We start from the raw sequence: 144179 nt of genomic DNA on the forward strand, positions 1-144179 counted from the left end.
AGAGATGCCCTTGGAAGGCCCCCTGGAGGCTACAGAACAAAGCTTTCTTGAAATATGGCCTCCTCCCTCAAATGTCAACCCTTGTCAATGGCTGAAGAGGGAAGGGAGGGGTCGGAGAAGACAAGAGCATGGAAATTCGTAAATGGACAATAGTCATGATTACCCAAGTCATAGTGGCATAGGTGTTTGAGCTGGGGCCTGGGCTCTGGCTAGCAAAGGGTAAAAACTAGGGAGGAAAGAAAGAACAAAGTTGTTTGGCAGACTTTGGGGAACATCTTCTGAACACTTACCATAGGATGCTGCTCTGAACACTGCTTGATCCTCAGCCATCTCCGTGAGGTAGGTCCTGTGACCATAATCCCCATCTCACAGATTAAGACACTGAGGCTTGGGGCAAGATGAAACTGAGGTTCCCTCCAGGCAACCTCAGGCCTTAGGGGCTGTGCTGTCCTCACAACACCCCTACCCTTGCTCCCCTAAAAAACTGCATGTCCCTGCTGGGAAGGCAGTGCCAAGAAGGGCCTGGAGTGTTCTGCCAATATCCACCCTCCTCCCATGCTGGAACTGAGCCCTTATGATCTGGGGGCCCCAGCATATTGTTGTCAATCAAAATTAGCTAAACTTGATGAAGCAAGAACATTAAAAGTGCCCAGAGGAGGAATAAGGAAACAGATGAAAAATGAAGTCAGACATTCCCAGCAGGTGCTAACACCTGAAGGTGTACAGTGTGTCTCACCCCATGCCCCTACCCACCACCTCGGGGCAGAGAGGTCAATTCTTTCACATCCTTGGGGGCTGCTGGGGAAGAAAGGAAGATGTATGGGCCTGGCCCTGGGATGATGCCTCCTCCCTGGCCAGCCCCACTGCTTACAGACCCTCTCTGGGACCCGGCTGCTCTCAGAGCACAGCCAGCTCCTCTGGCTCTGGGAGCACCTGCCAGGGCTGGGGGAAGGAGCCTTCTTCCATTCCTTCTGCTCATTAAATTCTGGATCAAGTCAGACCACAGCCCAGGGCCCCAGCTGGAGTTCCAGGGATCCGGGAAGCCAATAGCAGAAAGCCCAGGGTGCAGCCTGCCCAGCCTGAGGCAGGTGGCTGACAGGTGATGATAAGGGCTGCTGGAGGGCCCCCACGCTTTGTTCCCCTCAGTGCCCGCTGTGCTCACTCAGGCCAGCTGTGAAGGCCACGTCACCGTCCACTGGGAAGTGAGGCGGAGCTCCCTGCCGGAGAGCCAGAATGGGCGGGAATGCAGGTACTGCCAGCACTCACAGAGGGAGGGAAGGTGGGGAGCTCGGCTGAGGGGAAGTTTTCCAGAACTTCCTGGCCCCTCAGAAGAGCTCCCACCTTCCCTCCCTCTGGGAATGCCAGCAGTTCCTGCATGGGAAAGAGGAAGCCCTGTATGGCAGGTGTCCACCCACAGTTCGGTGACAGCTGCTGGTGGAATTGAGGACCATCTGCTTGCTTAGTGCACTCACAGGAATGCTGAACTCACAGGCTAAGGCTGGGGGCGGGGGCAGAGGCCCCAACATGGCTCCTAGGGAGAATTGCAGGCTCTCCTCTGAGGAAGAGACTTCAGGAGGTGCCCCAGCCCCAGGAGGCCCTCAACCCTAACCCTTGCCTGTGCCCAGTCACTCACTCTTAAAGCATCCATTCACATTGATTAGCTTTATTGCTTCCACCAAATGTTGACATTCACCCCTGTAAAGTCTTCAAAGCCTTGGGGTCAGGGTTCACCTCCATATGCAGCAGTTTGTGACACATTCATTGTTACTGCCATTTTCTGGTTTTGGAGACCAAGGCCCAGACAGGTCTGAAGGAAATAATGTATACAGTGGTCCATTTCCAAGACAAAGTGCCTTGAATCGGCTTAGGTCAGCAAACTGCAGAAGAAACAGGATGTACTAGGCTCCTGCTTGGATAGCCAAGGCCTGCTTGTTGGCCTCCCCTTTCCTCCCCCTTCCGCCACACTTGGTTGCCCTCACCTGAACCAAAGAAGTTTAGTCTAAGGTAAAAGTTTAATAGTCTGCAAAATAGCTTGCTTTGTCTGTTCTTATCAGCCTGCCCAGCTACTTAGGTCATAAGTCAAATACTTAAAGAGCCCCTAAGCTAACCAGGATTGCAATGCATTGTGGGCTGCAACAAAACACACCAAGACAACCCTAAAAACAAACAGACAAACAAACAAAACACCTGAAGCCCCTGACTAACAATCAATAGGCAACATCCAGGAAGATTGTAACCCCATAGTACTCAGCCTATTGGGAACCGGGGGAGGCACCTGCGCACTAGGGTATAAATTGCTTGTTGAAACTTTGCTGGGTGTGCCTGCATGCCACACACCTGATCTTGCAAGACCATCATTAAAAGTCTCACTTTCGCTATTCTTGGGGTCTCTGAGTCCATTCTTTGGGTTTGAATGGGGGAGTTTGTTTCTCAGAAGCCTATATTCCATCCATGAAGATGAGGTGGACTCCAGGCTGCATTAGGGAACTCATATATTCCCAGAGGAGGGAACAAGAGCAGTAGAATGAATTGCAGCTGGGAAGACTTTGGTACAATAGACACCAGAACTGCCACTCTCCACAGAGAGGGGTAAAGAAAGCTGTGGGGCCAAAAGAAGTCCAGCTCAGCCACATAGGTGGACCAAGATACTTTGTAAAGGCGCAAGTTTGGCCTTCTCACTATCCAGCCCCTGTACCTCAACATGCACAGTGCATCTGTTGACCACAAAGACATTTGTTCATCATGGCCTGGCAGGACCCGGAGAAGACTATTTGCCTCATTTCACAAGTAAGAAAACTGGGTCTCACAAAGGAGAACTTACCTGCCCAATACATCCATGTTTTAAAATAAACTTTTTATTTTGGTATAGCTTTACAGTAAAGTTACAAAGACCATTCAGAGATTTCCCATCCACCTCTCATCCAGTTTCCCCCATTGTTACCATCTTACGTTACTATGGTATATTTGTCAAAACTAAGAAGCTGACATTGATATGTTACTATTAACTAAATGCCAGACCTTATTTGGATTCCATCAACTTTTCTGTTAATGTCCTCTTTTTTGTTCCAGAATCCCATCCAGGATACCACATTGCATTTACTTGTCATTTGTCCCAGCCTCCTCTGATCTGCTGTGACAGTTTTTGAGTTTTTCCTTAATTTTAATGACCTCAACAGTTTTGAGGAGTACTGGTCAGGCATCCTGTAGAATGTCCCCCAGTCTAAGTCTGTCTCATGTTTTTCTCACGATTAGACTGGGGTTACAGGTTGGGGGGAAGCACACTACAGAGGAGGAGCACCCTTCTTATCACAACCTATTAGAGGGTGCATTACATCCACACTGGTGATGCTCACCTTCATCACTGGGTTAAAGGTAGTATCTACCAGGTTTCTCTACTAGTTACTCTTTTTCCGTTTCCATACTCTGTTATTTGGAAGTGAGTCTAGCCTACCCAGAAAGAGGATGGTAGCAGCTGAACTAAGCCTCATCCCCTGGAGGGAGGACTGTCTAACATGCTATTTCAAATTCTGTTAAAAAAAAAAAAAAAAAGATTCGTCTTTGTACTCTATTTATTCAATCATTTATATCAGAATAGCCTCACTTATATTTAATACTTTGGGTTATAATACAATACAATACTATGTTAGTTATTTTGTTGTTCACATCGTTCCAGCATTGGCCATTGGGAGCTCCTTCAGGTTGATTCCTGTGTCCCTCTGATATGTTCCCATCCTTTTTGTTTTTGAGTACTTCCTTTCTTTCTGGTGCTACAAGATGCTCCAGGCTCTTGTATTTTATCAGTCATTTCTCCAAGGAGCCTTTGCTTCTTTTATTGGAGAAAGGTATTTAGAAACCAAGATGTGAGCACTGGGGTGTCATTGCCTCTAGGCCCTCTCAGCTGACTGAGCCAGGTAATATATGCATACATACTAAATTATTAGATATACACATATCCACATTGTTTCTGTATCTATCCATCTGTGTATATACTGAGCATCGTACTGATGTCTCCAACTGTAATCCCATCTCCAGGATTCATTCCAGCCTTCCTTTCTTGTTAATCTGTAACTTTCCTCTCCCACAGTGTGAACAACCTGGCCCACCTTCTCGCATGTATTTACTTATTTGCTCATCCCCAGTACACCCATGAAGCTGTTTCAGAATCCTTAACCTGGGTACCCTTATGTAAAATAAATTTATCGACCAGGCACAGTGACTCACGCCTGTAATCCCAGCACTTTGGGAGGCCGAGGCGGGATGATCATGAGGTCAGGAGATCGAGACCATCCTGGCCAACATGGTGAAACCCCATCTCTACTAAAATTGCAAAAATTAGCTGGTCATGGTGGCATTGCCTGTAATCCAAGCTACTTGGGAGGCTGAGGCAGGAGAATCGCTTAAACCAGGGAGTCGGAGGTTGCGGTGAGCCGAGATCGCGCCATTGCACTCCAGCCTGGGAGACAGAGCAAGACTCTGTCTCAAGAATAAATAAATAAATATATATATATATATATATATATATCAATTAGAGTACATTGTTCATAGTACCTTTCATCTTTAGCCTAATAATTTCCAGGCAAAATATTATCTTCCAATGTTATTTAGGCCAGTCCCTTCTCTTCCCCAGCCCCCACTGGTGCAGTTATATAATGAATTTGTAATAAAGTTTATATGCTTTTTATGCATTGTCTCCCAGTTCCGAACGCGTCCTTCAATATAGCATATGCGCTGACGTGGACTTCTCCAAGCATCTCTCTCCTTCAGTGAGCTCGGCAAGCTTGCTCGGTAGAGGGCGGTGGAGGGACGTTGCAGGAGGAAGGGGCGCTCCTGCCATTTCCAGTGAGGGCCACGGGAGGGCGGTCCGGGTATGAGGACTGCGGTCTGCTGCACCTGCAGCCTGGGTGTGGCGATGACCTTTTCTGCAGCCCTCTCAACACAGACCTCGGAGTCTCCGAGCAGCCTGTGTGCTCTGTAGGCCTGCTGTCCGTGCTGGCGCCCAGACTTCCTCTCCAAGCTCCCGCCTGCCCTGTGGCCCCGAAGGTTCCATGCTGAGCTGCAGCACTTCCTGCAAGCCTCCAGTGGCTCAGGCGCTTAGAAGGCCTCCTGTCCCCACTGTATGCCCATGTCACTGGTTCCCGATCCCCTGCTCCTTTGTCGGCTTACAGACAGTGGCCTGTTGCCTGCCCAACAAATTCCTGGCCAGCGCCAGCCTGACCAAACCGGTGAGAGTCCTCTGCTAGCAGGTGTGCTGACTGCACCTCCAAGAAGTCTGAACCCTTCCAAGCTTGTCCTTCCCAGGGTGCACTCCCTCAGCACGAGGATACAATGCAGTTTCTTCATTAACTCCTCTCCTGTCCTAGGATCACTCCCTCTGGGAAAGAAGACCAGCCTTGGCCCCAGAGGAATGTGTCCTAATTTAAAAAGCAGCTCAATTACTGCAGCACCTTGGGGACCAAGGCCAGTGGGATGAGAAATGCAGGTTCTGGTTGGTGCCCTGTGCCCCTGGGCTGGTGGCAGGAGCAGCGGGGCTGGTTAGCATCCCACTGTCAAACCCCAGCCTTGAACGTTCACCTGGAGCTTGGCCTGGGAGCCACTGACCATGGATCACCTGGTCCAGGGACATGAGACATACTCTCCACTGCCCCACAGGCAGAGCTACTCAGGCAGGGACCTGAGGCAGGCTGGTCTCAGGAACAGGTTGGCCACAGCTTCAACAGTAAGAGAGGGGGGATCACAAGAAAACCAGGCTTAAAGGAACCCAAAGTTACAAATTCACTTTCTCTCCTTTGAGTCCAGTGTGTTCTCTGTTCCCTGTGCTGATCATGGCATCCTTTGCTCAGTGATACTCTTTGCAGCATTTAGAAGAGTAGGTAGCACTCACTCTCTCAAGCCTGAACTGGAAATACTGCCATAGCCAGGGTAGCTCACAACCCCAGCACAGCCACAGGACCTCTCATCCACCCTCCTTTATGTTTATAAATTTCCTTATGTTCTTAACTACAAGTGCATGATTTCCTAAGTGATGGCATTGTGGTTTTGTTCCTCACGTAAGAGGTATTTTGTTGTGTAGAAGCTCCAGCAGCTTGAATTCTTTACTCAATTCCATGATTGTGAGATAAGCCCATGTTGATCTATGTAGCTCTAGTTTAGGGAATGGCAAACCTCTTTCTGTAAAGAGCCAGATAATAAATATTTTAGGCTTTGTGGACCAAGAGGCAAATCAAAGATATTATGTAGGTCCTTATCTAGGTATAAGAAGGAAGACAAATTACCACAAAACTTTGTTGATGAAATTCAAAATGTAATATTATAATAAAATAATAATAATCAAATCAATTTTTTTGTAATACAGATCTAGAATAATGAAATTCTTTTGGGGAAAATATCAAAGTGACTATTTTTTATCTACTTCAAATATCCATCTTTATGAGTCATTCTTAGTTCTTGAGCCACACAGAAACTTGTGATGGGCCAGATTTGGTTGTGGGCCAAAGTTCACCAAACCCTACTCTAGTTCATTCGTTTTCACTGCCGCATAGAATTCCACTGGATGACTCTAAAAAAAGGTTTTATCTGTTCACTGGGAGGAGAGAGGAGTGTTCCAGTTGTTTCTATTTTAAAATTGTATTTCTATAAGTATTCTAATACATATCAGTATACTATATGTGCAAATGTTTATCTGGATGGTATACATACAAGTAGAATTGCTGAACAGGGCATGTGTATCTTTAATCCCAAACTGTTTCCCAAAGTGGCTGTACTAATTTCTAAGAGTGGCAGCTATATTTGTCCCTGTTGCTCCACAGGCTTATAAACATTTGGTATTTGGTCAGCAGGCTCTTCCAACACCCTTTTGAAGGTGCTTCATGTTTCCTGCCACAGGGTTGGGAGGAGGCTGTGTAGACCAAAACCACGTAATAAAAATAATAATCATTTATATGTATGCCTTTTTTATGCCATTGACAACAGAATTATGAAAAAAAACAAATTCGAAACACATAAGTGACAAAAAAGTTCCAGAAGACAGAAGGACCAGGAGCAGCAAGGGCCACTGCCCACTTTGGAGGTTTTCCATTTTCGTGACAAGAGCAGGCCCCAGGAGCTCTGCCAGTCAGGAACCTCTGCAGCCTGGGAGCACACGTGGATATCTGGTCTAGGTTCAGTAGGTGCCGCTGCCTGAGCTGCCCCGACTGCTGGGCAAGGAGGGATTTCCTGTGGCCATCCACAGACTTCCAAACTCACATGGTCTCATATTGATTCTGGATTGTTGGTTTACATAAGCCCTGGCGCAGGCTGCGAATTTTATCTCAGGGAAGTGGTGTATTTCAGCCAATGAACAGGTCATCAGAAATGAGAACTTTTAAAACATGGAGGGCAAGTCTTCTCATTGGGTTGCAGTTAAAAATTCTCAGTTGAATCATAAAACCAGTCATTCAAAGGAAACTTTTAAAAGTACCAGCCCTGGAAAATTCTGTTCTTAGGAATCACATCTCAGCTTCAAGGAGGAACTAAACTGGCTTGTAAAACTTTTGATCTTGCATTCAGCACAGGGACAGTGTAAAAGGAAAGAAAAATAGTGGAAAGCATTTTTGTTAAACTTGACCGAGAGAGCAATTTCTTTGGAGAATAAGATCACAGAGGGTAGGCTGGCCACATTTGAAAGGGAAAAGAGGCTTACCTTGACCCAAAGGCTCTTACAGTTGGGAAACTAAAAGAGGGAATTATTTAAGTGTCATTAGGTCTGAGATGATGACACACCAGCAAGCCCCAGCAGAAAAAGAGGTAAGTTATCAGAGAGGAAATGGAGGATTCCCCAGAGAATGCATAGATCCAGAAAACTGTGGACAGTTGCCCTCATAAAAACTGTAATAAGAGCAATTGCAAGACCATCCCCGTCCTCCCTCCTCCCACCCCTGGAACCCCAGACTGGGATAGTTCTATAGAGTTAACAGAATTTGGGACAGAATTCATTCAACATTCATTCAAATAATTACTGAATATCCAGGCACTGTTCAGATGAGCAAAAATTCCCTGCTTTTCTATGTCAAGACTGGCAGTTTCCTAGAAACCAAGGCTATGTCAGGAGGTGATTTAAAAATAAACAAATGTGGAAAAACAGAATAGTGAGAAAGAAAGAGAGTGTGGAAGGAGAGGGAGAGAGTTGCCACTTTATTGAGGGAATTTAAGGAAGGCCTCCCTAATAATTCGAGAGGAGGCCCAGAGGAGCTGACAGAATGAGCCATGCTCCAGGTTATTCTGTGAAAGGAAGAGCAAGGAGGCCAGCTTAGCCAGGGGGTGGCATTTGAATTTTTAAAAGGCTCTTTGGCGCTCTGTAAAGGATGATTTTTGAAAGACAATACTCGGGGATATAAACCAAAATTGTCCAGTCAAATAGTGAGGACCTGAACCCAAGGAAGTGGTGGCAGGTAGGAAAAGGAAAGTCCACACTAGCACAAGCATAGCTGCAGTTGCTTCGTATTCTTGTACCTGTTGTAGAGAGCAGGCAGGTGGCTCCAACCCTCAGGACAGCTGGGAAGTCAAGGAGGGTTTAAACGCCGGTGTATCATTTCTTAAGGCTTCCATGCAAAATACCACAAGCTGGACGCCTTAATACAAATGAATTCTCTCATAATTCTGGAGGCTAGAAGACCAAAATCAAAGTGTGAGCAGGGCCATGCCTCCTATAAAGGCTGGTCTAGAGAGAATCCTTTCTTGCCTCTTCCAGCTTCTGTGGGCTTCAGGTGTTCCTTGGCTTGTGCCAGCTTAACTCTAGTCTCTGCTCTGTCTCCACATGGCTTTCCCCTAGGTCTCTGGTCTCAAATCTCACTCTGCCGCTCCCTTATAGAGATACCTGTCACTGGGTTTAGGGCCTACCCCAAATCCAGGACAGTCTTGCAATATAGCTTAGTTTTGTTTTTTAATGATGTTTGAGGCCCTGGCTAAAGAGGAGTCAGTCCACACTCCAACCACTTTTGTTATCTGGCCGTCACACTCCTGATCACTGTGCACCTGCCCTAGTAACCCCAAGGCCAGGAAATGATACCTGGTGTAATGCCTCTGTGACATAGCTGAATTTCTACCCCATTCTACCTCTGCTTATCTTTAAGAAGCAGGACATCTGTGATACAAACTTCCCTTTGTAACCAGACCAACTAAGACTGGTTAGAACCAAGATAGACAATCAAATGACTTCAGAAAGATCTGAGGCTTTATTATAATGTCATTTCCATGCTAAATGACCCTCCCACAAGCACCATGGCAGTTGACAATTGCCATGACCATGACCAAAAGAAGCCATAAAAGGACAAAAAGGAAAGCAGCACTCCATTTCCAAGAAGTTCGCCACCCATCTCCAGAAAAGACCTGAATATTCCTCCCCTCATTTCTAATGTTCAACCCCTTCATTAGGGAAATCCTTCTTCCCTCACTAGTTGAGAAGTTGATTTGTGAGCCAAGCTCCCGCTTCTCAATTCCATGGCCATTGAATAAAACTTCTGCTGCTTAAGATTCACTTTTGGTTTTGCATATTGGCTTTGCAGCACTAAACAGGAAAAGACCCCATTTGTGGGGGAACCAGCTTTGTCTATAATAGTACTAGACTACTAGAGGCAGTCCCTATGCCCTGGAGCACTCAGAATTATTTAAATGAGCCAATCCACAGGGAGCCCATGAAACCTAGCTAGCGCCGCGCAACTCCCCAACTTCCTACCCATAAACTGTCCCTCACAGCTCCAGCTGGCTGTTGCTCTGCCCCCAGGCACCCTGTGTGGGCCTGCCTGGCAGCCTTGCCTTGTTTGGAGGTATAACTAACAAATAGTTCTGCCTTTTGTCTATCTTCATGTCATTGTGTTGTGTCCTGCCATCAAAAGAAACTTTAAATTTCATGAAACTGACCTCATCTCTAGATCCTTCACTTAATTACATCTGCAGAAACCCTTTTTCCAAATATGGTCACATTCAAAGGTGGACATCTCTTTCGGGGTGTAGCAATGACTTAAGCCTTGTATACAGATGAAGTCAGCAAAAGGAATGCTAAAGTCAAGGGAGTCTGCTCTCCGTCATGCGATGCTATACCAGAGTCAGGTTGGAAAGTAGCTCCATTATACCAGGTTAATAAAACTCCCTTTAATGAGATATTATGGTTTGTAGGGCATAACTTTTACCATGCATGGCCTTAGGTCTTGTTTATAAATTGGTTATCTTATTGCAACAAGCAGTCTATTTTGTCAGTCTTATGATCTCTGTTTTAACCTTGATGCTGGTCAGTTGTCCCTAAAGTCAAAGGGAGGGAGTATGATAAGGTGTTTCCAACCTCCCCGCCTGTCATAGCTGGGAATTTAGTTTTTCAGGTTTCTCAGGGGTCCCCTTGGCCAAAAGCTAGTCCATTCAGTTGGTTTGGGGGCTTAGGAACTTATTTTTAGTTAGCAGTTTAAAATCAATACAGTGTAACAACTATTTACATAGCATTTACATTGTATTAGGTATTATAAGTAATCTAGAGATCAATTAAAGTATACAGAAGGATGTGCATAGATTATATGCAAATACTATGTCATTTTGTATAAGGGACCTGAGCATCTGAGGATTTTGCTATCTGCAGGGGGCGCTGGAACCAATCCACCTGGAACTGAGGGACAGCTCTAATGCCAAGAAACAAAACTGGCTTGGAAAGAGGGGAGACCCAGGACTTGAGCCTGCCGAGGAGCTAAACCCAAGGGCAAGAGCTGCAGGCAGCTGGGCTGGAGAGGAGGAAGGAGGTGGCTTTGTTTCCAACTGCCCTGGAAGACCTCCTCATCCCCCTGCATCCCCAGCCTCCTTTCCTTTTTCCTTCCTGCTCTGCTCCCTTCCTTCCTCTCCTCCTCTTGGGAGGTGGCCAGGGACATAGGTCAGTGCCTGGCCCCGAGGAAGACACATGCAGTTTGTGGACGGGTCTTGGGATGCGGACACCCAGAGTCTTGTGCACCTTCCTGGAGTGTTGCCCACTCCAGTACCCACTCCCTAATCTCCACTCTTCCTCCTCAATCCTCTCTTGCAGGAAGCAGAGGATGGAGAACCCTCTCAGGAAGCAGGGCAGTGACTCTGGGTTTGCCTAGGGCTAATGGCCTCTCACCGACCTGTGCCCTTGTACCTGTCGCCTGGGCAAACAGTGATTGCATCAGCTTTGGTTTCTCATGGGTGGGCAGCCTTGGCTGTCTGCAGGAACGTAAAGAGCATGGAGCAAGGACATGGGAATCCGAATCCCGCTGAGGTCCCAGGACCACTTCGTCCTTCTTCCCTGTGCCTCTCCTCCCCAGCATGAGCACAGCAGCCTGATGGAGAAGGATTTTCCAATGTTAGAACTGGAAAGAACACCTGCAGCCTGTCTCCACCGTTTACAGTGGTGCTGGAAGTGAAAAGATGTGTTCCAGGTCACAGGCAGGTAGACAGCGGAGCCAGACTGAAATTCACTCCTCCTGATTTGGAGTTTAGAGCTCTTCTTTGAACACTTTGATGAATAAAATCACAAGTTCTGTGTCTTTTGAAATTCCTTGTGGAGCCTAGTGCCATCCTCTGAACTTGGAGCCAACTGACCTTTGTCCTTGGGGCAGAGACATGGTTCATGGGCCCAATCCAGGTCCTCAAAGGGAGGGCAGGTCTGAGTCCTTGCCCTCTGAAGTCAGAAACCTCATCTCCCACTACAGACCTGCCAGGGCCCAGGACAGCTCGACCCACCCAGGCACACCATAGCAGCAGAGATGGCTGGGGACACAGAAGTGTGGAAGCAAATGTTTCAGGAGTTAATGCGGGAGGTGAAGCCATGGCACAGGTGGACCCTGAGACCAGACAAGGGCCTTCTTCCCAACGTCCTGAAGCCAGGCTGGATGCAATACCAGCAGTGGACCTTCGCCAGGTGAGGGGGAATGTGATGGTACACGTTCCAGAAAATTCTTGCGCATTTCTTACTAGGTATACCTGTTACTTTTCTTGTTCTATTCTGTGCTTCCAAATTGAAGACTATGGGTAATAAGATGCCCATCATCCAAGAAGTTGTAACTTCATTAAAGATTGTTTTTTCACTATTACAATGAACCCCAAAGCAAGAGCAGGCCTGAGCACCCTTGTGAGCTAATGCCTGGATACAGAGAAATCAGTCTGTGGGGGTGGGGAGAGGGAGCAGCCAGGAAAGGGGAGGGGAGGAAGGGCAGCTGTTGCACCCATGGGCGGTGCATGTGCCCCATGCCTAGGGAGACTGCTGGACCCACCTTGGAGCCCCTAGGAGGAGAGACTCACGGCACTGAGCAGACACCCTCGGGGGAGGCCGGAGGAGCAGGGGGCCTGGGCAACAGGCAGCAATCCTGCCCCTCTCTACTCTGAGCTGATAGAATCTTTTTAAAATAGGAGTCTTAGAAATCATCCTAAGCCTCATCCTCTCTTTCCCAGGTGGAAATGGGGAGCCCCAAGGCTTGGGGCTGATTGCCCACAGTGCACAGAGGGTGGAGGCCGGGGACTCTGTCCCACCCGCTGTCCCCACCCAGGGAGAGTCTACATAGAGGGGGCAGAGCTCTCCCACTGGCCTATGGCTATCCCAGGCCAGGAGCTGCCATAGGGAGCATTGCACCAAAGTCTCAGTCCATTTATCCGTGGGAAGTTTGAACTCTGAACAAGCACAGGAACAGAGCACTGAGACCCAGGGGATGGCAGTGGACTTCTGCTCAGAACAGGGCCCAGGCCCCTCTGCACTGCTGACTCTGGGTGACTCCCAGCAAGGTCCTCTCACAGTGATCACAGCTTCTTGGCCTCTCCCTCTCATTTCAACCTTGCATTCACCCTGTGGGTTGCGGCTAGAGTCAAGATACAGGAGCACACCCTGGACTAACTCCCTCTTCCCAGCCCCCTCCAATTCACCACCTGCAGCCTAATTTCTCTGTATCCAGGCATCAAGCCAAGGTGAGGCTCAGCCACAGTGACAAATAAACCTGGAAATATCACTGATTTAACCTTACACGTGGCTCCCAAGGTCACCGAAGCAGAGGAGGAGAGAGCTGGAATGTCTTACCAGGGCTTCTGTGACCATATCTGGAAGGAACATATATCACTGCTGGCCTCATCTCATTGCCCAACTGGTCCCATGGCCCCAACCTCACGGCAAAGGGGCTGGGAAGTGGGAGGGAGTGCATGGATAATTTGGTGAGCATTAAATGTCTCCGCCACAGTGCAGCTCTCTGCCTCTCCCATAATTCCTTTCTCAGGTGCAGCCATGTGCTTCCTGCCTTCTTCTCTCTCTACCTCCTGACATGTATTTGTCCAGATACCTTAGCTCAAAAATTGCCCTCCTCCCTGCTGAGACAAGGTGTATTATCTTGTACCCTGTCTGAAGCCAGTGGCATTCAGAATATGAAGTTTTCCAGGCTACCTTGAGCAAGGGAACTGGGTTGGAGGGGAAACAAATGAAGAGAGAGCTGGACACTGTGATCTCCCTGCAATACTGCAGACCAGGGACCCTTGGCAGCCAAGAGAAAGGCAAAGGCTTTCCTCTAGGAGAACCCTGGACACTTCAGGCTCCCACCGCCAACCCATGAGTCTGTAACTTAATCAACACCCACCTATAGGCATTTGTGGATTTCAGGGTCCTGAACTGAACTGGCTGCTGTTGCAGTTGTGGCCTCTGACCCATTTGAATCTACATTTGAAGAAGCTTTGCTTTGGAATAGGGAGACCACAGTCCCAGTCATGCCTTTTTACACCCACTGGGTCTCTGGACATGAGGAGTTTCCAGAGTGTGCCTCATCTCTGAAATGAACGTGTTGGACTTAGAAGATGCCCAAGGTCCCTCCCAGATCTAACAGCTTGCAATTCACTGTTTTCATAGCAGACACTGTGCAGCATGCAGCGTGTCGGTGGCACAATGCGGATGGGAACGAGGTCTTAGCAATTTCTTCCACCACTGAGCCACAGCCCCAGTCAAGTCATGTCTCTGTGCAGTCGGTAGCTCCTTTCTCTCTCTGGCAGTTCCCCGTGATTTGGTCACATGGAGCCAGGCTGAGACTCTCTTCTGTCTCCACAGGTTCCAGTGCTCCTCCTGCTCTCGTAACTGGGCCTCTGCCCAAGTTCTGGTCCTTTTCCACATGAACTGGAGTGAGGAGAAGTCCAGGGGCCAGGTGAAGATGAGGGTGTTTACCCAGAGATGTAAGAAGTGCCCCCAACCTCTGTTTGAGGACCCTGAGTTCACGCAAGAGAACATCTCAAGGATCCTGAAAAACCTGGTGTTCCGAATTCTGAAGAAATGCTATAGAGGAAGATTTCAGTTGATAGAGGAGGTTCCTATGATCAAGGACATCTCTCTTGAAGGGCCACACAATAGTGACAACTGTGAGGCATGTCTGCAGGGCTTCTGTGCTGGGCCCATACAGGTTACAAGCCTCCCCCCATCTCAGACCCCAAGAGTACACTCCATTTACAAGGTGGAGGAGGTAGTTAAGCCCTGGGCCTCAGGAGAGAATGTCTATTCCTACACATGCCAAAACCACATCTGTAGGAACTTAAGCATTTTCTGCTGTTGTGTCATTCTCATTCTCATTGTTATCGTGGTGATTGTTGTAAAAACTGCTATATGAGCCTTGGAAACATGATGCTAAGTCAGAAAAAAAATCAGATACAAAAAGTCATATGTTGTATGATTTCATTTATGTGAAAGGTCCAGAATAGGCAAATCCATTAGATGAACTGCTAGCAGGGCCTAGAGATAGTGGGAGATGGGAAGCAACTACTTAATCCTGATGGGGTTTTTTTTGTGGAGGAGAGAGGTGTGATGCAAATGTTTTGGACTGAGATAGAGGTGCGGTTGCACAACAGTGTTAATGCACTAAATGTCATTGAACTGTCCACTTTCAATGGTTAAATTTGTTATGTGACTTTCACTTCAGTATTTTTTAAAAAGGCCTTCACAATTGTGTTCACTCTCAAGGGAACTGAGTCTGAAGTGTCTATGGTTCATAAACCATTTGGAAATCTTGTGAAGCCTGTGGGCCCCCTCACCAGGGAATTTTGCACAGACCCTCTGAGGTCAGACTGTGAGGGCAAAAGCATCAGGATGAAAACCTGGGTTCTCAAACAGTTGTCCCCATGGAGGGAGGTGTGTATGCTGCTGAGGGGGAAAGGCAGGATGTGCCACCGGGTGTTTCCTTTTTAAAGATAATGTAATTAGTATAAATTGTTGATTAACGGGGAACTCACAGCCAATAGCATCATAACCCAGGCCTGAAGGAAGCTTCTCTAACACACATATTCTCATATTCTCTCCATAAGGCATATCATAGCCTTCTCACTCTTAGGAACACCAGACAGCACTCTGCACTATGCTCAAGGGCCATTTGAAACAGCAAAATCACTAACAGAAGCACAAAAATGTGAAACGCATGGCAAAATAGATCAGGAGATGGACGCTTGTTTATAGTACAAAAGCTGGAACAAACAGGCAGGGAACACACAAGCCCTGCTCTGGCTCAGTTGGGAACACAGGTGCTGGTGACTCCAATTTCCCCTGCTCTGCACATGTCTGTGAATGACCACAAACACACCATGAGTACTGATTTGGGGGTTACTAATAGATTTCAGCAGGCAGGCAAAATCACAAATAGACTCCACGAATAATGGGGCTGACCTGTGTATTCTCAAATGGCTTTGAACTGTGAATGACTTTGTTTTACTAACACATGCGGTCCACATGTGGAGTTCTCACCCACAAGGCTCACGTGAGGGCTGTCAGCTTGGAGCTCTGGGATTCCTACTAGCTAACCAGAATTTTTCATGTTCAGAGGACAGAGTCTCAGAAACTATTTGCTCCTTAGACCAAGTCCTCCCAGTGACTGAACCAAAGCTGAGATTTTTCTTAGTAAAATCGAACAAAGGATTGACTTAATAAAACTTCCGTTGAAAGATGGATGTAAGGGGGCACGTTACCTGGCTAGATAGAAAGTTCTGATTTTAAATATTCCAGATAACCATAAAAATCTATCACTGCTAAGGGGATGCCTAATTTCTAAAGAAGTAATTGAAGTCTGGTGGCTCACGCCTGTAATTCCAGCACTTTGGGAGGCCAAGTTGGGCAGACCACCTGAGCTCAGGAGCTCAAGACCAGCCTGGCCAACATGGCGAAACTCCATCTCTACTAAAAATACAAACATGTGGTGACATGCACCTATAATTCCAGCTACTGGGAGGCTGAGGCACAAGAATCACTTGAACCCAGGAGGCAGAGGTTGCAGTGAGCCAAGATTGCACCACTGCACTCCAGCCTGGGTGACAGAGTGAGACTCTGTCTCAAAAAAAAAAAAAAAATTACCCTCTGACATACATACACCTGCTCACAAATATATTGTCTGACCAGTGACAGCTGCTGCCTAGTGTCTGCAGGGAAGAGGAAGGGGGTGTCCAAGTGGTGGGCTTGGAGCATGACCTGAACTGGATAATACTGGTATTGCTCCTGTGCAAATTAAAATTTGACCTAAGGCCTCCAGCAGGTCAGCAGGAAAGTGAAAGGAGACCCACACCCCTCCCTGAGTTCCCACTATCTCCCAGTATACAAAGGCCAGAGATGGCCTCCTCCCAGCAACACACGAGGGCCCAGTCCAGTATTCAGAAAGAGTTGACAGTGAGTGTCTAGGCTGGGAATTGACCCTGTTCCAAGGAGAGTGGCCTCTGGGTTGGAAGACTGAGGTGAGTGTATGGAGGGTCATGACAAAGCCACCCCCTAGGGGAAGGGAAGAGGGTACCAAGCCTGCCCTGGCTTTGCCAGATAAGGGATGGTAATGCAAGCTGGTATTTATGTTGATAAATATCTCTTTCCAGAGTGGGTAGGCCTGGGTGACAGTAGAGGGTGTTCCAAATAGATCTTGGAATTATGTTTGTCAAGCTCAAGCAGATGAGAGACCAGCATTGGCTTATGGGCCCTTCTCTGCACAGGCATACTGTCTAAGTCTGTTTACGTTGCTGTAAAGGAATAGCTGAGTCTGGGTAATTTACAAAGAAAAGAGGCTTGTTTCATTCACAGTTCTGCAGAGCGTACAAGTAGCATGGCACTAGCATCTGCTTCGGGTGAGGGCCTCAGGCTGCTCATGACAGGTGAAGGAGAGCCAGCACAAGTAGGGATCACATGGGGAAAGAGGAAGCAAGAGAGGTGCGGGGAGGTGCCGGGTTCTAACAACGGATTCTGGCAGGAACTAAGAGCTAGAACTCACTCATTACACTAAGGATGGCACCAAGCCATTCGTGAAGGATTTGTCCCCATAATCCAAACATTTCCCATTAGGCCCCACCTCTAACACTGGGGGTCCAATTTCATCATGAAGTTTAAAGGGTCAAATATTCAAACTATAGCACGCTCCTAGCACCCTTCCACATAAACAGCTGCTCTTCATCCTCGGAATACCCGCAGTGGCTGGGGCATTGTCCACAGCTGCTCAGAGCCCAAGGCCAGAAGCTTCTAGGACTTCTATTCCAGATTTTCTCCCCTGCACCCTCCCCCTTTCCCTGAAGTTGACAGTCAGTGGGAGGAGCACAGAGAGAGAGGCTGAAAGAAAAGAAATAGTCAAAAGGGAGAATTTAAGAGGGCCCTTAAATCTAGGTAACCTTTGAGATGAGCAAAGTAATATTGAGAAACAAAGCTGGTGGAGATGAGGGGAGACTGCCACAGTGTGAGTCTGCTGAGGAAGGAGCCAGTTAGGCTGAAAACATGGGTTCTCAGGGAGTGGTCTCCCTGGGGCCACCTGTGACTGAGGGGTGAGGCAGGATGCACCATTGAGGAGGGAGAGATATCCTGTTTAGTTTTTCTTTAAAGTTTATTATTTCTTATGGTATGTTTTTATAATGTATGCAAATATATTAGAATAATGGTATGCATAAGTATGCAGATGACGCATGAATAACAAATACACACACATTTGGAATGCATGCTCAATTTTTTTTAACCCCGTTGTGCAATCAAAAACACTGGGACTGAGGCCAGGCTCGGTGGCTCGTGCCTGTAATCCCAGCACTTTGGGAGGCCGAGGCGAGAGGATCACGAGGTCGGGAGATCGAGACCATCCTGGCTAACACAGTGAAACCCCGTCTCTACTAAAAATACAAAAAAAAAAATTAGCCAGGCATGGTGGCGGGCACCTGTAGTCCCAGCTACATGGGAGGCTGAGGCAGGAGAACGGTGTGAACCTGGGAGGTGGAGCTTTTGGTGAGCCGAGATCACGCCACTGCACTCCAGCCTGGGCAACAGAGAGAGACTCCGTCTCAAAACAAAACAAAACAAAAAGACAAAAAACAACAACAACAACAACAACAAAAAAAAACATTGAGACTGACATTTTGGGCTGGATGATCACAAAAATAATAAAAATAATAAAAAAGAAATACTGAGGACTCCCATTCTAAAGGAGCAAATGTGGAAGTCTGTGGACAGATTCTTACCAGGTGTATTAGTCCATTCTCACACTGCTATGAAGAAATACCCAAGACTGGGTAATTTATAAAGAAAAGAGGTTTAATTGACTCACAATTCCACATGGCTGGAGAGGCCTCGGGAACACAATCATGGCAGAAGGCACCTCTTCACAGAGTGGCAAAAGAGAGAATGAGTGCCAAGCAAAGGGGGGAAAGTCCCTTATAACACCATCAGATCTCGTGAGAACCCACTAACTATCACAAGAATAGCATGAGGGTAACCACCCCCATGATTAAATTACCCCCCACTGGGCCCCTCCCATGACTCGTGGGGATTATGAGAAATACAATTCAAGATGAAATTTGGGTGGGGACACTTTCAAACCATATCACCAGGACTCTGAAACCAAAGCAGTCTTTTGAACATGCTCTGTCTTGATTAATGACATTAATTTCAAGACTCCTTCTCACACCTTTTTTTAAAAAAACTAGAAATGTGAATCCTTCCATTTATGCAATGGAAATTAGTGTAATAGTCACTTACAGCCAATAACTTCTTTTCACTCACCCCATCCCCATCCTCTCCCCATCTGCCCGGTTCTCCTCACCTTTCCCTGCTTCCTAACCCAGGGAGGAGCCTCTGCACAGCTGTGTGAGCTGAAAGAAGGGCTGCATGGTGAATGAGCCTGCCACATCTGGACTGAGCACTGATGGACTCTCTGCATGCCATTTGGCCATGAACAGCTTAGAAGTGAAAATGGTGTTTTCCACTTTACCCATTTGCCATTTCTCTCCTCATGTGTATTCATGGGTGATCCTAGCTCACTCTTTGGCAAAGGACACACTGTTTCTGAAACTGAAAAAGATGTGTGTTTAATTCATGTGGAAGAATGAGTGACCGAAACTTGATAAACAAGTCAGGAAAAAATGACCACAGGTGGGCCTTGCCTTAGAAGATATCACCACTGTGGTAATTAGCATATAGAGTGCTGGCTCCGGGACAGGCAGCACTGCAGAGCAAGCCGGGCAAGGGCCAGGGCTAACTGGACGAGGGTCCCTGTGCTTGGAGAGGGGTGACAGCAGCAGGCTGGACAATTTGGCTTGGTTTTAGACATCGTTGGGACCTACCTGAAGCTGGGGCATACTTCACCTTTGCGCTTACTCATAGGCTGTGTAGCCCATGCTGGGGAGACTATGATTAAAGAGGCCAAAAAGTCCCACAGTCTGCAAGCTGGAGAACCAGAAACCCAGGGGTGTAATTCAGTCTGAGTCTGAAGGCCTGAGAATTGGAGGAGTGGGGCCACACATGTAAGTCCCAGAGTTCAAAGGCCGGAGAGCTCTGGCATTTGAGAGCAAGAGGGCAGGAGAAGATGGATGTCTCAGCTCCAGAAGAGTGGATTCGCCTTTCCTCCACCATTTTATTCTGTCTGCCCACCCACATGGGGGAGGGCAATCTTCTTTACTCAGTCCACTGATTCAAATGTAAACCTCTTTGGGAAACACCCTCACAGACACACCCAGAAATGACGTTTCACAGCTATAATATCTGGGTATCTCTTAGACCAGCGAAGTAGACACCTAAAATTAACCATTCACACCTTCCTAGACTTCCCTTCCCAGCGTAAGTCTCACTAAGTCCTGAGCTTGTGTTTCGTCTCCTCAAACTTACTAAGAGATAAAGAACCGACTAGTGCTTTCACAATTTTCACTCTTCTTTTCAGGGTTTCCCAGGCTATTTTGCTTCCTTATTTTCCCATGTGTATTTTAGAATCAACCTGACAAAAAAAGAAAGAAATTTAAAGAAAAACAAGAAAAGCTGAGGGTGTTTTATTGTGATCCCATTAAATTTATAGATTAATTTAGAAAAAATTGGAATCTGTATCATGCTAAATCTTCCTATCCAAGAACATGGTACATCATTCCCTTTGTAAACGTCTTTTGTGTCTTTCATGTGTGTTTTAAAGTCTTTCGTATGTAGGTTTTGTATATATGTTATCAGGAATATTTTATATTACAAATTGGTTTCTCTCTCATTATATCTTCTAGCTGTTATTGCTATGTATAAAGGCCTTTGGCTTCCATATATTATTTTATATGCCACTATTCTCCTGACTTCTATTATTTTTTATAGTAATGTTTCAGTTGATTCTCTTGGGTTTCCCAGGCAGGCAATCACATCGTCTGCAAAACGTGGGTTTTACCTCCTTTTTAACTTTGATATCTCTGTTTTCTTCCTCTTCTCTAATTGTGTAGTAGTAGTAGGGATTTTAGAGGAGATGTCTCCAAATTTTCCTCATTAGGTACAATGTTGGCTTTGAAAATACTCATCAATTTCTATTTCATTGAGTATTCTGAAACCAAGAACGGGCATTCAAGACCGTTAAAACAAAATGTAAATTCCATAAACAGATAAACAGACTCATATGCATATTTAATATACAACAAAGGCATCTTCTCAAATCTGTGCAGAAAGAGTAGACAGACTTTTTAGTAAGTGTTTTTAGGATAATTAGACAGCCCTATGGTAAAAGATAAAATTAGAACCATTCCTCAAGCCATATGCCAGGATAAATTTCCAACAAATTAGAGACTTAAATGGAAATAATAAAACCTTACAAGTACATGGAAAAAATGAGTAAATTCCTCTGTGATGTGGTTCAATGATGCCCATGTCCTAATCCCCAGAACCTGTGAACATGTAACCTTATGTGGCACAGGGGACTTTACAGATGTGATTAAGGTGAAGGACCTTGAGATGGGGAGAGTATCCTCCATCATCCAGCTGGGCTCCGTATAATCACATGAGTCCTTAAAGTGGAGAATCTTTCCTGGCTTTTGTCAGAGAAATGTGACTTCAGAAGAGTTAGAGAGACGCAATGTTGCTGGCTTTGAAGATGAAGGAAGGAGGTCAGGAGCCCAAAAGAATGGGGGTTGCCTCCAGAGGCCGGGATGGGCAAGGAAACAGATTTTCTAGAAGAGCCTCTAGAAAAGAACGCAGCCCTGCCTTGATTTTAGCCCAGTGAGAACTGTGTTGAACTTCTGACCTACAGAATTGTACGAGAATACATTTGTGTTATTTTAAACCATTGAATCTGTGGTCCTGTTACAGCAGCAATAGGGAATTCATACCTCTTTAATTTCCCTGCCTGAGAAGCAAAGGGACTGTCTCCCGGCCCCATCCTAAGTCACAATCTAAGCTTCTGACTGCCCTTTCCTAAATTCTTATTCAGTAGGAATGTTGGAAATAGTGGCACAGGTCGGGGAATCAAAAGGGAACCCCACCCCCGCCCACCAAACCCACCCCCAGAACCCAGATGGGAAGGACAGCAAGCTGGATTGAGGACCTTTGGTCCAGCAAGTTGCACTTGAACAAATAAGAAATATCTGGTTACTAGACACGTCAGAGGTAGAAGTGAGAACTTTAGAAGATTAACATAATCCTCTGTGAAGGAGTGTTATTTTAATTTCTCAGATTAAATTACTAAATATGCAGCCTGCCAGTTGTCTCCTCTCAGCCCCAAGCAATTTGGCTTCTGCAAGGTTCTAATTACCTCAGTTGTAATGTCCCCTTAATTACAGTGTTATCTAATGAACATACCATCCTCTGTTCTATAATGAGAGGATTTTTAAAGTAAAATTGACAAAGGTAAAGATGAGAAATTAGCCGTAGAGTATGCTCACTTGGCTCACTGGAGAGTTGAAACTTAACGCAAGGTTTCAGAGACCTTCGGTGCACACAGAATGTGCTTGTAAGCCAGACTTGACATCTGATTTCACAAAAGTAAGAAATCGCAATTTTTAAAAATTGTGGTAAAAAAACTCATAAATCATGAACCATATTTAAGTGCACAGTTCAGTCATGTAAGTAGATTCACATCATTGTGAAACAGCTCCCCAGAACTTTTTAATCTTGCAGAACTAAAACTCCATACCTATTAACAAACAGCTCCCTATTTCCTCTCCTCCAAGCCCCTGGCAACCACCATTCTACTTTTCTGTTTCTACAAATCTGACTACATTAGATACTGCAAATAAGTGAAATCACACAGCATTAGTCTTTTTGTGACTGGCTTATTTCATTGAACTTAACATCCTCAAGGTTCATCCACGTTGTAGTATGTGTCAGAATTTCCCTCCTTCTTAAGGCTGAATAATACTCCACATGTTGTTTATCCATTCATCCACTGATCCATTGATAAACATCTGTGTTGCTTACTCTTCTTGGCTATTTTGAACTGAGCTGCTATGAATATGAATGTGCAAATATCCCTCGTTGAGACCCTTTTTTTTTTTTTTTTTTTTTTTTTTTTTACTTTAAGTGAGACCCTTCTTTCAATCCTTTTGGGTATATACCCAGAAGTGAGATTTCTGGATCATATGGTAGTTCTATTTTTAATTTTTTTGAGGAACTATCATGGTTTTCCACAGTGATAACACCATTTTACAACCCCACCAACGGTGCGCAAGGGTTTCAATTATTCTACATCCTCACAAACACTTGTTATTTTCTGCTTTTGTTTTCTTTTATCATAGCCATACATATGGGTATGAAGTGATATCTTGTAGTCATTTTGATTTGCATTTCTAGAAAATGCTATTTTATGATGCACATTCACACTTTCAAGGCAATATCACAAACAATATTTATGTATCATAGCACCGATTAAATAAGGAAAACAAACTAGACAATAACTTTTTTAACTTGGATAATTAGAACAATAAAAGAAATGGAAGTTAGATTATTTGTGAGCTCACTGAAGACTAGAGCCAAGAACTTTAATCTCAAGAAAGAATTGGAAAGCCCTTCAAAATCCTAAGAAATGCTATTATGTGGTCTAAACTGACTTTGATGATGGATCTTGCCACTGACAAGTAGTGTGGGAGAAGCTGGAAGATGAGATACTAGAAAAAAATGTCCTCCTTATTAATCAGGAAAAATTAGAATCAAGTAAACATTTTAAAGAAAAGAGAAATTAGTAAGATCTGTGGATTTTTTAAAATAGGTAATTTTTCAAAAAGAAAATTAGATAGAATTACACATTTGTAAGACCCATAAAATATTGGTCATGTAACTTTGGAAAACGGAGGAAGAAAATAAACACACCTGTAATACACTTCTTTTAGATGTCAATGGGATTCCCAAGTGGAGCTGCCCTATAGAGGAGAAACCAGAAACAGGTGCCAATATTAAAGGTCAAAGCTGGAGTAAGAAACATAAGTCATCTATGTATCAAAACCAAATCCTCGTTTTAAAAAGGATTAGTACCCTCAGTACAATTATAAAGCACTAAACTTTGGCTCAAATACAGAATGGTCTTTGGGTGAAAACATAATCCATTCTGAGCCAATTAGAATACATACCTCAGTAAGCAATAGGATTGGATATCCACTTCCTCAACCTTTCCCTTTTAAAGTTTACAAAACTGACCATTTTGTGAATGCCTGCTCTAACGACCCAGATAAACACCAGCCAAGCTTTCAGAAGGAGGCATCTCTAAGCCAGAAGGAGAGTTGAGAAGCTTGCTGGGTTTTTCTACAGAAAAGTGAGAAAGTAAGAAGGAACCATCTCCTATCATATCCAGTTATTAAAATTAAAATGACCTTTTGTCTCTTTCTGTACAAAAAGGACTGTTGGATTCTTCCACAATTCAAACTGGGAGGAATACGGTAGTAAGGATTTAATTCACTACTTTATAGCTTACTAGCTCCATGATCCATTACACCCCAAACAAGGAAACATGTGGGTGGGGAGGGTGGCTAGAACCATCAATAAATTTAAAAGAGATTCTAGTGGAAATAAAATTAAAGCTACAGTCAAGAAACCAGATGTGAGTCTTGCTATTAATTACAATACACTACTTAAGGATTTCACCTAAGTGCCTTTTCCCCTTCATTTCTGATGGGCTTCATTACATTCTATCCCAAAACATGGCGCCTTGGCATTTGAGAAAACTGCAGAAGCAGGAAGGTATCTCTGACTTTCCTCTCAGCCTTCACCCCTGAAGTAGGCCATAACAGAATTATCTGACCTTCCTCCCTGCAGTCGGTCATAAGACCCCCCCTTCCAGAGGTATCCTGCCTGTATCTGAATTATAGGAACATCCTTATCCTCAAAGACACAGGGACACCAAGAAGAATTGAACTGACAGGCCTTGTTAAGTTTCCCCCAGCGTATTGCTATTAGATCACACCGTGTTGTCCTCCAATCATATTTTTCCACAACTATGCACTTCATTATTAAACCTAGTATTAAAAAATGCACTAGTTGTCCAGGCACAGTGGCTCATGCCTGTAATCCCAGCAATTTGGGAGGCCAAAGCGGGAGGATCTCTTGAGGTCAGGAGTTCAAGACCAGCCTGGCCAACATGGTGAAACCCCATCTCTACTAAAAATACAAAAATTAGCTGGGCGTGGTGGCGCACACCTGTAATCCCAGTTACTCAGGAGGCTGAGGTGGAAGAATCGCTTCAGCCCGAGAGGTGGAGGTTACAGTGAGCCGAGATTATACCACCGCACTCCAGCCTGGGTAACAGAGCGAGACTCTGTCTCAAAAAAAAAAAAAAAAACACAAATTTACCTGTTTCTTTGGGTCTTCATTTTTGAAGGCTCCCATATTGCATAAAACTTATATTAAATATATTTGTATGCTATTTTCACTTCTTAATCCATCTTTTGTTATAGGAGTCTCAGCCATGAACCTAGCAACAGATAAGGAAAAAAAAATCTTTTCCCCCCTACACTTCCAACATATAAAAAATAGGTTTAATAAAAAGCTTTTAGAACCAGGACATTTTTCTTGTAAGAATATTTTATTCTTTCATTCATATTACTTTAATATTCATACATGTATTCTGCCATGTAAATAACCTTTCCAAATTATGTATCAGTCTATTTGCATCATGTCATATTTTCACAAGATATATATTCTCCTTTGGAATCTTTCTGCACGTTTATATGAATAAATTAAATAGTATCTCTACAAACATATTCAAGTAATATATTTGTTTTGGGTTATTATATAACATGAAATAATTATATATCAATGCAGTATTTTTTCATATGTGACAGTGAAACAAGGTTTTTAAACAAAAAACTGGTTTTATTAAAATAAAATTTACATAAATTATGAACAGTCTATTTGTATGAAAGCCCCTCTTCAGATATATTTTCCACTTGGCCATATGTAACACATACCTTAGCATGACATAAAATTCCAAAATCATTCAAGTAGTACAGCTAATAAATTTGAATTGTATTTTTAGTGTTAAAAAGAAAAAAATGTAACTATTTAAGATTCAACAAAGGTGATTTCTCATTTTCCTACTCTTTTCATCTCTCTCTCTTTTTTTTTTTTTTTTTTTTTTTTTTTTTGAGATGGAGTCTCACTCTGTTGCCCAGGCTGGAGTGCAATGGTGGGATCTCGGCTTACTGCAACCTCTGTTTCCTGGGTTCAAGCAATTCTCCTGCCTCAGCCTCCCGAGTAGCTGGGATTACGGGCGCCCACGACCACGCCTGGCTAATTTTTTGCATTTTTAATAGAGACAGGGTTTCACCATGTTGTTTAGGCTGGTCTCGAACTCCTGACCTCATGATTCGCCCATCTCGGCCTCCCAAAGTGCTGGGATTACAGGCGTGAGTCACCGCGCCCGGCCCTCTTGTCTTCTCTTAGCCTACTTCTCAGAGTTTGTTTCTAAGTGGAAGCAGTCCTCCACCAAAGCACTACCATGTGGTTTTAGAATGCTCTGCCTGTTTTACACCTGTTGAGAATAAAATGTTTGGACTTATGAGTAAGCCCATCAAGACAAAATATTGGGATGTCAATAATAACCTTTTTAAAAATGGCTGGTTCTTCAGACAGAGAAAATAAAAATCACCATACATTTCTACCCCAGATTAACTTCCAAAAAAACAAATAACTAGCTAGACCTGTTCGGGAGTATGGTAGCCACATGCGTGTGGGGTCCCCTAGTTTTCCTCATTTTTGTCTCTGTCCTGACCAAGAAACACACGGTGCCTTGACCCAGCCAGCTGACGTTTTCCTCTGCAGGTCTGAACCCCAGCCTCGGCCTTGAACATTCCTAGGCACTGATAACGGTGTTTAGGTTGCTGCTGGAAACACTGAAAGATCAGCCGTGTTGCTAAACATGTAGAAGCCAGCCCAGCCCCCACCCAAATTCCTTACATCTTCATGTGAACTCCATCCCCGACCCCCTCGCTGGGGACATGCCCAGGTAGAACATCCCTTGTCTCACTGCCCATCACAAGGACGCTGCAGCCCACGCTGTATGTAAGCTCCCCTCATAAATGCTCTGGACTGATCACCCTGCCATTTAGTGCTTCTTCCTTTAGAATCGCAACTGGCCCCACCTTGGAACGGTTTGGAGCACTCTCTCATGGGAATTTTCCATCAGGTCAAACCCAAGGCTGGAGTTAAATGTGGCTATTTAAATTTAATTGAATTGAAAGATGGGTTCTTCAATCACATCAGTCATTGTTCAAGTGCTCAAGAATCACATGTGTCTGGTTTACCATGTTGGACAACGCAAATACAGAACATTTCCGTCACTGCAGAAAGCTCCACTGGATGGTACTGGGCAAGACCACAGAGGAGATGATTCATATAAAAATATGCCACTATATGCATATTTTCCTTCTTAGTCACAAAAGCTGCTTGTTGTTTTTTTTTTTTTTTTAGTTATAACAATAATAATATTGTTATTGCTGTTTGTTTTGCTTTTGAGACAGGGTCTCACTCTGTCACCCAGGCTGGAGGGCAGTGTCACAATCACAGCACACTGCAGCCTCGACCTCCCAGGCTCAAGTGATTTTCCCACCTCAGCCTCCTGAGTAGCTGGGACCACAGGCACGTGCCACCACACCTGGCTAATTTTTTGAATTTTTTTGTGGAGATGCGGTTTCACCATGATGCCCAAGCTGTTCTCAAAATCCTGTTCTCAAACTCCTGGGCTTAAACAACCTGCTTGCCTCGGCCTCCCATAGTGCTGGGATTATAGGTGTGAGCCACCGTGCCCGGCCAAAGTTATTTGTTTAAGCTTATTTATCTTCAACACCATCAGCCACAACCTGTTTATTTTAGCCCAAGACAGTGGTATAAAAATAAGAGATTGTGTCTAATTTCTCCAAATCATGTGATGTGACATAAGAGCCCAAAGTCTTGTAATGAATCCCACCTCTCCCAAATTCAAACAGCCCATGGGCTCCCTCTGGACTGAAGCATCTTTGCTATGGGCAGAGTTGTCCTGTGGTACCCACAAGGAAGCCTTGCTAGGAACTCCTTATCAGTGTGGACTGGTCATCTCCATTACCCTACATGGCCATCATGGAGGAAGGGACCCTGAGGGCGTTGCCTTTGCTCTTTACTGAGGTGTGTCCCAGGACCCCCAGGGTGACCACTCAGGACAGGATGGCCATCCATGAAGGCCACTGAAGACTTCCCATGAACAGCCAGGCCCACACTTCCTCAACTAGATCTACCCACGCACCATCTGAGCATCTCATGCCCAAAGCATGGGCAGATATTCCAGCCTTTCTTTCTTCAAGGCCTAGATTGTACCTACAAGTCTCTCCTGGGAGTCTACACTTGCCAAAATATAACTTAAAACATATGGAAATAGCAGTTTATATAAACTCAAGGAAGATTATTCTCAGTAAAAGAAATAAACTCTTTCAAAATAACAAAATACTCTCATCTGATTAGTCCAGTATAAATGCTCTTTTCACAATCCCTTTATCTTTTTCTTTTTTTTTTTTTTTTTTTTTTGAGACAGAGTCTGGCTCTGTCACCCAGGCTGGAGTGCAGTGGCATGATCTCGGCTCACTGCAACTCCGCCTCCCAGGTTCAAGCGATTCTCCTGCCTCAGCCTCCTGAGTAGCTAGGATTACAGGCAACTGCCACCATGCCCAGCTAATTTTTTGTATTTTTAGTAGAGATGGGGTTTCGCCATGCTGGCCAAACCAGCCTCGAACTCCTGACCTCACGTGATCCACCCACTTCAGCCTCCCAAAGTGCTGGGATTACAGGTGTGAGCCACCACACCTGGCCCCTTTATCTTTTGATTCCTGAAAACAATGCACTTAACTTCAGTATTTGGTCTTTTAGTTATAATTCTTAAAAATAAGACATTTTAAAACATATTAAATGTGCATTATTTGGAAAAAAGTGCATGCAAATGAACCTGGAAATATCAATATACAAACCAATTTTTCAATTCTCCAGTCCATGGAGGGAGATACTCATGTATTTGACATTTGAAAACCATTTTTTTTAGCAACTACGATAGTGGTTTCTAGACTTTGTCCTTAAGCACAAGCCATTCTTCCTATATGACATGATCATAACAAAGATTTATATATAGCTCCAGAGAATAGTGAGATTTGCAGTCTTCTGATGGATATCAAAGTTGAAGGCTAAAAGACACTTTGGTGGTATAGCTGGGAACAGATTCTGTAACAGAAAGAAAAAAGTATGCTCAATCATTCACCATTTTATTATGAAATCTAGCTACGTGCTATGACATACATAATGAATGTATGTCAACACACCCATTATTGTCACTTCATGTTTTAAGTATAGAGATACTGTATAGGTGATAAATAATGCATTTGTCACCATTAAGTAAGTCATCACAAATGTGCAGTCAAACTTTAGAAATGTTTAGATCTAAGAATCGTTAACTTTCATTCTTTTGCCATCTTTCCAGCCAACTCACAGCTACATCAAGATCTTGGAAGCTATATGACCCTACAGTATTAATAGTTGACAAAATAGAAATAGATGGTCACAGACTTGGGACTGTGGCTAGTAGTTGGCAGAGGGTACCGTTTATAAGAGAAGTTTGGGCTGTTCCTAAACCATACACGATCTTTGAAAGTAAACCTTCTCTCAGCCTGGCTCTTCCCACTAGTTGCTGACCCCTCTTCTCTCTCCCTTCACAGCCAAAATTTTGTCAAAGGATGGTCTATACCAATGGCTCTCAAAGTGTACTTCTCAGAAACAAGGCATCAACATCACCAGCGAGCTGGTCAGAAGTGTACTTTCTCAGGCCCTGCCCCAGGCCTGATGAGTAAAAACTCTCATTCCTATGTTCACTAAAGCTTGAGGACCAGTGAGGGCTTCACATCCTCATCCTTCTTGAATCACACAAAGTTGTAGGCCCTTGTGGGCAGATTAAATCTACTATTTTTTCACTCAGACATTGGTCTGATGGGGAAAGAAGGAAAACAGGGAAGACACCATGATAAAGAAAAGAAAACGAGCAAATTTTTTAAAATTCAGAGCACATGCCTGACCATATCTAGATTGAAACATTAAAAAGTGTCATTTCTGTAGGACAAAACCTGCTGAATATTAGCAATATCATGTGTTCAATCTAATACATATGAATATATACAGAATAAAATTATTATTATTATTTAGAAATAAGTAAACAAATTAAAAATCTATCATCTCTAAAGTTAATTTTTAAAAGCAAATTATTTTAAAACAAATTAATTTATTTAAGTAAATAATAACTAATAATATATTATCGATAAAATTAATAGTAAATAATATATTTATTAAATGATATTTTATAATAGATAAATATATTTATTTTATTTAAATTGATTAATTTTAAAAGCAAATTATTATTGCTGGCCACATAGATCCAGAACTTAACACCTATTTTCTTTCTTTCTTGTAGTTTTACATAATAATAGCACTACAATATAATTATGAATAAATAAATGAATAAAATGGAACACTAAAGGTTCTCACAAGAGGAAAACCATACAACCCAAAGGTAAATTTTGACAAATAAATGGCTCTGTAATTTCAGTTTCACATTTATGATAAATTTCTAATTTATTTCATATTAGTTCAGAATTCAAAATTAGGGATATCCAAACAGATTAAAAGTAACCATATAGAAATTTTAGTTTAGCTGAAACAATATTTAATTTGCCCAATAAATGACACTTTTCATCATTTCTGACTATCTGAATGTGACTAATCGTCTTCAGACATCTACTGATGAGGGAGGGGCATGCTCACGCATGCCATTTTCTGAGGGTGGCTGAGGGAGCCTGCCCACAGATGCTCATCATCAGAGGCCCAGGGCCAGTGCTGCTTCCTCCCTAAATCCACTTGCGGGACATCTCTCTTCCTGCCAGGTCTGCACCTAGCTCATCAAAGAACTGAAAAATTAAGGAATGACTCTCAGGCATCCACACCCAGAAAGGAGGCAGTGATTAGAAGACCAAAGACTGACGTATGCCTTTTTCCTGGGGAAGCTGTCTTGTGATGGAAGGAAGGGCTTAAGGCTTCCAGAACACCATTAGGATCTCTCCACTGCTTTGGGAACAGCCGCCGGAATCTGGCGCTGGGAAAAAGCCTTCCCACCCTTTCCTGAGGTACTTGACCCCCCTCGCCCCTCTGTATTCTCACCACCCTATGGGAACCAAAACTAAATGCATCTATGTGCAAATTGGCCATCCTGTGCTTTCCCTTTTGTGATTTTTATATAAGTGTTCTTGATTTATGTGAGATAACTTTTTCAAAAGTTGAATGTAAATGGATTTTGAAACGACATCTTATTTTTCTAGTAACTTAGGATACTATTTTGTCAATATCGTTTAGTTAAAAACTCACGTATGGTTAGTAACGCAACCCTAACATTTTAAGTGCACATTTCCCAGCCTCTCTGTCAAACAGTGGATGATTCATCAAGCATTCAAATGGACTAGCACAATTTGATATTTTAAGGAAATGTATCATTTGGAGTGTGTTGGAGGGTAAATGGAAAAATAATTTACAAAGTAACGTGCCCCTCAACCAATAAACTTTTTGTCAATTTGACTTCTATTAACAAATGTATTACATAAGTGGACGTCTGTACACTAATTTTAAATAATTTTAAATATGAGTAACCCACCTCTTTCTTTAAGGTCTTCAATATAGGCTTTCATAACTTCTTTATCAAAATGTTGGCGATCCCGTTCACTTTCCATTATTTCATTGCCATCTTCACATTGGGCATTATCAATAGGATTGTCCATAAGGCTTACAAATCTATTCGAGAAAGCATGGGAAGTATCACATTATCACCTGTGCATTTTAAACTGCAAAATTCCTCACATAAAATAACCTCTGCTATCCCAAGTTCTGGCTTACCTTTAAAAGTCACATTTGACCACATGATATCAGCATCACCAGTGGAATTCCAGTGTGGAATAATCCAACAGTAATATAGAGCCAGTTTTAAAGTATAGACTTTTCAGAGGCCTGATGGGGAAATGAGAGCTCCCTAGTCATAGGCAGAGAGGACAGGAGGCCATGGAGTGGACACTAACACCTCCTCTCAGGCAGATCCTCACAGCTGCATGTCGTCATGCAATGTTTGATGTTACTCCCAGTAAGGGACATCCAACTTTAAAATGACGTGTCCAAATTACAAAGGACTCAAGGAAAATCCCCACAAAATGTGTATTTAAAAGATAGGACATGGCTGGGCACAGTGGCTCACTGCTGTAATCCCAGCACTTTGGGAGGCTGAGGCGGGTGGATCACCTGAGGTCAGGAGTTCGAGACCAGCCTAAACAACATGGTGAAACCCTGTCTCTACTAAAAATACAAAAATTAGCTGGGTGTGGTGGCAGGCGCCTATAATCCCAGCTACTCAGGAGGCTGAGGCAGGAGAATTGCTTGAACCCAGGAGGCAGAGGTTGCAGCGAGCTGAAATCACGCCATGGCACTCTAGTCTGGGCAACAGAGCGAGACTCAATCTCAAACATAAACAAATAAATAAATAAATAAATAAATAAATAAATAAACGATAGGACAGGAACAGAGGCTCATGCCTATAATCTCAGCATTTTAGGAAGCCAAGGCAGGAGGATATGCTTGAGGCCAGGAGTTGGAGACCAGCCTGGGCAACATAGAGAGACTCCATCTCTACAAGAAATATAAAAGATTAGCTGAGTGTGGTGGCACATGCCTGTAATCCCAGCTACTCGGCAGGCTGAGGCAAGAAGATGGCTTAGTCCCAGGAAGTCAAGGCTCCAGTGAGCTATGATGACACTACTGCACTCTAGCCTGGGCAATAGAATGAGAGAGACCTCATCTCTGAAAATATAAGAATAAAATTAAATAAAAGATGAACTACTGCTAACACACACACACACACACACACACACAAGCTAAAGGGGGGAAACCCAAATGGTATTTGATCTTCTGTCTTCACAATTTTCAAAGATGTATTGATGTGAAAAATACTGTAATTATTTCAATTCAAAACAGTAAATCTCTTAAATAGTTTTTGGTTGCAATTGCAGGCCCTGCTGTCTTGAGATGTTAGCGTGTTCTCATTGGATTATAGATGAGAGCTGTATATATGGAAGATATGAGCCACGAGTGTTGTTTTAGTATATATATATATTTCCCACTTCATTTTCCTTTTAATTTTATTTAATGTCTGAACATGGAGAGAGTTTAAAAGTTGTAATGTTTAATGTAGATAGAACCATTCAACTTTTCCTTTATAATTTTTTCATTGAGTTAATGTTTATCATCCTTCCCTATTCAAAAATAAGAAATATACCTACATTTTATCATTCTTAACATTTTTAATCAAGTAATCATTGTACACATTTTTAAACCTGCAGAATGTAATTGTGCTTCTTTGTGAAGCAATAGTCTCTCACCCTCCCTTTAATTACTCTTCAGATCCCAGAAGCAATCTTTTTTCATTGGTCTATCACTGTTTTTCCTTAATCTATTTAAAATACCTTTTACCTTAGGACAAATACTTTCCTGTCATTCAATCAAGTGGTGGTATTTCTCCCCTTCTTTCCCGTTTCCCAACCTTCGCACTTCCAAATTTTTACCTACTATTTTACTTTTTAAACATTTTATTATGAAAATTCTTAAATATTCACAAAAGTAGAAAAAAGTTCATAGTGAACACCCATGTACAATCCCCTAGATTCCATGTTTAACATTTTGCTATACTTGCTTTAACACATATCCACTCATCTGTCCACACACCTATCCGCCCAACTATCCACCCATCTATCCACCCAACCATCCACCCATCCATCTACCCATTCATCTACCCATCTATCCATCCATCTATCCATCCATCTATCCACCCATTTATCCACCCATTTATCCAACCATCCATCCACCCATCTGTCCACCCATCTATCCACCCATCTACCCACCCATCTGTTCACACGTCTATCCACCCATCTAACCACACATCAGACATCTCATTTTTTTTGATGCATCTCAAAGCACAATCACAGATATTGTGTACTTTTACTTTGTTAAGGTCAATAGTATACACATTCTGATGTGTAATCACATCTCACTTTTCTTTTGCCTGCAGCTTGATTCTAAAATTGAAAATCAATAAATAATATTTACATTTTTGTGTAATCACATCTCACTTTTCTTTTGCCTGCAGCTTGATTCTAAAATTGAAAATCAATAAATAATATTTACATTTTTGTGTAATCACATCTCACTTTTCTTTTGCCTGCAGCTTGATTCTAAAATTGAAAATCAATAAATAATATTTACATTTTTGTGTAATCACATCTCACTTTTCTTTTGCCTGCAGCTTGATTCTAAAATTGAAAATCAATAAATAATATTTACATTTTTGTGTAATCACATCTCACTTTTCTTTTGCCTGCAGCTTGATTCTAAAATTGAAAATCAATAAATAATATTTACATTTTTGTATAATCACATCTCACTTTTCTTTTGCCTGCAGTTTGATTCTAAAATTGAAAATCAATAAATAATATTTACATTTTTGTGTAATCACATCTCACTTTTCTTTTGCCTGCAGTTTGATTCTAAAATTGAAAATCAATAAATAATATTTACGTTTTTGTGACAACCATCTGGTAAGGCTTGGTAATGCCTTCATATCTGAGAATGAGACAGCAGAATTTGGCTGGGCCCCTGAGTATGTAGGCAGTGCTGGCCAAGGTACCAGCCTCACTGTGGGTGATCACTCAAGCACAGAGCTAGCAGGTCCTCAGGGCAGTCGCCAAACACAGAACTCTGGGGTCTTTTCTCCAGGCTACCTTAGAGAAAATCTCAGGCTTTTGGTCTGGGGCCTGGACTGCTGGTACAGAGTGGTCTGCCCATTGTAATTAAGGAGGAGGTTGGGGGGTGCCTGTTGATATAAAAATTCTTCCGTTTTTCCTCTTGTTTTAAGCACCATATTTCTGTCTACACCTCCCTGTACCGAAATTTCTGGCCACCAACATCTTCAGGACAGAGCGGCCTGCTCCTCGGCTTGTTCTCTGGGATTTGGTTTGTTCCACCTTACTTTCATCAATGACTGTTATTCTGTCTACTTGATGTATCTCATAAAAATGTTGAGATTTCTCATATTTTAAATTTTTTCCTTTCATTTTAATAGGCTGTTATAAAGGATAAGTGTATAAGTGTTAAAAGGGATCAAGCCATCATGATTAACATGGCATTCCTTATTCTTTTAATAACTTTCTTTTTATATTTAACTTGTCTCTTGGTCTAGTTTTCTTTCTATATGCTATTTATACCATATATTTGTGATATTAACTATATATGGCATATATAGCGATGTAGTACTCCAAGATTTCTTATGCTATAAAGTGAAGAACAGGCTTTATCACTAGCCAATTTCTTCATACCATATGAAGTCATTCATACTTTCCCCAGTTGCTTATGAAAATTCCTATATCATGTATTAGCATTGATTTCAGGACTACCTATTCTCTTCCAATAACTCACCTATAAATCATTGCCCAGCATTGCATCATTTTGAGGTCACCCCTTCTAAATGTACTGTAATTCTTTTTTTTCTTTCTTTTTTTTTTTTTTTTAGATAGAGTCTTGCTCTATCATCCAGGCTGCAGTGCAGTGGTGCACAATCATGGCTCACTGCAGCCTCGACCTCCCAAGCTCAAGCGACCCTTGCACCTCAGCCACCCAGGTAGCTGGGACTACAGGCACATGCCACCATGCCAGGCCTTTTTTTTTTTTTAGACAGGGTCTTGCTGTGTTGCTCAGGTTGGAATGCAGCAGTGAAATCATGACTCACTGTAACATCGAACTCCTGGGCTCAAGCAATCCTCCTGCCTCAGCCTCCCAAGTACCTAGGACTACAGGGGCATATCACCATGCCTGGCTAATTTCTTAATTTTTTGTAGAGACAGTATCTCGCTATGTTACCCACACCGATCTCAAACTCCTGAGCTAAAGCAATCCTCCTGCCTCACCCTCACAAAGGGTTAGGTTACAGGCATGAGCCACTGTGCCTGGCCACACTATAATCCTTGATAAGGCAAGTTCTGTCACACTACTCTTGTTTTCTAAAATTATTATTACTGTCCTTAGCTTTGTCCTTCCACATACACTGTCAAATCCATTTTTCAAGCTCCAAAAAAGAAATTCCATTAGAGTTATGATTGGAATTATATTACACTTAAGTATAATTTTTGGAAGAAATCACATCTTCACCGCCTTTTCACCCAGAAAAGATACATTATACCTTTTTCAAATATTCAAGACTTCTTTATTATTCTTTGGGAAGACTGTTTAATACTATTCATGTAAGAGGACTATTTTCACTAGAGGTTTTCCTAGATATTTTAGATTTTTGGTTATTATTATTAATGTCATCATTTCTTCCACTATTTTTCTACAGGTTATTTCCTTTTTTTCTTTTTCTTTTTCTTTTTTTTTTTTTTTTTTGATGGAGTCTAGCTCTGTCGCCAGGCTGTAGTGCAGTGGCACAACCTCGGCTTATTGCAAATTCCGCCTCCCGGTTTCAAGCGATTCTCCTGCCTCAGCCTCCTGAGTAGCGGGGATTACAGGTGCCCGTCACTGTGCCCAGTTAATTTTTTGTATTTTTAGTAGAGACGGGGTTTCACCTTGTTGGCCAGGTTGGTCTTGAACTTCTACAGGTTATTTCTAAGAATCAGTAAGCTATTAAATATTTATGCAAACCTGTATCTATTCTTTTTATTGAAATTTCAATAATTCAAAGAGCTTCCATCTGATTCTCTTAGATTTCTGAGTCCTACAATTATATCATTTGAAATTACTTTAGTTAGGTGACAGGTTTACCCTGACTGCTATGAGACATGAAGCTGCCAAGCCTGCTTCCAGGGGCTGGATGTGGAAGGGGCTCTAGGGAGGAGTCCTGCTACCCCTCTCACCAGTGGTCCTCTTCTTATTCAAACAATATTCCACACACAGCCAAGCACAGTGGAAGACCTATTCTAGTGGAAGGAGCAGAGTAAGGCATGCGTGAGATGTCTTACACCCTGTTTATTTTGTGCTTATACAGATATGGAGTTGTTCTCTTTCTTTCCAGCAGTCAAACCTCTTTATTTGTTTGCCATGCATTTATTGCAAGGACAGGAAGATAAGATTGAACTCTGCTGATAGTAAGCACTTACCACTGAAGAACTAGGAGTCCTGGGGAAATATTCTCGCTAGTGGTTGCGTTAACAGCCACCTGGTGTTCAAGGCCAATAGGTCTCTGGACAGAGAGAAGGTGGCTCTTACTAGAGCAGCCTCGTGTGAATAATGTGGGGAGGGCCCAAACCACTAGGGATGGACAAAAATGGTCTCAGGTAGAATTAATGGGGCAACCCCAAAGCTCCAGATTCTGGGAGGATGTGCTGCCAGGGAGCCATCAGCTGCCTTGGAGTCATTTCAGGGGAGAGCGGAGCCAGGACTTCTCAATTCCACTTCCACATCCCCAGATTGGAGGCTGTTTGGAGTACATTTGCATGGATGGTTTTTCTTAGTTGTGGGTGGTTTATAGGTTCACTTAAGGAAACCTAAAGAAGGGTGAAGCAATCAGGGAGGGTCCTTTCAACATCTGCTGACCCCTCCAGGCCAGCAGCGACGTGAGCACTGAGCAAGAGATCACAGGCCCTGGACATATGTCCCGCAACACCATCAACCAGCATGCATTTGTGCAGAAATCCTCTGAACCCTGTGCCTCTTCCTCATGTCATATGCCACAAACTCCAAAATCCTGTAAAAAGTCACCAGAACTTCTGTGAGTTGGGATCAGGTTCTCAGAGTACGAGAGCCATCTAATCCGGGTCTTGAGACAGCTGCCCAGGCTCTGGTACTTCTCACTCCTTACCTGTGTCTGAGTGTGTCTACTGGGATTTCTGGGCTACTCACTTTAAAGGTGTGGACGAGTCACAAAGGGCAGTTGGGAGCTCCACCAAATGGTCCCCACTGACGACTAACAGAGTGAGCTTCTTCAGGTTCAGCATGGAATAGGGAAGGTAGGTCAACTTGTTTTTATACAAGAGAAAGCTCTGCAGCTCCTCTAGCCTAAGAAGAGGTAAAAACAATCATAGCACTGGACTTAGCATCATAGCTAAGAAAACCAACATGAATTACAAATAAATTCTAACAGGAAGTCCCTACTTTATTTTATACATGTGACCTTTATGAGAACCAACTTATTCTAAGTTTTGTTCTTCGTTTTTTTTTTTTGAGACAAGGTGTTATTATGTTACCCAGGTTGGAGTGCAGTGGTACAATCTCGGCTCACTGCAGCCTCAACTTCCTGGGCTCAAATGATCCTCCCACCTCAGACTCCTGAGTAACTAGGACTACAGGCACACGCCATCATGCCCGGCTAATTATTTTTTGTATTTTTTGTAGAGACAGAGGGTCTTGCCATAGTGCCCAGGCTGGTCTTGAACTCCTGGGCTCAAGCAGTCTGCCCACCTCAGCCTCCCAAAGTGTTGAGATTACAGGTATAAGCCACTGTGCTCTGCCTAAGTTTTAAGTAACTAAAGTCATGCCAGGTGACGTGATTTTTTGGAAGTTTTTACTGACTTAATTACCAGTTGAAGACACAGCTATAGCAGCGGGATAAGCATACTGCACAATACACACTAGGCCATGATGGAGCCTCAAACATCAGTATGTCCCTTCCGAGAGTCTACTGCATTTACAAGGGTTAACAGGGCATGGGAAGGCAATCATACTAGAATTGAAATGAGAATAAACAGATTTTAGCAATGTACTTCCTTTGGTACACTTTTTTTTTTTTTAAATGAGAAAGACGGGGTCTCACTATGTTGCCTAGGCTTGTCTTGAACTCCTGGCTTTAAGCAATCCTCCTTCCTTGGCCTCCCAAAGTGCTAGGATTACAGGCAAGAGCCACTGTGCCCAGCCTCCTCTTGTATATCTTTAAAGCCCAGTTATTATCCTTCTCTCATCACGTCTTCCAACTTTAAAACAGGAAGGCAACTGCGGAGTGAAAAGTAAATGAGCAAAATATGATCCAAATATGTCTTATTCTGTTTTCCATTTTATTCTAACTCAGTGGCCTCCCCCTGGGAATTTTTCTTTCATTTATTTCCAAAACTTTGGATTATCATACAAATATTTCATAAAGTTCCCATGTTGCAAACTAAAAGATTCCCTCTTAGCCTCAAAAGCCTAGAAAGCATCAATACACATTACATGTACCAGGAATTTAAAAAAAGTCATACAAGATGGCATTCAGGCCTAAGCCATTGCTGGCCTCTGTGTCATCATAGCTTGCTTGTGTTTCTTTATAAAAAAGATTGTAGGCCAGGCACGGTGGCTCATGCCTGTAATCCCAGCACTTTGGGAGGCTGAGGCAGGAGGATCGCTTGAGTCCAGGAATTCAAGACCAGCCTGGGTAATATGGCAAGACCTTATCTCTACAAATAATTATTTTAAAAAATTAGCCAGGCATGATGGCACACATCTGTGGCCCCAGCTACTTGGGAGGCTGAGGTGAGGGAATTGTTTAAGCCCAAGCAGTCGAGGCTGCAGTGAGCCATGACTGCACTACTGCACTCCAGCCTGGGCAGCTAGCAGGACTCTGTCTCAAAAAAAAAAAATTGTAGATCCCAGGATGCCAGAGATTGTGTTTCATTTACCACTTTAAACCCATCCCATTCTCTAGGCTTGCCATACAGGAGTCTAATAATATTATAAGTGAATGACTGAAACTTACATGATAATTCTTACTTTAAAAAACATGAAATAGCTGCAAGAATATAATTTGGGCCAGGCACAGTGGCTCATGCCTGTAATCCCAGAACTTTGAGAGGCCAAGGCAGAAGGACTGCTTGCACCCAGGAGTTTGAGACCAGCCTGGGAAACAAAGCAAGACCCTGTCTGAACAAAAAATAAAAATTTAAAAATATGTATATTTTTAATTTGAAAGAATATAATTTGAAAACCTGGCTAAGCATATCAATTTTGTTTGAAAGTTTATTTATAATGAATCAATAAATGAAATGAGGACAATAAAATTTGTCCTCATTGATATTCTAAACATACAGTGATATGTTTCTATTCTATACTTAATAAAATTAACTTTTCCACTTCTGTAGAGTGAAGGAAAGTTAGTGGTGCCATTCTATGGAGACTAAAGCAAATTAAAGTTCATCAAGACAATGAAGAGGTGTTCAAATGCACGTAAACACATACATGTATGATGCAGACTGGAAATTGTCTTATTCTATAGTTTCCTCGGAAACTGATTTCCTGGAAAGGAAACTCTGGAAAATTAGTTGATTCCAAAGAACATTCATGTAGTATACATGTTTCAAATGTTAACAGTGTTTGAAGCGTTAGTAACTAATACATACACCTCACCTTAGAATGCAAGTAGCTACCTGTCTATATCTTGCGGCAGGTCGGTCAGGTTATTGCTGCTGATATCCAACCACTGCAAATTCGACATCCGCAGGACACAGATTGGGACACTGGAAAACTTGTTTGCTGAGATATCTACAAATGTAACTTGCTTCAAATTACTTAACTAGAAATGAATAACAAAATGTTCTAATTACTTTTATAAGAGTGGGAATTAAGTTCAACTAATAATTTTAAGATGGATATTTCTTCCCCAAAGGCATTTCTATGAATATATGCAAAGCAGATCAATACAGTATGTATTTTGGAGCACCTTGGATGTGTCATTCACTGTGCACACGTAGAGAAGTTAAGATAAATAATACACTGCGGCTGCCTTCCAGGATTTTATATTGCTATAAATTATCAGTGCAAGCTGGGCGTGGTTGCTCATGCCTGTAATTCTAGCACTTTGGGAGGCTGAGGTGGACAGATTGCTTGAGCCCAGAAGTTCAAGACCAGCCTGGACACCATGGCAAAACCCCGTCTCTACTAAAAATACAAAAATTAACGAGATGTGCTGGTGCACACCTGTAATCCCAACTACTTGGGAGGCTGAGGCAGGAGAATCACTTGAACCTGGATAGCGGAGGTTGCAGTGAGCTGAGATTATGCCACTGCACACAAAAAAAGACTTAACCAATACTGGGTAATTTACAAAGAAAAGAGGTTTAATGGATTCATAGGTCCACATTGCTGGGGAGGAATCACAATCATGGTGGAAGGCAAAGGAGAAGTGAAGGCACGTCTTACATGGCAGCAGGCAAAAAGAGAGCTTATGCAGAGGAACTCCCATTTATAAAACCACCAGATCTCATGAGATTTATTCTCACGAGAACAGCACAAGAAAGACCTTCTCCCATGATTCAGTTACCTCCCACCAGGTCCCTCCCACGACGTGTGGGAATTATGGGAGCTGCAATTCAAGATGAGATTTGGGTGGGGACACAGCCAAACCATATCACCATATCATCATGTAAAACATAACTATAAGAGAGTTAGAGTGACTATATTAATATCAGACAAATTATATTTAAGAAATAATATCGTTAAGGATAAAGAAGGACATTTCATAATAATAAAAGGGTCAATAGCAGGCGCTCCCCTGATGTATGTCAGGAAGATACAAGAATCATAAATGTATATGCAACTAACAACTTCAAATATATGAAGTAAAAACTGATGGAATTAAAAGGACAAAGAGACAATTCAACAATTATAGTTAGATTTTTTTTTTTTTTTTTTGAGGTGGAGTTTCACTCTGTCACCCAGGCTGGAGTGCAGTGGAGAGATCTCAGCCTCCACCTCCCATGTTGCCTAGTCCTGGAAGTGGGAATGGGGATTCATATCAAAGGAGCAAGAGAGAATTGGGGGTAGTGGGTGGGGGAGGAGTGATGGAAATGGCCTAAATTTGAATCTGTACACTTGTAATGGGTGAGTCATATGGTATGTAGATTACACTTCAATAAAGGAGGAAAAGGTAGAAGAAGGGGCAGAGAAGCAAACAGGGAGGCTGTTGCCCCAGTCCAGATGACAGACAACACTGTCTTGACCAGGGTGGCAGTGGGAAGGTGATGAGAATGGTTAGACAGAATATATTCTGGAGGGCATGCTCAACAGGATTTATTTATGGATTGGATATGGCACATGGGAGAAGAGAGGATGACTTAATTTACTTCCAGCCTTGACATCTGTGTGAAGATTGAGCCATTGCCTGAACTGGAAAAGACTGGGAGATGAGTGGATCTGTGCGGGGAACCATGACCCCTGGCTGTGCACCCTCACCAGGACCCCTGCTGTGCATCTCCTAGGGTAGAATGGGTGCTAACAGCTTAGAAGCAGCCACTTCCTCCTACCCTGCAGCATTCAGGAAAGGAAAATAATGCCCCTTCTAGGATGGCAATTGGTGTCCAGTGCCTTGTCACCAGCAATCACCATTTTTAGCCCATTCATTACCAGTAGGATTGTGAGATCCTTCTCTCGCTCCAGCACGAGATGCTTATTGAGTTTAATTTGGCATTAAAAATTGTTCACTTTTATGTGCTCCACTTTATCAGAAAATGATTTAAAATCATTTTTCCATGAATACAGACCAAAAGAAACTAATGAATATTTTTAAATTAGTGGATTTCTTAAATCCTATCTGTAGGACTACTTTAATCATCTACAAGTTTTGCTATGACTATATAAAAAATTTTACCCCTTTTATTTTCAATTTTACCATTGTGGATAAATAAATCAGGATCTGCATTAGAGACAACAGGCATCTTATATTACAAGCATCAACAAGCAAAGCATTAAATAAAAATTTCTTGTGTGAAATTTTGCCTGGTTTTCCTTTGACAGCATTTCTGAACTTAAATTCGGGTTCTGACATAGTATAAAATGTTTTTAAAGAAGGGCAGGTGTGGTGGCTCACACCTGTAATCCCAGGACTCTGGGAGGCCAAGGCAGGTGGATCACCTGAAGTCAGGAGTTAGAGACCAGCCTGGCCAACATAGTGAAACCCCACCTCTACTAAAAATACAAAAATTAGCCAGACGTGGTGGTTTGCACCTGTAGTCCCAGCTACTCAGGAGGCTGAGGCAGGAGAATTGCTTGAACCCAGGAGGCTAAACCTGCGGTGAGCTGAGATCACACCACTGTACTGCAGCCTGGGTGACAGAGCAAGACTCCACCTCAAAAAAAAGAAGTTTTTAAAGACCAGTATACGGTGATTGAAATGTCAGGAAAAGGCGATATAATAAAGATAGATTTCATATGTTAAAACTTCTTGCCATATTATAGACCATTCTATGTCATAAACCAAATAAAAGTGAATCGTAGTACAGAAATGTTTATCTCTTACTTCAAAGGGCAGCTCCATTAATTCTAGATTTCCAGAACAATCCAGTCTCTCTAGATTTTCACAATCTCCCAATTCTGGAGGAATGCTCTTCAGATAGTTGAAACTCACATTGAGTTCTTTCAGGTTCTTCAAACAACCTGTCATCAGAAAAAGTTAACATCCATTGAATAGGTCGTTTAAGGTCTTTTAAGAACAAAAAGCAAAACTAAGAAGTAAACAGCTCTGTAAATAATGATGGGGAAGGAACTAAACATAATTTAGTATTTGGGTTTTGGGGGGTGCATCTGATGAACATTATCTTGTAGCATCATGACCCCGAGGTTCTGGAAATCACAGAGTTTTTCAGTGTGATAAAGGTCCAACATTACAGAATCTGAAACAAAACTTTTAAGGCTCATGCCTTCAGTGTGTCATATTTTTAAATAACTGATTTGTCTATTCTTTCTTGAAATGCCCAGGGATCTTTTCCAACTGAAATGAAGCTGCCTACCTACTCCCTGTTCTCCCAAAGCCCTCAGACCTAATTTCCAGTAAGGGGAAGATAATTGCAACTGGAGCACAGTGAATTCTATAGCGGCTCCTTGTTTCTAGAGCCCAAGGAGCAGCTTAAGGAATTACCATATCTTACAATATTTGAGTAAAAATGTTTAAATACAGATTCTCCCTAACTTACGATGGAATTACACCTCAATAAGCCCATCATAAGTTGAAAATATCATAAGTCAAAAATGCATTTAATACACCTAACCTATCAAACATTGTAGCTTCACCTAGCCTACCTTAAATGTGCTGAGAACACTTACATTAGCCTACAGTTGGGCAAAATCATCCAACATAAAGCCTGTTTTATAATAAAGTGTTGAATGTCTCCTGTGATAAATAGACTACTGCACTGAAAATGAAAAGCAGAATGTTTGTATAGGTATTCACAGTTTCCTTCCTTCCTTCCTCCTTCCCTCCCTCCCTCCCTCTCTCTCTTTTCTTTGTTTCTTTCTTTCTTTCTTCATTTCTTTCTTTCTTTCTTTTTCTTTCTCTCTCTGCCTGTCTTTCTTTCTTTCTTCTTTCTTTCTCTTTCTTTCCCTTCCTTTCTTCCTTCCTTCCTTTCTTTTCTTTTTTTTTAATTTTTTTGGTTTTACTTTTAGTTCTGGGATACATGTGCAGAACATGCAGGTTTCTTATATCGGTATACATGTGCCATGGTGGTTTGCTGCACCTATCAACACATCATCTAGGTTTTAAGCCCCACATGCATTAGGTATTTGTCCTAATGTTCTCCCTCCCCTTTCCCCACCAGCCCCCAACAGGCCCAGTGTGTGATGTTCCCTCCCTGTGTCCATGTGTTCTCATTGTTCAACTCCCACTGTGAGTGAGAACATGCGGTGTTTGGTTTTCTGTTCCTTGTGTTAGTTTGCTGAGAATGATGGCTTCCAGCTTCATCCATGTCTCTGCAAAGGACACAAACTCCTCCTTTTTATGGCTGCATAGTATTCCATGGTGTATATGTGCCACATTTTCTTTATCCAGTCTATCATTGATGGGCATTTGGGTTGGTTCCAAGTCTTTACTATTGTAAATGGTGCTGCTCTTTTCTTTTCTTTTTTGTTTTCTTTTTCTTTTCTTTTCCTTTCTTTCTTTCTTTCTTTCTTTCTAGCAGCCGCACCCTTCTAGGAACAAAGTACAGTTTCTACTAAATGCACACCACTTTCACACCATCAAAAAGCTGAAAAACCTTACATCTAACCATTGTAAATTGGGGATCATCTGTAATTCCAATAATTAGCTTTTTTAAATCCATATAATGATAATTTCTTGGGAATTTCACAAAGAAGTTAAGAGCACCACTCATTGTCATTCTTAATTCCTTGATGTCAAATGTCAAAAATAACTGCTCTAATAATGAGAAAAAGAATACCCTGTCTAGTAATCACACCTCCCTGACTCCTCCCCTTCATCAGCCCTCAGTAGATCTATAAGACAATATGATAAGAGATCAAACCCCACCTCCTTTACAAAATTCAGCTGCTCAACATAAAAGAGCTAAAAATCCTTTGTTCATTCCCACGTTCCTCACTATGCTTGAGCATCAGATCCTGCAGTTGAGTGTTTCTTCATTTATCCCTAGTTTGTAAGGAGCTATATCTGCTCCTCTAGGAGAGAAACATGCCCTGAACTAATATATTTTCATTTCTTTTCATTTTGCCCCACATGTGAAAATTGATTTATTCTAGATGCCCTCAATACTTACGTTTGGTAAAAAAGAGGATTTGCTCAAAATACTCCATGTTAATAACTCAGAGTATCAAGAAGCAAGTACTAGAAGAAAATTAGGGTGACAGCCTTACCTAAGTCATTCTAAGAACATCTCCCTTTTTATTATTGTATTCTTTTCTTAAGATTTCCTATATAATGATGAAAAATTGTGATACTCACATGTCATAAGAATTTCCAAACTGGAGATATGATATATGTCTCAGCCATGTGAGAAGGGAATCGTCTGTCTTTGCCTAAGTTATGGATGTATTTGGATAAATTATATTCTGTTGATTTGAAATAGACTGAAAATTATAAGTTGGATAAAATACATATATGACTTAAATCTGGTATAGAAAGAGTATTAAAGCCTCTGAGATTTATTGTCCCCCTCCTTCCCATAGTTTAACTCACAAAAAAATTCAACTAGAGAATTTTAGAGGTGGCAGATATTTTAAAGATCATTCTGACCCCTTATCCTACAAATGAGAATACTAAGATTTAAAAAATTAAAGTATGTGCTCAAGTTACTCAAAGTTAGATAACATCTGTGTCTTCAGAATCTTAGGTCAGTCTTCAGTTCACTAAGTTTAATTTTAAAATATTTTGGGAACAAGTTAAATAAATCATGCCATAATCATCACTCAGCTACTAGGGAGAATGGGGAAGGTTTAGATGTTCTGATACTGAAAAATAACATTAACATAAAGATGATGCTAATAATAGCAATAATAATAATAATGGCTAGTGAATGCCAGGGATTCACCTACTCTAAATGCTTTCTATGTATTATCTATTTAATCCTCACAACAACGCGGTGAACTAGGTACTATTGTTATCCCCATTTTACAGATGAGGAAACTGAAAACGAGTAAATGACTTGCTCAAGGTTACCTTCTAGTAAGTCAAAGACCCAGGCAGCCTGATCCTAGAGTCCACCTCCACCTTCATGGTGTGATCGGGGGAAACATGTGAGGCACAGACTGAAGAACACAGTGTAAGCCCATGTGTGTAAGTATATTTAACATGCATGGTTACATGTCTGTTTATAAATAGACAGCTACAACGTAGGTCTATAGAAGAGCATGAGTGTATGTACAGTGTGAATACCCAGGAAACTTAGTGCTTACTGAGAGGCTTATTTTACATTTTACACCTTTCTAGAATGTTTGAATAGTTTTCCCTGCACATGAATGAGGTCTGTGGGGATGACATCATGTCTCCAACAGGATTCGAGTGCCTTGGAATAATCACTTGAATAATCGCTTGGAATAACAACTATGTACCCAATATGTTGGTGTTTATTGCCTTATCTAATCCTCACAACCACTAAATGACAGCAACAACTATTATCCCCACTTTACGGATGAAGTAACTGAAGAGCAGAGAGATTAAGTATAGTGTCCCAATCCCACATTGGTCCCCCACGGATACCCCTCACCCACCAATCTCTTCTCCTCCTCCGAGTGTGCAAGGATAACATCCTCACTACCCCACCAGTGGTCTCAACCATGGCTGCACATGGGAATCATGTAGGGAGTTTGTTAAATGCTGATTCCTGGCCCTGTACCCAGAGATTCCTATGGAATTGGTCTGCAGTGGGTCTTGGGCGTTTAGATTTTTAAGGCTCTTTGGGGGATTCTAAGGTGTAGCCAGGGTGAAAACCACTGCTCAAATCAAACTGGCTCACAAGGAAAGAATGAATAGTACATTGGTGTAGTGTGGGAAGTTAAAAAAGAACAGGTGTTAATCTGGCTGGCAATAATTTCAAGGAAGACATTTCAAGAAATGAACAAAGATACATATTAAATGGAGCACCTCTGATGACATTTCAGACAACTGTGAGCATGACTCATCCCATGGTGATGCTCTGATGCCCTGCCTTTTGACAGCTCCATGCTTAATACCCTATCTATCTTGCTGCCAACCACTGGATTCCCAAGCCAAGGTGGCAGGATGGCAAGGATCCCTGAGTCTAGGTCAACCACTGTGGCTTTTCAAATGTATAAGGACAGAACCTTTCTACTTGAAAAGGGTTGTTTGTTTGTTTGTTTTGAGACAGGGTCTCACCCTGTCACCCAGGCTGGAGTGATGGCTGGTGCCATCACCGCTCACTGCAGCCTCAACCTCCTGGGCTCAAGCGATCCTCCCACAGGCACACGCCATCATGCCTGGCTAATATTTTACTTTTTGTAGAGATGGGGTTTTGCCATGTTGCCCGGGCTGGTCTCAAACTCCTAGGCTCAAGTGATCTGCCTGCCTCAGCCTCCCAAAGTGCTGGGATTCCAGGCATGAGCCACCGCCTCCAGCCTAAAAAGGGTTTTTAAAAGTAACTCAGTCCTCAGAAACTCTATCCAGTTATTTAAATATACCATGAGCTTGCCCAAAAATGACCTGCAAATAGTGAAATCTGGCTTCTAGCCCAGGCTCTGAAGAAGTTCCTTAGTGTAATATGTAAATGATAATGATTCAGTCAGTTAATGATTCAGTCAGTGGGTCTCTCCAATTTGCAAAATAAAGGGGCAGGAGGTAAATGACCCCTTACATGTCAAAAATGGTACTTTTCAGTCATAGAAATTCTAAGGTCCTTTCTACCTTTCCAGAAACTAGGCAAGGAAACAGAAGTACTTATCCTTGTTGGGTCTAAAATTTTATTTTACCCTGCTTAGAAGCTAATAAATTTTGCCTATTCCTGTTTCATGGATACCGACAGAAGACACGAGGCTCCTGGTCCAACACAGCATACTGATGTGAGTTGCACTTACAGCTAAGTTTACCAAGTGTGATGCAGATGGCCTGGATAGATGCTACGCACATATACATCACAGCTGAGAACCCTGAGCTTGGGGAACCCACCACTTTTACAGCAAGTGGTTAGCAAGGCAGCTCTTTGCCTGGGAGCAGGTGTCTCCTCATCCCTCAAGGTTAGTACGTGCATAAACATCCCCAAGATCGGCCTGGGTAAGAGGGTGGTCAGAGCCTTGTAGTCTTGACACAGCCAGCAAGACATGTATGAACACCAGAGGCTCCACAAGCCACCTGTCCCACAGGGTCTTGGCTTCTGGTAAATTTTCACATAACTATGCGAAACCACTGGTCCCAGGGCACATGTGTAAGAATGGAGCTCCGGGCAGCTCCAGACCTTCACTCCTTGCACCCCAGGAAAAAGAGAAGCAATAATGATCACTGTCATTTTCATTTTAAGATAACACAACTGAATAATGACTGAGAATTATAAAATTTTGATCCATCAAAAAGACATCAGGCTGGTTACTGTGGCTCATGCCTATAATCCCAGCACTTTGGGAAGCTGAGGCAGGCAGAGCACCTGAGGTCAGGAGTTTGAGACCAGCCTGGTCAACATGGTGAAACCCCTTCTCTACTAAAAAAAAAATACAAAATCAGCTGGTGGCACGTGACTGTAATCCTAGCTACTTGGGAGGCTGAGGCAGGAGAATCGCTTGAACCAGGGAGGCAGAGGTTGCAGTGAGCCGAGATTGTGCCATTGCACTCCAGCTGGGGCAACAAGAGCGAAACTCCATCTCAAGGAAAAAAAAAAAAAAAAGACAACATAAGCTAAACTAGATTTATCAATGGACTAATGTATAAGAGCAATACATTACATTTCTAATAAGCATACTGCATGTTTATAGGTTTAAAACAAAAAGAAAATAAACACAGAGTTCCTAAACAAAATATTGCTCACTCGTGAAACTTCTGGTTTCTGAGCAATTGGCAAGTGTCCTATGTGCTGAGTGATACAGGCGAGACGCCGACCTCACCACCCAAAGGGATGCTGCAAACAAGCAGCTCTGGGGAGCCTCCAAACAGCCCTGCCCAGCCACTTCCTGGGGAAGCTGGAGAGGAAACACGGTGTCTGCACAGTGTCTGTCACCTGCCTGACAGCTGCCTGCTTAACACCCCAGAGGCCCGAAGACCCCTGCTAAGTTGACATACCGATTTCTGCTGGAAGATGTGAGATTTGGTTTTTTGGCAGATCCAGAATTCTCATCGCTTGAAATAACTGAATATATGTAGGAATGATTTGAATCAAGGTATTGCTTATGTGCCATTCTCTCAGGTGTGTCTGCTCCTTCAATGAATCTGGGAGCTCCTAAAATAGAAAGAATGACATCAATCAGAACTAGCTCCTCCATGTGCACAAAGCCGTGTAAAACCAAGCATTTATTTTAAAACAGGAAGTGAGAAAGCAGACACGAGAGCATAAAACTTAACCACCAGCACTCCAGCCATTTCAAAAAGAAACCAAAGATACCGCAGTTGTCGTCAGCTTCACAACAGTATATTAGCCCTATTTCAAAACTGCCGTGAATTCATGATGTTATTAAAATTAAATCCTAGTGAACACAAAAAACCAGACTCACACTTAGAGCCACAATATGTATTATTTATTGCAACATACCAACTTAACATCCCCTAAGGTCTGTCTATACATTCGATTTCAAAATTTGTGCTTCGTTTCCCTTTGTCTGTAGTTGCTTTTAGAAATACTTGATAAACCTCTAATATTTGCTGCACCATATTTCCAAATATTCTTAAGAGTCTATGAAAGGGAAAAAGCATGAGAAAGACAGTCAGCTGGGACACCTGAGTTCCGGCCCAGGCCCTGCCATTTTCCAGTCACGCCACCTCCCTGGGTCTCCACTGCTGAAATGACATTGATGAACTCAGTGTCCAAGGCCTCCCCTAGCTCAAGTGTTCTGGGATAAAACTGTAAAGGTGTCAAGCAAGAAGCGTTTAAAGACTTTAAGGAGGCTATTTGTCCAGCTGAAGAAATCTAATTCACCGAGAGTTACCGAGCCCCCATTGCAGGTGAGGGGTGCTCAGCACTGAGGGGTGGGGCAAAGACGAGACACACAGGTCCCCTGACCTCAGAAGCTGACCACAACGCACCATCAGCAAAGTGGCTGGAGCACAGGGTGGAGGTGGGATGAGGTGTGGAAAACTCCATGGCAGTTGAAGGGGAGGTGGAGGGAGCAATGGAGTCCATAGTGATCCTTCTTTTTTGTACTTGGTACTTGTAATGTGCTTTACAACCATTGCCCTCCTGTGTGTGGGTTAAGCTGTTAACTTGCAAAAGTGCTTTCACTCTAGTATTATCTCATGCAACAGTACCATAAGATAGGCAAAGTGGGCCGGGCACAGTGGCTTACGCCTGTAATCCCAGCAATTTGGGAGGCCAAGGCGGGTGAATCACCTGAGGTCAGGAGTTCGAGACCAGCCTGGCCAACATGGTGAAACCCCATCTCTACTAAAAATACAAAAATTGGCTAGCTGTGGTGGCGTGCACTTGTAATCCCAGCTACTTGGGAGGCTGAGGAAGGAGAATCTCTTGAACCCAGGAGGCGAAGGTTGCAGTGAGCCAAAATAGCACCACTGCACTCCAGCCTGGGTGACAGAGTGAGACTCCATCTCAAAAAAAAAAAAAATTGATAGGCAAAGTGAGCCCCTTTGGAAGAGGAAAGCTGAAACCTCAAAGACATTTAAGTGAATCACTTACAGTAAGGATTCACTACTGAGTTTGCAGAGCCTAGTGCAAAATGAAAATGCAGGCACCTTGTTAAAAATTAAGAAGTTCAAGATGGTGAGCACAGAGCATTAAACCAAGCATAGGGCCCTGTGCCGCTGCTTCTGAAGCCGACTACCTAGTTACCACCTGCCACCTGCCCCCTTCTCGTGGCCCTGGCAAACTGTCCTGACACCTCTTGATCTGAATGGAACCCACACCACACCAGAGGGTTGCCTCCTGGAACTGAGACAAAATGAGTTGGGTCATCAGGGAGCTGACCACAGGCTCATAATCACAATCTCTTCACTGACACTTCAACGTACTGACTCTCTCATAAATAACCTCATTCCACTCTTTCAATAATGGCACACATGAGGCCGGGCGCGGTGGCTCACGCCTGTAATCCCAGCACTTTGGGAGGCCGAGGCGGGCGGATCACGAGGTCAGGAGATCGAGACCATCCTGGCTAACACGGTGAAACCCTGTCTCTACTAAAAATACAAAAAATTAGCCGGGCGTGGTAGCGGGCGCCTGTAGTCCCAGCTACTCGGGAGGCTGAGGCAGGAGAATGGCGTGAACCCGGGAGGCGGAGCTTGCAGTGAGCCGAGATCGCGCCACTGCACTCCAGCCTGGGCGACAGAGCGAGACTCCGTCTCAAAAAAAAAAAAAAAAAAAAAAAAAAAAAAATGGCACACATGAAAGATTATTAAATTTCTAAAATTATGTTCATGACTATTTTCAACAAGAAAAATGTTAGGATAGGCCGTGCATGGTGGCTCACGCCTGTAATCCCAGCACTTTGGGAGGCCAAAGTGGGCGGATCACGAGGTCAGGAGATCGAGACCATCCTGGCTAACACAGTGAAACTCCGTCTCTACTAAAAATACAAAACATTAGCCAGGCGTGGTGGCGGGCGCCTGCAGTCCCAGCTACTCGGGAGGCTGAGGCAGGAGAATGGTGTGAACCCGGGAGGCGGACCTTGAAGTGAGCCGAGAATATGCCACTGCACTCCAGCCTGGGCGACAGAGTGAGACTCCGTCTCAGAAAAAAAAAAAAAAAAAGAAAGAAAAATATTAGGATATCATATGAAATAGAAATGAAAAGAATCGACTAAAAATGACAGATTGAATGTACGCATGTACTTTTGCTCTTCTCCAAAATTCCATTAAAGACAACAGTACAGGAACTTTTTAGGTGCCATAAACCTTGCAGAAGGGCAAAGAGAAAGGGAAAGGAGACATCAGCTGCAAAATGTGGATAACCAGACAGCCGGAAGATGGTAACCTGGCTTCCCAGAGCTGCTCAATCTTAGACTAGCAGCAGAAACAACTGAGATACAACCTGGGCTTCTCACCAGAAGCCACCAGAGACTCGGCAGTAGAAAGAGCCTGGTACCCCTGGAAGTGAGAGCTGAAGTCACGGCCCAAAGAAAGAGATCAGGTTCAAAGTCTGAGGACCAGAACCTTGACCCCCATCCATGCCACACAGCAATTACCTCTGCTCCCCACCAGTAGGAAGCTGAGGCTTATTCACTGGAAGAGGTTCAACAAAGTCCCTGAACTGGGGTACCTCAAGCACAGCTGAGGCACGGGAGGTGGCAATTAGATGATGAGTGATGAATGCTGAGATTCTCTCTGCCCCAGGAACTGAGAAGATCCTTCTCTGTATGTTCCCATAGCTCCAGACAAATCATGAATGTGCATTCATGAACATTCATGAATAATCATGAATAGGAGAGGGGAGGCACCAGTGAGATGGGGACTTTACAGCAACTTCCTCAAAAGCTAAGTGTGCCCGACACACACTCAGAGCTTCTGGTCAGCTTGTTAGTGCTCTGGACAACCCAGTGTCTCCAGACCTCCAAGAAAAGTCCCAACATGCAAGATAAAGACACATACCCTAAAAGAAAAAGGAAACTCTGAAACGAGAAAGCATCCCCCCTCAAAAAAACTATCCAGCACTTTGGGAGGCTAAGGCAAGACAATCACTTGAGCCTAGGAGTTCAAGACCAGCCCAGACCACAAAGTGAGACTCCATCTTTAAAAAAAAAAATTAAATTAGCCGAGTGTGGAGGCATGCACCTGTTGGTTCCAGCTACAGAGAAGGCTAAGGTGGAAGGATCACTTGAGTCCAGGAGATAGAGGCTACAGTGAGCCATGTTCATGCCACTGCACTCCAGACAGAGTGACTAAGCAGGGCTCTGTCTCAAAAAACAAACAAAAGAAAAAAAAAGAAGAAAAGAAAAAAAAAATTGATCCCAAGATAGCTAAGAAAAGCCATTACCCTGCAAAATAAAAACAGAACAAAATTTTAAAAGCTAAGATTAAGAGATATCTGTAAAAGTGGAAAAATAAAGCCACTTCACAGAATTCATCCATTTGAAAAAACAAACAGCAAACAGCTCTGGGAAATTAAACATGTGGTAGTAAAAATGAAAAATTCTATTGCATGGTTGGAAAATAAAATTGAGGATCTCCCCTATAAGAGCAGGGTCCGGGGTCTGAGAGCTTCTGACTCAAAACAGGAGCCCCAGCCCTCAGCCCAAGCTGGCCACACAGCCTCAGCCAGCCCTAAGGGCCGCAGCAGATCTCTCTCTACCTAGTCCCTAAGGCCCCAGAAGCTCCACAGCCCATTCCTTCCCTCCTGACCTCTTGCAGGGGCCAGGCAGGCTGCCAGGTGTGACTTTGGAGGCCACAAATCCCTCACTGCCACAGAGCACTCTAAGAGGTTGAAAAATCCCTTAACACACACAGCCTTTCACTCCTTAGTCAGAGGTGAGGCCGAAGCACAAGCTCTCTGGGGGAGGAAAACGGTAACTGAAATTCACTCTAAAGAATATGTGGGGCCCAGAGTCTTCCTGGACTCTCCTGTACTCAATCACAACAGAGTACGGCTTAGGGGATGGCGTATGGGGACAAAGAGATTGCAAGTTTTGAGGACGCCATCCACCTGGTTCACAATGGAGGTCTCTCCCAGCCTGCTGAATTCTAACCATCTTCCCATTCCCCTTACCATACCGGGCACATTAAACACGCTTTACAGGCCAGGTGCGGTGACTCACGCCTGTAATCCCAGCACTTTGGGAGGCCGAGGCGGGCGGATCACGAGGTCAGGAGATCGAGACCATCCTGGTTAACACGGTGAAACCCCGTCTCTACTAAAAATACAAAAATTTAGCCGGGTATGGTGGCGGGTGCCTGTGGTCCCAGCTACTTGGGAGGCTGAGGCAGGAGAATGGCATGAACCCGGGAGGCGGAGCTTGCAGCGAGCTGAGATCGCACCACTGCACTCCAGCCTGGGCGACAGAGCGAGACTCCATCTCAATTAATAATAATAATAATAATAACAATAATAAATACGCTTTACAATGATTTTCAAAAGGTAGATTGTGAAACATGAGGGCTCGTGACAGGTTCTCCAGGTGAACTGGACACCCTTACAGGGTAAGTGCCACACCCAGGATCGTGTTTACTGGCCAATGGTATTTAATTAACAATCCAGACATGCCTCCCTTCGTGCCCTAGAATAGGCAGCCCGTTACCTACTGATCTCAATGATGGGGATGCAAGGGAAAGAACAGTAAAGAGGTTTACAGTAATAACCTCTTGCATTTTTGGAGAACTGTATACTTTACAGAATATTCATGCACTTCATCCTCTCAATAGCACTCAGATAGGGTCAGGGCAAGCATTAGCAGCATTTTACTGATAAGAATGATAAAAACCCATAAAAGTGATATGCATTTTTATCAAATGATAAAAACCGCCTCGGATCACATGGCTAATAAAAGACAGCCCCAGGTCACGCAAAATATTTAGTCTCTCCACCGAGTCCTTTTAGTCACAAAATGGCAGGGTAATAGGCTCAAGCTCAGGAATTCGAGACCAGCCTGGGCAACCTGGCAAAACCCCGCCTCTAGGGAAAAAATACAAAGCCCGGGCGTGGTGGCTCTTGCCTGTAATCCCAGCACTTTGGGAGGCAGAGGCGGGCAGATCACCTGAGGTCAGGAGTTCGAGACCAACCTGGCCAACATGGTGAAACCCCGTCTGTACTAAAAATACAAAAATTAGCCAGGCATGGTGGCGCACACCTGTAGTCCCAGCTCCTCGGGAAACTGAGATCTCGCCACTGCACTCCAGCCTGGGTGACAGAGCAAGACTCTTGAACAAAACAAAACAAAACAAAAAAGACACAAAATGGCAAGATACAAAGAGATGGACGGAGGGTCCCAGGGAACCCTGTCCCGATGAAATGGGCAATAGCCCAAGTTATTATGGGACCTGAGGAAAGAAAGATGGAATTGTCTTTGCCCTGGCCTCAGAATCTCAGGACAGGAAAATCAGATAAAGGATCTGCAGAAATTCCTTTGCTGCCCTTCGGCACTTCGGCAAGTAAGTAATTGCCCACTGCCAGGGTGTTAGTTGAATGAAAGGCACCGTCACTTAAATTAATGTTTTTTAAAGACAAAGAATTATGTTAAGGGTCTAGGGCGGGGAACAGGAGAGGAACGCATCCTGAAAGACTGTGCTGTCCAGGAGAGGGCACGTGCATCCCAGCTGCTCAGCCACAGAGGTATCCAAGTGGGTCCCATCACTGCTTCCAGGACTGCGCTGCGTTTCACTGAGGAAGGGACAGAAGAACCTCCTCTAAAGGCAAAAGCATTCATTCATTCATCCTTGGGCTCAGGCGAGCAGCAGTCATCGACCACAGCACTGCATTGGGCGAGAACTGCCTCGACTCACCGTCCAGTGCTCCCCAGAAAGTTCAAACACAAACGCATTGCTCCGTTTGCCTCTGTCCTTGGGAAGTGAACTCTGCCTTGTGAGAGTGTTCCTTTCAATCTTGTCCAGAAGCCGCACGCTGGTGTCTATGAAGCCATTCTTGCAGTATACAGCCTGGGGGATGCCCTTCCTCCTGCATTCGGCCACAAAGTTCCACTCCTCCTTTATCCTAAAACAGGCAGCAGGGGTCACAGTTACTCTCCTGGGGACTGGCCATCACCTGCCTAGAGAAGTGAGTCAGCCACCTGGGCATAGGTGCTCTCCTTGTCATTCCCAGGCCTACGTAAGCACTCCCTTCCTCTTTCCTCCCTGCTGTGGGGGTGCAGGGGAAACCCTAAACCCTTTTGTGAATTATTAGTAACTTCAACTTTAAAAGTAGAGAAGATGGGTTAGATGGAATTTCTGGCTATGCGTTTAATTATAATTTCCTTTGAAATTATATCATGCCAACCTAAGTTTTAAAAAAGTGCAGGGCCACAGGGATTCACTGATCTTTCAAGGGTATTTGAATAGAAATACAGAGGAGCTTCAGTGTATAAAACACCTGACTTTGGAATGTCACCATCAGCCACCTTGGGGAATTTTATTCCTGTAGATTGACCTGAGGTCCACTCAGACACTGGAGCTGGCTGAGGACTCAGCATCCCCACCAAACCTCACCACCCCACGTGTTGCTAATTTTCTGACCTATCTTTTAGAGCTTTCCACATCCATAGCTTATCCCCCAGCTTGATGCTAAGCTCCATGATGACAGCTAGTGTGTCTCACAGCCCTTCAGATGCCCACACAGCTGTCAGAACAGGGCTCTGCACCTGGTGGGCCTTTCTTCATTTAGGAATTTGTTTTCTGTTTGAGGCCTTTAACATATTCTATGTGATGCAAAACAAGATGTTTTGTGGTTTTCCTTCAAAACCATCAAACACAGATGTTGTCTGACTCAAAATAAGGTAGCCCACCTTTGATAGGGGCTTAGATGCATTCCACACTCAGAAAAGCATTCTACACCCTACTCAGCCCAACTGGGAACCTGGTGGCAGTCAGGATTCAGGTCTTCTGGGGGCTACTTTAGAAACAAGCTGCAGGTGCAGACTTGGTCTTCACGTGGCCCAAGGCAGTATATACACTAAATAAGTGTGAGATAAGCCCCATGGTCAAGGAACAATCCTAGTATGGAAACTCTCTGCTGTTATCTGAAGGAAGGGTGGTTCAGAGTCTCAGTCAGGCTGTAGGGTGGCACTGTGGGGCACAGGCAAGCCTGCCATTGGAGTGGTTAGGAGGGGTCTGAAGGTTTACTGCACCTGGGACAAGACCAGCTTCTAGGACTGGGCATGCGGGAAGTCCCAGTCTGGACCACCAGGCACTGTCAAGTGTAAGAAGAAATTTCAGATTTTGAAAGAAGCAAAACACAGATGGATAGCCTTTTCCTGGAATGCCGGAGCCTCCAGGGGATTCTCCGATTCTATAGGAATGTACCTTTGACTTTGACTAAGCTATTTTATAACTCTGTAGAGAGTAAAGTTAACTTGTAGAAAACGGAAAGCCATACAAATAATTCTTATCCATAAACACACAGAAATTCTATCCAGTGGAGGGACAACCCTCTCCCACCCCCAGAAACACCAATTTGCTCCTTTTTTTTTTTTTTTTTTTTTTGAGACAGCGTTTTGCTCTGTCACCCAGGCTGGAGTGCAATGGCACAGTCTCAGCTCACTGCAACCTCCACCTCCCATGTTCAAGCGATTCTCCTGCCTCAGCCTCCCCAGTAGCTGGGATTACAGATGCCTGCCACAGTTTAGTTTATATCCCATTATCTCCCTGCTCTACACCTGCCCCCACACAGTAAATGAGATGAAGAAAAACTCATAACCTTGCACACTGGTCTGGCTTTGAAAGGAAAACATATTCATGGCTCCCATTGTAATCACCTCCTGGCATCCATCCTTAACTCCCTTGCCCCTCTCTTGCTGTCAGTGGCATTTGCATTTGCTGTTATGCCTGCCTGGAACCCTTGTTCTTAGATTTCTGCAGGGCTGGCTCCCCAGGTCTACATGCAAATGTCACCTTCTTAATCAGATGTTTTGCTTTTAAGAAACCATTTCAGATATTGCTGGAGTTTCATGCTTGCCATTCAGCTGAGGGAAGCTGGAACATTTGAAGAAAAACATTTTGCTGACAGCACTGGCTGGCACAGCTCTGTAGGTCTCAGTCCCAGTGAGCTGGGCTGGGGAAAAGCACCCAGCAATCAATGAGTCAGGGCTTCAGGATCTACATATGAAGTCTATAAGTAATATAACAAAAGTGATAAATTTAAAAATATTGCCAGGTGCAGTGGCTCAGGCAGGAGGAACACTTGAGGCCAAGAGTTTGAGACCAGCCTGGGAAAGAAAGTGAGACCCCTGTCTCTACAAAAAATACGAGAAAAAAAAAAAAGCGGGGCTGGTGGCATATGCCTGTAGTCCCAGCTACTCAGGAGACTGAGCTAGGAAAACTGTTTAAGCCCTGGAAGTCGAGGGTGCAGTGAGCTATGATCACACCACTGCACTCCAGCCTGGGCAACAGAAAGAGACTTGTCTCAAAAAAATTAAAAGAAAAAAAATATATATATATATAACGTGTGTGTATGTGTGTGTGTGTGTGTGTGTCAGCACATGAAGGGATATGAATTTAAAAGCAGAAGAAAGTGCCGAAAGAGAAGTGGGCTCCTCTGGGAGATGTTGTAGTGGCTTGGAATTGTTGCTTTTCCTTATTAGCTTTTCTGTGTGATTTAGTTTTATAACCATATGATAAAAATGAATTTTAAATATCTACCTGTAGATTTAGATCTTACTGTAGCAGTCAGGACAAGGGGCAGACTCTAGGTCAAAGACATGCTGCTAGAACTTCTGTTAGAAGCAATACCTCCAAAATTTTAAAAACCAACAGCACAGCCACTGCAAGTTCTTGTATTCACTGGGCACTTTTCAGATTAATGTCTCTAACTTTTCTTTCCTCATTTCTTAGACTGAACCTGAAGGCAGATCCTAGCAATATAATGAAATGATACCGGCTCATCCCTATGTAATATATCATTCCTATAGCACATATTACAAATTGTTATAAATATTTCACATATTTTGGTACAGCCAATATAAAACGGAGAAGAAAGAAAATTAGATGTACCCCATTAAAAATAATTATATACCAAATCTATTTTGTATTCTTTCTTAAATATTTGTTGTCTTATTTTCTTTATGTCTTATTTTCCTTCTTAAATATTTTATGTCTTATTCCCTCTGAAACCTGATGAAAGGAAAGTGAAGAAGGAAATATAAACTATTTTTTAATTCCATTCTCTTCCTTGAAAGTAATTAAAATAAATAAAATTCATTGTCTTTTCACTCTATCACCCATATAATTGAATGTGAAATCTTCCTCTCAACTCAGTTTTAGCTGAATGCCAAATATGCAATAAACATACAAAAAAATGCCATTAGAGTTCTTCTAATTAAATCAATAAATGTGTAAATAAAATACCTTTTCCTTAGGAAAGGAAACCACAATCCCAGCCCAGATGGCAAACAGCCTCAATGGAGAAGAAATTCTTCACTTACAGCCTAACAATAGCTCTCTTATTTCCCCCTCTAAATCAGCAGTCCTCAACCTTTTTGGCACCAGGGACCAGTTTCATGGAAGACAATTTTTCCATGGATGAGGGGTTGGGGGGATGGTTTCGGGATAAAACTGTTCCACCTCAGATCATCAGGCATTAGATTCTCATAAGCAGTGGGCAACCTAGATCCCTCGTATGCACAATTCACAAAAGGGTTTGTGCTCCTATGAGAATCTAATGCTGCCGCTGATCTGACAGGAGGCGGAGCTCAGGCAGTAATGCCCGCTTGCCCCCTGCACACCTCCTGCTGTGTGGCCCAGTTCCTAAAAGGCCAGCCCAGGGCTTGGGAACCTCCGTTCCAAATGATCAAGTTTCATTCGGAGACAGTGATATTTCATATTTTATCTCTACTTATAATGTTTAAGTATCGGTATATACTTCATAACAACTACAGCATTACAGGATGAGATACCCTAAAGTGAGGTAACAGAACAAGCTGGGAGGTTTTATTTGTTTCAGTAAATTTAAGTTAACCAAATAGTTGCCTTTTATAATCAGGCAGGCATTAATTTTTCAACATATTAATTACTCCTTTGAACAGTAAACAGATCCTGAGAAACTAAAAGTTAACCCTCAAATAGTACTAATGATCACAGTATGAATTATATTATGGAAGCTCAAAAACACCTGTAAAGAAGGCAAATTTACTACCCCCATTTCTGAGGAGGCTGAGAAACTAAGTTCCTTTCTTAAACATGCACATTCCTCCCCAGCCCTACCTCACATTCCTCCTTATCTGCCCAGCCAACTTGGTGGCTGTTTTCCTTATCTTGGGCTAGAAAAGCCAAACAAATATCCAAGAAGTTTTCTGTCTTAGGTTAAGATGAGACAGTGCACAAGCTCAATGACACTGAGCCCAAGTCAAGCTCAATCCTATGTACATGAGATGTGTGAAGCTGTTTAACACCTCAGAGAAAGACAGCGTTGAAGGGGCAGATCCCACTCCAAAGCAGATGAGAGAGCACAGTTTGCAGACCCCAGGTGTCTGCAAATGGCTCCTCTTCCAAGAACCTCAGGAAGTTGCATCAGCTACAGGTGCTTCCCTAACTCCCCTCCCCACTGCCAAGGGCGTGGGCCTCCATGCAGCAAGCTTGTTCTGCTGTAGAGTAACCCCAGATGCTAGGTGTGCGGAGGAAATCAAAGCAGGGCTGAGAGCTACTTTGGGCTCTGGGACCTTGTATGATTTATGTGAGTGTAGGTCTCTTGGATGCGTTGCCATGTGGGCTTTCTGGTTTAAGGGTTGTAATTCTTTTTTGTTGTTTTTTTGTAAAGACGGAGTCTCACTATGTTGCCCAGGCTAGTCTCAAACTCCTCAAGCAATCCTTTACTTCATATTGGACAATCTCAGATTAGTGGCAAGAGAAAAGACGTTCTAACTACCTGTGATTACAGCATTATACAGAGGCAAGGGCTTGGCCACATCTTCCGCTCACCATCTGTGTGAATTTGAGCAACTTACCTAAGTCCCAACTTCCTCATCTGCAAATTAGGGATGGTGGTAACCACCTGAAACCACTGTGATGAATACAGTAGCAGCTTAATTATCAAGCATGATCAGAATAGGTATTTGTTCAATCCAAAAAGCTAATGAAGGTGGAGAACCAAGAATGTAGATACATTCACACCTTACACGTCTTTTTTTTTTTTTTTTTTTTTTTTTTTTTTTTTGAGACAGAGTCTCGCTCCGTCGCCCAGGCTGGAATGCAGTGGCTTGATCTCAGCTCACTGCAAGCTCTGCCTCCCGGGTTCACGCCACTCTCCTGCCTTCCTGCCTCAGCCTCCCAAGTAGCTGGGACTACAGGCGCCCGCCACCACGCCCGGCTAATTTTTTGCATTTTTAGCAGAGACCTGGTTTCACCGTGTTAGCCAGGATGGTCTCGATCTCCTGACCTTGTGATCCGCCTGCCTCGGTCTCCTAGAGTGCTGGGATTACAGGCGTGAGCCACTGCGCCCAGCCCCTACACATCTTGTTTTTAATTTAAAGTGTGCAAATATACCATCATTGGCCAACTTGATGTAGGGTTGGGACTTTCTTTGAGAATGGGTCTGCCAATGAGAATCCCATTGTGTCAATCTTATATAAACAGCACCCCTAATGCATCATCCATGAGTTCCAGTTCTGGTTTCTCCACAGGGAATAAAAATTGCAGACATATGCAAAGCCATCTGCAACCTTTCTACCTTGTAGATTTTCCAAAGCACTCAACTTGGTGTTCATATACATAACTTTCTTTTACTCATATTTCACGGCTGTATATGATAGGCAAATGACACCATTTCATCCAAGTAAAAACGACACCAACACAATGAATCTTACCTAGAATTCAGCTCAATGGGGGAGGGCTGACGTGCACAAAAGAGTAGCCCCAAGCTGCCCCAGATGGCAGTCAGATGGTGTCCAGAGCGCCAGACAGCCTAGTGAGTTAGCTCAGTGAACTCTAGCTAGGCAGCCTGCTACAGCATTTACTGTGGGGGGATTTATCGTGTCATCTCGGTCTTCCTCGTGCCTACCACAAGGGTGGTGGGTAGGTCCTTATAACCATGGGTGTTGCTATCATAGGAACTGCGTATTTGTACTGAGCAACAGTGTAAGGCTCTGAAGTTTAATGAGGAAAATTTTACCAACAGTGAGAAATCCCAGAAGAAAAGCATCCTCCTCCACAACGCAACTGTTGCCTGTCCAAATCCTTATTCACCAAACAAGCTACAAGACTAGGTTGAGAAAACACGTACTTCTCCAAGGCGCTCTTCTCAAGCCTTTCCGCCTCCTTCTTCTGCCAAGCTTTGTGCTTCTTGACACGAGTTTCCCACAAGGCTCTGATGACAGAAATGTCGAAGACAACCACTTTATGACCCATTTTGGGAGCATGAAATTACCTATTTAAAAAATGTATAGATATGTCAGCTTGATACACAAACAGAAAACAGTTTTAACATAAACTTTAAAATGAAATATGAATGAATCACTTGGCTTAAGGAATGATGATATGCCTTACTACTTCAAGGATGACAGTTTGCTTTTTTTTTTTTTTTTTTTTTAGCTTGTTTGGCTGGTTGGGTTTTGTTTGTCTTGTTTTTATTGAGACAGAGTCTCACTCTGTTGCCCAGGCTGGAATGCAGTGGCACGATCATAGCTCCAACTACAGCCTCAACCTCCTGGGCTCAAGCAATCTTCCTGCTTCAGCCTCCCAAGCAGCTGGGACTACAGGCTCACACCATCACACCCAATTAATTTTTAAATTTTTTGTGGAGACAGGATCTCACTCTATTGCCGAGGCTGGGAGGATGACAGTTTCCTAATGTTCTTAAGGTTTGGTAGTACTTTGTGTAAGTAAGTCATAGTTCAACACTCACCCTAGGGTCACCTTCTCTAGATGGTCACACTTGTCTCCTTAACCCTCAGATAGACTCTGGGCTCCCAAAGCCCCCTGGGGATTCCTCAAACTTCACGGTTCCACATTGTATTAAATTCACTAGTATATGTACCTAATATTCCCAGTAGGCTGTTACATAATCAAGGATAAGTTAGATGAATTAATCACAGGGCACGGGCGTGCACACACACACACGCAGGCACGCATGCACACACATCCTCTCTCCTCTCTCAAGTAGAATGGAATATAACTTCTTAGTTGTATTTAAATCTAAAAAAAAAAAAAAAAGCTCACATAGGCGGTGTTATAATTGCTTTTCTAAAAGTCCCCTTTTGTTGGTAGAAATTTATTCTAAAGATATTTGAGTGTTCTTTCCTTCCTTTAAGTATAGGACATGAGGCACGTAACAGCGACTTTCTTCCGTAACCCATCACCTCAATTCTTCCCCTCTGGGATTGCCTTTTCCATCCTCCTCCTGCCTTCTTTCCTCAGTCCGGCTGACCTAACTCATTTCTGTTCTCCAGGGTAGTCTCTGCCACCACCAGTCTCTGCCTCTCCTCCCCAATATCCCCAGCCCTCATCATCTGAGGCCACAGGCCAGCCACCATTAAGTTAAAAAAAAAATGGCACTGAGCCCCACTGAGCACTCTGCCACTTAAGACTGACCACACAGCCTGGAGACATGTCCTCTGAGGTTTCCCTGCAGATTGAACCTTCACAAACCATTGATCTCTGTTTACCTGGTTTTCGAAGAGCAAGGAAAGTCAAACTTGGGTACATTTTGGCCATTACATCTCAGTGGGAATTTAGAGATGATTTAGTCTCTATTTTCAGTGTCACCAAATGAAACATGAGAGGCCCACCAAAACTTTATGTCTATATCCCTGGCACCTAGCATAGTGCCTTGCACATGGTAGGCCCTCCATAAATATTTGTGGAATGCATGAGTGAGTGAATGAATGAATGAGTAAATAAAAGATATTGCTTCACTCTCAGGACACTAAATGAGCTCTCTTTTATTTTCCTACTTTACATTTACTTTTTGTTTTTGTGTTTTTTTTTTTTTTTTTTTTTTGAGACAGAGTCTCGGTCTTTCACCCAGGCTGGAGTGCAGTGGCGTGATCTCTGCTCATTGCAAGCTCCGCCTCCTGGGTTCACGCCATTCTCCTGCCTCAGCCTCCCAAGTAGCTGGGATTACAGGTGCCTGCCACCACGCCCGGCTAATTTTTTGTATTTTCAGTAGAGACGGGGTTTCACCGTGTTAGTCAGGATGGTCTCGATCTCCTGACCTCGTGATCCGCCTGCCTCGGCCTCCCAAAGTGCTGGGATTACAGGCGTGAGCCACCGCGCCCGGCCTACTTTTTGTTTTAAGTAATTATTTGATCATTGCAAAAAAAAAAAATTATCAGGACAGAAAAGTACCTTTCAGTGTCCATTCCACTAAGTTATACTTATGTCCCTTATCTAAGTAAAGTAACTTTCTAGATATTGTTTTGAAATTCCCTAACTGCAGCAGCAAAATCTTGCTAAATCCATGTCCTGATTTGCACAAACACAGATTGTCAGTTGCTAAATAGTAGGGCTGGTGAACACTTTCTCCTCCAATTTCAGACACTTCTAAATAGCAGTCATGGATATGAAGCCAAATACTTAATCTTCTTTTTCTTTTTCTTTCAGACAGGGTATTACCTGTTCCCTAGGCTGGAGGGCAGTGATCCAGGTGCAATCACTGCTCATTGCACCTGGATCTGGGCATAGTGGCGCATGTCTGTAGTCCCTCAACCTCCTGGGCTCAGGGGATCCTCCCATCTCAGCCTCCCATGTAGCTGGGACCACAGTCCTGCGTCACCACACTTGGTGAATTTTTCAATTTTTTGTAGAAGCGGGGCCTCGCTATGTCACCCAGGCTGGTCTTGAACTCCGGGGCTCAAGTGATCCTCCTGCCTCAGTCTCCCATAGTGCTGGGATCACAGGCACAAGCCATCATGCCTGGCCAAAATATATAATCTTCTGACTCAAGAATGTGCTCCCTATAAATGGCTTGCCAATAAGAGTGGGAGAACTGGCTTATGTTTGTACAGCTGAAAATATGAACGTATATAATTTTACTCTAAAGAGCTGACAATGCTGACCTAATTTATTTCCTTCTTTCCTTTGATTTCTGATGTCTGAGACTGCCTTTGTTTGTTGTTGTTGTTGTTGTTTCATTGGTTGTTGTTGTTGTTTTTTTGTTGTTGTTTTTTTCCTGAGACAGGGTCTCACTCTGTTGCTCAGGCTAGAATGCAATGACACCATCATGGTTCACTGCAGCCTCAACCTCCCAGGCTCAAGCATTCCTCCTACCTCCACCTCCCAAGTAGCTGGGACTACAGACATGCGCCACTATGCCCAGATAATTTTTGTATTTTTTGTAGAGATGGTGGTCCCACTATGTTGCCCAGACTGGTCTCAAACTCCTGGGCTCAAGCAATCCACCCACCTAGGCCTCCCAAAGTGCTGGGATTATTGGCATGAGACAGTCTGCCCAGCCTGAGACTGCCTTTGCCTCCTTTAGAATTGTTTTACCTAAAGGAGGCCAGGTGCAGTGGCTCACGCCTGTAATCCCAGTACTTTGGGAGGCAGAGGTGGGCAGATCATGAGGTCAGGAATTCCAGACCACCCTGGCCAATATGGTGAAACCCCATCTCTATTAAAAATTACAAAAATTAGCCGGGCATGGTGGTGCGCACCTGTAGTCCCAGCCACTCGGGAGGCTGAGGCAGAATTGCTTGAACCTGGGAGGCGGAGGTTGCAGTGAGCCGAGATCGTACCAGTGCACTCCAGTCTGGGAGACAGAGCAAGACTCTGTCTTAAAAAAAAAAAAAAAGAAGAAGAAGAATTGTTTTACCTAAAGGAGATTTTTGACAAAAGTTAAAATGATGCACAAGTTTTTGTGTGTACATTTGTTGTCTTATCCTTGGTAAATATAAAGGAGAATTGTTAGATTATATGATAACTCTATAGTTAACCTTTCTGTGAACTGTCAGACTGTTTTCCAAAGCAGCTACATCATTTTACATTCCCACCAGCAGTGTATGAAGATTCCTGTCTCTCCACATCCTCACCAACACTTGTTATTAACTGTCTTTTTTATTATAGCCATCCTAGTAGGTGTGAAGAGGTATCTTGCTGTTTTGATATGCATTTTCCTGATGGCTAATGATGTTGAGCATATTTTCATACGCTTGTTAGGCATTTATAGATCTTCTTTGGAGAAATGTCTATTCAGATCCTTTCCCCTTTTTTAATTGGGTTAATTGGTCTTTTTATTTATCGTTAAGTTGCAATAGTACTTTATATGTTCTAGATACAGGTCCTTTACCACGCATATAATTTGCACAAAGTTTCTTCCATTTTGTGAGTTGCTTTTCACTTTCTTGATTCCATCATTTTATATTATCCTAACTATATGCTTATAGTTGATGTGAGATTTTGTAGACAGACTATTGCTGGATCATTTATTTAACCAATTCTGACTATCTCTGTCTTTTAATCGATGTATGTATGCCATTTATATTTAATACACTTACTTGTATATTTGGATTTAAATCTGTAATTTTATTACTTTTTTTCTATTTGATCCCTCTTTTGTTTTCCTATTTTACACTTTCCTGCCTTCTTTTCTCTGAACATTTTTTAGAATTCCATTTTAGTTTCTCTATTATATATTTTACTACGTCTCTTTGGGTAGTTTTTTTCTCTTGTTTTATGGTTGCCCTAAGAATTATTATACATACTTACTTTTTCATAGTCCACTTAGAAACAGTATGTTACCACTTCAAGTGAGATGTAAAAATCTTACCACCATATAGGTCCTCCTACATTCCCACCTTTATGTTGCAGTTGTCTTATGTATTATGTCAATCAATGTTATATTTTTGGCTTCCAATCATCAAATTTAAAGAACTCCTGAGGAGAAAACTTGTCCATTATATTAATCTTGATATTTATATGTTCCTGTTCCTTCCTTCCTGCTGTTCAAGTTTACATCTGTTATCATTTCCCTTCTATCTAAAAACTTGCCTTAACAATTATTTTAGAGAAAATATACTGACATATTCTGGTTTCCTTCAATTGAGGATGTCTTTTTCTTACCTGCATTCATAAATACTATTTTTGCTGGATATAGAATTTGAAAGCAATCTTTTCTTTTTTATTAATCAGCACCTTTAGAATGTTGTGCCACTTTCTTTTGGCATCCACAGTTTCTGATTAGCAATCTGAAATAATTTGAATCACACTTTCCTATAGGAGATGCATCATTTTTCTCTTGCTACTTTCTTTTTTTTTTCTTTCCCCCTTCCAGAGACAAGATCTCACTCTGTCACCCAGGCTGGAGTGCAGTGATGCCATCACAACTCACTGCAGCCTCAACCTCCTAGGCTCAAACAATCCTCCCATCTCAGCCTCTCAGGTAGCTGGAAACACAGGGATGCACCACCATATCTGGCTAATTTTTTTAAAAAAATATTTTTGCAGCGATGAGGTCTCACTATGTTGCCCAGGCTGGTCTCAAACTCCTGGGCACAAGTGATTCCCCCACCTCAACCTCCCAAAATGCTGGGATGACAGGCATGAGCCACTGCACCTGGCAAAATTTTTTCGTCTTTGGGTTTCTTCAGGTTAATTATCTGGGCACGGATTTTGGGTGGGATTATCCTGATTTAGATTTGTTTAGCTTTTTTAATCACTTGATTTATATCTTTTGACAAATTTGGGGATTTTTCAGTCATTATTTCTTTTTTTTTTTTTTTGAGACAGAGTCTCGCTCTGTCGCCCAAGCTGGAGTGCAGTGGCGTGATCTCCACTAACTGCAACCTCAGCCTCCCGGGTTCAAGCAATTCTCCTGCCTCAGCCTCCCGAGTAGCTGGAATTACAGGCACGTGCCACCACGCCCGGCTAATTTTTGTATTTTTAGTAGAGACAGGGTTTCACCATGTTGATCAGGCTGGTCTCGAATTTCTGACCTTGTGATCCACCCGCCTCAGCCTCCCAAAGTGCTAGGATTACAGGCGTGAGCCATCGCGCCCAGTCCCAGCCATTATTTCTTGAAAATTTTTTCTGCATTACACTCTTTCTTCTCTCCTTCTGGAATTCTGAGGACACAAATATTAGACTTTTCAGTATTGTTCCATAGATTCTTGAGGGCTTGTTCATTTCAGATAAATCTGTTCTTCTATTTTTTGTTTCAGATTGGTAATACCCGGTGTCAGGTCTCTGAGCCCAAGCCAAGCCATCGAATCCCCTGTGACTTGCACGTATATGCCAAGATGGCCTGAAGTAACTGAAGAATCACAAAAGAAGTGAAAATGCCCTGCCCCGCCTTAACTGATGACACTCCACCACAAAAGAAGTGTAAATGGCCGGTCCTTGCCTTAACTGATGACATTCCACCACAAAAGAAGTGAAAATGGCCGGTCCTTGCCTTAAGTGATGACATTACCTTGTGAAAGTCCCTTTTCCTGGCTCATCCTGGCTCAAAAACTCCCCCACTGAGCACCTTGCGACCCCCACTCCTGCCTGCCAGAGAACAAACCCCCTTTGACTGTAATTTTCCTTTACCTACCCAAATCTTATAAAACGGCCTCATCCCTATCTCCCTTCGCTGACTCTCTTTTCAGACTCAGCCTGCCTGCACCAAGGTGATTAAAAGCTTTATTGCTCACACAAAGCCTGTTTGGTGGTCTCTTCACACAGACGCACATGAAACCCAGTAATCTACTTCAAGTTTCCTAGCTCTTCCCTATGCCATCTCCATTATGTTGTGAGCCTATCCAGTATTTTATTTCAATTATTGTCTTTTTATTTCTAAAATTTCCAATTAGTTCTTTATATCTTCTGTTTCTTTGTTGATATTTTTCTATCTTTCCATTCATACCCCAGGGCTGAGGGAGCGTATCCAAGGAAGGGCCAACTTGGAAGGGGTTCAGCCAATCAGATAGCAGGTAAGTCCTCTGGTTTGGGCAGGATAGTCTGGAGTTGCTGGGTAACTAATAGGAGAACCCCTCAAGTGCAGGTAGGGATGGCTAATCAGCAACTGGTGGCATGGGCATGTGATGGGAGTCCAGATGGCCTTCAGAGTGTGTGGACCACACAGGCACTTGCAGAAGGCATGGCAGGTTGGCATGTGACCCTCAGGGGCACAGGCAGCTGTGTGCAGGTAATATGCAGGCTTGCGAAGAAAGTCGAAATACAAGCACAGGCAGGAGTTCTTCAGAGCACGTGGGCTGCACAAGGGCTCTGTGTTCTGGCTCAAGAGAGCTGTAGAAAGGTGACTGCAAGGCCAAGGATGCAAAGTCGCAAAGGGACTGTTCTGAGCCCATGCTTGGGGCAGGTTCCGATGGATATTCTCACATGCACACTGCTGATCCCCAGCTCACGCCAAAAAAAAGGCAGGAAGCCTCTTCCTACTACCTTGCCCCTCCAGTGCCTTCTACTGAGAAAGCATAGCACTGCGCTCACTTTAAAGGGCCAATATTTAAAGGAATGCCATTGTATAACACAGGGTATATTTATCGAGTGGCGCATTCAAAGCTGAGAAGCAGTAAGTTGATAACTGACACCGTGGGTAACCAATTTGGTTGAGTTCTGACCTCAAATTCCAACCTGCCTTCTGTGGGGTGTGAGCCCCATGTCAGGTCAGTTTTCAGTTTTCGTGGTGCTATTCAGCTATGTTCCGTGTGCGCCACCCAGTGGCCAGTCTACGGCTTGGCTGAAGGTCTATCCCAGTGTTCAGGTCTAACTTCTTTGGAGTGCTGGTTAGGGTCTGATCCACGCATGCGCAGCTCGGGGAGGAGCCCAGGAACAAACTTACGGAGCTGTTTCCTCCAAATTCCTCCCTCTCTGTGATCTCCCTGCTCCTTTCCTGATCGCTGGGCTCCCTTTTTCGGTCCTCTGGCCAAAAACTTGGTGTTGTAGTTACCCTGCTCTGCCTTGCACTTCCTACAACTGCACCCACAGTCGCGGCCAAGCAGCGAAGATTTAAGAGAGAAAGAAAGCGTGACGGTTTACTCCACTCTTTTGGGCTATAGCTCCTCCAATCAGAAAAGGAAGGTTCTCTGCATGTCCCACTTTATGTGAAATCTAAAAAAGTTGAACTCGTAGAAGTAGAGTGTAGAAAGAGGTTGGGGCCGGGGAGGAAGGGAATGGGGAGTTACCGGTCAAAGGGTACAAAGTTTCAGATAGGTAGGAGGAATGTTTTGAAATCTATTGCATAGCAGGGCGACTATAGTCAATAATAAATATTGCATATTTCAAAATCACTGAAAGGGTAAATTTCAAATGTCTACCATAAAAATGATAGGTAAAAGAAGTGCATTTAATTTTTCTTTTACCACTTTTCTTACTCTGTTATCTTCAGCTCAGGAGTATCTAACCTGCGAAGATCTTAATTAAGGCTTTGGCTTTCGACTTAAAAGTCTCCATAAAGGAACGCTACGCATCATCCTGAAAATAAAGATCAAAGTCCACAGCCAGTGGTGAAGAAACATTAATAAGAGAATCAGTCAGCCTAGTTTTTTTGAGGAAATCTGTGCACAGATCCCAAGTCTACACATAAACCAAAAAGCCAAAGTAAAGTTAACTGTATTTGAGCAGTGTGGGCAGCCCAGCCAGCCACAGTAACTGAAGCTGGAAGAATTACTCCCTACACACAGGGCTCGTGTTCTCTAGATCAACCAGACACATCACAGACTCTGTTGTTGAGGTTCTTTCATTTCCTCAGGCCAGTTAGCCCTTGGCAAGTAGCCAGAGCTGTACATTAACTGCCCCTACATTTTTAAAATCATTGCTTATGAATTTCTATGTATTAACTTAGAGAAATGTAATTCTAGTTCCCATCTTAGAGGAATGGTCTCTTCTTAATGTCTTTGTGTTCTAAATATTTGATCATGTCAACAAAAAATGGCTTAATCATCTTTGATAAATTCCTGGAATTATGAAATTTAATTACCAAAGGCCCTGACATATTTTTAAGTAGTTATAAGTCATTACTACTCTCGGTATTTTGGTGGGAAAGAGCATATTCTGTCTGTCATCTAACCATGTTCACCATTTTCCCTGTGTTTTTAAAAAGCAGGAAAAGAAGTTCTCTTATACAATTAAGGGGGCGTTGAATGTGCCAGGATGTAAATCAGCATCTTGCCTATAAGATGAAGTTTTGTTTGCAAACATGTATAATGAAAACTGGAGACTAAGAACAGTAGGTGATGACCACATTTGCTAGAGATTTACATGTGATGTCCAGAGGTGCTGGGAAGCTATGACATACAAGATCCTAAGTGCCAGGTCCAGCCCAGCCCTTGGCATCCCATGTAGGACAGAGATAAGTCCAGACCTCTCTAGACAACTGGACAAATTTTACCTTAACCTAGAAGGTAGTAGTTCATGGGTGGGTTCTGAGACTGAGAAAGTAGTTTCAAATGAGAGTCCATGTGTCAGTCCAGGGTAAGGAGGAGACCCTGCATCCAGGGGAGAAACCACATTGGGGAGCCCATAGGACACAGTTGTCAGGGACAGACACAGGTGCCAGTCCCCCAGCAGCTCAGGGGAGAGATCTCCTCACAAATTTACAAAGCTAATCTCTTCTTTGTAAAATAAACTCTAGTCAACACAATCTTTCAGGCAAAGACATAGAATGCAATGTCCTAAGCATTAACTTTCTCTAGGACTATAGAAATGTCATCATCATATGCTACCCCAACACAGAAAAGGGAAAAATTAACCTCTACGGGATCCAGTCAAGAGACCCTCAATACAAACAAAGCAATATCCTCTTATAGGAAACTTTACAACGAAGTAGATTCTACAAAGCAGCCTAAGTGTAAAGCTTCAGCCTGGACCCTCGTTGAATTTGACAGCAAAGTGTCATGGTTCCAAGACAGCATCTGATTCCGGTTCCCTGCTGTGGGTCTGGTTTGTGTGGTTGTAGCAGAATTATGACAACAAGCCTCCCTCGATTTGGGCTACACTGTCCACAGTCACAGAGCATCTTCCAGAGAAGAAAACACCTGCAATGATGAGACAGAAGGAGAACTGTGGCATCTCTCACTGTAAAGGAAAGAACACTGGGGCCACAAAGTGTCATCAGCCATGTTCCTCTCCAGTCCAAGGACTCCCAGACACTTAGTGTTCCAGCTCCTGAGTGAAAATGTTAACCATCAGCACACTCTCAAAGGTTGGATTAAGGAAAATAATGCCTGGAAAGTCTTTTGCTTTAGTGCAGGGCTGAGAAAACTTGATGGTAAATAATAGAGGTTTCCCAGGCCAATAAGCAAAATTGAAGATATATGTAGGTGTTTACATAACAAAGGAGAACCCTCTGGCGAGCCTCTCCCTGCTTGCCTCCAAGGAACCATCCGGAGTAGTTAGCATGTTTCATGTCCAGCTGCTGCTTGCCAAAAACATTCTCAGAACAAGAGGGACTAGCCCAAGAGGGAAAGGCCTAGTAGGTATGGTGAAAAAGGGGCAGGGTGGCTGGGTGCAGTGGCTCCCACCTGTAATCACAGCACTTTGGGAGGCTGAGGTGGGTGGATTGCTTAAGCTCAGGAGTTTGAGAGCAGCCTGGGCAACATGGCAAAACCCTGTCTCTACCAAAAATAAAAAATAAAATGAATAAATAAAATAGCCAGGTGGTGGCATGCATCTGTGGTCCCAGCTACTAAGGAGGCTGATGTGAGAGGATCACTTGGGCCTGGGAGGCAGATGTTGCAGTGAGCTGAGATTACATCAATGCACTCCAGCCTGGGTCTCAAAAGAACAAAAAGACAGGGGAGAGGTTGACAGGGGAAGGGGCCGGGGAGTGAGCCTGCTGCAGTCCATTTCTTTCTCTGCCCCAGTATCACCCAGACAGGTGCCTGTGTGTCCTTCTCTCCTCCAGTCATCACAAGTTGGACAGCTGGCTGGAGGCAAGGTGACCTACTCAGTCACCAGCTCCTGAACTGAGATTCCATTGCTTGGTTGCTAACAATAGAGTCTCCAATGTGTAGATGGCAACCAGGGTGGGCCCTGGGCTGCAGCAAGGTACAGCTGGCCAGGTGGACAGGAGCTGAGAGCAGTGGGGGAATAGAAACAGAAGAAAATACCCCAGCTTGGTCCCCAGATGCTCCAGCAGTGCCCACATTCCATATGTAAACAGGTGTCAGGCCTGCAGGTTATAGTTTACTGATCCTAGCTTTAGTGGACAATAAAATGTAAAATATTTTGCTTTGGTGGATGTGATGGTTTTAAACTATATCCACAAAGTCTTTCACATTCTTCCCTTTAAAAAGGTAGAACTTAATTCCTCCCCCCTTGAGCATGGGCTAGACTTAGTGACTCACTTCTAATGACTAGAATGTGGTGAAAGTAATGGTGTGTGGCTTCTGAGACTAGGTCTTCACTCTCTGTCAGATCACTCACTCTAGGAAGTCAGCTGCCATGTCATGATGATGCTCAAGCAGCCTTGTGGAAAAGCTTCACAAGGAGAGGAACTGAGGCCTCCTGTCAACAGCCATGAGAGGGGGCTGTCTTAAAAGCAGATCCTCCAGCCCCAGTCAAGCCTTCAGATGACGGCAGCCCCTGTGGACATCTTGACCACAACTTCATGAGACCCTAAGCCAAGAAACACTCAGCTAAACTGCCCTGGATTTCTGACTCTCAGAAACTGTGAGATAATAAATGTGTGTTATTCTAAACTAACAGTTTAGAATAAACTGTTATGCAGCAATAAATAACCAAGACAGTGGATTTTTATAAAAGACACTTTAAAAATCAGTCTTAACTTCTGGTGCCATCTGGTGTGCATGTTCAGCTGCCTCCTTGAATATGCACTTGGATGTCTCACACATATCTCAAAGAAACATGATGTTCTCCAAACTTGCTCCTTTAGAGTTTGTCCATCCTAGGCCTCCCTTAATTCCACACCTCAGGAATGACTCCATCATAATCTAGAAGATCTAGAAGTTACTTCTTTTTTTTTTTTTTTTTTTTTGAGATGAAGTCTCACTCTGTCACCCAGGCTGGAGTGCAGTGGCACAATCTCAGCTCACTGCAAACTTCACTTCCTGGGTTCAAGCAATTCTTCCTCAGCCCCCTGAGTAGCTGGGATTACAGGCAAAAGCCACCATATCCGGCTAATTTTTGTATTTTTAGTAGAGATAGGGTTTCACCATGTTGAACAGGCTGGTCTCAAACTCCTGACCTCAGGTGATCTGCCCGCCTCGGCATCCCAAAGTGCTGGGATTACAGGTATGAGCCACTGTACTCAGCCAGAAGTCACTTCTTTTGCTTCGTTTCCTCACTCTGCCCACCCACTATGCAGATAGTATGCACACACACACGTGCATGCACACACACACACATTCATCCACACCTCCAGTTATCACCTACGTCTTAGAGGGCATGCATTTCTCACCACCAACTAGTGTCACGCCTTGCCTCAGTTGGGGAAAGGCCTCCTAATTGGTCTCCTGGCTTCCCACTCAACCCCATCCAAACCATCTTCTACTCAATAGTGAGAGTCACTTTCCAATGAGAACTAGATCATGCCACCACCTGGCACAAATCTCCCCAAGGGCTGCCTCTGAAATGAGAATGAGATCCCAGCTTTCCACCGAGGCAGTGAGCCCCTGGCATGGTCTGCCCTCGGCCAGCCCATCCTACCTCACCCCTCCCGCTCCCCTCCTCTGTGCTTATCCACCCCACGCCTCTTCCCCCTCAGAGCTCAGCACACACTGCTCCCTCAGCCTAGAGCATTTCTCCCCACGTCACATGGCTTCCTCCCCACACCCTTGGAACCCACCTTAAATGTTTTCTCCTGTCTGGCTTTCCCAGCCTCCTCATCTAAAGTAAACCCGCCTGTTATTTTATTTCTCAGTCTACTGTTTATTTGCATCACAATACTTCGTGCAAGTTAAAGTATTTGATTCATTATATTTTGTCTATCCATGGACCAAGCCATAGACGAGCCACAGTTTACTGACAGGAGCAGCCACTTGGGAGTCCCCAGACTTGGGTTCACAGACTGTCCCCCAGGAGTTCAGCTGAGCAGGTCATACTGTAGCATACAATGGGAACTGGAGGGGCCTCTCCATCACCTTGTCCAAGCCCCTGCAGACAGAGGTGTGCTATGGCCATCAAATGAGGGGGTTTTGAGTAGTCCAAGGGCTACAGATGCCAGTCTCCTGCTTCTGAACCTCAACACAGAAACCGTGTGTACTGAGCCAGTGTACTTAGTGTGTATTTCTGTTTTTCAATGCCTAGGAACCCTAAGTGACATTTATGGACACTCATTAAATGCAGAAAGACAGAAGCCTTGTCCATGACTCCAAGTTCCCAATCTAGAGGGGAGAGCATCAAAGGATATATTTGAGCGCAGCACGTTCATTAGACAACAGAGGCTGAACCAACCCCTGTAGAAGCCAAAAGAGAAAGGGTGGGGGAGGGGTTGGGAGAGTCCTGCAGGGACCTTGAGGAAGGGGAAAGGGCTAACAGGGCAGGTTTGGCTGAGTAACTTTCCACACCCCCCTCCCCAACCCAGTTATATCAGAACCACTTTACAGAGCCATCCACTTTACAGAGCCATCCACTTTCCAGAGCCAGAGGGCATGACTGGAAAAACATGTCCCCTGGCACCAGGGCACTAGTCTCCACTCAGAAGTCATATGCCAGGGGGAGGGGGGGTTTTCCGGTCACCTAGTCCTCTCCCTTCTTGTCAAATTACACTGAGTTGCTGGGTAGGAGGTGTGGAGTGGGTGCAGGGTTAACCTCTCAGAGCATCCTAAGAAGGATCTGGGAGAGTTTGGGAGGAGACTCAACAAAGTCTGGGAGGAGACTCACCTCATCATGCAGGTGGCAAGCCATTCTTGGCACTCCCACTGGGAGGCTGGGAGGGGGACAGGAGCAAGGGATGGAGCAGGAGAGGAGGACGGAGCTGATGCCAGAGGCCACCTGAACCAGCCATGCAGAGAGAGGCTCTCTCCTCCACACCTGCCCCTCAGAACTCCCAGGACCCCTCCACCCCAGGCTGCCCAGCTCCCAGCCCTCCAAAGCACCCTTCCAGGTGTGTCATCAATGTAAGGAAAACCTCTATCATCAGCCTTGCTGTATCCAAGAGAACTACTGTAACCCATGGGAATTTCTGGGGGCACCAAGATACAATGGGCAATAATATGACAACCAAGGAGCTTTGGTGACTCACAAATTCCATTACATCCTCACATAAGGCCACTGCCTGGACACCAGGGTTGGAATGAACGCAGTGAGTTTTCTGATAGAAACGGGGATAAATAGGAGCTAAATAGTCAAGTAAGGTCAGTATAGTCAGCCAAATCCTGAATTAAATGACATTTATGCCACATGATCAGAGTTTCCCTGGGGACATCTGATTAATTTTATTGTAATTTGTTAAGCTAGAAAATCCAGCCAGGGGAGGCAGAGGGTCCAGACGAGATTAAGAGGGCAGTTCCGAGGCCAAGTTGCCTGGGCTGGAGCCCTGCCTACCCACTCTCTGGCCACATGTCCCTGAGAACATGGCCTAACCTCTCTGAGCCTGATGTTCTCATGTGGACGTGATGGAGCAAACAGCACTGAGCTCACAGGTTGGCGAGAACATCATGTAGGATCATTGTGTCAAGAGCTTAAGACAGTACCTGGCACCTAGTAAGGTCAAAAAAAAGTTCAATCATTTAAAGAAAAAAGAAAAGAAACTAAGAATCCCTGTCACCAATTAAATGTAAGACAAAAACAAGAGGTATGTAAGCATCCGAGGGTTTTTCCTCCACCTGGCATGATTAGCAGAGGTTCTTTGGGTGAATAATGGGTGAACCCCCCAGTCCCTGAGTTCTGGGAGAGGGTTTGGTCCAGCAGAAGAGCTAGCAACAGGGCAGAGCCGCTAACAAGCCAGACAATTCCTCCTCCTCTGGGTCTCCAGTCACTTTCCGCCCTTGCCTCAGGCCTGTCCCCACCCCAAGCCAGGGGGCGTGAGACGCTGGAAGAAAAGACTTCCCCGCCAGGGCCATGTGTCAATCATACCATTCAGGACACAAACAAAGTTGATTTATCTCCCCTGGACAGCGCTTTGGACCAGAAAGCTTTGGGCTCAGCCTTGGGCGCCGGAGCAGTACGCGCAGGGAAACTGCTAAGCCGGAGCAAGATTCACTCGCGGGGACCCCTGCCTCCCCACGCTCTCTCCTTTCTCGCCATCCCACCATAGTCCTGGACCTCAGATACCGGTCGATGCCTAAGCCCCAGCCGCTGTCCGGTTAGGGACGTTTACCCCTGTCGCTCCGGCAGATTGCAGCTCACCAAGGCACAGAGGAAGGATTAAACAACTGAGCGTCCGGGGCACCGGCCATCCGCCCGCGTCCTCCCACGGGGAGCGCAAGGCCCCCGCTCCCGCCCCGCCGGCCACCTCGGACGCCCAGCGCTTACCTGCCCCGAGGGGCGGGCACTGACAGTCCTGGCCTGCCCGCCGCGGCTGTTTACACCGCAGAGGCTGTTTACACCGCAGAGGCTGTTTACACCCGCTGAGCAGCACGGCCGAGCCGGAAGAAGCCTCCCGTGCCTGTGCGCTAACAGGCTATATTTGTAGGCGGATAATATGATCTGGAGGACATGTGCTAAATCAACTATCTATCTATTCTATGTGACTCAGCCCAGCCTGAGACAAAACAGACTTCGTAGGGGAGGGCTTGGCACCCTGCGCGCTGCAGCCGGCCAGCGCGAGCCCCGGCCCAGGGACTATCTGCAGCCTCCTACCCAGGGCCAGACATTTTCACATTGGAGATCCCAGAGGGTGTGGAATGGAAGGCAGCGGGTTCCGAGTGCTCAGCACGCTAAGCTGGGAACCCAGCCAGACGCAGGCTTTGAAAGCCATATGACCAAGGGAATGTAAAGGTGTTTTCTATGTTGGAAGCAGCAGACATCGAAGGTCTCAATTTCACCGTTACATTTTATCTTTTTAATATCCTAAAATGTATGTGAGTTTAGGTTCTCTTTAGATACTTTACTAATTGGCCAAATATGTTTCGCTGATAGCCGACATCGTGAAAATATGACAAGTTAATAATCAGTAATCAACTCCCTGGCTGCTCCCAGGAGTCCATGTGAACACGTCCTGATCCTTAATGGCAATGGCTCCTCATATCCCTTAGCCTAAACTGAAAAATACCTTTTGTGTGATATATGTGTCATACTTCTAAAATTCATTTCCTTAAAAAGCATTATTTTCTTTTCTTTTCTTTTCTTTTTTTTTTTTTTTTTTTTTTGAGAGGAGTCTCACTGTCGCCCACCCTGGAGTGCAGTGGTGTGATCTCGGCTCACTGCAACCTGCGCCTCCCGGGTTCAAGCGATCCTCCTGCCTCAGCCTCCCCAGTAGCTGGGATTACAGGCGCCTGCCACCACGCGCGGCTAATTTTTGTATTTTTGTAGAGATGGGGTTTCACAATGTTGGCCAGGCTGGTCTAGAATTCCTGACCTCAGGTGACCCGCCCACCTCGGCCTCCCAAAGTGCTGGAATTACAGGCATGAGCCACCGTGCCTGGCCTTTTGAAAATAATGCTTTTTGGTGGGGCACGGTGGCTCACGCCTGTAATCCCAACACTTTGGGAGGCCGAGGCAGGTGGATCACCTGAGGTCGGGAGTTTGAGGCCAGCCTGGCCAACATGGAGAAACCCCGTCTCTACTAAAAATACAAAATTAGCTGGGCGTGGTGGCAGGCGCCTGCAATCCCAGCTACTGGGGAGGCTGAGGCAGGAGAATCGTTTGAACCCGGGAGGCCGAGGTTGCAGTGAGCCGAGATCGCACCATTGCACTCCAGCCTGAGCAACAAGAGCGAAATTCTGTCTCAAAAAAAAAAAGGACTTTTATCTGAGAAATGCAAGTTTTTTTCATTATCAGGCCCAAGGAGACATTAAAATGAAACTGCACTCATGCCCTACTCCCCTCTTTGAGCTATGTCTTCATCTCTTGAAATTACTTGCTATTGTCACAAGTAGCTGTAAATTAGCCTAATAGCAACACGCCAGACACTATAACCACACCCTATAGCTAAAGGATATATAGCCAATCACTTATCAATGTTATTTCTGTAAACCAATGAAAATTCGTAACAAATAACTTTATATCAATCCCTCTCTGTCTCCTTCTTTTACTTTTAAAAATCCACTCATTGAGCAACTGTATGCCAATAAATTGGAAAGTCTAGAAGAAATGAACAAACTTCTAGGTACATACAACCTACAAAGATTGAATCAGGAAGAAATTCAAAACCTGAACAGACCAATAACAAGTAACAAGATCAAGGCTGTAATAAAAAGTCTCCCGGTAAAAAAATGCCCAGAACCTGATGGCTTCACTGCTGAATTCTACCAAACATTTAAAGAAGAGCTAATACCAATCCTACCCAAACTATTCCAGAAAATAGAGGAGGAAGGAATACTTGCAAACTCATTTTATAGGCCAGTATTACCCTGATACCAAAACCAGAGAAAGACACATCAAAAAAAAAGAAAACTACAGGTCAAAATTCATCTCTGATGAATATTGATGCAAAAATCTTCAACAAAAATACTGGCAAGCCGAATTCAGCACTACATTAGAAAGATCATTCACCATGACCAAGTGGAATTTATGCCTGGGATACAAGGATAGTTCAACATACACAAATCAATTGACACGATACATCAGATTAACAGAATAAAGGATAAAAATCATATGATCATTTTAACTGATGCTGAAAAAGCATTGGATAAAATTCAACATTCCTTTATGATAAAAACCCTCAAAAAAACTGAGTTTTGAAGGAACATACCTCAACATAATAAAAGCCATATATGACAGATCCACAGCTAGTATCCTTACTGAATGGGGAAAAACTGGAAGCCCTTCTTCTAATATTTGGAACACAGCAAGGATACCCACTGTCACCACTGTTATTCAACATAGAACTGGAAGTCCTAGCTAGAGCAATCAGACAAGAGAAAGATATAAAGGGCATTCAAATTGGAAAGGAAGAAGTTAAATTATCTGTTTGCTAATGATATGGTCTTATATTTGGAAAAACCTAAAGATTCCACAAGAAAACTATTAGAACTGATAAACTAAACAAATTCAGTAAAGTTGCAAGAGACAAAATCAACATACAAAAACCAGTAGCAGGCTGGGCACAGTGGCTCACACCTGTAATCCCAGCACTTTGGGAGGCCATGGCAGGTGGATTGCTTGACCCTAGGAGTTTGAGACCAGCCTGAGCAACATGGCAAAACCCCATCTCTACAAAAAAAAAAAAATACAAAAATTAACCAGGCATGGTGGTATATACCTGTAGTCCCAGCTACTTGGGAGGCTGAGGTAGGAGGATAATCTGAGCCCAGGAGTCAGAAGTTGCAGTGAACCGAGATTGTGCCATTGCACTCCAGCCTGGGAAACAGAGACCCTGTCTAAAAAAAAAAAAAGTCAGTAGCATTTCTATAGGCCAACAGTGAACAATATGAAAATGAAATTTAAAAAGTAATCCCATGTACAATAACCACACATAAAATTAAATACCTAGGAATTAACTTAACCAAAGAAGTGAAAGATCTCTATAATAAAAACTATAAAACGCTGATGAAGGAAATTGAAGAAAATACCAAAAAATTGAAAAACATTCCATGTTCATGTGTTGGAAGAATCAACGTTGCTAAAATGTCCACACTACCCTAAGCAATCTACAGATTCAATGCAGTCCCTATCAAAATACTGGACATTTTTCACAGAAATAGAAAAAACAATTCTAAAATTTATATGAAACCACAAAAGACCCAGAATAGCCAAAGCTACCTTAAGCAAAAGAACAAAACTGGAGAAATCACATTACCTGACTTCAAATTATACCACAGAGCTATAGTAACCAAAACAGCATGGTACTGGCATAAAAACAGACACATAGACCAATGGAACAGAATTGAGAACCCAGAAACAAATCCACACACCTACAGTGAACTCATTTTTGACAAAGGAACCAAGAACATACACTAGGGAAAAGAACAGTCTCTTCAATAAAAGGTGCTGGGAAAACAGGATATCCATATGCAAAACAATGAAACTAGACCCCTATCTCTCACCACATACAAAAATCAAATCAAAATGGATTAAAGACTTAAATCTAAGACTTCAAACTATGAAACTACTACAAGAAAACATTGGGCAAAATCCCCAAGACCTTGGTCTGGTCAATGCCATAACCACAGGCCACAACCACACAAATACCCCACAAACACAGGCAACCAAAGCAAAAATGGACAAATAGGATTACATCAAGTTAAAAAGCTTCTGCATAGCAAAGGATAAAATCAACAAAGTGAAGAGACAACCCACAGAAAGGGAGAAAATATTTGCAAACTACCCATCTGATAAGAGATTAATAATGAGAATATATAAGGAGCTCAACGCTATAGGAAAAAAATCTAACAATCTGATCAAAAAAACTGGGAAAAGATTTGAATAGATTTCTCAAAAGAAGATATACAAATGGCACACAGGCATATGAAAGGATGCTTAACATCATTGATCATCAGAGAAATGCAGATGAAAACTACAATAAGATATCATCTCAACTCAGTTAAAATGGCTTATATCCGAAAGACAGGCAATAACAAATGCTGGTGAGGATGTGGAGAAAGGGAACCCTTGTACACTGTTAGTGGGAATGTAAATTAGTACAACCACTATGGAGAACAGTTTGGAGATTCCTCAAAAAACTAAAAATTGAGCTACCATATGAGCCAGAATTCCACTGCTGGGTATACACACAAAAGAAAGGAAATCAGTATATCAGAGATATCTGCATTCCTGTTTGTTGCAGCACTGTTTACAATAACTAAGATTTGGAAGCAACCTAAGTGCCCATCAGCAGATGAATGGATAAAGAAAATGTGGTACATATACACAATGGAATACTATTCAGCCATAAAAAAGAATGAGATCCAGTCATTTGCAATGACATGAATGGAACTGGAGATGATTATGTTAAGTGAAATAAGCCAGGCACTGAAAGACAAACATCCCATGTTCTCACTTCTTTGTGGGATCTAAAAATCAAAGTAGGGCTGGGCGTGGTGGTTCGTGCCTGTAATCCCAGCACTTTGGGAGGCCGAGTCAGGTGGATCACCTGAGGTCCGGAGTTCGAGACCAGCCTGTCCAACATAGTGAAACCCTGTCTCTACTAAAAATACAAAAAATTAGCCAGGCATGGTAGCAGGCACCTGTAATCCCAGCAACTCAGGAGGCTGAGGCAGGAGAATCATCTGAACCCGGGAGGTGGAGGTTGCAGTGAGCTGAGATTGTGTCATAGCCCTCCAGCCTGGGAGACAAGACTGAGACTCCGTCTCAAAAAAAAAAAAAGAAAGAAAAGAAATTAGCCAGGCGTGGTGGCACATGCCCGTAGTCCCAGCTACTCGGGAGGCTGAGGCATGAAAATCACTTGAACCCAGCAGCAGGTAGAGGCTGCAGTAAGCCAAGATGGCACCACTGCACTACAGCCTGGGCAACATAGCAAGACTCCATCTCAAAAAAATAAAATAGCCATTAAGAGCTGTATGTGATCAAATACAAAATCCACCACATAAGAAGCACTTTTTTTTTAATTGTTGTTGTTTGTTTTTTTTTTGTTTTGTTTTGTTTTTTTTTTTGAGATGGAGTTTCACTCTTGTTGCCCAGGCTGGAGTGCAATGGCCTGATCTCAGCTCACCACAACCTCTGCCTCCTGGGTTCAAGCAATTCTCCTGCCTCAGCCTCCTGAGTAGCTTGGATTACAGGCACCGGCCACCACGCCTGGCTAATTTTGTATTTTCAGCAGAGACAGGGTTTCTGAATGTTGGTTAGGCTGGTCTCAAACTCCTGACCTCAGGTGATCCACCTGCCTTGGCCTCCGAAAGCACTGGGATTACAGGCATGAGCCACCCCACCGGCTTAAGAAGCACTTTTAAATGAGATTGTCCAGGTCATGAAAACCAAGTGAGACCCCAGCTTGCCTCCCAAGTCTAACTCCTGGGAGTCTGTCTGTCCATCTATTTGTCTGCTGGGGCCAAATGGCCTTGACTTGGTTGTTAGGAAATTAGGAAGTGACTGCCTTCTCACCATCAGCAGCTTACTGATCACACTAAAATCGCACTTCATTTAGATTACTGGGCTTGTCTTATCTCGGGGGAGGGAAGATGGGAGCAGGAGCCCTACCTTGGAAATCTCTGTCTACCCCATCGTGCTAAGCACAGATAGCTGATCAGTAAATATTTGTTGAATTTAATTGAAAAAAATTAAGATTTTGGTATAAAAGAATTCTAAATTATAGCCATGTCTAAAAGTCTAAATCAGGGCTTGGCACGGTGGCTCATGCCTGTAATCCCAGCACTTTGAGAGGCCAAGGCAGGCAGATTGCCTGAGGTCAGGAGTTCGAGACCAGCCTGGCCAACATGGTGAAACCCCTTCTCTACTAAAAATACAAAATTAGCCGGGCATGGTGCCGCACACCTGTAATCCCAGCTATCTAGGAGGCTGAGGCAGGAGAATCGCTTGAACCTGGGAAGCAGAGGTTGTGGTGAGCCAAGATCGTGCCATTGCACTCCAGCCTGAGCATCAAGAGTGAAACTCCATCTCAAAAAAAAAAGGTTAAATCAGATTTTCCATAGTCTGACATGGTTCCCAGTAAGTACATCAAAATTATCTTGTCTTATATGTGTTAAATACTCTTTTTTTTTTTTTTGAGATGGAGTCTCACTCTGTCACCCAGGCTGGAGTGCAGTGGCGCGATCTCAGCTCGCTGCAAGCTCTGCCTCCCGGGTTCACGCCATTCTCCTGCCTCAGCCTCCCAAGTAGCTGGGTCTACAGGTGCCCGCCACCACGCCCGGCAAATTTTTTGTATTTTTAGTAGAGATGGGGTTTCACCGTGTTAGCCAGGATGGTCTCGATATCCTGACCTCGTGATCTGCCCGCCTCGGCCTCCTAAAGTGCTGAGATTACAGGCGTGAGCCACCGCGCCCAGCTGTATATGGTAAATACTCTTAACAATTTGCCCAGAATTCAGCCCAGAATATCAGTGGTGGTTTGGGTTACATATTTCAAATTTGTCTTTTTTCCCTTCTTTGCTGGGGGAAGAGGGTATTCTTTGTTTTATTTCTAGGATCAGGCTTGAGGAAACAAGTTGTTTTCATGTGGCACCTCTCAAGGACCTTGCCCTCGCCCCACCCCCATTTTAGAAAATAGGGCTGAGATTTAATATGTGTCTGTCAGAGATGTGGCTGGTGGAGAAAGACTAAGCCAAAAGAAAATCAGCACAGGTAAACACTGCACTAGAGGTTGGAGAAGCTGAGGTTTCTGGAAGACCAGATTTCTGGACCTCTTAGTCAAGGGAATAAAGGATAGGGGGAAGAGTTGGTGAAAGACACACACACACACACACACACACACACACACACAAAGCCGTTTACAACACAGTGAGACCAAGCAAGGTGACTCATGCCTGTAATCCCAGCACTTTGGGAGGCTGAGGCAGGCAGATTGCCTGAGGTTGGGAGTTTGAAACCAGCCTGGCCAACATGATAAAACCCCATCTCTACTAAAAACACAAAATTAGCCAGGTGTGGTGGCGCATGCCTGTAATCCCAGCTACTCAGGGGACTGAGGCAGGAGAATCGCTTGAACCTGGGAGGCGGAAGTTGCGGTGAGCCGAGATCGCGCCATTGCACTCCAGCCTGGGCAGAAAGACTGAAACTCCATCTAAAAATATATATATATATATATATATATATATATGTATATATATATGCAGTGAAGACAAGATAACATCTGGGGACAGTGGTTGCCAGGACAGGGCTCTCAGAACAGCTGGAAGCTGGAGTAGGGAGGATGGTCTCAACAAGGACTTCCCAGAGCAAATGAAATTTGGGCTGAGTCTCAAAGAAGCCAGTCCAAGTGCTCTGTAAGAAGGACCAGCCAGGTCATAGAAAATGAAATACAAACACCCAATAACCAAGCAACAACGAAACACTACTTTTCACATACTGTATTAGCAAAACTTAAGATGCTTGCTGCAGCCAGAGCTGGTAAGTCCTTGGGAGATGAGCTCTCAATACCAACTCAAGGGGGAGGGAGGAGGGGCGGAGAGGAGATTGGTGCAGGCTTCTTCGAAAATAATTTGGAAGCGTCCACCCTTTAACCAAGCAATTCCCGTGCTAGAAATTTACAAGAGGAATATGCTCTCAAGCGTTCACCAAGATATATGTACAAGGAAGTTCACCACAAAACGTGGAAACATGTCATGTCTATTCATTGATAAAATAATGTATACTATGTCTACATAGGAAGAAATATGATACAGCCCCCATGGCGCACGGAAAAAAATGAAGTCCTCTCTTAAGCCCTTCTCCATTCCTCTTACGCCATTTATGTAACAATATGGCTCTAAAATGACTTGCTTGAGCATGTCTTCCCCACTGAAATTGCAGATTTTTGAATGCAGGAATCTGTCCTTTTATGTCCCACACAGAGACCTTTGGCAAATACAGAATAAGTTTCCAGTTGCAATTTGTAAGTTTGCCAGTGAAAACAGAAAGCCATTAACTTGTTAATGAAGTGTGGCCAGGACACATTGGGTGGATAATGCTTCCGCAGGAGTGTAGCTCAGGTGTTAACAGAAGCTAAGCTTGATGAAATTAGAGGCCCTGACATTCCTCAGCTGGAGGGTACATACATATACAGAATTCCCCCACCCCCTCTGCTCTCTCTTATCTTCTGGCCTGCCTGGATGTTCAAGGGAACAATGACAGAGCTAAGACCTAAGTGCCCTATGATAAAAGGAGGCTTTTACCTTGAAATACTGTCATTGTAGTGCAGACATGGCATTCTTTTGTTAACTCTTTGGTTGGAATTTAGTTCTACGTGTTCTCAACCATTTAAACAAGGTCGAATTGGCTTTTGATAGCTAAAATTGATCCCATTCTCCAAGTTTATTTTCTTCCTTGAATTTTAGGCAGACACAGGAAGTCTGTCCTTTGATTATGATGTATTTCATTCCACCATTCTTGTTTGGATGGTTTTAAGTCAAATGCTTATTTGTGTGATTTTTAAACACAATTCTGCCCCAGTTTTTAATACACAATGTCTCAAGGGCAGTACCAAGAAATGGCCAACACCAAGAGCATTGTTTTTCATTTTCTGCTCTCAGTGCCTTTCGTAAGGGATGAGATGGGCTGCCTGTGATTGGGGAACCCCCGTTGCACAGCACTTCCCAATCCTAGGCCTGACCTTTTGACACAAAGCACTCATTGGCCTGGAGGCTGGCCAGCAGCCCAGTTTCAACAGTGACCAAGCAGAGGTGACCAGTGGCCATCCTAGGGTAGTCATTCAATTCCCCCACCTGGAGGCAGCAACAACTTTTTGCAGTTAGTACAATTAGAATCAACAATTACTGTTCTTTCTCTCCAGCCTCACAGTGGGGTCACTTCTCACAACTGTTTCTCCAGAGCCAAACTCCAGTCTACAGGCCGCCCAGTAGTAGACATCAAATACCTGTTAAATAGCCCTTACATCTCCAGCCCAACGGCAAATATCTAACCTCTCTTAAACACCACAGCCCTTCCCTTCCCCTTCTCCCCACCCCCCATCCCAAAACCTGTCCCAGGCTCTGACTACCCTGGATCCACTTGGCTTCCTCTGCAGTCAGTACCTATGGGGAATGGGGATCTCTTCAGGGGGTTCTGGTCCTTAGAGAAGGGATTTTGTGTGGCTGAAAAGCTGGCATCCTGGGGTTCTGGTCCCGTCAATGCCAACATCGCCAGACTGGAGACCTCAGTTACTTCCTCTGAAAATGCAGTGATTTCCAGGGGTCCTATTTAAGCTCTAAAAATTCCACAAGAGCTTTAGATAAGGAAATAGCAACGCAGGGGTGTGTTCTGTTGCCAGTTCTGCCACAGGCCTGCCCAGTCTCTAAAGACAAGACATTCAAATCCCCAAATAGAACTAGTTGTCTTGTCCATAAAGTGAGACTAATATTGTGGGTGCTACTTATCTACTTAGCACCTTGGACTGGTGAGGACTGTGGTGCACAAGCTACCTTACAAATGTACCACACTGAGTAACATCTTTAAACCTCCTTGCAGCTCCAGGGCTAGCCTTCTCCTTTGCGGAGCCCTCCCCCACCTCCGGCCTCCTAGAGCTTCAGGCCATGTTCCCCTGTCCCCTGTGAATCTCAGCATGCTACCTGAAGCGTTTCACCTGAAAAGGCCACACAGGGAGGAGGCGAAGCGCAGCAGGAATGAAATAGTCAACTGCTGTGGAGTTGGAAATGTTGCTGCATCCCACCATTGACTGGATGGGGCCTCACTCCCCCAATACAAATTATTTTACGTTTGCTTCTCCCAAGATCATGTGTAAGGCCTGGCGCGGTAGCTCATGCCTGTAATCCCAGCACTTTGGGAGGCCGAGGCGGGTGGATCACGAGGTCAGGAATCTGAGACCAGCCTGACCAACATGGTGAAACCCTGTCTCTACTAAAAATACAAAAATTAGTCGGGCGTTGTGGCGGGCGCCTGTAATCCCAGCTACTCAGGAGGTTGAGGCAGGAAAATCACTTGAACCCAGGAGGTGGAGGTTGCAGTGAGCCAAGATCGTGCCATTGCACTCCAGCCCGGGTAACAGAGGGAGACTGTCTCAAAAAAAAAAAAAAAAATCATGTGTAGAAGTAAATAACACCTCTTCCCAGCACCTGTGGATCCATGGCATTCACACAGGTAGGCACTGACGCTGAAATGGCCTCAGATGCTACCAATTCTTTCTGCCGAGGCCTAAATCCAATAAACAGAGATGGATGGAAACAACTAATAAAAGTTTCGCATTTGTGTGCCTGGCAACATTAAGTAACCGTCAGGCTTTCCTTTAGAAATTGGAATTAAATGCGATTTAGAAACTATTAACGACTTTGGGCGTATTTAATAACACATGAAATAACCCGGAGGATTGAAATGTTAGGTGAGGCGACTCCGGCTCATAGACGCGCCTCTCCATCTGGGGCGTCTGGCGCTTAGTGGAACCACTCAATAAACACGTTTACCCCTGCAAGCGGCACATCAGAGTCCGGGGGTAATTCTCGGTGTCGTGGTGCCAGGCGGAGAGGGGCTGGAAGAGGCCGCCCTGTGGGAGCTGGGAGGCTGAAATAAATTCCCGTGATTGGGGGCTGAAATGGCCTCCCATGCCGGACTGCGGTGGTTCTAGAACTTTTTCCTGGAACAGGCCGGCACTCCCACTGGAGAGTCCCAGCGGCTGCGCCCCTGGCCGCCCCTCCCCTCTCCCGGGCACCTGGCGCCGGCTCCCGCGTCCTTTCAGGAATTCAGGTCCGCCTGGAATTTGCACTTCAAGTCTGGAGCCCCCAAGGAACCCCTCCTGACCCTGAACTTCTATCTCAGTTTCAAGCTTCCTAGTCTTCCCCCTACACACACACCTAGCTCCTCAGGCGGAGAGCACCCCTTTCTTGGCCACCCGGGTATCCCCCAGGGGGAGTACGGGGCTCAAAACACCCTTCTGGAAAAACAAAGGTGGAAGAAAGTTTCAGGAAGTAAAACTTCCTGAAATAAAATAAAATATCGAATGCCTTGAGACCCATACATTTTCAGGTTTTCCTAATTAAAGCAATTACTTTCCACCACCCCTCCAACCTGGAATCACCAACTTGATTAGAGAAACTGATTTTTCTTTTTTCTGTTTTTTTTTCCCAAAAGAGTACATCTGATCATTTTAGCCTGCAACTAATGATAGAGATATAAGGGCTAGTTAACCACAGTTTTACAAGACTCCTCTTCCCGCGTGTGGGCCATTGTCATGCTGGTGGGCGTCCCGCCCACCTGAAAGGTCTCCCCGCCCCGACTGGGGTTTGTTGTTGAAGAAGGAGAATCCCCGGAAAGGCTGAGTCTCCAGCTCAAGGTCAAAACGTCCAAGGCCGAAAGCCCTCCAGTTTCCCCTGGACGCCTTGCTCCTGCTTCTGCTACGACCTTCTGGGGAATGCGAATTTCTCATTTTCTTCTTAAATTGCCATTTTCGCTTTAGGAGATGAATGTTTTCCTTTGGCTGTTTTGGCAATGACTCTGAATTAAAGCGATGCTAACGCCTCTTTTCCCCCTAATTGTTAAAAGCTATGGACTGCAGGAAGATGGCCCGCTTCTCTTACAGGTATGAGCTAATCTTGAATGTGAACTTTTTTTGATTGCTAGAGATTGCCAGCTTAGGAAATAATGTTCTACATCTGTCATTTGATTTTTCTCTTGCTCAAGCCTTAAAAGAGCTGCCAACGGCACTGCTGTTTTTCCTGAAAGACCTGGAATTTCACATGGTTACTTCTAACTTTGCCATTGGCTTTTAACATTTTCGTGTTAATGTTAATTTTCATTTTATGTTAATGACTCTGCCTATGAAATAGTGCTTCTTTATTCTTGTACAAATAAAGGTCAATACTACAACCAAATTTAAAATCTTCCGAAAAGATTAAAGGTATAAGCAGATTCAATACTTGGCAAAACCATTAAGATAATAGCAAAAAAAAAAAAAAAAAAAAAAACCCCACATTTTTTACCTAAAAACCTTTTAAGTGATTGGTTAAAATAGTTTGGCCGGGTGCGGTGGCTCACGCCTGTAATCCTAGCACTTTGGGAGGCGGAGGTGGAGGCGGGTGGATCACCTGAGGTCAGGAGACCAGCCTGGCCAACATGGCGAAACCCCGTCTCTATTAAAAATACAAAAATTAGCCAGGCATGGTGGCGGGCACCTGTAATCCCAGCTACTCTGGAGGCTGAGGCAGGAGAATTGCTTGAACCGGAGAGGGGAGGCAGTGAGCCGAGATTGCACCATTGCACTCCAGCCTGGGTGAAAAACCGAAACTCCGTCTCAAAAATAAATAAATAAATACAGTAGTTTGTAAAATGATTCATCAGTAACATGGGATGCAGCTATTTTTTAATCCTTATATGAAAATTGTATGCAGGGGAAAACATATGAAATAGAAGATAAAAGACATATACCTACTTAAAATTAGGTACTTATGTGAGGACAGGGCCTAAGAAATAATAATATATATTAAAAAGACTTGGATATTGGTGACTTTTTTTCAACATTTTTCTTTGTTACATGAATTAGCCATTAAAAAAAGAAAGATGGTGCTCTACAATTTCTTTTCAGTGATCTGTGGTCTTGTCCTTGTGATGAGAGGACCCGGGTGTTAACTTGAAAGGTTTTATTTCCTTTGTTTGGCTAACTCATGTCTGACTTCCTCTTCCTAGTGTGATTTGGATCATGGCCATTTCTAAAGCCTTTGAACTGGGATTAGTTGCCGGTGAGAGACCTTTTGTTCTTTTGATCACTCTCAATTTTTATGTGGCCTAAAATACAGACTCCATGAATTGATTTTGTCGTTAAGGGCTGGGCCATCAGGAATTTGCTCGTCCATCTCGGGGAGACCTGGCCTTCAGAGATGACAGCATTTGGCCCCAGGAGGAGCCTGCAATTCGGCCTCGGTCTTCCCAGCGTGTGCCGCCCATGGGGATACAGCACAGTAAGAACTGCCTGACTTCGATGCTTCTGCCCTGGCCCTTCATGTGTCTCCTGAGTATCTTTCCAACACTCTTTCACCTAAAAGGGCACCTGGTTCTGGAACTGGGCGGGTGCTGGACTGCTTTTGGTTTTGGAAGTGAGACAGGGATTGTGTATTTTACTTCCCTAGAGTGCAGTTTTCCTCACCTGAGTCCACTTCACGCTGGGGAACCCAGAACCACCACTGGCCTATGCATGAAAATGACTTCTCTGCTCAAAGGCGCAGAGTCTTACTCTGATACAACACATTGGTGTTGTATTAACCTTCGCTTACAGGAATTGCCCTTGCACTTTTCCATCCCTACACCCTCAGTCATCTGTTCTTACCTTTCAGGTAAGGAGCTAAACAGAACCTGCTGCCTGAATGGGGGAACCTGCATGCTGGGGTCCTTTTGTGCCTGCCCTCCCTCCTTCTACGGACGGAACTGTGAGCACGATGTGCGCAAAGAGTAAGCAATTCAGAGGGGCGGGGAGCCGTGGAGAGGAGAGAGAAAGGGAAGTGGAAATTTCAGACCCAAGGCTATCGCCTTACCTGTTCATTCTCAGGAACTGTGGGTCTGTGCGCCATGACACCTGGCTGCCCAAGAAGTGTTCCCTGTGTAAATGCTGGCACGGTCAGCTCCGCTGCTTTCCTCAGGCATTTCTACCCGGCTGCGGTAAGTGGGAGGTTCTCCTCTTTCTTTTGCCCTTTGAAGTTACGTAGTTGCCTTGGGGGGTGCTTAGTTAGCAGGCTCTCCTTGTACCTCTTGTCTTGCTAGAGCCTGGCAGCCAAAGTTCTGCTTATAAAAGCATCGCAGACTCCTGATGAAATAGTTGCCTTGGCCTCTTTGATATTTATTTCCTCGGGAACCTGGCTAGTCCTGCTGCCTTTCAGATAGAGATGTATTTCAAGTCTATTTGACATTTTATGGTCTGAACTTCTATTGAGGAAAATAAACAAGTCTCGGTCTCTTGTTTAACCAAGAGATGTTCTCTGGTGTTCCTTTCCTTTGGGTAGGGGGACCCAAACCAGGATGGGCAGCTCATTTAGAGCCTACAAATTCTATCAGAGGCTTGGCCCCTTGCTAGTCCTTTAGAAACTTCCAGGGTCCTAAAAGTCCCTGGTAACCCCCTCCCCATACCTTACCATGACTGGTCACAGAACCCTTTCACCTTATTGATTTTTACTGATTTGAGGAATACAATGAAAAGAAGGGCAGCACCTGGAGAGGAAAAGAGGGTGACAGTCCTCTCTCCACCCTAGCCTGAGCCAGGTTTCTAAGGCCCCCCAAATTCAGAGACCTATTATAGTTCTGGGCCTTGGAGATGTTAGAAATGGAAAATATTCAAGTCCAGGAAGTAAATGAAAGCAAACATTTCACTGAGAACAGGAAGGAATTCCCCAATCCAGACAGGGATTGTGTCTCTGCCATTTGCATCCTGGGTGTCAGGCTCAGGATAGGTGTTTGATAAGTGTGGGTTGGGTGATTGGATGTGTAGGGAACATGTTCTCTTCCTGGAACATGGGGCCCAATCAGAATCTAACCAGGTTGTGCTCATTCCTGCAAGTGAAGGCCATCACCACTGGGCTAGGTTCCAGGTGTGAGTGTCCTGAGAAGAGCAGGTTCACAGTAGGTGTATAGATATGCCACGTTTGTGGGCAGCAGGATGAACTGCCAGAGAGGTTTGCTTTAATGACCAAACATCCCTACCTTCCAGATGGCCTTGTGATGGATGAGCACCTCGTGGCTTCCAGGACTCCAGAACTACCACTGTCTGCGCGTACTACCACTTTTATGCTAGTTGGCATCTGCCTTTCTATACAAAGCTACTATTAATCGACATTGACCTATTTCCAGAAATACAATTTTAGATATCATGCAAATTTCATGACCAGTAAAGGCTGCTGCTACAATGTCCTAACTGAAAGATGATCATTTGTAGTTGCCTTAAAATAATGTATACATTTCCAAAATGGTCTCTAACATTTCCTTACAGAACTAACTACTTCTTACCTCTTTGCCCTGCCCTCTCCCAAAAAACTACTTCTTTTTTCAAAAGAAAGTCAGCCATATCTCCATTGTGCCCAAGTCCAGTGTTTCTTTTCTTTTTTTTTTTTTTTTTGAGACGGAGTCTCACTCTGTCACCCAGGCTGGACTGCAATGACGCGATCTCGGTTCACTGCAACCTCCGCATCCGGGGTTCAAGCCATTCTCCTGCCTCAGCCTCCCAAGTAGCTGGGATTACAGGCATGTGTCACCATGCCCAGCTAATTTTTTTGTATTTTTAGTAGAGATGGGGGTTTCACCATATTGGCCAGTCTGGTCTCGAACTCCTGACCTTGTGATCCACTCGCCTCAGTCTCTCGAAGTGCTGAGATTACACACGTGAGCAACTGTGCAAGGCCTGGTGTTTCTTGATACATGTAATTCTACCAAGGTCTTCTTAATATGTTCTTTTAAATGGTTGAATTATATCTTCAGATTATTAAAGACTAATTCTAATGTGGACCTTAGAATACAGTTTTGAGTAGAGTTGATCAAAATCAATTAAAATAGTCTCTTTAAAAGGAAAGAAAACATCTTTAAGGGGAGGAACAAGAGTGCTGAAGGAATGGAAGTCCATCTGCGTGTGTGCAGCGAGACTGGGTAGGAAAGAGGAAGCAAACAGAAGAGAGGTTGAAAAACAAAATGGGTTACTTGATTGGTGATTAGGTGGTGGTAGAGAAGCAAGTAAAAAGGCTAAATGGAAGGGCAAGTTTCCGTCATCTATAGAAAGCTATATAAGACAAGAACTCCCCTTTTTTTTCCCAAAGGCATTGTAAAAAGAATGAAGTCTCCTTAGAAAAAAAATTATACCTCAATGTCCCCAACAAGATTGCTTAATAAATTGTGTTTCCTCCAAGCTATTCAATTCTTTTAACTGTTGTAGAAGAGAAAATGTTCACAATATATTTAGTTGTAAACCAAGTGATCAAACTACATATTGTAAAGCCCATTTTTAAAATACATTGTATATATGTGTATGCGCAGTAAAAATGAAAACTATATTGACCTAAATGTGAACTGGTTATTTCTAGGTGGTGAGGTGCTTTATGGTGGTAGGTTTTTGCTCTCGATGCCCTTTTTGCATTTTCCAAAGTACCATGGTGAGGATGTGTTATATCTTTTCCAGGGTCCTAAAAGTCCCTGGCAACTCCCTCCCCATACCCTACCATGACTGGTCACAGAACCCTTTCACCTTATTGATTTTTACTGATTTCATATGGAATATGGCAACTACATCTGGCTCAAAACAGAGGAAACCAGAAGAGCCAAGTCCCGGGTGAGTGCTCAGTTCTGTTTCTAGCTTTGACGTGTGTGTTCTTCTGTGAAGGACAAGATTTGCTTCTATTATTTACGTACCATAATTTGTGTTTTTCCAAATTAATTCCCTGCAGATGCAAACTGCCAAATAGGTGACATTTTTTACAATGCCCAATGGAAAGAAAGTAAAATGGAATAAGCATGAAGCAGTGAGGTGTACCAGAAAGCACAAAATCAGGAGGTAGACAGGCTGAATTTGGAAGGTGGTCTGGCCACTTACTGACAGTGGGACCCAGCTTCCTAATCTGAATCTGGATTAATGCCTACATCACAGTATTAGAACTAAGTGACATAAAATAGTTAAATAGTTAAAACATTTATACAAAATAGATTCTCAATAAATGTCACATTTTCTTCTCTTTTTACCTGCATATTTGCCACAGAGGGTTTAAAAACATTTTTGGGGCCAGAAATAGAATTTATTTTTTTCTGAGACAGGGTTTCATGCTGTCTGCCAGGCTGGACTGCAGTGGTGCCTTCACAGCAGTCTTGACTGCAGCCTTGACTGCCTGAGTTCAAGCACTCCTGCCACCTCAGTCTCCCAAGCAGCTGGGACCACAGGAGCACACCACCACGCCCAGCTAATTTTGCTTATTTTTTACAGAGATGGGTTCTTGATTTAAGCCACATCATCTGTGCTTATGCTTTTCTTTATATCAACTTATTTTTATTGTGGTAAAATATACATAACATTTACCATTTTAATCATTTGTAAGTTCAGTAGCATTTAAGTACATTTGCATTGTTGTGCAACAGTCACCACCATCTATTTCCAAAACTTTTTCATCATCCCAAGCTGAAACTCTACCTATTAAACATTAACTACCCCTTTGCCCTTCCCCAGGCCCTCGGTAACCACACTTAGTCTCTGAATTTGACTGTTCTGGATACCTCCAGTAGGGGGAGTTATACGCTATTTGTCTTTTTGTGTCGCATCGTGTCTTTAAGGTTCATCCATGTTGTAGCATGTGTCAAACTTTTTTTTTTTTTTTTTTTGAGACAGGGTCTCGCTCTGTCGCCCAGGCTGGAGTGCAGTGGCGCAATCTCGGCTCACTGCAAGCTCCGCCTCCCGGGTTCACGCCATTCTCCTGACTCAGCCTCCCAAGTAGCTGGGACTACAGGCGCCCGCCACCATGCCCGGCTAACTTTTAGGGGTTTTGTTGTTGTTGTTGTTGTTGTTTTAGTAGAGACGGGGTTTCACCGTGTTGGCCAGGATGGTCTTGATCTCCTGACCTTGTGATCCGCCCACCTCAGCCTCCCAAAGTGCTGGGATTACAGGCGTGAGCCACCATGCCCAGCCAATGGGTGCTGTTTTAAAGGCCTGACATCAGAGAATGGTTTACTTATCAGAGCTCAGCCTCCACCATGGAATATTACATCACCTTTAAAAAATCATCTTTAGAAAGGATTTTTAATGCTCTGGAGAAATGCTTAAGATACTATGTCAGGTGTTAAAGGGAGAAGACAGTATGGTCTCAACTAGAGTTCTTAAAAGGTAAGAAACATAAAAATATTAAAGCAGTCAGTTCTGAATAGGATAATTATGGGTAATTAAAAAAAAAATTTTTAAACTACAATAGCATGTTAAATAAAAGAAAATTAGAGGCCAGGCATGGTGGCTCAAGCCTGTAATCCCAGCACTTTGGGAAAAGGCCGAGGTGGATGGATCACTTGAGGTCAGGAGTTTTGAGACCAGCCTGGCCAACATGATGAAACCCCATCTCCACTAAAAAAAAAATACAAAAATTAGCTGAGTGTGGTGGTGTGTGCCTATAATCCTAGCTACTGGGGAGGCTGAGGCAGGAGAATCGCTTGAACCTGGGAGGCAGGGGTTGCAGTGAGCCAAGATCCCACCCTGTACTCCAGCCTGGGCGACAGAGTGAGACTTCATCTCAAAAAAAAAAAGAAAATTAGAGGAAACGCAACACTGGTAGAAGCAGTTGCTTTAGAACGTGTCTGAGATGAGGTTCCCAAAGAGACTCATCCCAGAGAGGTTTCTTGAGGAGTGCCCTGGGTGCAGCCCTTGCCAGCCAGGGAGAGGCAACACTGATGCTGCAGTCAGCAGACACCTCACCTGCATTGCTGCGTGTGATGGGGAGTTCTGGAACTGGGGTGGCCCTTCAGAGTTGTCCCCAGCTGAAGCAAGAAGCCAGGTCTTTCTAGCCCCCCCTCCCCCCGCCAACCCCGGGCATCAATGGTAATGGAGCACAAGCTGCCCCCGGGAGGGCACATGGCCTTGGGTAAGTGGACTCCTTTGAGTTAAGGACAGTTCATACCTAACACCCCCAGCCTCTGGGGGAAGGTGGGTCTCATCACAGTCCACCGCTCATGCTGCTGGTTCCATTTCCTCCAGGATTCTGAATGATCAGTTTTCCTGGGTGAACTTTAACAGAGTAGGGTTGGTGGGGCAGACTACAGTCCCCTCTCCTGCAGCTGATCTCAGAGCACAACAGAGAACTGAGGTACATCTCCCTCCTGTACCCATTCTGCCTCCCCTTGCCCTGAGCTAGCACCTCTGCTGTTGTATGTGGCTTACCTGGTGGGGGTGACCAAACCTTCATCCCTAGGGGATCTAAATCCCTGATCCCCATGCCCTTCTCAAGCTCAAATTGGGCAGGGAGTACCAAAATATACCCCTGTGGATCACCTGAGCTGAAACTTTGTACCCCCACAGCATTAGAGTCTTCCCTGGGAGGAGCAGTTCCTGTCAGTCAAGGGTGAGTCCCAGACAGACACTAAGCCAGGAGCAGCCAACATGCTCTAATCCACCCCCAAGGAGTGCCCCCATGACCTTCTCACATGTATACTGCCTGGCCCGTGCTGCTTCAATAACTGAACATTTAGCTTCTCAGATCACAACTTCTGTGCTCCACAATTACCCTTCTACCTCACAGCTAACTCCTGAGCAACACAGGGGTTAGGGGAACTGACCCCTCGCTTAGTTGAAAGTCCATGTATAACTTTGGATTCCCCCAAAACTTAACTACTAATAGCCTACTGTTGACCAGAAGCCTTACCGATAACAGTCAATTAACACGTATTTTGTATGTCATGTGTATTATATGTTGTATTCTTGAAATAAAGTGTTGTATTCTTGAAACTAAAGAAAAGATGATTAAGAAAATCATAAGGAAGAGAAAATATATTTACTATTCATACAGTGGAAGTGGGTCATCATAAAGGTCTTCATCCTCATCATCTCCATGTTGAGTAGACCAAGGAGAAGGAAGAAGAGGGGTTGGCCTTGCTGTCTCAGGGGTTGTGGAGATGAAAGAAAATTCGTGTATAAGTGAATTCATGCCATTCAAACATATGTTGCTCAAGGGTCAACTGTGTATTATTTTATGAAACTATATGTGCCATTTCACAGGTCACCTCAGGACTTAGCTGTTGCAATGATCATGCAACAGTTAATGTTTTTTTTTTTTTTCCTTTTTTATGGATCATTCTTGGGTGTTTCTCGCAGAGGGGGATTTGGCAGGGTCACAGGACAATAGTGGAGGGAAGGTCAGCAGATAAACAAGTGAAAGTCTCCCATGTCTACCTCTTTCTACACAGACACAGCAACCATCCGATTTCTCAATCTTTTCCCCACCTTTCCCCCCTTTCTATTCCACAAAACCGCCATTGTCTTCATGGCCCGTTCTCAATGAGCTGTTGAGTACACCTCCCAGATGGGGTGGTGGCCGGGCAGAGGAGCTCCTCACTTCCCAGTAGGGGCGGCCCGGCAGAAGCGCCCCTCACCTCCCGGACGGGGCGGCTGGCCGGGCGGGGGGCTGACCCCCCCACCTCCCTCCCGGACGGGGCGGCTGGCCGGGCGGGGGGCTGACCCCCCACCTCCCTCCCGGACGGGGCGGCTGGCCAGGCGGGGGGCTGACCCCCCCACCTCCCTCCCGGACGGGGCGGCTGGCCGGGCGGGGGGCTGACCCCCCCACCTCCCTCCCGGACTGGGCGGCTGGCCGGGCGGGGGGCTGACCCCCCCACCTCCCTCCCGGACGGGGCGGCTGGCCGGGCAGAGGGGCTCCTCACTTCCCAGAAGGGGCGGCCGGGCAGAGGCGCCCCTCACCTCCCGGATGGGGCGGCTGGCCAGGCGGGGGGCTAACCCCCCCACCTCCCTCCCGGACGGGGCGGCTGGCCGGGCCGGGGGCTGACCCCCCCACCTCCCTCCCAGACAGAGCGGCTGGCCGGGCAGAGGGGCTCCTCACTTCCCAGTAGGGGCGGCCGGGCAGAGGCGCCCCCCCCACCTCCTGGACAGGGCGGCTGGCCGGGCAGGGGGCTGATCCCCCCACCTCCCTCCCGGACGGGGCAGCTGGCCAGGCGGGGGGCTGATCCCCCCACCTCCCTCCCGGACGGGGCGGCTGGCCGGGCGGGGGGCTGACCCCCCCACCTCCCTCCCGGATGGGGCGGCTGGCCGGGAGGGGGGCTGACCCCCCCACCTCCCTCCCGGACGGGGCGGCTGGCCGGGCAGAGGGGCTCCTCACTTCCCAGTAGGGGCAGCCGGGCAGAGGCACCCCTCGCCTCCCGGACGGGGCGGCTGGCCAGGCGGGGGGCTGACCCCCCCACCTCCCTCCCGGACGAGGCGGCTGGCCGGGCAGAGGGGCTCCTCACTTCCCGGTAGGGGCGGCCGGGCAGAGGTGCCCCTCACCTCCCGGACGGGGCGGCTGGCCGGGCGGGGGGCTGACCCCCCCACCTCCCTCCCAGACGAGGAGGGAGGACGCTCCTCACTTCTCAGACGGGGTGGCTGCCGGGCGGAGGGGCTCCTCACTTCTCAGACGGGGCGGTTGCCATGCAGAGGGTCTCCTCACTTCTCAGACAGGGCGGCCGGGCAGAGACACTCCTCACATCCCGGACGGGGCGGCAGGGCAGAGGTGCTCCCCACATCTCAGACGATGGGCGACCGGGCAGAGACGCTCCTCACTTCCCAGATGTGATGGCGGCCGGGAAGAGGCGCTCCTCACTTCCTAGATGGGATGGCGGCTGGGCAGAGACGCTCCTCACTTTCCAGACTGGGCAGCCAGGCAGAGGGGCTCCTCACATCCCAGACGATGGGCAGTCAGGCGGAGACGCTCCTCACTTCCCAGACGGGGTGGCTGCCAGGCAGAGGCTGCAATCTCGGCACTTAGGGAGGCCAAGGCAGGCGGCTGGGAGGTGGTTGTAGCGAGCCGAGATCACGCCACTGCACTCCAGCCTGGGCGCCATTGAGCACTGAGTTAACGAGACTCCGTCTGCAATCCCGGCACCTCGGGAGGCCGAGGCTGGCGGATCACTCGCGGTTAGGAGCTGGAGACCAGCCCAGCCGACACATCGAAACCCCGTCTCCACCAAAAAAAAACAACAGTTAATGTTTAAGTGCTTCTTTCTTAGCTTAGACATTAATCAGGAGCCATGCACTACTCCCATTTGTCAACATTCTCTGGTAGGGCTCCTCTCTGGCCTCAGCAAAGTCTTAACCAAAAAAACAAAACAAGAAAAAAAGGTTGCGTGGGGAGAACCCAGGGAGTCTGACTCTTCACACTTTTCTGCAAGAACATCTCCCATCTGTAGCGCCCCCAGAGCATGGGTGACAGTTCATGTCTGTCCCCTCTATAAATGGGGGAGCAGGGACACGGTCACACCAAATTCTACCAGCCAGTGGGGAGTTTCCAGGTGCCTTCTATGAGCAAACAGGAAGAATGCAGTTACCTGTGAGCTCACTGTTTTGTCTTGGAGCTATCATTTTGTAAAAGCTTCACCTTTAAACATTTCTACAGCTGACAAAACCAGTTGGCCCTACACTGATTCTACCAACATTGGAGAGTAGTCAGCTGTACAGATTTTGTCAGCTATTGCACATGCACTCGTTAATTAAAAAGAATAAAAAGAGACTACCAAATTTCATCAAAAGAGCCAACAGGAGGAATGGAGGGGAGGCCCTGGGGAAGGCAGCACTTGAGCCAAGGGCAGGGCTTGGCAGCTCAGGGATGAGCCCTCTATGACTGTTTGCTAAGGAAAGGAAAGAGCTGAGGGTCAGCCCTGCTGAGCACCTGAGGACCAGATAGAGGAAGGAGGAACAACCCGTGAGAAGACTTGAAGGTGAAGGAAGCTTTACCGACCTGGCAAGTGTGGCTGAGAAGTCAGGAGCTAAAGGATTTGAACCCCCATTTAATCAGAGGCAGCCCACAACACACAATGGGGAGAGCATCCTGGGCTGCCACTGGCACCCCAGGGCTGACAACCTCACAGGCTGTTCAAGGAGCACAGCAAAGACAGCCCACATTTTAAAAGCTGGCATGGATGTCAATAGGCCTTACGAAGTGGTTATGAGCCTTAAAATGTAGTGCTGAGATTGCAGCTCCAACTCGGATGGACAGAGTAGCATGCGGAGGCTCACACTGTGAATTTTAGCTCCAGAACGAGTGCAAAAACAAACCGGCAATCCCGAGAGGACCCACAGACCCTCTCAAGGAAGTGGACTGCTCCTGCAGGACCTGGGAGACACCCCAAATACTGTGCTGGTATCCATGGCTGAGAGACCCATAGATGGTTGATATCACAGGACTCTGTGCAGACAACCCCCAGTATCAGCCAGAGCCTGGTAGACTTGCTGGGTGGCTAGATCCAGAAGAGAGATAACAATCACTGCAGCTTGGCTCTCAGAAAGCCACATCCATAGGAAAAGGGGGAGAGTACTACATCAAGGGAACACCCCGTAGGACAAAAGGATCTGAACAACAGCCTTCAGCCCTAGACTTTCCCTCTGACAGAGCCTATCCAAATGAGAGGGAACCAGTAAACCAACTCTGGTAATATGACAAAACAGGCTCTTTAACAACCCTAAAAAATCACACTGGCTCACCAGCAATGGATCCAAACCAAAAAGAAATCCCTTATTTACCTGAAAAAGAATGCAGGATGTTTGTTATCAAACTAATCAGGGAGGCACCAGAAAAAGGTGAAGCCCAATGCAAGAAAATCCAAAAAGGATACAAGAAGTAAAGGGAGAAATATTCAAGGAAATAGATAGCATAAAGAAAAAACAATCAAAACTTCAGGAAACATTAGATATAAAAATGCAAAATGCTCAAGAAAGTCTCAGCAATAGAATTGAACAAGTAGAAGAAAGAAATTCAGAGCTCAAAGACAAGGTCTTCAAATTAACCCAATCCAACACAACCAAAGAAAAAAAAATAAGAGAATATGAACAAAGCCTCCAAGAAGTCTGAGATTATGTTAAATGACCAAACCTAAGAATAATCGGTGTTCCTGAGGAAGAAGAGAAATCTAAAAGTTTGGAAAACATATTTGGGGGAAATAATCGAGGAAACTTCCCGGCCTTGCTGGAGACTTGGACATCCAAATACAAGAAGCACAAAGAACACCTGGGAAATTCATCACAAAAAGCTCCTCGCCTAGGCACATTGTCATTAGGTTATCCAAAGTTAAGATGAAGGAAAGAACCTTAAGAGCTGTCAGACAGAAGCACCAGGTAACCTATAAAGGAAAACCTATCAGATTAACAGCAGATTTCTCAGGAGAAACCCTGCAAGCTAGAAAAGATTGGGGCCCTTTCTTCAGCCTCTTCAAACAAAACAATTATCAGCCAAGCATTTTGATCCAGCAAAACTAAGCGTCATATATAAAGGAAAGATACAGTCTTTTTCAGACAAACAAACGCTGAGAGAATTTGCCACTACCAAGTCACCACTACAAGAACTGCTGAAAAATAGCTCTAAATGTTGAAACAAATCCTGGAAACACATCAAAACAAAACCGCTATAAAGCATAAATCACACAGGACCTATAAAACAAATATACAATTTATAAAGCAAAAACAAAAAACAAAAAAAACAAGGCACACAGGCAACAAATAGCACAATGAATGAAATGGTACCTCACATCTCAATACTAACATTGAATGTAATTGGCCTAAATGCTCCTCTTAAAAGATACAGAACTGGAGAATGGATAAAAAAATCACCCACCAACTATCTGCTGCCTTCAGGAGACTCACCTAGCACATAAGGACTCACATAAACTTAAAGGGATGGAAAAAGGCATTTCGTGCAAATGGACGCCAAAAGCGAGCAGGGGTAGCTATTCTATCAGACAAAACAAACTTTAAAGCAACAGCAGTTAAAACAAAGAGAGTCATTATATAATGGTAAAAGGCCTTGTCCAACAGGAAAATATGACAATCCTAAACATATATGCACCTAACACTGGAGGTCCCCAATTTATAAAACAATTACTAAAAGACCTAGGAAATGAGATAGACAGCAACAGAATAATAGCAGGGGACTTCAGTACTCCACTAACAGCACTAGACAGGTCATCAAGACAGAAACTCAACAAAGAAACAATGGATTTAAACTATACTTTGGAACAAATGGACTTAGCAGATATATACAGAACATTTCATCCAACAACTGCAGAATATACATTCTATTCAACAGTGCATGGAACTTTCTCCAAGATAGACCATACGATAGGCCACAAAATGAGTCTCAATACATTTAAGAAAATTGAAATTATATCAAGTACCCTCTCAGACCACAGTGGAATAAAACAGGAAATAACTCCAAAAGGAAACTTCAAAACGATGGAAATACATGGAAATTAAATAATCTGCTCCTGAATGATCATTGGGTCAAAAAGGAAAGCAAGATGGAAATTTAAAAATTCTTCGAACTGGGCCGGGCGCAGTGGCTTATGCCTGTAATCCCAGCACTTTGGGAGGCCAAGGCGGGCGGATCACGAGGTCAGGAGATCGAGACCATCCTGGCTAACACAGTGAAACCCCATCTCTACTAATCCCGTCTCTACTAGCCAGCCGGGCTTGGTGGCGGGTGCCTGTAGTCCCAGCTAGTCGGGAGGCTGAGGCAGGAGAATGGCGTGAACCCGGGAGGTGGAGCTTGCGGTGAGCCAAGATGACGCCACTGCACTCCAGCCTGGGCAACAGAGTAAAACTCCATCTCAAAAAAAAAAAAAAATTCTTTAAACTGAACAACAATAATGACACTACCTATCAGAACCTCTGGGATACAGCAAAGGCCATGCTAAGAGGAAAGTTCACAGCCCTAAATGCCAGTATCAAAAAGACTGAAAGACCACAAACTGACATCTAAGGTCACACCTCAAGGAACTAGAGAAATAAGAACAAACCAAACCCAAACCCAGCAGAAGAAACGAAATAACCAAGATCAGAGCAGAACTAAATGAAATTGAAACAACAACAACAAAAAAATACAAAAGATAAATGAAACAAAAAGCTGGTTTTTTGAAAAGATAAATAAAATTGATAAATTGTTAGCAAGATTAACCAAAAAAAGAAGAGAGAAAATTCAAATAACCTCATTAAGAAATGAAAAGGGAGATACTATAACTGACACCACTGAAATACAGAAGATCATTCAAGGCTACTATGAATACCTTTACACACATAAATTAGAAAACCTCAGAGAGATGGATAAATTCCTGGAAAAATACAACCCTCCTGGCTTAAATCATGAAGCATTAGATACCCTGAACAGACCAATAACAAGCAGCGAGATTGAAATGGTAATTTAAAAATTACAACAATAAAAAGTCCAGGACCAGATGGATTCACAGCAGAATTCTACCAGACACTTAAAGAAGAATTGGTACTAATCCTTTTGATACTATTCCACAAGATAGAGAAAGAAGGAGCCCTCCCTAATTTATTCTATGAAGCCATCATCACCCTAATCCCAAAACCAGGAAAGGACATAATCAAAAAAGAAAACTACAGGCTGATATCCCTGATGAATATAGATGCTAACATCCTTGACAAAATACTAGCTAACTGAATCCAACAACATGTCAAAAAGATAATCCACCATGATGAAGTGGGTTTCATACCAGGGATGCAGGGGTGGTTTAACATATGCAAGTCAACAAATGTGATACACAACATAAACAGAATTTTTAAAAATCAATGATCACCTCAATATATGCAGAAAAAGTATTAGACAAAACCCAGCATCTCTTTATAATTAAAACTCTCGGCCGGGCGCAGTGGCTTATGCCTATAATCCCAGCACTTTGGGAGGCCGAGGCGGGTGGATCACCTGAGGTCAGGAGTTCGAAACCAGCCTCAACATGGAGAAACCCTGTCTCTACTAAAAATACAAAATTATCCGGGCATGGTGGTGCATACCTGTAATCCCAGCTACTCAGGAGGCTGAGGCAGGAGAATTGCTTGAACCTGAGAGGCAGATGTTGCGGTGAGCCAAGATCGCGCCATTGCACTCCAGCCTGGGCAACAAGAGTGAAACTCCGTCTCAAAAAAAAAAAAAAAAACTCTCAGCAAAATTGGCCTACAAGGGACACACCTCAATGTAATAAAAGCCATCTATGACAAACCCACAGCCAACATAATACTGAATGGGGAAAAGTTGAAAGCATTCGTTCTGAGAACTGGAACAAGACAAGGATGCCCACTCTCACTACTCCTCTTCAACATAGTACTGGAAGCCTAGCCAGAGCAATATGACAAGGGAAAGAAATAAAGGGCATCCAAATCGGCAAAGAAGAAGTCAAACTGTCACTGTTTGCTGACAATATGATCATTTACCTCAAAAACCCTAAAGACTCCTCTGGAAAGCTCCTAGAACTGATAAAAGAATTCAGCAAAGTTTCTGGATACAAGATTAATGTATATAAAATCAGTAGCTCTTCTATACAACAACAGCGACCAAGCAAAGAAACAAATCAAGAACTCAACCCCTTTTACAATAGCTGCAAAAAATATATAAAATACCTAGGAATATACCTAACAAAGGAGTCAAAAATCTCTACAAGGAAAACTACAAAACACTGCTGAAAGAAATCATAGATGACACAAACAAATGCAAACACATCCCACGCTCATGGATGAGTAGAATCAATATTGTAAAAATGACCACACTGCCAAAAGCAATCTACAAATTCAACGCAATCCCCATCAAAATACCACCATCATTCTTCACAGAATTAGAAAAATTCATATGGAACCAAAAAAGAGCCCCCATAGCCAAAGCAAGACTAAGCAAAAAGAACAAATCTGGAGGCATCACACTACCTGATTTCAAACTATACTACAAGGCCATACTCACCAAAACAGCATGGTACTGGTATAAAAATAGGCACATAGACCAATGGACTAGAATAGAGAACCCAGAAATAAACCCAAATACTGACAGCTAACTGATCTTTGACAAAGCAAACAAAAACATGAAGTGGGGAAAGGACACCCTATTCAACAAATGGCACTGGGATAATTGGCAAGCCACATGCAGGAGAATGAAACTGGATCCTCGTCTCTCACCTTATACAAAAATCAACTAAAGATGGATCAAAGATTTAAATCTAAGACCTGAAACTGTAAAAATTCTAGAAGATAACATTGAAAAAACCCTTCTAGACATTGGCTTAGGCAAGGATTTCATGACCAAGAACCCAAAAGCAAATGCAATAAAAACAAAGATAAATAGCTGGGACTTCATTAAACTAAAGAGCTTTTGCACGACAAAAGGAACAGTCAGCAGAGTAAACAGACAACCCACAGAGTGGGAGAAAATCTTCACAATCTGTACATCTAACAAAGGACTAATATCCAGAATCTACAACGAATTCAAACAAATCAGTAAGAAAAGAAACAATCCCATCAAAAAGTGGGTAAGGACATGAATAGACAATTCTCAAAAGAAGATACACAAATGGCCAACAAACGTGAAAAAAATGCTCAACATCACTAATGATCAGGAAAATGCAAATCAAAACCACAATGTGATACCACCTTACTCCTGCAAGAATGGCCATAATCAAAAAATCAAAAAACAGTAGATGGAATACTACTCAGACATAAAAAGGAATGAATTAACAGCATTTGCAGTGACCTGGATGAGATTGGAGACTATTATTTTAAGCGAAGTAACTCAGGAATGGAAAAACAAACATCATATGTTCTCACTGATAAGTGGGAGCTAAGCTATGAGGACACTAAGGCGTAAGAATGATACAGTGGACTTTGGGGACTTGGAGAGAAGGGTGAGAAGAGGGATAAAAGACTATGAGTAGGGTGCAAGATATACCGCTCAGGTGATGGGTGCACCATAATCTCACAAATCACCACTAAAGAACTTACTCATATAACCAAATACCACCTGTACCCCAATAACCTATGGAAATTTTTTTTTAAAAATCTAATGCCTACCTTGGCACGGGTATAATACGAGCATCCTCATCTGGGAGGGAGAAACACAGTCTGGGGCTCCCACATGCCCCTCCTACTTTTCCTACCTCCCGGACCCCTGCCCTTGCCATAGGAGAAGGTCCACTCTGTGAGCCCCCACTGAATCCCCTCATGTACCTTTAGTCTCTTGTAGGTTCCATTATGCTCCATCACACTGATATGTTTTCAAGTCTGTCAGCCCGACTGGTCTGTACGCATCCTCGGTACCTGTGTGCTGGCTGTGAGAATCCTAGGGCCATTTCATAGAAGCTTGATAAGTGGCGGAAGGAAAGATAAAAGGAAGAGAGGGAGAGAGGGAAGGCGGAAGAGGGGAGATGGGCAAGTAGAGGGTCTTCCTCATTAACAGTGACAAGACCCTCTTACGTAATAATTAGCACTTCTTAGACTGTCTCCTACATCCCCCAACACGGGGAAGATGGTAAAGAAAGAACAAGGCAGTGCAGAGGCTGAGCTCCTTCAGAGGAGAAGCAGGCCCCGTCAGGTCTGGTCACTCGCTAGGAGTCTCTGCGCTTCCCTGCAGACCTGGCCAGCCGCATCCCCGGGGTCAACACTGGTCTAAAAGGAAAAAGAAGGGAGAGAGAGAAATGAAAACAGAAGAGGGAGCTCACATTCTTCTCCTTGGTGATACAGCACTTCTGACCTGCACAGGTATTTCTGATGCTGATTGTGTGGTGTAAACCAGTAGTTCTCAGATTTGTCCCAGTTCCATATAGTGAGCTCTCCATGGCAGACACCAATGCTAGGAATCAAAGGCAAATGGGAAATTATAAAGTCCCCATTCAGATTTATTTTCAATTGGAAAAAAAAAAGGAAGAACTAAGGGTTAGATAAATCATTACATTATATTAATCAGAACAATTGACATTGCTATTGTAGCATTTCATCTTCAAAAAAGTCAAAATTGGCTTTTGGTTGAAAGCATTTCTTCCCCCTGAGAACCAGAACAAGACAAGGATGTCCACTCTCACCATTTCTATTCAACATAGTACTGGAGGTCCTAGCCAGAGCAATCAGACAAAAGAAAGAAAGAAAGGGCATCCAAATTAGTAAAGAGGAAGTCAAACTGCCTCCAGAATAAACACATAAAAACATAAAGCTAAGAGAGGCTGTCAGGCTTGACTATAATGAAATAATTGTCCCGTGTTGGGTGTTTACAGAAAAACATTTTATGAGTAATGAGTAATCTTTTATGTCTCCTTTTTTTTTATTTGCTTATTTTTGTTATAGATACATTCTTGGGTAACAGCAGACCACAGGCTAATATATTTTTACTACAGAAAAACTAATCTGCCAGTGCAAGACCTGGGAATATCTTTAACCATCTTTGTGAAGAATACAATAGACTGGTTTCCATAGGACATTAATTGAAAATTACAGGAATCTGTAAAAATAGTGATTATCTGACATCAGTCACCTACTGTGAAAAAAGAATTGTGTGAAAGTCATGCATATATACTGCTTTTCATGTACCAATTTTCCCATAGCTCTTAATAAAGTTTCATTATTAATGATGTAAATCATTGATTTATTGCAATTGATGCATTACAATTAACTTATTACCAATGATTTTAATCAGTATTGATGGTTTAATTATTAGTGATTAAGTCAGCACTGGTGATTTAAATCGGAAGAGGAATTTAACCTTAAAACACCTTGTTAGTCTTTATAGCATCTCCTCAGGTGAAAAGAGAAGGTTTTTATCAGACACAAGAAAAAAAAAGAAAGACCATTGCTTACCCACAGGTAGTAAAGTCGCCAAATCTTGGGCTACAGAGCCCAAATGCCCACTGTGTGACCTCGGAAAAATCACTTACCCTCTCTGTGCCCCTGAAGGCTGAGGTGAGGACTGGATGTGAGTTCATTCATTTGAAGAATGAGAATGGTATCTCCCTAGAATGCTCTGCCAGTATCATTGTCACCGAGCCCTGTGCAGATATGAGCATACAGAGATGAGCACATGTAGGCTCAGAGGGTTCATGGGTCCCTTGAAACCCATCCATGGTCCATGGACCTTGGCTTAGGAACCCTCTCAGAAATCACTGTGTGTTAAATGTGTGGAGATGACCTGAAATCCCCTCATTTCACAGATGAATCTAGAATGATAGGAGGGTTGAGAATGATAAGCGTTTCCAAGGCCACAACTCCACCAAAGCATGTCTTAACTCGGCCCCTGGACTCTCCCAGTCCCCTAGGCTGTCCCCTGATGACACTTTGTTCATCAGGAGATAACATAAAAGGCCTTAACTGACAGAAGAGTAATTAGACCCTAGTAGAACAGCTGGGAGGAGCCTGGAAAGAACCGATCCTGCATTAATGGTGGAAGTCCTCAAAGCCCTCAAGTCCAACTGCTGGCACCCACCATTGTCCAGCAGCTGCCCTGGCTGGTGCCATGGTCACTCACAAATCACAGGCTGCACCCCAGACCCAGGATGTCAGCTCGCGCCGTGACCTGAACACGTTTGTTCACCCACCCCTGGGCTGCAGAGTGGAGGGGGTTCCATTCTGTGGTCACTGCAGCCTGATCCCTTCTCCATGAAGCCCGCCTCAAGGCTGACAAGAGAGCTGCTCTGTGATCCACCTCCACCCTTTCCAAGCTGTATACTTTGAAACCTAAGGACGTGCCCAGGCAGACCTGACTGGACTCAGTAGCCTCATTCTCAGTGTCTGGAAAGACCCCAAAGAGTCTCTTGCTCAAAATAATCTACCCAACAGTACTGCTGGAGAATCTTCCCCTGATCTCATGTTTTCTTCAGAGAATGACGTGGAACACTCCAGTGAAAATGCTAGTGTAATCCAGGGTGGCTTACTAACTAGTATCCACCTCAACAGCCAAGCAGGAACTGCTTATCTGAAAGTAATGGAATACGGATCCGATTTATAAAGGGGTTGGAAAATGTCAGGCCAAGTGAGACACAAGCCCAGGCCATGTCAATTTCGCAATTCGTATCCATTGCCATGCACAATTTTAAATGAGGTCCTTGAAGATAAATCGCCAGTGGCACAGACTTCCAATTACTCACAGATTTCTGCATCACAAAGTGGTACAGTCTTCCCAGAACACTCAAAGACACTTAAAGCCTCAGAGGGAGGCTTCTGTCAGAGTTGCAGAGGATGCTTCTCAGAGGAGCTCCAGTTCCTGGCACTGTATCAGTTGGGGTCTGTGGCGGGCAGGGGGAGTGGGGTATGCGGGTCGGCGACTCTGCCCAATCCCTCTGTCAAGGCCAGTGCCCTGCCCAGGTGGCCCAGCACACATGGGCCTGCTCCCCTGCAGGCCTCCTCCTCTTCTCTCATCACCCCCTCTGAAACAGGAGCAGCATCATTTGGGGGCCTTCCCCTGCCTGTCTATGTCTTTTATTATATTTGTTGCATTTCTTAACACTTTTTCAAAATCCTCATTGATAACTGATTAAATTAGATAATGTAATTGAAAGCACTTTGTAAACTAAAAAGTGTTCTACAAAGTCTGTATTAAATTTTTGTCATTGCAGACTCACAATCATGACTCAGGACTCTTGACCTGTCCATTAGGAGCCCAGCCTGGTAAGGGGCTTGCTGAGGGATGGAGGGAGACAACAGATGCTCAGCTGCTTCCTATTTAACAGTCCACCATGGTCTTGGTGAAGGGGGCCCAAGATGGCCCAAGGTGAAAGCCACTCAGATATGGCAGAGTAAGGGACACAGCCCCTTGGTCAGTCACTGATGTTATTTCCTGACTTCCCTTGGATCTGGCCTAGCCATCCAGAGATTTTTTTTTTTTTTTAAATGGAGTCTCACTGTGTGTCCCAGGCTGGAGTGCAGTGACGCGATCTCAGCTCACTGCAGCCTCCGCCTCCTGGGTTCAAACGATTCTCCTGCCTCAGACTCCCAGGTAGCTGGGATTACAGACGCCTGCCACCCCACCCAGCTAATTTTTTTTTTTTTTTTTTTTTTGAGACGGAGTCTCACTGTGTCACCCAGACTGGAGTACAGTGGCATGATCTTGGTTCACTGCAACCTCTGCCTCCCGGGTTCAAGCGATTCTTCTGCCTCAGGCTTCCAAGTAGCTAAGACTACAGGTGTGCACCACCACGTCTGGCTAATTTTTGTATTTTTAGTAGAGACAGGGTTTCACCATATTGGCCAGGCTGGTCTCAAACTCCTGATCTCATGATCCGCCCCCTCGACCTCCCAAAGTGCTGGGATTACAGGCATGAGCCACTGCACCAGGCTAATTTTTATATTTTTAGTAGAGTGGGTTTTACCATGTTGACCAGGCTGGTCTTGAATACCCGACCTCAGGTGATCCACCCACCTCGGCCTCCCAAAGTGCTGGGATTACAGGTGTGAGCCACCTTGCCCAGCCCAGAGATGTCTTTATTTATGGTGACCATCTTTTAGAAACCAAGAAAAAAAGATACCATGATCTTCAAGTAGTAGCATCCTTCAGGGATAAGAAGTTGGAATATCTGTAGTTAAGTCTGTCCTCAAAATGCTGGGTGGAATGGTGACCATACCTTTGTCATCTTGGTTATGTGCATCTTCTAATTGTCTATATTTGGTGATGTGGTCTTTTGGGCTGTACATTCATGAGGGTTTCTTGCTTTCCAGTCAATCCCAGGCGACATCATAACAGAGATGAAGCCGTTGCTCTGCATTTCACAGCTAGTGATGTTGAGCTGTCAAGAGTTGCATGGAGTAAATTGGATTCCAGAACCTACACTTGCAGACTCCAAGTTGTAGACTCCTTCACTTCCTGTTGAGCAAAGCTCAGCCATCCCATTTTAGTTGGCCATTTATTTGGTCATCTGTTTTTAATTGACCACATTGGCTAATAGTTATTTTCTATTTAAGTATCAAAGATTTAACTTTGAATTTCCTACCTCCTCCCTGTTAAATGATGACTAGAAATGACAACATGTTTTTGTCAAGTCTGGTTCAAATTACACAATGTTAATAAGGTTTTATGTGGATATTTACCATTGATATTTAGTGTGTTTAGCATACGGATCAATTTCAACAAGATACAAGCATAACAGCTTCAAGAGCACTTGCATGCTTTGAGATCAGACAGATTTGAGTACCAGCTCTGCCATTTAAGCTGTGGCATGTGATTCAGTTACAGGCATGTGATTCAGTCTTTCTCAGTCTCAGTTTTCATGCTTTTAAAACAGGGAAGATAGGCCAGGCACAGTGGCTCATGCCTGTAATCCCAGCACTTTGGGAGGCTGAGGTGGGTGGATCACAAGGTTAGGAGTTCAAGACCAGCCTGGCCAAGATGGTGAAACCCTATCTCTAGTAAAAACACAAAAATTAGCTGGCGCGGTGGCAGGTGCCTGTAATCCCAGCTACTTGGGAGGCTGAGGCAGAGAATTGCTTGAACCTGGGAGTTGGAGGTTGCAGTGAGCTGAGATTGCGCCACTGCACTTCAGCCTGGGCAACAGAGCAAGACTCTGTCTCAAAAAAAAAAAAAAAAAAAGAAGAAGATAACCTCGTGTAAAGACTTTCAGAGAAGACTACAATATAACATACAATGCTTCACAATACAATGTACATAAACATTAGTTTCATCTTCCTCTTTCTCCCTTTCATATAAAATTTATCTCCTATGCTTAAATTTAAACATTCTTTTTACCATTTTTACTCTCCTTCCAACTATGATGTGATGGGGTAACTAATATGTCATGTGTAAATGTCACGTCATCATAGGGTCCTGCAGGGAACAGAGCTCACCCTATGGAGCCTTAGGAAGAAAGACCATCGTTAGGTTAATAGTAAGGTCCGTGCTACCAACCCTGGGGAGGCCTTTCCTGGTCTGGTCAGCCTATGCCAGAAAAGCAGCCAAGTGAAGGCTGGAAACACCGTGTGGCTCGTATAGATACTTCCAGTGTCACAAAACCAACACTACTAAGAGGTGGGAATCAGCTGAAGAAGTGAGTTGGCTCCTCGCACCCCCTAGCTTCTGGCATATTGACCTTGAACTTGCCTATGAAAGGTCTAAGCACCGTTGAGGAGCTGTCCTGGCATCTCAGCAGTGAACAAAGGCCTCTTCCTCTGATGAGGGATTTCTCAGAGCCCCCATCACAAAGGATAGAGATGGCCCTTCCTGGGGCTGTTTCAATGTCCACAGACTAGATGGCAAGCATGTTTCCTGCCAGCCCTTTCTGACCAACGACTTCTAACTTCTTCTGCTCCCACTCAGTCCCCATACTCAGTCCAGTAGCCCCCTGCCATATGAATGGGATGACTTGCAAAGTTTCATTTGTGAATCTGCCAGGTGGACCAGCTTCCTACTTTCTTGCAGCTGAATCAACTCTCGATGGTTAGGATTCCTGGTTTGCAGGCTGGGTTTTAGTTAGGTGATTTGGTGGAGGGTTTTTACAACCTGGGTTCTTATCTTCCACAGGACAGGCGTCTTTTCATTCCATTTATTCCATTCTCCCCCTGCCCGCTCCCACTACCACATCTAATCAGTCAGCTCTGAGAGCCAAGAGTATATGCCGTGCTGAACGCAATGCTTCAAAATCCACCTGGGCCTTGGCAAACCCTGGAATTTTCTTCCATTGTTTGGGGACAGCCATGGTCAAACATTTAAGCAGCATAAATCTCTCATTTCCAAGAGAAGAGAAAGAAGAAAGGCTCTGTGCAATGACAATAGTAATGGTAATAGAAGCAAAATCTCCATCTATCAGGGCCTCCCGGGGACAGGAGCTTTATTTTCCAAATGTTCTGCCTGTGGGCATTTTACAAGAGACCCTCGGCTATGGCCCCTGCTTCTCCCCTGTCCTCCAAGGACTGCTTCAGCCACACAGCTCTTGCAGCTGCCACTGGCCTAACAGAGCCCACAATAGGAGTCAATGAAACCCTCAACCCAGAAAATGTCCCATGCCCGTTGTATTGGGCTGCCCCAGTAGTAAATGTGATTAGAAAGCAACCACAGCACCAGGATCTACAGTGTCCCCATGACTCACTTCAGAAAGCCCGAGACCCAAGCACTGAAAGGACTTGGAAGCTAGGACCCCTCCATGGCACAGGCACACCCAGTGTCGGGTCTTGTTTATAAATTCCTCTCTCCTCTAAAAGGTGCCAGAGCTCCTTGGAGAAATGGCTGATTCCAGGGCTGGGACAGGGAAAATACAAGATGACACTAAAGCATCTTGTGCCAAAAGTAAAGATGTGCACAAAGAATGATGGGGACACCTCAAAGGGACACAGAAACCAGCTTGAAGTGACTCCCACTGGCCAAATGTGAGACAACTTGAGCATCAAAATTAAAAGTGATATGGCTGGGAGCGGAGGCTCACTCCTGTAATCCCAGCACTTTGGGAGGCCAACATGGGAGGATCACTCAAGTCCAGGAGTTCAAGACCAGCCTAGACAACATGGCAAAAACCCATCTCCACAAAAAATACAAAAATTAGCCGCACATGGTGGCTTGCACCTATAGTCCCAGCTACTCGGGAGGCTGAGATGGGAGGATGGCTTGAGCCCAGAAGACGGAGGTTTCAGTGAGCCGAGATCGCACCACTGCACTCCAGCCTGGGTGACAGAGTGAGCTTTGTCTCAAAAAAAAAAAAAAAGTGATAATGACTTACAAGCTATTAAATGAAATAATAATTTATAAGTTCATACTGATAGTAAATTGATATCTAGGTAAAGAGATCAATAGGCTGATGGTTGAGAAGAGGAAACTTCTCTACTGTAGGATGTCAACTAATAAATGAAGAGGGAAAGATGGAGTTAGAAAATTACATGTGTGGACAGGTACAGTGGCTCATGCCTGTAATCCCAACACTTTGGCAGGCTGAGGCAGGAGGATCACTTGAGGCAAGGAGTTTGAGCCCATCCTGGGCAACATAGCAGGATCTTATCTCTACAAGAAAAAAAAAAAATACAAAAATTAGCAGGGTGTGGTGGTGCACACATGTAGTCCCAACTACTCCGAAGACTGAGGCGGGAGGATCCCTTGAGCCCAGGAGTTCAAGGCTGCAGTGAGCTATGATAGTGCCACTGCACTCCAGCCTAGGTGACAGAGTAAGATCTCATCTCTAAAAAATAATAAGTTAAAAATAAAGGAAAGTTGCCAGGTGTGGTGGCTCACGCCTGTAATCCCAGCATTTTGGGAGACTGAGGCAGGTGGATCACGAGGTCAGGAGATTGAGACCATCCTGGCTAACACAGTGAAACCCCATCTCTACTAAAAAATACAAAAAATTAGCCGGGCGTGGTGGCGGGCGCCTGTAGTCCCAGCTACTGGGGAGGCTGAGGCAGGAGAATGGCATGAACCTGGGAAGCGGAGCTTGCAGTGAGCCGAGATCGAGCCACTGCACTCCAGCCCGGGTGACAGAGCGAGACTCTGTCTCAAAAAAAATAAATAAAATAAAATAAAGGAAAGTTACATTTGTAACCATCATAATAAAAATTGGTGGTGGCAAGAATCATCAGTGGATGCTAAAACTAGAGTCTGAAAGTTTGACGGGCAACAAGATGTTTGCTGAGTCTCACAGCATCTCCCCACAAAATGCTTATTCATTGTGAAGGGAGAAATAGTCACTTTACAGTGAGAAAACTGGTAGATTCCACCTTGATCAAGTGATCAATGTTGACACCAATATAGGAACAAATGGCTATCTTACGCCTCCTGTGAGGATGCCCCAATGGGAAACATCATCACTTCAGTGGCACTCACACCCAAAATCCACAGGCTGAGTCTAGTAATGATGAAACATCAACCAAAACCAAATTAAGAGGCATCCTACAAAGTGCTGGCCTGTGATCTTTAAAAATGTCAGTGTCACAAAAGAAAAAAAAGGCCGGGCATGGTGGCTCATGCCTGTAATCCCAGCATTTTGGGAGGCTGAGGCGGGTGGATCACGAGGTCAGGAGTTCGAGACCAGCCTAACCAACATGGTGAAACCCCATCTCTACTAAAAATACAAAAATTAGCCAGGCATGGTGGTGTGCGCCTGTACTCTCAGCTACTTGGGAGGCTGAGGCAGGAGCATTGCTTGAACCCGGCAGGCGGAGGTTGTGGTGAGCTGAGATCGTGCCATTGCACTCCAGCCTGGGCAATAAGAGCGAAACTCCATCTGAAAAAAAAAAAAGAAAAAGAAAAAGAAAAGAAAAAAAAGGTGCTGAGGAAGTGTGCTAAGCTAAAAGTGGCTAAAGAGACATGACGAGTGAATGTTGTGTGTGATCTGGGATTGAATCCTAGGAAAAAGAATTGCTATAAGTTGCATCAAATCTGAAAAGTATTTGTATATTAGATAACATTTGTTAAAATTCCTAATTTTGATCACCATATGGTAGTTATATAAGTTATGACAGTGAAAGAGATCTGGCCTAAATTTCTGGGAGAAATTTATTTTACAGTTTAAATGATAATACCCCTTCCCAAAACTAAACCTCTTTTGTAAAACTCATGAAAGGCTACCAGATTACAAGAGGAGCCTGAATTCTTCTAAGATAGTTAAATAATTACAAGCCATTATTCTAGAGGTTCTTAAGAAATACACAATGAAGAATTTCATGGTAAAAAGGCATGTTGTTTGCAATTTACCTTCAAACGACTCAAAAACAGAACTAGATGGATAGATAGGTGGTGGGTATAGCAAGAGACAGAGAAAGAGTCAGGAAATGCTACAGCAACGGTGGCAAAATGACATTTGGTTAATCTTGGTGAAGGATATTCTATGTACTATTCTTGAAACTTTGCTATTAAATGTGAAATTATTTTAAAGTAGCAAGTTTATTAAAAAGCAAAGCAAAACATGACAAGTGAAAAGGAAGATATTAAGTAGGATATATGCAGGGTGGGAATATAAAATGGTACAGACACTCTGGAAAATAGTTTGGCAGTTTCCTAAAACACTAAACATGTGCTTATCATATGACCCAGCAATTGAGCTCTTGGGTGTTTATCCCAAAGAAAGGAAAACTTATGTCCACTAAAAACCTGTACGTGAATGTTCCTAGCAGCTTTATTGGTAATACTCAAAAACTTGAAACAACCAAAACATCCTTCGACAGGTGACTGGTTAAACAAACTGGTATATTCGCACCATGGAATACTACTGAGCAATAAAAAGCAACAAGTTATTCGTATATGCAACGGTTTGGATGAATCTCAAGGAAATTATGCTGAGTACAAAAAGCCAAGCTCAAAAAAGGTCACACACAGTAGTATTCTATTTATATAACGTTCTCAAAATGTTACAGAGCACAGATTTGTAGTTTTTGTGCTCTGAAACTACTATTAGAGGATGTGGAGAAAGGAAGGGAGGGAAGAGGATATGACTCTAAAAGGGCAATCAGAGGGACCTTTGTGATGGAATGGGCCTGTAGCTTGACTGCAATAGATACACAAATCTACACGTACTGCAACTGCATTTGCAAATCTCATAACAGTGAGAAAATTATGACAGTGAAAGAGATCTGGCCTAACCAATTCCATCTTGCCTTTATCCTTCAAACTGCCCTTGTTCATTTCTGGACATGGGCCAAGCTAACTCTGGGAGAAATTTAGTTTACAGTTTAAATGATAATACCCCTTCCCAAAACTAAACCTCTTTTGTAAAACTCATGAAAGGCTACCACATTACAAGAGGAGCCTGAATTCTTCTAAGATAGTTAAATAATTACAAGCCATTACTCTGGAGGTCACAAGATTTGCAGCTTCTCCAAATACTCCTGTAATTAACATCACTATTGTCGAACCTAACATTGGCCTTTGAGATATCTTTTCAGGCTTTTGCATTCCAGTGACTGGATGGCTCCTCCTGGACTGGCAACTCCCTGTGGCCCCACCCAAAAGCAAACTCAGCACACCAGGACCATTTTCCACACCTCTTTAATTGCATCCCCTACCAACCAGTATTCCTCCTTTCTTATCCCCCTGCCCACAAAAATATCCTTGAAAATCCTTGAAAATCCCTAGCCTCCAAATTTTGGGGGAGGCTGATTTGAGTAATAATAAAATTCCAGTCTCCCACTTAGCCAGCTCTATGTGTATAAAACTCTTGCAATTAAACTCTATTGCAATTCCCCTGTCTTGATAAATCAGCTCTATCTAGGCAGCAGGCAAAATGAACCCACCGGTTGGTTACAATATGACCAAGTTGAATAGAGCTATACAGGCACACAAACACACACAAACAAGTGCATGTGAGAAACCCGAAGAAGCCCTATGGATAGTACAAATGTCCATTTCCTGCTCTTGATACTGTGCTGTGGTTATGCAAGAAGCTAACACTAGAGGAAGGGTGCACAGGACCTCCCTGTACATTTCTTTGCAACTTCCTGTAAATCTATAACTATTCCAAAACACAAAGTTGAAAACAAACAAACATAAAAAGCAAGTCTAAGACAAAGCCTGTCTGGACTCCCCTGCTATACCACTGGTGACTCTGCTCCCAAGAGATGTCCTGTGGGGAGTCTATCCTTCAGACTGTCATCTTGTCTTATCTTGTCTCATAACCCCTGTCTTAGTCCATTGTGTGTTGCTATAAAGGAATATCTGAGATTGGTTCATTTATAAAGAAGAGAGGTTTATTTGGCTCATGGTTTTGCAGGTTGTACAAGAAGCATGGTGCCAGCATCCGCATTGGGTGAGGGCCTCTGGCTGCTTCTCATGGTGGAAGGGAGCTGGTGTGTGTAGAGATCACACAGCAAAAGAGAAAGCAAGAGGCGGGGCAAGAGGTAATCAGGCCCTTTTTAACAACCAGCTCTTGTGGAAACATAGAGTGAGAACTCACTCACCTTGGTGAGAGGGCATTAATCTATTCATGAGGGATCTGTCTCTAATACACAAACACCTCCCATTAGGCCCCACCTCCAACACTGAGGATCAAATTTCAACATGAGGTTTTCGGGGGACAATCATCCAAATTATAGCAACTCTCAAAACTTTGTATGGGATCTCATCCCCCTTCTTCATGTATCTTAGCAGTAGGAACAGATGGTGGAAGTACAAGGGCAGAGACACACAAGAGTCTGGGTGTAGCCTTTAAGCACAGGATCAACTCTAAATGCTGGAGCTCACATTGGATTACGACTTTGAAGTCAGGCTACTGGATTCAAAGGCCAATCTGTCACCATTCACAAAATCTTAGATACAGTGCTTACCCATTTGTGTTTCAGTTTTCTTATCTATGAAATGAGGATGATAATAGTACCCATATCATAGGATTATTCTGTGTGTGTGAGGTGTGCATGTATATGTAGCTTAGAACAGTACCAGACACCTAGAAAGAGTTAGTATTAGTTGTTATTTATAATACTCATAAAAACAACTGCTTAGTATTATTATATCTCTCTACAAGTTTTAACATTCCTATTTTACAATGAAGAAGCTGGGTCTTGGCAAAACTAATTAACTAGCATGGGCCCGCTAGTCACATGTTCATGCCCTTTTCAATATGCCTATTTGAACATAGTTCATGCCCTTTTCAATATGCCTATTTGATTAAGTCTCTATGGATACCTTACTAGCAAAAGAAGAAAAAAAGTCCAGAAAGCAGAGAAAAGGACAAAGAATAAATTCTAGGCTGAGTGCTGTGGCTCACTCCTGTAATCCCAGCACTTTGGGAGGCCGAGGCGGGTGGATCATGAGGTCAGGAGTTCAGGACCACCCTGGCCAAGATGGTGAAACCCCGTCTCTACTAAAAATACAAAAATTAGCTGGGCGTCGTGGTGGGCGCTTGTAATCCCAGTTACTCAGGAGGCTGAGGCAGAGAATTGCTTGAACCTGGGAGGCGGAGCTTGCAGTGAGCCAAGATCGTGCCACCGCACTCCAGCCTGGGCAACAGAGCAAGGCTCCATCTCAAAAAAAAAAAAAAAAAAAGAATAAATTCTATCTCAGGAAGAAAGATTGTACAGTTGACATTCAACAACACAGGAGTTGGGGTGCTGATGGCCCATGCAGTCGAAATCTGCCTATAACATTTGACTCCCCCAAAACTCAACTACTACAAGTGTACCATTGGCCCAAAGCCTTACTGGTAACATAAACAGTATATTAGCACATATTTTGTGTGTTATGTGTATTATATACTACATTATTACAATAAAATAGAGAAAAAATGTTATTAAGAAAATCATAAATAAGATAAAATTTATTGGCAAGGCATGATGGCTCATGCCTATAATCCCAACACTATAGAAGGCCAAGATAGGAAGATCACATGAGGCCAGGAGTTCAAAACCAGCCTGACCAACATAGCAAGACCCCATCTCTACAAAGAATACAAAAATTAGCTGGGCATAATGGCACATGCCTGTTGTCCCAGCTAGTCAAGAAGCTGAGACAGGAGGATTGTTTGAACCCAGGAGTTCAAGGCTGCAGTCAGCCATGTTCATGCCACTGCACTCCAGCCCGGGCAATAGAATGAGAATTTTTTTTAAATCTTTATAAAATAAAATGTCTTCATAAAAAACAATAAATTTTTAAAAATTAAATTAATAAAATACAATAAAATATATATATTTGCTATTTATTAAGTGGAAATGGATCATCATGAATGTCTTCATCCTCACTGCCTTCATAATGAGTAGGCTAAGGAGGAGGAGAAAGAGGAAGAAATGGTTGGTTTTGCTGTCTAAGGGGTGGCAGAGACGGAAGAAAATCTATGTGTAAGTGAACCTGCACAGTTCAAACCCAAGTTGTTCAAGGGCACACTGTAAAAAAAATCTCAAGTGACTTAAACTATAAAGTAAGTTAATTTTCATACTTACCATGAACGTCCAAGTTTGGGAGCCTCGGGGGCTGGTGAATTCAGTGGCTCAGCAATGTCATCACTAACATGGGTTTTTCTGTCTCTCTGCTCTGCCAGTTTTAGCGATGGTTTAGCTCCCACTGTGGTCCCAACATGACTGCACTATTTCCACACAACAAAATCCAAAGGAGAAGGAAGACTACTCCCAACATGTGTTTTTTAAGAAAGGGAAATCTTAGCCAGCGCCTTAGTTTGAGTTGTGTCACCAGCCCATGGACTGTCATGACTGGCTCAGTGAAGCATCTGGCTGTGTGGAGAAGGGTGGGTTACCCAAGCAAAACTGAGGTTGAGTCACAGGAAAGAAGTGGACAGTGGCTCTTGGGTAGTAACCAGTATCCTCCTCCCACCATGAAAAGCACCCTTCTCCTTTGACACTCCCTTATCAACAGGCAAAATAGTAGTCAATTTTAAAACTAAGCAACAATACAAATCTATTTTATTTATTTATTTATTTATTGAGACAGAGTCTCACTCTGTCGCCCAGGCTGGAGTGCAGTGGCGCAATCTCAGCTCACTGCAACCTCTGCCTCCCAGGTTCAAGCGATTCTCCTGCCTCAGCCTCCTGAGTAGCTGAGATTATAGGCACCCACCACCACGCCCAGCTAATTTTTGTATTTTTGTAGAGACGGAGTTTTGCCATGGCAACAACACAAATCTTACAAAGGTTCAGCCAGAGCATACTTAGTTTTTGACAATTACATTTGATATATGTGTGTATCGGTCAGAAAGGCTGGTTTATGATGCCATAATAGGCAATACCAAGTTTTCTGAAACATACAACTGTGGCAGTTTATTTTTTGTTCCCGAAACTTGCAGTCAACGTTTCAGGGCCATCCAAGGTCTTACTCAGTCCCAGGCTTATGCAATCTTCCAGCAACCTGAGGCTTTGGGGTTCACAGCAGTAGGAGGAGCAAGCATGGAAAATCTCACACCAGGGGACAAGTTGCCTCCTTTCCAGGCCTTTGCTAGAACCAGTCCCATGGCTCTGTACGGAATTCGGGTAAAGCAATCCTCTTTGTGTCCAGAAGAGGGAGGGGAGCCAGAAATGTCCGTGAGTACTAGCAAAGGCAACCACATCCCCTGTCCAGGAAGCGTGCCAGGAAGGGACTCCTGTTCCACATGGGTCTGGGCATCAGGGAAGGAACCTTGACACTGCCAGGACTAGCTGGGGAAGAAAAGGGCCTGTCCACTTTGTTTATTACAGCTCCCTCCTCTAGTGGGATGCCTCTCATTAGGTAGGAGCTTGGTTTCCAGTGGGGTAAATAGCTTGAGCTAACCAGAACTATTTGAAATCAAGCCATGAAGTGGCAAATACAAAACTTTGCAAAAATTAAAAAACACACACACACGCAAAGCTAGATGGGAGCTTGCTAAATTGGGAAATGGTCATGCCCTATTATCACCCAGGCCCCTCCCAAGCTGTGAGATCTTTAAGTACAATTTTAAATGCTTCCTAGCCTATAATGTGAACAACGCTAGTGTCAGAGCAGGAAGGACCTGGCGCTAAACATCTCTGCCTCCATCCCTATATGACTGTAAACCCTGAAATGTGAGAGAGCACCTCAGGAACAGGTCCAAGGGAACGACTTTGGCTACGGAGACACAGAATCAGCCACAGCCCACTCCCACCGCCACAGAGAAATTTTCTTCTGTCTCTGGAGTCTTCTTAAACTTCTCAGAGAAAGTCTGTGGGTAATATGGATTAAAGACATACTCTAACTCTAAATAAGATACTTGGCTTCAGTCTGAATGAGAAGACCCTTGTAGGAGTCTCTGTCCATTAAATAAATTATAAACAGAATGAAAATTTGGAAATTCAGAAAGTTGTTGATTCAAAATTCAGCTGAACTGGGAAAATTGTAAATGTTTGTGCTTTGAAGTAAACAAATTATGAAGGCTATGAAATTCCTGCTAGTGGATTACGGGTTTTTTTTGTTTCTTTGTTTTTTTGTTTTTTTGTTTTTTTGATCATTTGTGAGCCCAAGAGGAGTAGCAACACTTAAGCTTAATTTTATAAGCTTTTTCCTGGAGGACTTGCTAATGGCGTCAATAAAGTTTAAGGAATCTAATGTAATGAAAAAGACTTTCTCAGCATTTAGCATGTCATTGAATAAACAAAAACAAAACAACCCAATCCTTCAAGATGATCTTCTACCTATTAAATATTCAGTTTCACTGTTAATTTTTTAAAGAGGAAATGGGAATTTAAACTTACAGTAGAAATATTTAAACAACATGTTTATCCTCTTCTGTCTGCTTGTGTATAACATTTATCAGCAGAAAAAATCAAAAAGCAAAGTGGGTATTTGTGTTGCCTTTAATTATATTCCAGTGATATCAGCGTTGCCCTTAGTATCAACACTGTGACTCCTGTGACCTAAGTCAGAAGCAGGCTTATTAGTGGCAAAGCAGGGTGTGATCATGACCTGAACTGGGTCTGTTTCCAGACAAGGCACCACCGCAGAAGTTTCATGCAAGAACATACCATGCTCCCTGAAATGCCTAAAGGGCATTTTCAACTGAGAAGTGAAAGTTTGGTTCACTTTTTGGTTTGATGCATTTTACTGGAAAATGGTCACTGTTCCTGCCCCCACTGGGGGAGGACTGAGCATATTGTGAAATGTCCTCACCCAGCTCTATCCTTGGATTAGCGGCTCCAAAGAAAAACATGCCTCTCTAAGTCATCCTGTAAGGTGACCCCGAAGTGTGACTTGTCACACCATCCCGCCTTCTTTACCCCCTGAGCCGTGGAGGGCAGCCTGGCCTGATGCACCAAGGATTCATGCTCACAGATGATCCAGGGCATGTTCTAAACATTAACTTTACTTCCAGCCAAGTCATGGCCTCTGTGGAACCTGCCAGAGCAGAAGCTTACCTGCCCCCGGGGTGGGCAGAGGGAGCAGGTGATGGGGACTGTTTAACACTTTGTCCCTGGAATAAGATCTCTGTGAATCTAGTGCTAATTTCGTGTGTGTAACCTTGTCAGGCGAAGGCATTTCTGTAACTCCTCCGCTCTGCATATAAAAGATTAAGACCCTGAGGTTTCAGGACCAGGTCGTGGCCTCTGAGAGCCCCAGAGCTGAGGAAACAGGAGTTACAATACTTGCCTTCCGTTACAACACATCAAGGCAGCAGCAGATTCATCTCAAAGGTAAAGGATGTTGAACTTGATGTGGATGGGAACCTGGCGGAGGTTCATCTCACTCTTCGGCAGGGAGGGAAGTGGATGGGCCCCTTGTAAGCCTGTAAACCTGTCTTTCTCAGCGGCTGGGATTCAGCTTTCCCCCGGAACCCCCTTGCTTGCATCTGCTTGGGAATGACTCACAAATCCTAATGGGGCTTTTCCATATCTAATTTATATAATTAGATGATGCAATCAAAACAAGTTAAACTGTGAGAAAGCCAGAAATCAGTGCCAGTGTCCGCTTAACCAGGCTCTGAAAAAAATAGTACATATGGATAGTGAGATGCCAATACCCCAAAGAAATGAACACCCTCAAGGAATGTTCAAATAGAGATGCTCGACCACAGTGGGCTTCTCGGGAGACTAGCACTGAGGAGGCTGTACCTTAGCTTCGGCCTTTGTAATTCTAAAGCAGAGCTGCTTAAACTGCACAGGAGTCATGCACAGGAGTCATCTGGGGATGAGATGAAAATGCAGGGTTTGATTCCGATCTGGGCCTTGATAAATTCTGCACTTGTACCAACTCCGTGGTGATGCCAGTGCTGCTGGTTCACGGGACAATCGGGTGGCAGGGCTCACTGGGGTCTTAGTGACAGTATATAATCTTTGAGACTTTTCCATGCCTGAATCTTATCAAATCAGCAGAGTCAAAATGCATTTTACCAAAAGCATTTTCTGTTCTGTTTTTAAAGTTTTTATTTTTAAATTAACACACAGTAAAAAATGATTCTTTTGTCTGTACTCAGTTCTATGAATTTTAACATACATACAGCTTCACGTAACCACCGCCATGAAGAATGCAGAACAATTACATCAGGTTCTCCACAGTTCCTTCATGCTTTGCCTCTGCAGTCATACCCTCCCCAACCTCTAATCCCAGGCAGTCATGATAGTTTTGTCTTTTCAAGAATACCATATAAATGGGATCACAGAAAACATATACCAACCAGCCCGGGCAACATGGCAAGACCCCGTCTCTACAAAAAATACCAAAATTACCCAGGTGTGGTAGTGCACACCTGTAGCCCCAGCCACTCTGGAGGCTGAGATGGGAGGATCACCTGGAGCTGGAGGAGGTCAAAGCTGCAGTTAGCCGTGATCGTGCCCCTGCACTCCAGACTGTGCAGCAGAGTGAGACTCTGTCTCAGTTTAAAAAAAAAAAAGGAAAGAAAAGAAAAGTAAGAAAGAAAATATATACCATTTTGAGATTGCCTTGTTCTACCGAGCATAATGCCTTTGAGATCCATCCAAGTTATTGCATGTGTTGAAGTTTGTTCCCTCTTATTGCTGCACAATATTCCATTGTATGAATGTCTGACAGATTTTTATCCATTCATCCATTGAAGAACTATCAGGTTGTTTCTTTTTGGCAATCACGAATAGAGCTGTGTACAGGTGTGCAAGTTTTTGCTTGAATACAAGTTTACATTTCTCTAGTCTAAATACCTAGAAGTAGAATTGCTGTGTCATATGGTGAGTATAGTTTAACTTTATAAGAAACTACAGCCGGCTGGGCGTAGTGGCTCACGCCTGTAATCCCAGCACTTTGGGAGGCCTAGGTGGGTGGATCACCCGAAGGTCAGGAGTTCGAGATCAACCTGGCCAATATGGTGAAACCCCGTCTCTACTAAAAATATAAAAAATTAGCCAGGTGTGGTGGTGGGTGCCTGTAATCCCAGCTACTTGGGAGGCTGAGGCAGGAGAATCGCTTGAACCTGGGAGGCGGATGTTGCAGTGAGCCAAGATTGCACCATTGCACTCCAGCCTGGGCAACAAGAGGGAAACTTCTTCTCAAAATAAATAAATTAATTAATTAAATAAAAAAGAAAAGAAACTGCTGCCAAACTGTTTTTCACAATAATACCTGTACCATTCTGCAGTCCTGCCAGCAATGTGTGAGAGTTCCAATTCCCTTTCTCCCTGGAACCAGAGGACTTCTCAGAGCTCTTTCTACCCTTGTTCCCACTTCTGGGTTGCCTTGAGTCTAAACTGGGGATACCAGAGTAAAAATAGAAAATTTAGCACTGTTCAATGGTAATTGGAATTCTGGGGTTTTTCCTCTAATCTACCTGCTGCTGTTTACTTTTCAGAGTCCTGAAACAGCTGCGCCACACATTCTGTCCAGGCTGCATTCTTTGGAGGGACAGGTTAGGGTATGCTTCCTCCATCTTACTTGGAACTGGAACCCTTCTGTTCTATTTCAAGCCCCAATCATAAAGAAAAATGTAAAAGGCGGTTAAACATACTTTTGGATATGTGAAAAATAATCATGGAATACTTGCTCTCAGGAGGTGTTGAATAGGCAAGAGGTACATGAGCAGTGTGCACAGTCAGCTGGTGTGCATTGAACCTCCCTAGCCAAGAGCCACAAGCACGCTCAGTGTAAGCCAAAAGCCTCTTTTAAAAAAGCAACTCTCAGATTTCTCAATTTGAGTTTAATACTCTGGGTAACTGAGACTTGGGAAATCAAATTGCTGGCACAGCGTTAAGGCTTGCGAGGGACAAATGTTCCTTTGTTCTTGTTGATTTGCTGAACGTGAATTGGCTCCCGGGGCAGCACAGATGCCTCACAGGCGGTCAAGTGCGACACATTTGGTTCGACTGAATCGATGTCTTCACATCCCTTCATGCGGTTGTTCTCTGTAAGTGTTAATTAATTTGTTGATTTTGTGAAGTAAAATTCCTAATGGTTATGGAGGTTATGGTTTGTCCAAGTTGGTGCTGATTCACTGGACGCAGCAGCACGAATTCTCTCAAGTACAAGATTAGATGGTGTTTTGGGCAGAGGGGATACAGAGGAATAGAGCTATTTACTTATCAAGAGCTTTCCAACTATGGACAGTCTCCTCATCACACTTCTACTAGGAGGAGCAGTTGTCCTCATTGTAGACACCAGGAAACCGAAACACAAATACTCACGGAAACACGTTACCTGTGAAGGAATGGGCTAAACCCTAATGACAAGATGCTAACAGTCTCCCAGTAGGTTAGAGCCAGGGAACTTGAACTTCTAGTCCAAAGACAGAAGAAGCTTTTTACCTATGTTTACTGAGGAATAACTTATGTGTAGTGAAATTCACTCATATAAAATGTAGAGTTTGGTAAGTTTTAGCAATTGTACACTGCTATATAATCAACACTATAAACAAGACACAGGCTGGGCACAGTGGCTCACACCTGTAATCCCAGCACTTTTGAAGACCAAGGCGGATGGATCACCTGAGGTCAGGAGTTTGAGACCAGCCTGGCCAACATGGTGAAACCCTGTCTCTACTAAAAATACAAAAATTAGCCTGGCGTGGTAGTAGGCACCTGTAATCCCAGATACTGGGGAGGCTGAAGCAGGAGAATCGCTTGAACCCAGGAGGTGGAGGTTGCAGTGAGCTGAGATCGTGCCACTGCAATCCAGCCTGGGTGACAGAGTGAAACTCGTTCTAAATAAATAAATAAATAAATAAATAAATAAATAAATAAATAAATAACAAGACACAGAACATTTCCATTACCCTAAAGAGTGCCCCCATGCTCCTTTGCCGTCAGTCCCCTCCCCCAACTCGACCTCAGCCAATCCCCAATCTGTTTCTGCAACTCTTTGTTCTGCAAGATTTCCACTGCAGGTCTCTGCACAGGTCACTTCCTGCACCCTGGGTGCTCCTGCCCGCTCATCCTGCAAGTCCCTCCCCCTAGAAGGAGCCCCAAACCCTCGGCCAGGTCAGGGCACCCTCCTTGTGTGTCCCATTTCAGTGCCTGTCACGTGAAGTGCCAGTGCCTCACTCCCTGTTATCTGAAGTCCCCTGAGGAGGGGCCCTGTCTTATCCCAGTGTCAGCCGTTTAGAGTGAAGAAGGATGGGGTATTAGATATTTGTTTCTTTGTTTGTTTGTTTTAGACAGGGTCTCGCTTTGTCCCCCAGGCTGGAGTGCAGTGGTACAAACATGGCTCACTTTAGCCTTGACCTCTTGGGCTCAAGCAATCTTCCTACCTCAGCCTCCTGAGTAGCTGGGACCACAGGCACGTAGCACTACGCCCAGCTAATTTTTTATTTTTTATTTTTATAGAGACAGGATCTCTGTATGTTGCCCAGCCTGGTCTCAAACTACTGGGATCAAGTGATCCTCCAGCCTCAGCCTCCCAAAGTGCTGGGATTACAGGCGTGAGCCACTGCACCCGGCCTAAATATATTTAATCCCCTCTTTCTGCCTTATTTTTATCTTTTCCTAAAAGTGTATTTCTAAAGTTATCATTAATTGTGTTTCTTTGAAGCTACAAAATTGGTGATAGTAGCCACTACAGTTCTGCTCGTAGTGAGGACAATGACTAAAACAAGTTAAGAAGACAAGGTAGTTTGTTTAAAAGTGAAATGCATTTTTTCTTAGAGATTTTACTTGTTTTCACCATTGTGTCAGCAGCATTTTCCAGCAAAACACACACACACAGCTGGTTAGTTTGTAAAATAACGTTATGCGGATGGAGGTAGAGATGGATGTCACTCTTCAACCCAAAGGGAGCTCTGCTATTTCTTAGAAAAACATATATCTCCCATTTTACACATGTGGGACACCTCCCAGCGAGTGGGCATGGTGAGGCTTATCTCTGACGTATCAGAAGTGAAAGAACACAGGACAAACGCTCTTACCCAGTGCTCCTCTGGGCATGGCCCTACATAGGACATGGTTCAACTTAAGAACTTCTACTGTCACCCAAGCTTTCCTAAATGGTGGCCAACAGACCAAGGATAGAGATAAATGAATCTGTCATATACCCAAGAAGCCACACACTCAATATTGTGTGTAAATAAAGATTCACACTTATTCAAGGTTGTCAATGACATTTAATTAGCTCAGACTAATGATGTCCCTATGCCAGACTAATGAATCCCTATGCCAGACAACAGTCAGAAAAATGAGTGGGCCAGGACCAAGCTCATCAGTTATATTTATTCAGAACTTTATAAATTGCAGAACACTTTCACACTTAGGGTCAAACTCGGTCTTCAGAGAAATTTTAAAGATGAGAAAACTGAGGCCAGGAGAACCCACGTGACAAACAGACGGTGCATCAAGGCAGTGGAAACACAGGTCTGGAGTGAACATCTGGCTTCAAACCCCTTTCTCCTTCTACCCTGCCCCACTGTCCCGGTCTGTCTTTCTGAGAGCTGTGGCCCAGACCTCTATGCTGAGTTCCAGACCCATGTGTCAGGCGCCCCTCCAGTGCTTCCCCCTGGGGGTCGGCACCCAGAAAACTCAAACTCCATCCATCCAGCACAACCTGAGCCCACTCCCCATAGCCCTCCTCCTCCTCCGTTTCCCATCTGTGCACAGGCACAGCCAGGGCAGTACCCACTGACACCCCTTCTCCTTCATTTTCCACACAGAGTTTCCTGTGAATCTGTCCACTCTTCATCATCTTTGCCCCTCCCGCCCTGGTCACAGCATCGCTCTGGGCTCCTCCAGCAGCCCAGTTCCTCCTCCCCCTGCATCTGCTCTCACCTCTTCAGTCTCTGCCCCCAGAACATCTGGCAAAATGCCTGTCTGGACCCACCATTTCCCCACTGAAAGCCCTTCCTGGGATAAGGTCCAAATCCTCTCTGGGGCATGCCAGGCCAGCTTCTCCAGGCTGCCATCTCCCCACACTCTTCTGCAGGGGTTCCCACCAGCAGACAGGAACATCTGCAGCCCCTGCTTTTGAGCTTTCTACTATATCCACTCAGCTGGTCTGAAAGTTAAGCAGAGTTTCTGCATGTAATAAGTGAGCATTTTGAGTGTCTGATATGTATAATTCCACACACAAGAGCCCACATGTGTGCACGCACACACACACACACACACCTCAAAGCAGCTTGCTCTGGGGTGTCAGGCACTGGAACCATTTTCTCTGATAAACCCCTTTAGTAAAGGGCCTGGAAACTTTCAGAAGTCTGAAGCCTGTCACTCCTCAAATATCTCACCTAAAAGATGAAGAAGGTCATGGCCATCTCATGTGGATGTTGTGATAACGAAATGGACTTAGGTGCACAAAATTCCTGGTGCATGTTCCTGCTACCGGAAGTTGAGAAACAATTCTTCTGTGAGGAGGAAGGAAGGGCAGAGGCGTTTGCCAGGTGCCAGCTTGTGGAAGGTCTGCACTCACATCTCACTGTGTCCTGACAACCAGCCAGCAGCAAGCACTGAGGCCACCATTGTCCTCCCACTTGCAGAGGTCCTGTGGCTGGCCAGGTCTGTCTCATGTCAACAGCAGGGTCAGGATACCTATACCCTGCAGAGTCTCAGGGATCATGGTTTATGGGGGTTCAGCTTCTATTTTTTTTATTTCAATAGCTTTAGGAGTACAAGTGGGTTTTGGTTACATGGATAAGTTGTATAGTGTTTAAGTCTTGGCTTTTAGTGCACTTGTCACCCAAATAGTGTACATGGCACCCAATAAGTGACATTTTATCCCTAACCTCTTTCCTTCTGAGTCTCCAATGCCCATTATACCACTCTGTTTGCCTTTATAAACCCGTGGCTTAGCTCCCACTTATAAGTGAGAATATGCAGTATTTGGTTTTCCATTCCAGAGTTACTTCATTAGGATAATGGCCTCAGTTCCATCCGAGTTGCTGCAAAAGACATTATTTTGTTCTTTTTTAGGCTGAGTAGTATTCCATTACACACACACACACACACACACACACACACACATAAAACATTTTCTTGATCCAGTCATAAGTTAATGAGCACTTAGTTTGACTCCATATCTTTGCAATTGTGAATTGTGCTGTGATAAACAAACACATTCAGGTGTCTTTTTTATATAATTACTTCTTTTCCTTTGGGTAGGTACCCAGTAGTCAGAATTGCTGGATCAAATGGTAGATCTACTCTCAGTTCTTTGAGAAATCTCCATACTGTTTTCCAAAGAGGTTGTACTAATTTACATTCCTACCAACAGCATATAAGTGTTCTCTTTTCTCTGCATCTGCACCAACACCTATTAGTTTTTTGACTTTTAAACAGTCAAATTGGAGTAAGGTGGATTGGAGTAAGATGGTAGGTATCTCATTGTGGTTTTAATTTACATTTCCCTGATGATGAGTGATGTTGAGCATTTCTTCATATGTTTTTTGGTTATTTGTATGGCTATTTTCCTTTTTAGGGGATGAACAATCAATACACCCGTCGGGAGGTCTTCTGCCGGAACACCTGCCATGATCTCAAGCGTTTCTGGGAAAGGGAAATTGGCAAACAGACTTACTACCGAGAATCAGAGGAACGTCGTCTGGGAAGAAGCGCACTGAGAAAGTATGTGGCTTGTTTGTCTACTTTTTAGAATTAATTAATTTTTAAAATACATCTTATAATTTAGAACAGTTTTAGGTTCACAGCAAAATTGAGCAGAAGGTACTAAGAGTTCCCTGAGCCCCCACGCAATTGCCCCACTGTCAACATCTGCACCAGTGGTACCTTTGTGGCTGTCGATGAGCTTTCACTGACTTTCAAGTCATTATTATCTTGTCTGTTTTGTAAGAGCAAAATTAATTTCCCCAGAAGAATGCCAGATGGGCATCTTAGAGGAGGTAATTATTTTCATTTTCCATGCTTACATTCCTTTAATTCTTATCTTTATGAACTGGAAAACTCTCTCCACTCTGTCACCATGTCACCTTCTAGCACATGAGGTTACACTAAATGAGGCAGGGGTGGGGGTACAAACACTATGTCTGTGAAAAGCAATCAAGCAAAGGAAGCAGTGCCCAGTTCTCAGTGCCCATTTAGGTGAAAACACAAGATGGCCTGCGTGGTTCCTGGAGGGGAAGGCGGGGTCTCCCCTTGTGTGCATCCCTGTTCTGGCCCAGTGAGTCTGCCGAGCAGTGGAGTGCAGTGACTCCCGTGGGCAAACGAGGGTCACCTTGCTGTGGAAGCAGTGCAGGCTCACTGCCCTCACACACACACTGCAGAAAGTCATCATGGGCTGCAGGGAGGGACCGCCCTTTTGAGCTCTATCCCCTCAAAGGGAACAGCTCAGCCAGCTGTCTGACGAGGCCATGGCTTATGTGTGGTAAGGGAGTATGAGACCTTGTGTGCTGTCCAGACAGCAGGGCCCATGACTCCATGGCCACTGGACTGATGGCATGCCTTAATTCACAGGTGGTAAACTTACTACTGCCTTCCCAAAGCCTCTCCTGAGCCCTGGAGGGGAACCCAGTCTCCCACTTGTAGAGACCTGCTCAGCCTTATTCCCGACTACCATCCCACCTGCTGAAGTACAGAAGTAGGGCATAGAAAGCTGACTTGGGTGGCCAGTCATTTCTGCAGTTCCTGCCATCTTCGTCCCCCAGGCTACGCCACTCAGAGTCCTGTACCATGTGTGGGTTCCCTGGGGAGCAGGCAAAAGGCCTCAGGTGAAGTGAAATTGGCCCAAGGAAGATGCAGAAACCAAAGGCTCCAAGAGAGGCACAAGCCAAGGGGTGAACAAAATAGCCTCTGAAGCAAATTGTGCAGGCTGTTAAAACATTAAAAATATATACATGCGGCCGGGTGCGGTGACTCACGCCTGTAATCCCAGTACTTTGGGAGGCTGAGGTGGGCGGATCACCTGAGGTCGAGAGTTTGAGACCAGCCCGACCAACAAGGAGAAACCCCATCTCTACTAAAAATACAAAATTAGCTAGGCGTGGTGGTGCATGCCTGTAATCCCAGCTACTTGGGAGGCTGAGGCAGGAGAATCACTTGAACCCGGGAGGCAGAAGTTGTGGTGAGCCGAGATCTTGCCATTGCACTCCAGCCTGGGTGAAAAGAGCAAAACTCTGTCTCAAAAAGAAAAAAATATATATATATATGTATATATATATATATATATACACACACACACACACATACACATATGCAGTATCTATCTATGCATATAACAAAAGAATGCAAGAAGATAAACTTTCTGGTTGATAGGGTGGCAGAAGACTTTAGCTTATTTGTTCTCCTCACCCTCTTCTGATTTGACTCTGGGTAGCCAGGCTCCAGAGGCTCTGCTCTAATTAATACTCTGTGTTGTCCCTTCACAAAATGGAATGTTAGTTCCCCTCCCTCTTCTGCACTCCCATTTAACAATCCAGGATCTAATATGGCAGCAGCAATACGCCAAAGGAAGACATTCCTTAGAGGAGAAAAACAAGATGAAAACAAAATTGCAAGAGTGGGCAAGGGTGGGAACAAGCTCAGAATAGTGGTGAACAGCAGAGACTTTGCAGCTGGTTGCCTGGGCTCACGCTTTTGGGTCCCTGGGGTGAGCAACCAAATCTCCCTGGGTCTCAGTGTCCTCATCATTATTTTCATCATAGAGAAGCAGACACTAAGAGAAGTAAGAGGGATGCTGGAGAGTTACTGCCCTTTGAGTGTGGGCAGAGGGAGTGCAGACTTGATCTTCTTTCATTAGCAGATGGAGCACCTGGGCTACTGATGCACACAGGGGTGTGTACAAACCTCCCCCATTTTGGAACTGGTCAGGGAGGTGACACAGATGCTGCCGTCTCCCGCCTGTCCACTACAGGATCTGAGCGTTTCTTTCTGCAGTCTTCTGGGGGTCCCAGCTTCAGAGCTGGTTCACTTGGCCCTTGGGCACCAGCAGCTTGTTGAGCTGCTGTGCAGATGTGTTGGCATGCTGGTTGGCAGCCCGCACTCTGAGGTCCAGCCCTCCAGGTAACTAGCATGGCACCCTCCAATCTCATCTCTCAGGGAAGAGAGAGTTGGGCAAATGTAGGAGAATGGACAAGAGCATTCTAGGCAGAAGAAATGCCATGTGCAAACACCCCGAGGCAAGGGAACAGCTTGCCCTATTTGTGGAATGGAGAAACCACCATTTTTATATATTGCTCGTGTATTCTCCAAAGTCCCTACTGCAGTGCTGAACATATAATAAGTGCTCAAGAAAAGCATGCTTGACTGGATCCAAGAAAACCATGGAATTGGCTCTTGGATGGGTCTTCGCTGCCTACTTACTTTGGCCCAGCACTCACTCCCATTCCTGGCTTCCTTGCCAGGCTGATCTCCTTTGACCCCCACCCCCATCAATTCTCCTCCCTCAGCTGACCCCTCTTCCCATGCTAGTCCTTGAATCACCAGTCCTTCAGCTTCTGGCTAGGTTCTGTCAACAGGAGATGAGAGGACTGGAGGCTAAGTCTGCCTATTTCTTCCCCACACCCTTCCTGCCCTGGGTCCTGTTTTCTAGCAGTGACTTCATCTCTCCTGGACTACAGCTCCTGCTGCAGAGCCCCTCCCCCATGACTCCAGGCTCCAAAACACAAGTGAAAAGGGATTGGTAGAAAGAAGCTATTGACATTTGGCAACACCTAATGAAAGTAAATTGGATCTAATGATCATTAGTATCTGCTAACATCAAAAAAAGTGATCTATAACCAGACAGATTTGATGGCCGTCCATTATATCACCCGTAATGTAGTTTTGTCAAAAAAAAAAAAATCCGGATCTAATCAAACTTCTAGTGCTAGCCACCAATTAACAGCATATACAGGAAACAGAGGAATGGGTTAGAGTCACACAGGAATACAGTCAGCAAAATTCAAACTGTGCATACTCTGCAGAACAAACAATCTGGTTTCAAAAAAAGAAAACAAAAACTTCAAGGGAAGGGGAAAGATGAGGGAGAATTTCCAGATTAAAGAAATCCTAAAAGATATAGCAACAAATAAGAATGTGTGCGCTTTATTCGGGTCCTGATTCAACCAACCTAATGTTCAACATTAAAAGACAATCAGAATTGTGAACCAATGGAATATTTATTTGATGATATCAAGTACCTCTGGTTAATTTTTTAAGTGTGATAATGGCAAGGTAGTTTCTTTTTAAAGGAGTTATTATATTTAAGGACAAAATAGCTAAATGCAGTTATTTTGTTTAACATGCAGGAGAAGGGAGATACGGGAAACAAGATCAGCCTTAAGCTGAGGAAGCTGGGGAGTGGCTATAGGGGAGTTCTTAGATTACTAGTTTCTCTACTTTTTTGTATGCTTGAAATCTTCTACTACAAAGGTTTTCTAAAAAACGTTATCTTGAAAAAAAAGAGTGCAATTCCCTTTCCCTTCTTCCTCACCACCTCTTCACAATCCAAGTAGTTCCATTAATTTTTTCTGTATGTATTTTGAGGCTACTTTATTAGGTGCATGCATATTTAGAAGTGTAATATCTTCACGGTGAGGTGAACCTTTTTATTATTAGGCAGTGACTTTATCCCTGATGATTTTTTGTTTGAAGATCTTTTTATCAACAGACTTTATAACTGTATTAACAGACTTTATATTAAGTCTGTTAATATAGCCAAACCAACCTTGTTTTTATTAGCATTTGCCTTATATATCTTTTTTCCGTTTTCTTATTTTCAACTTATCTCTGTCCTTATAATTTAGATGTGTCTTTTTTAAACAGCATATAGTTGTCTGAGCACGGTGGCTCATGCCTGTAATCCCAGCACTCTGGGAATCCAAGGCAGGTAGAACACTTGAGTTTGAGACCAGGCTGGGCAATATGGCAAAACTCTGTCCCTATGAAAAATACAAAAATTGGCCAGGCATGCTACCACGAGCCTGTAGTCCCAGCTACTGGGGGGGAAAGGGGCAGTGGGGCTGAAATAGGAGGATCACTTGAGCCTCGGGAGGTCGAGGCTGCAGTGAGCCATGATCGTGCCACTGCAATCCAGCCTGGGCAACAGAGACCCCTCCTTCTCAAAAAAAAAAAAACTACATAGTTGGATTGGATGTTTTTCTAATCCGACATATTTTAGTATAAATTGGTGAGTTTAGTCCTTTTTCATTTATTGTAACTGGCTTGTTTCTACCATCTTAGTTACTTAGAGTGCTTTATGATTTCCCTTTTCTGTATTCCTATTTTTTTCTTACTCTTTGAATTGATATCCATATCTCCTTAATAGATAAGAACTATTTTACTAGTTTCTTCTCTCATCTTTATCATTGTCTTCTTTTCATTTCCTTTGGGTTTATTCTTTTGCAGATATGTTCTCAATTTTGATCAAGTCTAATTTATGAGAAAATTTTCTTTTCTTTTTTTTTCTTTTTTTTTGAGACAGAGTCTCACTCTGTCGCCCAGTGCAGTGGCTCGATCTTGGCCCACTGCAAGCTCCATCTCCCAGGTTGGCGCCATTCTCCTGCCTCAGCCTCCCAAGTAACTGGGACTACAGGCGCCCGCCACCATGCCCAGCTAATTTTTTGTATTTTTTAGTAGAGACGGGGTTTCACCGTGTTAGCCAGGATGGTCTCAATCTTCTGACCTCGTGATCCGCCCGCCTCGGCCTCCCAAAGTGCTGGGATTACAGGTGTGAGCCACCGTGCCCAGCTGAGAAAAATTTCTTTTACAGATTTTGCTTTTGTTGTATCTAAGAAGACTCTGCCTATCCCAAGGTCACAAAGATTGTCTTCTGTTTTATTTCTAGAAGCCTTATGAATTTAAGTTTTACATTTAGATTAATAATATCTTTTGACTTAATTTTTAATATAATGGGAGGTACAGCGTGCAGTTCACTTTTTTTGCATATCCAGTGGTTCCAGCACCATTTGCTGAAAAGACTATCCTTTCTCCACTACATTGTCTTTGCACGTTTGTTGAAAATTAATAACTCATCTATGTGTAGGAATGTTTTTGGACCTTTTCTGTCCCATTGATCTATTTGTCCATTGGCCCAATGTCACACTGCTTTGATTACTTAGGTTTATAATAATTCTTGAAGTCAGGTGGTGTAAGTCTTACAACTTTTTCAAAATTGTTTTGGTTATCCTAGGTTATCTGCATTTTCATATGAATTTTGGAATCAACTTGTCAATTTCTGTTATGTAAAACAGCCTGCTGGTTTGATTGGGATGGAATTGAATCTGTAGGTAAATTTAGGGAGAAATGACGTCCTGATAATATTTACAGTATCTGATATATGAACACAATATATACGTCCCTTTATTTAGGTCTGTTTTAATATCTCTCAGCAATGGTTTGCAGTTTTCAGCACATAAGTCATATATATCTTTTGTCAGATTTACCTCTATTTTGTATTTTTGATATTATTATAATTGCTTTTTTTAAATTTTAATTTATGGTTGTTTCTTTGATTTATGGGTTATTTAGAATTTGTTATTTAGTTTCAAAATGTTTAGGGGACTTTCCAGATATCTTTCTGTTATTAAGTCTAATTTAATTATTGCAGACAGGGAATATATTGAACCCTTTTAAATTTATTGAGACTTGTTTTATAGCCCAGAATATTTTCTGTCTTTGTAAATATTCCATGTATGTTTGAAAAAGAATGTGTGTTCTGCCGTTGTTAGGGAGAATATTCTATAAATATTGATTATATCAAGTTGGTTGATAGTGTTGTTCAAGTGTTTTATATCTTTATCATTTACTGATTATTGAAAGACAGGTATTGAAATCTCTGCTATAAATACAGATTTGTCTATTTCTCCTTGCAGTTCTATCACATTTTGCTTCATGTATTTTGAAGTTCTGTTATTAGGTACATAAATGTTTCAGATTGTTATATCATCTTGATGAATTGACCCCCTTATTACAAAATGACCCTCTTTCTCTTTGGTAATATTTTTTGCTATGAAATCTACTTTGATATTAATATAACCACACCAGCCTTCTTTGATTAGGTTTAGCATGGACTATCTCTTCGTCCTTTTACTTTTAACCTATTTTGTCTTCATATTTAAAGTGGATTTCTTATAAGCAGTATATATTTGGATATTGTCTTTTAAAAATCCAATTTGACAGTCTTTGCATTTTTATTGCGTTGTTTACACCATTAACATTAATTGGTATGATTTGTTTTAAATCTACCATCGTGCTATGTGTCCTCTATTTCTCTCATCTGTTGTTTATTCCCTTTTTCTCTTTTTATGCCTTGTTTTGGATCAAGTGAGTATTTTTTATGATTCCATGTTATCTCTTCTGTTGGCTATTTAACTATTGTTCTTTGTGTTTAGTGGTTGCTTTAGGATATATAATACACATCCTTAACTTATCACAGCCTGCCTTCAGGTGATATTTTATCACTTTTTGTGTAGCATAAGAACCTTAAAATGGTATATTCTCATTTCTCCCCTCTTGGCCTTTATGCTATTGTACAAAGTACAACTTTACTTCTACATATGCTATAACCCCACAGTACATCATTAATAGTTTTACTTTCAATGGTGGGCTATTTTTTTTTTTTTTTTTCAGACAGAGTCTTACTCCGTCACCCAAGCTGAAGTGCAGTGGCACAGTCTCGGCTCACTGCAACCTCCTCCTCCCAGGTTCAAGCAATTCTCCTGCCTCAGCCTTCCGAGTAGCTGGAACTGCAGGCACCCGCCACCATGATCAGCTAATTTTTGTGCTTTTAGTAGAGACGGGGTTTCACCATATTGGCCAGGCTTGTCTCGAACTCCTGACCTTGTGATCTGTCCGCCTTGGCCTCCCAAAGTGCTGGGATTACAGGAGTGAGCCACTGTGCCTGACCACAGTGGGCTATTTTTAAAGCTATTTAAGTAGTTTTAAAAAGTATTAATATATAACCACATCATTGCTTTTCAGATGCTTTTCATTCCATGTGTACATCCAGATTTCCATCTTGTGTCACTTTCCTTCTGTTTGAAGGAATTCCTTTAACATGTCATGTAGTGACAGTCTGCTGGTGATTTCTTTCAGTCTGCATACGTCTAAAAATATCTTTATTTCACCTCTGCTGTTGAAAGATAGGTTTGCTGTGTAAAGAAGTCTAGACTGACAGGTTTACTCTCCCTGACTTCAAATATATTTTCAAAGGAAAATCCAGAGAATTAAGATTAAGTACTTCTAACAAAAATGAGAGCCTGTTTACTCTTACTTATATAAATAAATAAATATGAATAAATTATATATATATATATATATTTAAACTTGCATGTCTTCGGCATGCCTTTTAAAACCTGAACACATACACGCAATTTCAGGGGCTGGGAGGACAGGAAGAAAGCTCTCCTGAACCAAGAGCCATGGAAATGAATGCTCCATCTGTGTGTTTGGTTTCTATTTTCAGGCTCAGAGAAGAATGGAAGCAGAGGCTGGAAACAAAGCTGAGGCTGCGGAACAATCCAGAGGACACTGAAAAGAGGACAAATGTTGGCTGAGAGCTTCCTGCTTCATTGACACAAGAAGATGCAAAACACTGAGGTCACTTTGCTAGAAGTCAGTGCAAATTCCTGAGTCCCTTTGCTATACCAATCAGCTCTCACACTATTGTTTCCCCACCTGGGAGAGGACTTACCTGTAAATCCTTTCCCAGTGTTTGATGGCGGTTATTGGCCAAGTCAGTCCTCTGTGCATGGGCGCCAGGTTATTATCCCAAATGTCTCTAAAGATAGCTTATTTAATATGGAAGCTCCATGCAGCATTCCTTGCTTCTATATAATTATCTTCTAATTTTGAAATCCAAATATTTTAAACTCTAAACACACCAAGAGGAATCCTCAACCTTCATGGTCAAACTTTAAACACTGCACAGTGGTATTGCCCCACCATTTCACCTAGGAAACACAGCTTTATGGAATTCTTGTTTTCTTTTTATGAGAAGAAAAATGCACCTATCTGCAGAAATTTAAAAAAGATTATCAATAGTCAAAGTACAATTTGAAAATAAATTGATCTAATATTCTTTTTTCTTCACATAAATTTAATTAGCTTTTTCAAAAGTATGTTTACCAAGAATAATATCAGAATAATTTTAATAAAACTTGGTTGTCCTGTCATCACTATGCACATGCCTTCATTTTATTGCTTTATTTTAATCTCTGCATGTTTGCACTGGTTGGCTCTCTGTCAGCCCAGCCAAAGCATATCTGGCCATTCCACAGAGTGTTTACCACACAGATTCTGGATTTTGAAATGGTACAGTCACTCCCTTGCCATCTCTCAAGTTCAGAAGCACCAGGGTTTGATGCTTCCAAGAGTGCAAACTGTAACTGGGCCTGAGGCAATTATTTTAACCAAGGGAAGGGAGAAGAGATGCAATGATATAAAGTCCTGGGTACTTGCTGGCTGTAAGCAGCACCTGCAAGGCCTTATATACTATACACAGAGGCACTGTTTATGGCAGAAGCACCTGACAGCAATAACAAGATAATAAGTTAAGCAAATACACTGAGAATGACATTATGGTCTAAGAAGAATGTGTGTTCGGAGTCCCAAGCTAAGGAATCTGGGAGTGGCCAACCAGGAGTTTCATACCTTAATTGTGAAGGACACCTGAACCCCCAGCCATCCTTTGGAACATAGGTTGTACAGGGGATCAAAGCCTTCTGTTTTGGGTTAGATGGTGGTTGCTAGGTGGAGGGTGCTAAGTGAAAATGCTATATAAACTGCGTGCTTTTTACAAACAGTAGTGGTTCTCTTGTCCAGCCCACTGCTACTGGATCATCCCTATGTAAGTTCCCCCAATAAACCCTATGTCTCATTCACTGTCTCTGAGTGTCTTCTTTGTCTTCTCAGACATGGTGCCATTCCATTGGAGTCAATAGGAGCCTGGCTTGACATAACATTACTAGGAGATGCAGAGAGTCAGGCTGGCCAATTCTGCCAGTGGTGAGTGTGGCGTTGCAGTCTTCTAAGTATCCTAATACAGCATTAAGTATTTCCATCCACATCCCTAGGGAGCCCATTAGGCTTTATCAGGCCAATGGGAACCTCCCAGAGGAAAGCAGGACTGGGGGAGTATTTCCCCAGCTTCCACACTTAATATGATCCAAGGAACAGGGCTTAGAGCCCTCTCTCCCTCTATGGTCTCTTATTCAATCTTGGATTCAATTCAACTAATAAATTACAAATTCAAGCTGGGGAAATTTGAGAATGTTTAGATGAAGAAGGAATTTTTGTTGGGTGTAGGAGGAATGTAGGAATTAAATAGAGGTCGAAAAAAGTAATAGCTTGCGGGGCTGAGAGGCTCTCAGAAGCAAAGGCCTGCCTTCACAAACTGCAAATGCTGTTGCTGGGATTGAAATGCAGTAGAGTGAGGCGGGAAATACAGGTAAAGATTCATTGTGCATTTACTCATTCACCATATGCCAGGCACTGTGCTAGACAACCAGAATCCAGCAGAAAAAAAAAACAGAGGTGTTAGCTCTGGAAGCCACAGTCTAGGGAAGAAGCCACTGGGAGTCACAGCAGGCCATGGTGCCCACACCCTGTGGGAACACACTCTGGACTAAGGAAGATCATATACACATGATCCAGGAGCAGTGAGTATTCAGAGCTGGCAGGTCCTGGGTACTTTGAGGAAATACATTCAGCAAAGTTAGAGTGGGAGTGTGGAGAAGGCACAGCACACAGGGCCTTGCTGGCTGATGGATTTGAGCTTTGCCTAAGGGCACGGGGAGCCCCTGAAGGGTATTAGCAAGGAGACGGCTGGAGCACTGCCCAGAGACAGGAGGTGAGAGGACAGAGGTGAGAGGCCAGTCACGAGCTCCTGCAGATGGCTCTGGAGAGGCCTTGGTGCCCTGGAGGGTGGGGTCAGGAAGGTAAGGGGTAGACAAGGAGGAGGACCATCTTGGAGGGAAGCGCACAGCTCCCTGAGTGATGGGGTGCAGAAGGAGGTGTGTGTCCAGGGAGTTAGAAGTGGCAGAGGTTCTTGGAGGCTGTGAAAAGGTAGGGAATATGAAGGAAAAATATGATGTGGGAATAGAGGTGGTGGGGACACATCAGAAGCATGATGAGTGAGACGGCCCAGGAGACATGCAATTTGCGCCAAGGAGCATGGAGGAAAATTCTATTCCCAGGTCGCTGCCCAGCTACTCTAGAACACTACCTCCTCAGGGCGCTGCCTAGATATAGTATAGAAATGGGTATCTCAGGGCCTGACTGATTTCCTCATGGGGGATAGAGACCTGATAGAAATCTTGGCTGGTTCCAGGCCAATATCCAGGGCAGGCACATGAATCCATCAGAGTCAGCCTCAGGGAGAATGATGAGCCCATGGCCAAGGAGATAGTGAGCAGTTTTGGATTTGGAAAGCCAGTTTTCTTGGGAAAGATTTTATTACAGGTGTGCTGACAGGTGAAACAGTTTATGGGTGTTCTGTCTCTGAGTATTAAAAAGGGCATCCTGTTTTTGAAATACCCAAGCACTGCTGACTTCTCAGAGCTCTATATCTGTCCCAACACCTGAATGTGTATTGAATAGATTTTTATTGATTGGTATGTTTTGGTTACAAATGTTTTAGGTGCTTTTCTGTAAAGTACCTAAATACAAATAGAATGAAATTACTCGATTAGGACTGACATATAAAGTTAAATTTTCATATTCACTGATATGGATGAAACTCATCATTTTTAAGGCTCCAGTGGTTCTGTTCTAGGAACATATGTTTCTGTGGAACCTGGTAGATGCGTAACATAGGATTGATCTGTTCACAGTCTCAAAATAGCCTTGGAGGTTGGCCCAGGCCTTGAAGCCCTGCTCTCAGGCCACTCTGCACAATTGGCTCGGTGACCTCCCAGAGATCTGAATAGACCTAGTTGCTGCTCCTTGGAAACCTTGACTCCCCACAGATGAGCAGAAGCTGCTTCCTTTTCCCTAATCTATGGAAGGGTCACCAGGATAAAGCCCCTAGCGGGTGTGGAAGCCAGCTTTGGGAGAACCTAAGAAGTGCAATGGGAGCAGCTGTGAAAGGAAGATTGTGACTATACAGTCAAGCTGTGAGGCCAGGAAGACCCGGGACCCCCTCAGGGCTCTCAGAGGCTGAATATGAGGGCAGAAATCTCCGCTGCTTTGGCAGCAGAACAGCCGTGGGGACGGGAGCACTCATATATTAATGAGACGCAAATTGTCTTTCGGGTGCTTGTAGCACAAGCACATAGTCTTACAAGAAACACTTGAATAACAACTCCATTCAAAGCAGGGCTAGGCAGACTGAATAGATCAGCTCGGGGCTTATTTCCTCCCTCATTTAGCAGAGAGCTGGCTTAGCTTTCTGAATTGCTCAACGTAAAACACACTGAGACTAGCTGCTAAGCTTCAGAGGCTTCTCTCCACACAAGGCCACTTCCTGACCGGGAAGCTTCCAGTGTTTTCTAATTGCCCAGATGTTGCCATTTGGCCTATAGAGTGAAGGGCTTTACAGGGCGTGGTGCTTCTGGAGCTTTTCCACCCTGCGCCCAGCACAGCTGTGCCAGCCCAGGCCCAACTCCGGGCTGTGTGCTCTGCTGCTTCTCTGCCTGCAGTTTCCCCACAACAAACATAATTTTGTCTTTCTATCGAGCTACGGCTTTAGTGACGGGTGTCCCATGACCATGTTCTCAACAGCGGCTTCATTCAGGCCCTCCCTAGACCCAGAAGGCTGTCTTGGAGGGCAGCTCCCAAGTATCCACGGAACTTGAGGCAAGAAGAGGGGAAGATACAAAAAAGGCAGAGAACAAAACTGAGGAAAGTAACACCCGCAGAGGGAGAGAAAATACAGCTTTCTGGAAAGACTGTCGCACGGGGTTTAGAAAAATTCATTCTTGATCATGGCTGTTTCTGCCAGGGGCCAGTCAGGAAAAAAAAAAAAAAAAAAAAAAGCCAGGAGGAGGAAGAGGAGAATGAGGATGACGAGGAGAGGGGGAAGAGGAGGGGGTAAGAGGAGCGGGGAGAGGAGGAGAATGGAGGAGGAGGAGGGGACGAGAAGGAAGAGGGGAAGAGGAAGAGGAGGGGGAGGAGGAGGAGAAGGAGGAGGAGGAGAGAAGGAAGAGAGGAGGAGGAGGGGAAGAGGCGGGGAGGCAGCCCCTGCCCACTCGAGGTGGTTCGTCAGAGTAGCTGTTGCATAGATCTGGTTACTAAGGTACTGGAATAGCTGAGACACCAAACAGGAAACAGCAGGCAACCCAGGACTCCTCAGCACCAAGTTGCTGCTCAAATCCCTAGCACTGCAGGGACAAAGGAGAGTCGCCTGGTGGGAACTGGAACCACATGGAGAAGTATCCCCAGGAAGCTCTGGGCCTGCGGAGGGAGGCGGTGCGGGCGACGCTGAAACCCAGCAGCTGCGCCGCCTGAGGCGGAGGTGAGAAGCGCCCTGGCTGGGCCTCCCTCCGGCGCCTCCCAGTGGCCGCAAGCTGGTCGGCGGCAGGTGCTGCGCAGTCAGCAGGACCCCGCGATGCGAACGAGAATGATGGGCATAAGGACTCCTCTCCATTTGCTGTGACATGTCAGGACAGGCCTTTCTTTCCGAGTTTCCCTTCTGAGATGGAAAGCGGTCTTTAGGCGTTTGTCCAGATCTGAATTTCTATGAGACAAGCATGAACTCTATCAGGAGACGTTGTGGTGGAACCACACCTGGTCATGGGCCTGGTGGGTGTGTCCTTCAAGAATGGGGTCTTCGGCCGGGTGCAGTGGCTCACGCCTGTAATCACACTTTAGGGGGCCGAGGTGGGCAGATCACCTGAGGTCAGTAGTTCGAGACCAGTCTTGCAAACGTGGTGAAACCCCATCTCTACTAAAAACACAAAAACTAACCAGGCGTGGTGGTGGGCGCCTGTAATCCCAGAGACCTACTCGACAGGCTGAGGCAGGAGAATCGTTTGAACTCTGGAGGCGGAGGTTGCCGTGAGCCGAGATTGCGCCACTGCACTCCAGCCTGGCGACAGAGCAAGACTCCGTCTCAAAAAAAAAAAAAAAAAAAAGAATGGGGTCCTCATGCTAGTATTGACCCGGGAGGAGCTAAAGTCTCTCCCACCACAGAGGTGGCCCTAAATCTAGGCAGAGTCTGGGAATGACAGAGTGGAGGTGTGATATGTCACCTGACATTCTGTTTCATGATGACAGGTACCGCATTCCACACTGACTCTTGTACCCCACGCAGGGTTGTGGCCTGGCTATTCTGGGTGTGTGGCTCCTGAGACAATGGTTGTGCTGCAGGTCCTTTCAGTGTAGCTTTCTCAGGAAAAAGTATTTAGGGCATGAGGTGAACCAATGGGAAAGGCAGACATTTTACTTGTTTTCAAAATACATTTATCAAGCATTATCAAGTCTGAGATTTTACCCTGCTTACAAGTTAACACACTAGCCTGCCATCGTTTCATGGATGTGGCAGGAGGCGTGAGGCTCCTGGATCAGGGACAGGATGGTTTAGCACTGACAGCAATAGCAGCAGTCAGGGTATCGGCACCTGCACCCATTCCTCAAACCTCAGTTCCCACTGAAAACATGAGGAGGACAGGTGAAGAGCCCTGAGGTTAGGAAACTCAAATCTTGAATAAAGGGTAGTAAGCTTGCCTGACCTTTGCCCTGGTGGAAAACACTATCCCTACCTTCAAATTCTGGAAGAAAACCTGCCCTCTTCCATATTGAGATTCCATACCTGTCAAGGCTGCCTATCATACAAACATCCTTGGAAAGGTAGCCTGGAGCACAGGCAGCCAGTGCTTCTGCTCAGAAGATGTGCAGGAATTCTAGAGACCCAGGAAAAATGCCTCCCAACAACATCCACCCCTTATTTCTATACTGTCT

At 44.1% G+C, this 144179-nt stretch overlaps 4 protein-coding genes across 4 annotated transcripts; 3 read left to right on the top strand and 1 right to left on the bottom strand.

Moving 5' to 3' along the window:
* Positions 1-11648: 11648 nt before the first annotated feature.
* RTP3 (receptor transporter protein 3) lies at positions 11649-14645 on the top strand. The gene is made up of 2 exons (XM_003818455.5): positions 11649-11890; positions 14045-14645. The coding sequence occupies exons 1-2, from the start codon at positions 11736-11738 to the stop codon at positions 14592-14594; spliced, it is 705 nt and encodes a 234-aa protein (XP_003818503.1). The 5' UTR covers positions 11649-11735; the 3' UTR covers positions 14595-14645.
* Positions 14646-24457: 9812 nt separating this feature from the next.
* On the bottom strand, positions 24458-78108 carry LRRC2 (leucine rich repeat containing 2). The gene is made up of 9 exons (XM_003818453.5): positions 77007-78108; positions 61918-62061; positions 55497-55704; positions 49182-49338; positions 42975-43111; positions 40108-40253; positions 37616-37771; positions 31344-31480; positions 24458-28876 (listed from the first exon to the last, which is right to left on the bottom strand). Exons 2-9 carry the CDS (start codon positions 62040-62042, stop codon positions 28827-28829), a joined length of 1116 nt encoding a protein of 371 aa, XP_003818501.2. The 5' UTR covers positions 62043-62061; positions 77007-78108; the 3' UTR covers positions 24458-28826.
* Positions 78109-88196: 10088 nt separating this feature from the next.
* Positions 88197-93217, top strand: CRIPTO (cripto, EGF-CFC family member). The gene is made up of 6 exons (XM_003818454.5): positions 88197-88772; positions 89876-89928; positions 90013-90147; positions 90520-90634; positions 90732-90841; positions 91884-93217. The coding sequence occupies exons 1-6, from the start codon at positions 88738-88740 to the stop codon at positions 92000-92002; spliced, it is 567 nt and encodes a 188-aa protein (XP_003818502.3). The 5' UTR covers positions 88197-88737; the 3' UTR covers positions 92003-93217.
* A 31944-nt stretch (positions 93218-125161) lies between these two features.
* Positions 125162-139163, top strand: FAM240A (family with sequence similarity 240 member A). The gene is made up of 3 exons (XM_008971808.5): positions 125162-125335; positions 129826-129971; positions 137746-139163. The coding sequence occupies exons 1-3, from the start codon at positions 125303-125305 to the stop codon at positions 137834-137836; spliced, it is 270 nt and encodes an 89-aa protein (XP_008970056.1). The 5' UTR covers positions 125162-125302; the 3' UTR covers positions 137837-139163.
* Positions 139164-144179: the final 5016 nt, after the last annotated feature.

The sequence above is a fragment of the Pan paniscus genome, chromosome 2 (assembly GCF_029289425.2).
Source record: "Pan paniscus chromosome 2, NHGRI_mPanPan1-v2.0_pri, whole genome shotgun sequence".
In the NCBI taxonomy this organism is placed as follows: Eukaryota; Metazoa; Chordata; class Mammalia; order Primates; family Hominidae; genus Pan; species Pan paniscus.

What these genes read in the sequence shown, in the direction of transcription:
- CRIPTO (XM_003818454.5), top strand. Translation starts at nt 88,738, where the DNA reads ATGGACTGCAGGAAGATGGCCCGCTTCTCTTACAG. An exon ending in GAGCACGATGTGCGCAAAGA is followed by an intron (nt 90,635 to 90,731) that starts GTAAGCAATTCA and finishes GTTCATTCTCAG; the next exon opens with GAACTGTGGGTCTGTGCGCC. An exon ending in GGCATTTCTACCCGGCTGCG is followed by an intron (nt 90,842 to 91,883) that starts GTAAGTGGGAGG and finishes CCTACCTTCCAG; the next exon opens with ATGGCCTTGTGATGGATGAG.
- FAM240A (XM_008971808.5), top strand. Translation starts at nt 125,303, where the DNA reads ATGTCTTCACATCCCTTCATGCGGTTGTTCTCT. An exon ending in CCTTCATGCGGTTGTTCTCT is followed by an intron (nt 125,336 to 129,825) that starts GTAAGTGTTAAT and finishes TTTCCTTTTTAG; the next exon opens with GGGATGAACAATCAATACAC. An exon ending in GGAAGAAGCGCACTGAGAAA is followed by an intron (nt 129,972 to 137,745) that starts GTATGTGGCTTG and finishes TTCTATTTTCAG; the next exon opens with GCTCAGAGAAGAATGGAAGC.
- LRRC2 (XM_003818453.5), bottom strand. Translation starts at nt 62,042, where the DNA reads ATGGGTCATAAAGTGGTTGTCTTCGACATTTCTGTCATCAGAGCCTTG. An exon ending in TAATGGAGCTGCCCTTTGAA is followed by an intron (nt 40,254 to 42,974) that starts GTAAGAGATAAA and finishes ATTCATTTCTAG; the next exon opens with TTAAGTAATTTGAAGCAAGT. An exon ending in GACTCGTCCACACCTTTAAA is followed by an intron (nt 31,481 to 37,615) that starts GTGAGTAGCCCA and finishes TTTCTCGAATAG; the next exon opens with ATTTGTAAGCCTTATGGACA.
- RTP3 (XM_003818455.5), top strand. Translation starts at nt 11,736, where the DNA reads ATGGCTGGGGACACAGAAGTGTGGAAGCAAATGTTTCAGGAGTTAATG. An exon ending in CAGCAGTGGACCTTCGCCAG is followed by an intron (nt 11,891 to 14,044) that starts GTGAGGGGGAAT and finishes CTGTCTCCACAG; the next exon opens with GTTCCAGTGCTCCTCCTGCT.